Genomic DNA, 144,063 nt, shown 5'->3' with positions numbered 1-144,063 from the left:
TAAGTACATTCTCCGCTCTACAGTCCCCCTTTAACTGCACTGCACTAAAATGAATGCTTCATCCCACATAGTGCCCTCACACACAACTTCTCTGAGGAGAGCATACAAATGAACCCAAAGCATCATATAAAGTGACATACTGTGGATCCAGGACAGCATATGGTCCTTTATACTGAACTATTTTTGTTGATCCATATTGCAAAACATCACACAGAACAACCAGTGCATGTTTTTGTTATTTTTTAAGACCAATTCATGCCATTTTTTCTTGATATCCTTTCCAGTAAGTTTCTGTAGCTCCTAAAGGTGATTCAGGACAATGCTACGTCAGGGTTTTAGCAAAATACTAGATTACCGCGGCATATCTTTATTGGATCACCTGCGTTGGAAGGGACCTCTAATGGGTCTCTTACTCCATATCCTTGCACCACCACAGGACTGATTTCAGTATATTCAGTCACCACTAATAGACGGTGTCTAGTCAACCCTTAAATACATCCAGCAATGACAATTTCACAACCAGCTTTGGCAGCTCCCCTTGTGCAGTTTTAACTAATATTTAACCTGGATCTCCCTGGCTGCAGCTTAAACCTTTTACTTCTTATTCTGTCCATTAAAAAATGAGAACAACTGGCCTCTTTTCTCCTCTTCCTTTTAGTCCTAAACAGTTGTCGAGTTTCCTCAGTCTCTTTTTTGCTGCATTGAACATACCCAGCTCTCTTATCCTTTCCTCACACATCTTCGTTTCCAAACATTTTCTCTTGAGTATTTCTCACCTATATCTCTCTCACATTGTAACAAATCAATTTCCTGCTAAGCAACATCTCAGCTGTCAACATTCCTATTTAGACTTGCAAATCATCATTCAGACTTGCTTCTTCTTACGTCATTAGTACAAATCTTTTAATTCTTCCTGGTCCTTCTATATGAGAGATACTGTAGGGGAATGCTAACAATTACATTTCCTTTAACCCAGTTCCAGTGCGTAATGAGTTAACTTGGCTGGAAGACACATTCAATTAAGGAGGAAAAACAAATTAACACAATAACTGCTGTATTTCAGAAACAATCCCTGGGATCCAACTGGGAAATTTTAGGGAAGGAGGTTCCACAAAGAGAAGGCACCAGAAGGAAAATTTGGAAACAGCAAGTATCAGGGGTTGGGAGGAAAGGCAGCCATGCAAGGAGCATGGGTGGGAAGCAAATGTGATTAGGGACTAAGCCCTGTGAAGCAGGGACCATCTTTTTGTTCTGTGTTTCTACAGCACCTAGCACAGTGTCTATGACTAGAGCCGCAAGGTGCTACAGTAATACATATAATACAGAACAATAATAAAGATTCAATTGGGCAAGGTGCTCAGCACGCTGCCCCCTATTCAGCAAAGCACTTAAGCATGTGCTTAACTTCAAGACTTAGTTCCATTGCCTTCAAAAAAAGAAAACAGCAAAAGCAGGAAGATTGTTGGAGGCAGAGTGGGCAGCAGTATGAGGAGACAACTCTAGTAGCTGATCTATGACTGCTGCTACCCCTTTATGGGAAAGGAAGAAGAAAAATTCGAAAGAAAGAGAAAGAAGAGATAGAAATGAGGGGGAGAGGGGGAGAAGGAAGGAGGCATATACAGAGGAAGAATACACTGTCTTTGATAGCATTAGCAGAAGGAGGTCACTACCACTTACAAAAGCAGAACCTGTCCAGGGTTATGTAATCTGAAATAGCATCATTAGTGGGCCTTTAGCCAACTGGTTCCTGAGTCTCTGAAATCAGTCAATGCTACTGTGCATGTTACAGTAGTTAATGGGCTCTCTTCAAACCTGCAGTCCACTGGCTCTCCTCTTCCCACTGCTGCCTGCCCTGCTGAATGACTGTACTGCATTCTTTCCAAAGCCAGGAAGGTCTCTGGAACCAGAGGGAGGGAGGGAGGGAACCTGGAGGGAGTTTGCAGCAGCACAACACACCCACAACCCCCGTTCCATTCAGGGGTCTACAGTTGGCACAGCCCAGAATGCTGGTGAGGCCAGACTAGGAGGGGCACAGCCACAGTGCCTAGAAATGCCTGATTCAGTGGATCCCCTTTGGGCGGGGTCCTGTGGAGTTGACTATAAATCAAAGCTGTCTTCCTGTGATACAAACCGCAGGGAGGTCAGTGGTAGAAACACAGTCTACCCACTCCCTGGAGTGAATGCGCTCCCTGGTGAATCAAACACAATGTTGTACAGAACACTAAAATTCCAGAGCACCATATAAGTGCTAAGTATTATTATAATTTATTTTATTATAATCAGCTAAAATAAAGAACACTCTTGAGTGGAATTTTTACTACCCAGACATTCTGAAGTTATCAGCTCTATTAGCTGTAGTAAGAGGAGGCCCTGAGAGATAAACCTTGGTATCAGAGGTCTGGTATGAGGCCTAAGGCCTGAACTAAAGTAATGGTCAAGACTTTGCTAACATAAAGCAAAGTTAAGCTGTGAGCCAGAGGCAGGCCCTGCTCACAGAAGCTGGCAAGGAAAGGGCTGATGCTGCAAAAAGATACATACCTAAAAAGTACTGGACACTAAATATTAAAACACTCCTATACTGGAACATTCCACAGATAACATGGAACAGGCCGACCCATCCCAATGACAGGGGCAAAAGGGTAAAATGATGGATAGATCGAACCAACATGTACAAGGTGAGAGGCGGCACCTTACTACGTAGAAGGGTTGTACCTTGCTGCGTAGAGGGGTTGCACCTCAATACGTCAGGAGTGATGTGTAACTTGTTTGTACCTGTGTATAAAAATGTATCCCTGGGGTGGTGTCTTTGTCCGGCCACGGGGGCAGTGGAAAGTCCCGCCACTGAGCCGGGTCCTTGCCAAGAGGCATCTATTAGTAGTATGCCCGGTAGACTAAGTAATCTACGGGGAACTGCAATTGTGTCCGAGATCGCAATAAACCTAGTCCGAAGTGATTTTGCATCTTACTAGACTCTGTGGTTATTGGGGGTTCTCGTCGGGTTTGCTGTGTCAGCTATCTGCAGAGCTGGGACTGCACACAGAGGGAACACACGCACGCAGCCGAGTGATATCAACACAGGAGAAAGCAGAGCACCATACCGGTAGCATCTGACAACATTAGCTATATTTAAAATCAATCTCATTACAGTGTGCTTTTGTGTTAGCTTCAACTTTTAAAATTATAAAATGCACTTGTGATACTATAGAAAAAAATCAGTGAATATAATACCACTCAAAACAATTCCTTCTTCCCAACCTGGCAGAGAAAGGCTATTACAAATGACAAATTAGAGGAAGGAGGAGGAACGGGAAGGAGAAAAAAACTGCAATAGTAGTATGACATATTGACTCTTTGATATCATTTTACAGGCAAGAGCAAGTCAGCATATAAGGGTACGTCTACACTACGAAATTAGGTCGATTTAATAGAAGTTGATTTTTTAGAAATCGATTTGATACAGTCGATTATGTGTGTCCCCACTAAGCGCATTAAGCCGGTGGTGTGCGTCCACAGTACTGAGGCTAACGTCGACTTTCGGAGCGTTGCACTGTGGTAGCTATCCCACAGTTCCTGCAGTCTCCGCCGCCCATTGGAATTCTGGGTTGAGCTCCCAATGAGCACCCTTCCTCCCTCCCTCCGTGGAAGCAACGGCAAAAAATCGTTTCTTGCTTTTTTTCCTGGGTTACCCGTGCAGACGACATACCATGGCAAGCATGGAGCCCGCTCAGCTCACTGTCACCGTATGTCTCCTGGGTGCTGCTGGCAGATGCGGTACTGCAGTGCTACACAGCAGCATCCCCTTGCCTTGTCTTGCGGACGGCAGACGACTGCTAACCATCGTCGTCGTCCCGTGGGTGCTCCTGGCCGACCTCAGTTAGGTTGGTCGGGGGCGCCTGGGCAGACATGGGTGCTCCTGGCCGACCTCGGTGAGAATGGTCGGGGGTGTCTGGACAAAAATGGGAATGACTCCAGATCATTCTCTTCTTTAAGTTTTGTCTAATGGAGATTCAGTCCTGCCTGGAATATCATGCCAGCTGGAGGCTTCTGCCTCAGGCTGCTCTCCCAGTCAGCAGCACCGCGCGGTCGCACCTACCGCAGCCTACCCCCTTGCTCCCGTGGCTCATGAAGCCTGGACAGTAGTAAGGAGCAGTTCAACTATAGGCTGAGCAAGTGCGTAATGGTGGTAGAATGTGCATTTGGACGTTTAAAAGCTCGCTGGCGCAGTTTACTGACTCGGTTAGACCTCAGCGAAACCAATATTCCCATCGTTATTACTGCTTGCTGTGTGCTCCACAATATCTGTGAGAGTAAGGGGGAGACGTTTATGGCGGGGTGGGAGGTTGAGGCAAATCGCCTGGCCGCTGATTACGCGCAGCCAGACACCAGGGCGGTTAGAAGAGCACAGCAGGGTGCGCTGTGCATCAGAGAAGCTTTGAAAACCAGTTTCATGACTGGCCAGGCTATGGTGTGAAAGTTCTGTTTGTTTCTCCCTGATGAAAACCCACCCCCTTGGTTCACTCTACTTCCCCATAAGCCAACCGCCTTCCCCTCCCCCCTTTGATCTCCACTTGCAGAGGCAATAAAGTCATTGTTGTTTCAAATTCATGCATTCTTTATTAATTCATCACACAAATGGGGGGTAACTGCCAAGGTAGCCCGGGAGGGGTGGGGGCGGAGGGAAGCACAGGGGTGGGGTAGTTGTAGGGGCACCCCCTAGAATGGCATGCAGCTCATCATAGAAACAGCATGTCTGGGGCTCTGACCCGGAGCGGCCGTTTGCCTCTCTGGTTCTTTGGTAGGCTTGCCTGAGCTCCTTAAGTTTCACGCGGCACTGCTGCGGGTCCCTGTTATAACCTCTGTCCTTCATGCCCTTGGAGATTTTTTCAAATATTCCGGCATTTCGTCTTTTGGAACAGAGTTCAGATAGCACGGGTTCGGATAGCACAGTGATCAGATGCAGTACCTTCTGTTCGGTCCATGCTGGAGCTCTTTTGCAATTCTGGGACTCCATGATCACCTGTGCTGCTGAGCTCGCCACGCTGGCCAAACAGGAAATGAAATTCAAAAGTTCGAGGGGCTTTTCCATTCTACCTCACCAGTGCATCTGAGTTGAGAATGCTGTCCAGAGCGGTCACAATGGAGCACTCTGGGATAGCTCCCAGAGGCCAATACCGTCGAATTGCGTCCACACTACCCTAAATTCGACCCAGCAGGGAGATTTCAGCGCTAATCCCCTCATCGGGGAGGAGTACAGAAATCGATTTTAAGAGCCCTTTAAGTCGACAAAAATGGCTTTGTCATGTGGACGAGTGCAGGGTTAAATCGATCTAGCGCTGCTAAATTCGACCTAAACTCGTAGTGTAGACCAGGGCCAAGAGTGACAAGGTCAAGAAGAACTGACCCACTGTCATTTGTGTAATAGAACTGCATGGGAGTTACTTGACAACTGTCACAAGCATGACCACATAGCTTTAACTGTACGAGCATATCACTAGAGGAAAGAACAAAATTACACCCATGCCAGTCTTAAGAGTACAAAGACGTAAGGCACTAGAATCTCCACCTCCCAGCTTTACCTTTGGAAGGTTATATTTTGATTTTTACAGCAATTACAAGGGCTCTAAAAAATCTTGAATCTCTCAATAGCTATAATTCCTTTGGATAGGAATACATGCATTCTTGCATTCCTAGGGAAACTAGCACTTATTCTGGGCCTAACAGTTCGGCCCGTACATGATTAACATTTACTCCCACGAGTAATCACAATGACATCAACGGAACTAATGTCATGAGTATTATTCATCTTGGTACAGCATCCAGGAAAACAGGGTCCCAATCCTAATAACAGAATCATAGAAACATAGGGCTCGAAGGGATCTCCAGAACTCATCTAGTCCAGCCCCTCAGCACTTAGGCACAACCAAATAAACCTAGACCATCCCTGTCCAACCTGTACTTAAAAATGGCCAATGATGGGGATTCCACAACTTCCCTTGGAAGCCTATTCCAGAATTTAACAACCCTTATAGTTAGAAAGTTTTTTCTAATGTGTAGCCTAAATCTCCCTTGCTGCAGATTAAGCCCATTACTTCTTATCCTAACTTCAGTGGGCATGGAGAACAACAGATCACGTCCTCTTTGTAACAGTAAATTAACATATTTGAAGACTGTTGTCAGGTCCCTTCTCAGTCTTCTTAAGACTAAACCTGACAAGTTTTATAACCTTTCATCATAAGTCATGTTTTCTAAACCTATCATCATTTTTGCTGCTCTCCTATGAACTCTCTCAAATCTGTCCACATCTCTCTTAAAGTGTGGCACCCAGAACTGGACACAGTACTCCAGCTGAGGCCTAACCAGTGCTGAGTAGAGTGAGACAATTACCTTCTGTGTCTTAAATATGACACCCCAGAATGATATTCACCTTTTTCACAATTGCATCACATTGTTAGCACATATTCAATTTGTGATCACTATCACCCCCAGAGCTTTTTCAACAGTACTACTGCCTAGCCCCTTATTCCCTATTTTGTAGTTATACGTTTGATTTTTCCTTCCTAAGTGTAGTACTTTGCACCTGGCAGATTCACCTTACTGCTTTCAGACCAGTTCTCCAATCTGTGAAGGTCCTTTTGCATTCTAATCCTTTCCTCCAAAGTGCTGGCAACCCCTCCCAACTTGGTGTCATCCACAAATTTTATAAGCATACTCTCCACTCCATTATCCAAGTCATTAATGAAGATGTTGAATAGACTGAACCAAAGACGGATTCCCATTAGATATGTCCTCCCAGTTTGATAGAAAACCACCAATAACTAGTTTGTAATATAAATAGTAACATACATAAGTAAATATTAATAATATAAATTACAGTTGGAGTTACAGAATCTTGCTCTTTGTTAGTGCAAGGTGAATCACACAAGGTCACTGCACAAGGGTATGCACAATAAGGAATGATGGCAGTAATTTGTGGGATTTAGCAACTGGCCTACATAAGGTTCAATGAAGAACCATGTCTCCTCCTCAAGCAGCTTGGCACATATGGTGGCTGCACATGATTCTTCATTCTTTAAGATGCTGTAGCCTGCTACCCTTCTTTGAGTGCTGGTCCAGAGGGGTATGAAACCGTACCCTCACTTCTCTCCTTCCCTCAGAGCTGGGCTGAGGAACAGTACCTATGTTGTCCTGAGTGCAGGGACTGGAATCGTGCTCCTTTGCAGGCTACAGAAAGTAGAACAGATTCCTTACATGCTCCCAGCCCCAATGCAGCTTTTCCAGACCTTTTCCCAATCTGGCCAGGTGAGGTGCTAGCATTGACTGAACAGACTGAAAGTTTTACATTCTGCATCTGCCATAATTACTCTACCAAGCTGAAATAACTGATGATTTAAAACAAAAAAAGCTTATTTCGTCTTCTTTGAAGTTTCCTGGGGGTGATCATTAGTAATTCGATCCACATACAATATCTACTTTAGGTATTTCAAAACTTAGATGTAAGGATCCCTACTAGTAAATATTTTTTCCCAAAACATCTATGGGCAGGTCGTCAAGTGAACCTGAGCAAACTCACTACACAGTGGCAAAGAACACAGATGGATTTCCATCACCTTTCTGTCCCGTCACCCATTCCCAGTCATTCCCAGAGGCCCTTCCAAAGGCCCAGCATCACCAGCTTGCAGCACAGTTCAGCCATGCCAAGGAAAAGCACCATCTTACCCCAACACCAGGGCAGGAACAGAAGACGTATAGCCAGTGCAGTGGGCAGAGTGATGGCTCTACACTACTCCAGGATTTCCCTACTCAAGGCTGTTACTATTAGGTGCTGAGCACCCTCAACTCCACTTTCAGTGGGAATCAAGTGCTCAGCACCTGGCAGGAGCAGGGCCTGGGATTCAGTGCAATTATGCCAGGCACATAGCTCTTCAATCCTCTACATGTCCTCACATGGCGGTATTTAAATTGATTAAGACGACAGAGATAGGGTAGCTGTACTTTGTAAGGGCCAAAGGGAGTCTGCACAGCAGATTGTCCGCTCATCCATAATGCAGGGCCACAACCTATAAAAGGCTTATGCTCAAACTACTATCAATCTCACCAAAAGTGAAATATTTATTTAGCTACTGCAGCAGAAGCCAAATCCTAACAACATCAGGCTTTTCATTTGAAAAGCAAGGAAGCTAGAAAATGATTTTTAAAAGCTATTCTGATGACTAAAAATGCATAAGCAACTCCATGTCTGGTTTCAGTCTACTACATTTTAATGTCAATGCATTATGTTTTTGTTTGATGCCTTTCATGAATCTAAAGAGCAAAATTATTATAGCAATTTTTGTAACAAGTGTAGCAGATTTTTAAGATGTAAAAAATAAAAAATATAATCTAAAAATCATGCAGTGCCACAAATGAACAGGTATCTGAAGACTAAATGCTTCACAAATGGCTATGAGGCACCAATTTTTTAGGAGAATAAGATGCAACAACTTGACCATTAAGACACAAGATCTCCACAAGGATTACACACAGCTACTAATTAAGTTTCACTTGCAGCAGCATCCTTGCTCATAACTTCTGCGGAACAAGAAGGAAATATAGCAGACATGATAAGAACATAAGAACGGCCATACTGGGTCAGACCAAGGGTCATTCTAGCCCAGTATCCTGACTTCCAACAGTGGCTGGTGCCAGATGCTTCAGAGGGAATGAACAGAACAGGACAGTTATAAAGTGATCCATTCCATGTCATCCAGCCCCACCTTCTGACAGTCAGAGGCTTAGGGACACCAAGGGCATGGGCTTGCTTTCCTGATCATTCTTGGCTAACAGCCATTGATGGACCTATCCTCCATGAACTTATCTAATTCTTTTCTGAATCAGGTATAATTCTGGCCATCACAACATCCCGTGGCAACAATTTCCACAGATTGACTGTGTGTTGTGTGAAGGAGTACTTCCTTATATTTGTTTGAAACCTGCTACTTATTCATTTCATTGGGTGACCCTTGGTTCTTGTGTTACGTGACAGGGCAAATAACATCACTTTCTTCATGCCATTCCTGATTTTATAGAGCTCTATCATATTCCCCCTTAGTCATCACTTTTCTAAGATGAACAGTCCCCGTCTTTTTAATTTCTCCTCATATGGGAGCTGTTCTATATCCTTCATCATTTTATTGCCCTTTGTGGTACTTTTTCCAATTCTAATATATCTCTTTGGAGATGGTGTGACCAGAACTGCACACAGTATTCAAGATGTGGGCATATCACAGACTTATATAGTGGCATTACGATATTTCCTGTCGTATTATCTATCGCTTTCCTAACAGTTCCTAACTTTCTGTTAGCTTTTTTGACTGCCACTGCACATTGAGCAGATGTTTTCAGAGAACAATCCATGATGACTCCAAGATCTCTTTCCTGAGTGATGACAGCTAATTTAGACTCCATCATTTTGTATGTATATTTGAGATTTTTCCCAATGAACATTACTTTGCACTTATCAACACTGAATTTCATCCGTTTTGTTGCCCAGTAACCCAATTTACTGACATCCCTTTGTAACTCTTCACAGTCAGCTTTGGATTTAACTATCTTGAGTAATTTTGTATCATCTGCAACCTTTCCCACTTCACAGTTTAAGCCTTTTCCCAGATCATTTATGAATATGTTGAACAGGTCCCAGAACAGATGCCTGGGGGACTTCGCTATGTCCCTCTCTCCAGTGTGAAAACTGACCATTTATTCCTACCCTTTGTTTATTTTAAACAGTTACTGATCCATGAGAGGACGTTCCTTCTTATCCCATTACTGCTTACTTTGCTTAAGAGCTTTGGTGTGGAAACTTGTCAAAGGCTTTCCTGAATGTCCGAGTACACTATATCCACTCAATCACCGTTGTCCGCATGTTTGTTGACATCCTCAAAGACGTCTAATAGATTAGTGAGGCATGATTTCCCTTTACAAAACCTGTGTTGATTCTTCCCCAAACATATTTATGTGTCTGAGATTTCTCTTGTTTACTATAGTTTCAACCAATTTGCCTGGTACTGAAGTTAGGCTTACAGGCCTGTAGTAGCCAGGGTCACCTCTGGAGCCTTTTTTTTTAAAATTGGTGTTACATTAGCTATCCTCCAGTCATCTGGTACAGAGGCTGATTTACGCAATCGGTTACATACCTCAGTTAGTAGTTCTGCAATTTCATATTTAAGTTCCTCCAGAACTCATGGGTGAATACCATCTGGTCCAAGTGACTTATTACTGTTTAATTTATCAATCTGTTCCCAAACTTACTGTATTGACACCTTAATCTGAGACAGTTCCTAATATTTGTCACCTAAAAAAGAATGGCTCAGGTATGGGAATCTCCCTCACATCCTCTGCAGTGAAGACAAATGCAAAGAATTCAATGGCCTTGTCTTCCTTGACTGCTCCTTAGCACCTCAACTGTCCAGTGGCCCCACTGATTGTTTGGCAGGTTTCCTGCTTTTGATGTACTTAAAAGAAATTTTGCTATTAGTCTGTGTGTCTTTTGCTAGTTGCTCTTCAAATTCTTTTTTTAGTGGGCTTAATTATACTGTCCTTGCAGTTTGCAGACATTTCACTCTTGTGACTGTTCCTGTAGTTCCCCTTCCTGAAGTTAAATGTTACTGTGGTGTGTTTCTTTAGTATTTTCTCCCGTAAAATAATGTTAAATTTAATTATATTATGGTTGCTATTACTGAGCGGTTCAGCTGCATTCACCTTTTGGACCAGATGCTGTGCGCCACTTAGGACTAAATCAAGGACTGCCTCTCACCTTGTTGGTTCCAGGACTAGCTGCTCCAAGAAGCAGTCATTTAAGGTGTCAAGAAACTTTATCTCTGCATCCCGTCCTGAGGTGACATGTACCTACTCAATATGGGGACTGTTGACATCCCCCATTATTACTGAGTTTTCTGTTTTTGTGGCCTCTCTAATCTTCCTGATCATTTCACAATCACCATCACCATTCTGGTCAGGTGGTTGGTAGAATATTCCTACTGCTATATTCTTATTTTTCAAGCATGGAATTTCTATTCATAGAGATTCTATGATACGGTTTGATTCAATTCAGATTTTTACTCTATTTGACTCTGTGCTTTTTTTAACATATAGTGCCACTCCCACACCAGCTTGACCTACTAGGTCATTCCTATATATTTTATACCCAGGGCCGGCTCTAGGCACCAGCAAAACAAGCTGGTGCTTGGGGCGGCACATTTTTAGGGGCGGCATGGCCGGCGCCAGAATGCTGCCCCTAAAAATGTGCCCCGGCCGCCCTAGCTCACCTCCGCTGCCGCTCGCGCGCCGCTGCTCCCCCTCCCTCCCAGGCTCTCAAACCTGGGAGGGAGGGGGAGATCCCGAGCGGCCGCGGTGCAGGCGCCGCTTCTCCCCCTCCCTCCTAGGCTTGAGAGTCTGGGGGAAGGAGGCAGGGAAGGGGCGGAGTTGAGGCGGGGCCGGGAGGGGTGTAATTAAAAAACGGGGGGGAGGGGCAGCCAAAATTGTTTTTGCCTTGGGCGGCAAAAATCCTAGAGACGGCCCTGTTTATACCCTGGTATTACTGTGTCTCACTGATTATCCTAGTTTCACCAAATTTCTGTGATGCCTATTATATCAGCATCCTCATTTATACCAGGCACTCAAGTTCACTCATCTTAGTATTTAGACTTTTAGCGTTTGTACACAAGCACTTATAAAATTTGTCACTATTTAGCTGTCTGTCTTCATGTGATGTAATTTTTTTTTTTTTTTAAAGAATATCAGGGTTGGAAGGGACCTCAGGAGGTCATCTAGTCCAACTCCCTGCTCAAAGCAGGACCAATCCCCAGACAGATTTTTTTACCCCAGTTCCCTAAATGGCCCCCTCAAGAATTGAACTCACAACCCTGGGTTTAGCAAGCCAATGCTCAAACGACTGAGCTATGCCTCTCCCAGGACTCTTTTTTGTTGGACTGCTTCTCTTCAGTTCCTACCTATACTTTATATATTTTTATCTTCTCCTCTTTACTAGGATACAGAGAATCCCCTTTAATAAATCCTCCCATAAGAGATATCTCCATCCAAACTGTGTGCTCCTCTGCACCTGTCGGCTTTCCCCCAGCCCTTAGTTTAAAAACTGCTCTATGACTTTTTTAATTTTACATGCCAGCAATCTGGTTCCATTTTGGTTTAGGTGGAGCCCATCCTTTCTGCATAGGCTCCCCCTTTCCCAAAAGGTTCCCCAGTTCCTAATAAACCTAAATCTTTCCTCCCAGCACCATTGTCTCACTCACACATTAAGACTGCACTTCTGCCTGTCTAATTGGCCCTGCATGTGGAACAAGAAGCATTTCAGAGATTGCTACCATGGAGATCCTGGACTTTAGTCTCTTACCTAGAAGCCTAAATTTGGCCTCTGGGATGTCTCTCTTACCTTTCCCTGTGTTATTGGCCCTTACCTATATCATGACCACCAGCTCCTCCCCAGCACTACACATAAGCCTTTCTAGATGTCTCTAGCGAGCCGCAATCTTCACACCCAGCAGGCAATTCACTGTGCAGTTCTCCCAATCATCACAAACCCACCTCTCTATATTTCTAATGATCAAGTCCCCCAATAATATTACCTGTTTCTTCCTAATACCTGGGGCTGCCTCCCAGGGCCGGTGCAAGGAAGTTTCGCGCCCTAGGCAAAACTTCCACCTTGCGCCCCTCCCCCCCCCCCCCAGCCCCCCCCCCCCCCCCGCGGCAGCTAACCCCACCTGGGGAGCCCGCCCCAGCTCACCTCGGCTTCGCCTCCTCCGCTGAGCTCGCCGGCGCTGCTCTAAGTCTCCTCCCGTCGCAGGCTTGTGGCGCCGATTGGAGGAGACTTAGAGCAGGGGCTGTGTGCTCAGAGGAGGAGGCAGAGTGGAGGTGATCTGGGGCGGGGAGCGGTTCCCCTGTGCGCCCCCTCCCGTTACTGTGGGCGGCCCTCCCCGCACCCCCCACCCCCACCTCAGCTCACCTCCACTCCACCTCCTCACCTGAGCGGGCTTTTAGGCGCCCGCCTAGTTTGCCTAAATGGTTGCACCGGCCCTGCTGCCTCCCCTGGAGAGGTATCCTCGGTGCAAGGGGATATCATGACATCATCTGGAATAATGCACTACATTGCAGAAGTCCTGCACTACATTGCACTACTACACAGCTCCACGATCCCTCCACTTGTTAAATCTTCAAACAACACCTTTATTGCTTTTTCCATGCCCCTCACTCTTGGGAAAAGCTGCCTGTAAACACCCACAACACTGCCTGATTGTCCAATTTTTTGACAGGGGGACTAAGGTTAGACGTGCCACCATGACTGTATACACAGAAATGGGAGGAAAAGGACAGGAGAACAAAGGAAGCTTCAAGATGTAGAAAGTCTAGACAATTCTGTGCACTGAACTCTTGAAGTCCATGGAAGTTTTGTGTGTTGAGGAACTGCAAAATTAGGGTTTGATCCTGAAACATTAAAGTTAATGGGAGTTTTTCCACTGAGTTGAATGGGAGCAGGACTGAGCCATTAGTCCCTAAATGTCACCCTACTGCTGGTAACAAAAGTGCTGCTAAGAAAGTGTTTACAGATGGCTAGTGAATACTTTAAAATGCAGGCATTTAAAAAAAATATATTAGATGGTACTTTTTTACTTCTAAGTTTATAAACTTTAAAAAGTTTTAATGAACATTATCATTTCAGTTAGCCATGCTTGTTTGTGATAAAGAGAACTTAAAGCAACTTATTAAGTTCTATCTGATGACCACTGACTGCAACAATAATCAGAAGTCCCATGATTCGTAAGGATATCAACTCAGACAACAACAACACTTAGCCTCTATACTGTAAGTTCTTCAGGGCAGAGACTATCTATTACTGTGTGTCTGTAACAATACCCAGCACAATGAGGCCCTAATCTTGTTTGGGGCCTCTAGACCTTATTGTAATAGCAATCATTTTTAAATTATTATATTGATTGAGGACTTTTCATCTGTAGTGCTCAAAGCAGAGAAGGAAAGTAAGTGTCTTTATCACCATTTTACACATGGGGAAACTGAGGTACAGACAGGTGAACTGACTTTGCCCAAGGTCACTGAGCAGGTCAGGGGCAAAGCCAGGAATAGAACCCTGATGTCCATACTGCCAATCTACTGCCCTATCCAATGAACCATGCTGCATAATGCCATATGCTTTTAAACATAATTAATAATGTAATACTAGAGGAAACATAACCAGAATCTGCAAACATATCATAAGCAAACATTTTCCTATAGATTAGTTTAGAACAGTAGGTTTTTGAAATGTATAAATAATTTTAAAATGCTTTCCTGGCTTTAAAGAATATTATATTTGTCATCTACATGAACAGATGACAGATACAGCCATTCAGAATCAGTCACTTACCTTGAAGCCTTTGCATAACATCAGCAATATCCCTGGAAGATCTCCCCACTAGCCTGGAGGAGGCCATGGTCTCTTTGCAGCAAGAATGCTTTCAGTGACAGAATCTCCACACCAAGCCGCAGACCTCAACAGGATGGAGAGTTTGGACTACTTCCTTTTAGAAAGCATCACTTAGCTTGAGCACAGCATGCCTACGATGAGTCACAGCAGCCTTTCCCCCAATGAAAGCACAGTACTCGCTTGCAATGATTGTGCTACAGCACTGTCCTTCCTTCATGAGATCTCAGAAGTCTGAAAAAAGAAAGATGTGGGCTTTAGAGAAACCTGCACCAGTTCCTGTAAAACTAAGAACCATCATCTTATTAGCTATTCTAACGCATAAAGAATGGCATGTGTGGCATATATTGTATCGCTCAAGCCAGTGACACAATTAACGCTGAAAGCTTGGTTGGCAATCACTACTTCAACTGAAAGTACACAAACAAATGATTAAAGTCAATTGAAAACATGCCAGACATTGATACTTTTTATGACAGGATTGAGTACGCTGTTTCAGAAGGCTATGGTACATCAAATATTAAAATAATATTGCATCTAAAGGAAGAAATATAAAGTCCCTGGTAAAACTGAAACAGTTTAAAACTATCACTATATTTCATTGCATTAAAAAATAACAGGTAATAACTTTTTGATCAGGATAAAATGTTAATCCCTAGTTCTACTAAATTACTGCCCATAATCTGAAAAGTCTTACTTTGCCTATTATAATATTTTAATCACAGTAGTAATGTACAGTAAAGTTGCTTTTTGGGTCACTTGGCATAAAATGTAAAGTGTAATTAACATTACAGGTCCTTAACTCACCACTGTTACTCAAGTTTTATGCTAGAGTAACTCTACTGAAATCAATGGAGTTACATCAGTGTAAAACTGCCCTGTTACAGCAACACCTTGAGCCTCCAAAATGCTCCTGTAAAACAATATCTGAACAGCAAGAAAAAATTGGACTTCCAGGGGGGTTAGTTCCTCAGTGGAAGAGAAATGAGTAGATACAGACCTAGAACATTCTTTCCTACCTTGTTTTATTCTAGTGCACACACAGGGCCAGGGCCGGCTCCAGGGTTTTGGCCGCCCCAAGCAGCCAAACAAAAAAAAACAAAAAAGCCGCGATCACGATCATGATCACGATCTGCGGCAGCAATTCGGCGGAAGGTCCTTCGCTCTGAGCAGGAGTGAGGGACCGTCCGCCGAATTGCCGCCGAACAGCTGGAAGTGCCGCCCCTCTCCGAAGTGGCCGCCCCAAGCACCTGCTTGGTAAGCTGGTGCCTGGAGCCGGCCCTGCACAGGGCCAGCGTCCCGCCCCCCACACAGACACAGTTGAACTGCACTTGACACAGAGCCTGAGAGTGGGTGGGAAAAGTAGCTGGAGCCAAAATGCCCATTGCCCTAGCAGAGAGCAGCCGTTCGACTGTTCTACATTAGGCAGTCTAGAATGGTCCAGTAGGGTCTGCACCACCATCTGAGAACTGTAAAAGCAAATCATATTCCAGCTCCATCCTCATCCTCATCATATCCCCTTCTGCCCTTGAAATACTCCCTACACCCTTATGTCCAGGGAATCCCTGTCTGCCATTTTAGGCAGTTCTTGGTCCTCTTTACGCTGCCAGAGCAGTACGAAGTGCACAGAGCAGGGAGTCAGGATCCAGCCCATTGTTCCTATTCACAGTGCTGTGCTCAAAATCTCATACCAAAGAGTGTATGATTCTGCAGGCCTAATTCTCCTCTTAATCCTAACAGTTTTACATCAGTGTGGCTCCACTAACTTCAGTGGCATTGTTTCTGATTGCACCAGTTTCAGTGAGAGGATAATCAGGCTCTGCAGCACTATCTGTATGTTATCTCTGTGCCAACACTAAGGAAGTGTGAAACATGGGTTCAGCTGGAACAGATTTGCTAACATTTTGAACAGTAATGTAGACAAGGTGCAGGCATTTTTAACTGCATGCAGCTGGAGGAGCTCCTGTGCAGGGCTAGCTGACACAGTATTAAAAACACCTCCCTACTGTCTACTCTCCAGGTAAAAACTTAAGAAGTACCCTGACAGCTGCACCTGTACCACATGTATTATTCTCTCTTATAGCAAATAGTCAAATGCTGGTGTTGATAAGTGGATGGTTCTGGCCAGAGAGAAGCATGGCCAGAGCAATTCTGGGATGCATCAATTCAGGTCACACACTGTGGCAGAGCCCCCTCTGGTGCTCCTGACAAAAATTAAAGCTACCCTTCCCTAACAAAACCTACAAGGTAGTTTGGCAAAGGAAACAGTGCTTGCCCTCCCCCAAAAAGTTAAATCCCCTTTGAAGTACAGTGGATTGTGCTGGTGAAAATAGTTGCAATTTGTAGCTCTCTCCTCCAATTGCAGTGAACCTAATCCACCAAGCTGAGTCAAGGATGCCCAGAACTATTCAGCCCTCTTAATGATTAACTTTGAGTATCTATATGCACAGTTTATCAGCTTATTCAGTGAGTGGTCCAAAGATAGATACACTGTATTTTTAATTTTCAAAGAACTAGTCTTGTTAGTTTTGTTGTCAAAAACAGAGTTCTTTTTTCCTATTGATGGAATAAAAATATTATTTTCTTAATATGCTTGTATGAACTGGGTCTGGATGATCATTATTAACCCACTCAAAACATGTGGACCTAGATCCTCAGCTGGTATAAATCAGTGAAGCGCCACTGAAGTGAAGGTTGTTTTAGACCAGTTGAGGAAGATACTCACTCCTTAGTAAATTCCAATTCCAAAGTAAAATAATCTAGAAAATGGTGCTGTGCATGTATATTTAGATTTCCCTTACACGTACTGTTTTCTCTGCATAAAATTTACAGGTTGAACCAGTTCACCTTTATAAATGGGATTGTAGCAATTAATAAATTATCTTGCTGAGATTAAAGAATGAGTGCTGTGTAGTGAGAATTCGTGGCCCTAAATCATAATTCATAATCCTTTGTAAGCAGTGGGAAGCGATTCTAATGTAAAGAGGGGGAACTAAGCTGCAACAGATGGGGAGAGAAAACGGTATTAGCAGACACGGAAACAACAGCATCACTACAGTCACCTCATCAACCAGAAAGAACCATAGGAACATATAGTAGGCATAACCAACACAGATTAAAGGAATATTCTTTCTAGTCTAGTATCCTGTCTCCAGTAGTGGCCATCACCTGATGCTTCAAAGGAAGATAAAAAATAAAATCCAACGTGCACATAGTCAGTTTTGCAGTGTAATAGGGAGTATATTTTTTCCTCACTCCCACAGGCAATCAGTTTATATCTCAAGCCATAAGATTTGTTTGTTGTTCTAACAATGTTTTACTCTTCAGAGTTGCAAATACTATTAAAAATCCCATTACACTAAACATATTTACAGCACTTACAGAAAAACATTTCATTATAAAAAGCTAGCAGGTTTTCCCATTGTGTATCAGCCATATGTATTAAACACTTGAAGGAATAATTTTCAAAACATTGCATAGGTTTGTAACTATTTGGAGTCCTTGTCTTTAATGGCAATTACATGGCTTAAAACAGCAATGCTTTAGAAAATTAGCTCTAAATACAAGCATTTCTATAAAACTTAGATTGAAGTACCCAGTAGTCTGCAAGCTGCTCTAGGTTTTAGCATTCTACAGGTGACTAAAGCCTTGTTTTTGTTACATTATTATTGTTATGTCATATTATTAATTACATTTACTTTTTGACATAGATATACGGTAGAATCTTACAGTTACAAACACCTCAGGAATGGAGGTTGTTCATAACTCTGAACAAAACGTTATGGTTATTTTTTCAAAAGTTTACAACTGAACATTGACTTAAAAACAGCATTTTTCTTCTGCATAGTAAAGTTTCAAAGCTGTATTATTAACTATCCTAATTTAAATGAAACAAGCTCAGAAACAGTTTCTTTACCTTGTCAAATCTTTTATTTTAATCTTTCCCTTTATTGTTTTAGTAGTTTATGTTTAACACAGTACTGTACTGTATTTGCTTTGGGGTATTTTTTGGCTCTGCTGCTGCCTGATTGTGTACTTCCAGTTCCAAATGAAGTGTGTGGTTGACCGATCAGTTTGTAACTCTGGTATTCATAACTCTGAGGCCTGGTCTACACTAACCCCCCAAGTCGAAGTAAGGTACGCAACTTCAGCTACGTGAATAACGTAGCTGAAGTCGACATACCTTACTTCGAACTTACCGCGGTTCAGACGCGGTCCACACGCGGCAGGCAGGCTCCCCCATCGACTCCGCGGTACTCCTCTCATTGAGCTGGAGTACCGCAGTCGACGGCGAGCACTTCCTGGTTCGATTTATCGCGTCCAGACCAGACGCGATAAATCGAACCAGGAAGTTCGATTTCCAGCCGCCGAACTAGCGGCTAAGTATAGACCAGCCCTGAGGTTCTACTGTACAGAGACTAAGGATATGACATAAAAATGAACAAGTATCCTTAACATTGTAATAAATGTTCATCTCATTTAAAAACATCATTGCCATCTGCCTGGGCACAATGGGACAAAATAATACCTGGTATAACTCAGTTTCCTTCACTGGGTCCAAGTGTGATTTTAAAATAAAAATAAAAGATGGAAAGTCAATTTCTGCTCTCAGATAAAAGCACAAACCCCAGTAAAGTCAATGGCAGTTGTACACGTCAACCCAAGAGCAGAAATCGGCTCTTGCATGGCATTGGTTTTAAACTCTGTAGAATATGTTATTTTTTCTGCAAATTCAAGAAAAGGGAAATCTTATCTCATGTAGAAAATACTAGTACCAAATCTCTTGTGTTACCTTTTTGATTAGAAGGCTTAAATTATTTCACAACACTTAGAAACTCGTTAGCTGTACTTAAAATTAGGCCACTAAATGAAAATAAACAAGTTTCCAGTTATTGTTAAACCTGGAACAACCACTAGGAGATCTGGTGGTATCTCATTCTTCTAGTCTCCAGAGTTTATAAAACATGTGATAGCTAATGAACATGCAATAGTCTTAAAAAAGACTATACTTAATTTCAGTATCCAATCTAACACTCTCGTTGATGACAGAAAAGGTGTTTCCTGGTTGAAAAATGGGAAACAGCAAAATACGTGTTTGTGTTTTGGTCAAAAAAACTATTTTTTGAGAAGCTGTAGTGTTTGCTCTTTTACATGAGCACCATTTCACACTAATTCACACACTATTTAAGGGGAGCATTCAAGAAATCTCCGCCCCTTTCAAATTAGCAATCTTTGGCCCGCCTATAAATTGATCCTGCTGCCTTTTTAGGCCTCAATTAATTTTTTTAAAATGTAGGTAGATGGCTTAATTCGTTCATCTTTATCGTATTTATAGTATGTAGTTCACTGTGAATTACAATTATTGTTAGTAATAATAAATCAATTTGGTAGAGGGTTACTAACCCAACAGAATACAAATTCATATTTATGTTACAGTATAGTAGAAAGAGGAAGGTAAAAGCAGAAATATGCAAATGACAGGATGAACACTTAATAAAAAACTATACTATTTTTTTTAGTTATTATTTTGATATTACTAATCATGTGCTGTGTATCACAATGTTCGTAGTGCTCAGCGAATGCTGAGGATCTGGCCACTGGTCATCAGAATTTTTAAACAACAGTCAATAGCTGACTTAAGCTAACATGATATATGTCCGGTGCAAACAGATTTAAAATGTCCACACAGGGCTTTATTAAAATGATTTAAAAACTGGTTTTGGTTAAACTGGTGCTAGTTTTGTGTGTTGACAAGGACACAGTTGGGATTACAACTCAGGAGTTCCTGGCCTCCAGCCCCGTGCCAATATCTTAAATTATGCTCCCTCTAGAAGAAAGTTTAATAAAGCAGCCAGATATGCTCTTATATAGCCCAAAGTGCTCACTTACAGCTGTAGCAACTACATTGCACTAAGTCTGTTTCAAGGAGAAAATTTAAACATGAAAAGCATTAGGATAACAGTGTTTCAAGCAGAGAAACCATTTGGTTTTTAGCCTTGTGAATAAAAGAAAGAAATTGCTATTGGACCACATTTAAATTGCAAATCTGTACTTGTTTGCTAATGCATTGTGCAATACAACAAGCGTATGTGTGCTGGTGCTCTCCCAAAATCTGCTGGGTCTTAAACATACACTACATAAGATCATGGAAAAAACGTCAGTTTGGCTCTGGAAAGTGTTTTGATACTGCTGTTCCCAACTTCCATCCCTGTCACTTTGTACTTCCTTTTTTCTACATCATGGATTGCTTTCGGAAAAAGAAGGTAAAGGAAGATGTAGATGTTGACCTTTCAAAAAGAACACAAAATAGAGACATTCAAACAGGACACCGGGTTCTAAGCTATTGTAAATGCCTCCACTCCGAAACTGAAAGAATTAATATTGGAAAATTGTCAGGTTTTTTTTCCTGAAAAAAGCAAGTGAAGTACCCTCTCTGGAGCTTCAGATGCTTCTTGTTCTGACAGTTATGTTTCTGCATGCTTTTGAACTTTAAAACATAAAGTTGAGGGCTTATAAATTGACCATATGGGGGGGTTGGGTGAGGTTAACGAAAGCTGGACATTTGACATTTTAGAATATGGCATAATCATCGTGCAAATGCCCTGTACCTTGCTCTGCAGACTGTAAAGTGGTCAATGAGGCTCCAGTCCTGCAAGCATATAGGGATATGCTTAACTTTAAGTGTGTGAACAGTCCCACTGATTTCAGTGCAACTATTCACTTGTTACAAGTTAAGCACCTGTATAAACATTTGTAGGAAGGAGAGCTAAACGTGTATTTGCTTTTTATATTTTCTGTGAAGCCAGGCAAAATATAACAACACTAAGGTGCCTACCTTCTCGGATGGGTATGTACTCAGGCAGCTAGCCCCTCCCGCAGCTTGCGTCATGGCTACTCTTTTATTTTTAGCACACTAGCTCAATCAGAGGTAGCCTGGGTATGTCTACTCAAGCTGGAAATTTTACCTCCAGCTGGAAGTATAGACTTACCTTTCCGCAACTTTAACTCTTAACTGTTCCATTCAGACAGAAAAACACTAAAATTCTTGATCAGTCCTGAGACTTCCAAGCAAAAAGGGGCATGTGGCCTATGGTGATAAACACTCCCTTTCCTGTTCAAAAGAAAGAAAATTCATAGTAGAGGTTTTCTTTGACACTAGGCGCCAATGCTAATGTAACTCAACATAACTCCACTGAAGTCAATGGGCTGTACCAATTTATGCTAGCAGGGGAGCTGGTCCTAGTGAAGTATCCTTTAATGAGTCACATATTCTTTAATCCAAGGATGAAGTATCCTTTAATGAGTCAAGCTCAAATTTTAATAAACTAAAATAAATGCCCCATCCTGATGTATATTCATGATTATGAAAACTCTTGAGTACAGTCTATTTAAATTGTAACAGTCTGAAGCACAACTACCATTTATTAAAACAATGAATTTATTAACTGGAAAATGTGCAGAGCTGGTGATGAAAAGGAAAGTATGGATTGCCTGCATTCAAGAGACCAAATGGAAGGGAGCAAAGAGAAGAGGTACTGGGGAAGGCTATTAACCATTATACTATGCAATGTTGAATAAGAGAAATGGAGCTTTAGACAAAGTGATGCGGGAATGTGCAGTGGTTGTGGACAGGATAAGTCACAGGATAATTTTCATTAAGTTAGCTCTTGAAAATGTCCCCCTAAATGTTGTGTGTGTATAACCCCAAGTAGGATGGGAGGAACAAGAAAAAGAGAATTTCTGGGGGGAAATGGACACTGTTGTACAAAAAATGATAAAGAACGAAAGAGTGACTCCAAGGATAAATCTTAATGTCCACCTGGGGAGCGACAGTAAATGCTTCAAAAAGGTAGCATGGCAGCCATGGGTCTGGACATAGAAACAAGGAAGGAAAAACTATCTTACAGTACACCCAGACATATGATTTGGTAGTCAATACATTCTTCACTAAGAAGGAAAAACATTGGATCAGAATAGTAGTAGAAGGTAGCAGACGGTTTATCAGAAGAACATCAAAAACTGTAAGGTCATCCCAGGGGAAAGCAGTGCAACTCAATATAGAATGCTAGTTCTTGACAATGGGTACATAGTGAATATGCGAAGAAAATGGTCCAAAGCAATACAGAAAACCAAGCGCTGGAAACTTAATGAAGTTAACAAGGAGTTTAAAATGAACATGTTGGAGATCTATTTAGAAGAGTTAAGAGAAAATACAAATCAATGATGGAAGCATACTGCAAGCAAAATTCCAGAATGTGCAAAGAGTCTGCTTGGTGAAACAAAAGCAAGACCCTTTTTCCCCCCAATCACATCTGATGGTGGAATGAGTAAGTTTGAGAGGTTGTGGAGAAAAAAGAAGAAGCATTTTTAACTTTGGCGAGCAACGTCCAACAGCAGGATTTTCAGCAGTATAAAAAAGCCAAAAGAGGTGGCAGCCGCTAATGCTAAAACCATGATGGAAGGCTTATATGACTGTCTTGAAACAAAGGAGGGTGAGAAGGAAATATATAGACTGGCAAAGACCTATTAAAGACATTGGTGAGATCAAAATAATTAAATTGAAAGTGCAAATACATTGATCAATGAGAACCAGATTAAGGAACAGGGGAGAAATTACTTTGAAATGTTTATGAATGAGGAGACTCCAAGAGAACCATGCTGCATGATAAACCAAACCAGGGTCTGCTGGCACCAGTCCTAAAGGAAGCTGCAGAACCAACAAGCAACATGAAAAATAAGAAAGCTCTCAGCCCCAATGGCATAGCAGTAGGAGTATGGAAGTACCTGGGTCAAATCGGTGTGAATATATTGGCACAACTGTCTAATTCCATCATGAGGACTGAGAAGACAGCAATGCCTGAGAAAAATACTGGTACTAATGTGCTCTAAGAGAAAAAGAGACATACAAGACTGTGTAACTACCTTGGCATTAAACGTATGAGCCACACGATGAAGATTTTGGAGAATGTTATTGATAAGAGACTATGAAGAAAAGCAAAAGGTCAGTGACAATCAGTTTGGATGTGTTCCAGGCAAGTCAATAATGGATGTTATTGCTGCATTAAGATTTCCCTATATTTTTCCACAAGCAAAAGAGGAAAACCTTGCTCATAGTATTCATTGATCTTCAAACAGCTAATGACCACGTTGTGAGAGAATTAATCTGGTTGTGTATAAGAATGAAACAGATACTTGAAGAATATAGTAGAGTCATCCACAACACATACATAGGCACTGTTACCACAGTTAGAAGGCCATGTGGAGAAGCCCAGCAGTTTCTTGTAAGAGTTGGAGTACATCAAGGCTCAGCACCACGCCCTTTTTTGTTTCCGTTGGTGCTTGATTTACAGAAAACATGCAGAGAGAGTGGCATGCTTTCTGCAGAAGATGCAGTGCTCATGGGGGCGAGCAAAGAGGGAGTGGTAGAAGATTTAGAGAGATGGAAGTAGCTATTTGAAAGAAATGGCATGGAAATCAGTGACACAAAACAGAGTATATGGTCTATAGATTTGATGATGCATTTCAGAAAGACAATGAGACTAAGTCTGGGAGAGCCAATCACTACCCAGAGGTACAGAAATTCAGGTACCTAGGTTTGATAGGATAATGGTGTACTCAACAATGAACTTATATGCAGAACAGGAAAGGCATGGACTAAATGGAGAGAAATGAGTGGAGTGACCTGTGATAGGAGAATGCCTATCAAATTGAAAAGCAAGACCTATAAGAGAGCAATTAGGCCTGCACTTTTGTATGGCTCTGAATGTTGGGCAGCAAGGAAGAGCCAGGAGTAGATCCTAAATACAATGGAAATGTTAAGATGGATGCTTAGAGTTACCAGAATGGACCATATTCAGAACAAACAATCTAAGGGAAGTGTGAAAGTGGTACCAATTATAAAAAAGCAGAAGGAATCCAGGCTTAGGTGGTTTGGACATGTGAAAAGAAGATCAGAAGAATATAAGAAATAGAGTGAAGGATTGGAAGACCGAAAACTGGATGGATGAATGTTATACAAAAGGATCTCATTAGCTGCGGAGTTTCCAAGGAACTGCTTCAAGACAGCCTAGAATGGAGAAGAAGGACTCAAAGAGATGACCCCATATCGATGGAAACAAATACTAGAAGAAGAGGAGATTTAATTTAAACACAAATCACACATGACTTTGAGCACTTCAGTGATTAATGTCCATCCAGCTGTATTTCATAACGAATGGTATAAAATGGAATTGCCACTGATTTAGTCAATGTCTGAAGACAACATATTAAAAATTATGATCACAAATGAAAAGAAATCCAGGAAAGCAGAGACAATCTTTCAAACTTCACATCTGGGCATGATCTGTTTGATTTGGGACAGCAGTTCCTCTTTTCTTTAAGACATTTTATTAAAGAATGTTTCAAATATCCACAAAATAATGAACAGGTGGTTGCTGTCAGAAATAGTGAACATCTCCAAAAATTACAATATTGTACTCATAAAACATTGTGACATATAATTTACCACTTAAGGTTAGCACCACAATCAATAAAGTATTTCTATTATTCATAATTAAGCCAACATAGCACCCAGACAGATGAAAGTAACATTTTAATATAGTTTAGCAACATTTTGTTATAAAGACCTGAAGTGTTAAAACACATCTTAGCCTTTGTGAAAATGATTCTCGGAAATTACTCAAAATTGATTATCATCAATACTACAACAGAAAAATATGTCCTTTTTGGGTTTCTTTCAGAAAACAGCCTCAGCACTTGCAAGGTTTTGGTAGGCACCCAGAAACAACATACAATCTCCCCACAAATCACACAGGAACAGATTATGAGCCCCTTACTGACATTGCTGTTCAGTTACTCACAGGAGTAGTCTCACTGACATCAATTGGCTAACTCATGAGTATCTGCTCACACAATCCGGCCCATAACAGGAGACTCTGAGAATAGTTCAAACAAGCAGCTCTCCCACTATTAATACTGTAATCACTAGAGGAGAAATCATCACGCCTCAATGTCAAAATCCTAGAAACAGCCTTGACTGCTAATATTTCAGATCTGGTATCCTTCAAAGTTTTTACACACTCTCTCTCACTCACACAGACACACACACACACCCCAGTGCATTTTTGTTTGAATTTTTGTTGCAATAGTCTTGCCCTTAATGCATCACTATTCTGTACAGCCCAAGCTGGGCAAATACATACAGTTATAACTTGACAAGTCATATGTTTCTAGGTGAAATATATATTGCTCTGTAGTGTATGTAGTGAATGTCAGGAATGGATGCTATTGTAACATTTGCGTGTGCAGTTCCCTAGCCTTTGGTGCATATTTCCCCCCTCTCCCTTGGGTAAGGGCCTGATCTATAAAATCCATTGAAGTCCATGGAAAGTCACTGATTTCACTGGGGTTTGGTTCAGGCCCAAGAATAGTTTCTGTGGTGGGGTGCTCTGCCTCATAGGGTTTGATTACAACCCCATATTTTCCTGTTCAAAATCAAATACATTATTATTAACAACATCAATGCCCAGAAGACCACTGTCCCTGGTTCCTGTCTCGCACCAGCTAGCCCTGAGGCAGAGAGAGAGCTGCTCCTAACGGAAATGACACTGTAGAAACTGAGCCATCTTCACCCAGGACGCAGAGACCCAAACTGCGCCCATCCTCGGGACGGCAAGTCAGCCGGGCGGCGCGGCACAGCGCTGGCTGCCGGCTTGCTCGGATCGCCGCTTGCTCCCCCGGCCAGCACCGTACCTCTCTCCCGCAGCGCTCCGCTCCTCTTCGGCCGCCCTCCCGGTGCCCCGGCCCCTGGGCTCTCCGCGGGATCCTGCCTCGTCTCCGAGTCCCGGGGCTGTGTTTGCAGGGCTGACAGGAAGCCCCTGGCTGCCTGGTTACCGAGCGCAACAATCCCACACACGCTCCGTCAGTACACACACGCGGCTGCACCTAGCAGCGGCCACCTCCTCCCTCCCTCCCTCCGCCCCTGCCCTTCTGCAGTCAAACCATGCGGACGGAGCCTCCCTCCTTCCCCCTGCACCGCGGGCTTCTCGCCGTCGTTGCAATGGGGAAGCAGGTGTGTGAGGGGGGAGGGCTCTGTGGCCCTTTGGCAATTCCCTGGCACGTACAGGCGCCCCTCCTCTCAAGGCTCTGGTCCCTCCCCGCCGTTACACGCAGTGCATCGCTCCGGGGATGCACTGCGTGTAGCAGTGGGAGATGCTGCCTGTATGTAGGCGATGCAGGATTTCCCTGCTCAGAGAGCCCCCCACACACACCACCACCAGCAGCACACGCGCGCGCGCGCTAGCCCGCCCCCTTGCAGTGTTTCCCAGGCAGCGGCTGTGCTGTCATTTGTCCCCAGCCTTCTCTCTGTCCCCTCCCTCCCCGGGGAGGTTTCCTTTAGTGGGAGGAGGATGGGCTGGCCATCACAACACGCGTTCCTCCAATCTTCTTCTCTCGGCTCCCTCTGATTTGCTTTGCAGAGTCCAAGCACAGCGCCTGGTCCGATGCACATTATTTCCAAGGGGGGAAATGTGTATACCAAGCCCTACATTTTTCAAGCACAGACTCTCATATCGTGAACGCAGTTGGAGGCACGTAATTGGGGACAAAATTGCAAGTGCAATCAACCCGGGCCCCAACGCCATCCTTCGACATGCCTAACTGCCTGATTTACCGGTTCAATACTAGGATCTAAATTGCACTGCAATTTTGCACTAACCTATAATTGCACCTGTGATATTAGAGGCAAGCTTCAGACCCAGCTAAAAATGAGGCCAAAATATTCTGTAGTAATGATCCAAAACATCACAGCATATTCTTAAAATACCTTGTATTTGTATGGGGCCTTCAGTGTGGATCTCACAGCACTTCACAAATATTAATGAGTTACGCATTCCTGTTTGAGGAAACTGAAGCACAGAGAGATGTGAGTGACTTACATAATATGACCTTACTGGAAATATTTGAGGGATCTAGGAATACAATCTAGGTCTCTTGACTCCCATTCCTGAGTTTGAAACACAAGATTAACCTTTGTCCAATGGTATTACTGCAGGGTTTTGAACCATTACTGTAGAATAATGCTGTATTTGTTAGTAAGGGATTGCAGATGTCCCTTCTATTTTAGGGTCTTTATTTTTTTCCCCTTTCCATTTTTATTACATTTTGGTTAAAGCTTTCTCATGCAAAAGATAAGAGGATTTTTTCCTCATTAGGCATCTCTGCTCACCTCTCTTCTGTGGCGCTGAGGGGAACAAAGGAGTGGTATCTGGCTGCAAAGTGAGAAGGGGAGAGGAGCAGAGCCAGTGTAGCACATTCTTTACCTTTCCCAAGGCTCTGAGAGCCTCTCTGTGGCAACTAGAACTTGGCAACATTAGAGCACTCTGGGTTGTGGGTGCTTTGGCTAGCTGAAGGGAGTCAGAGTTAGGGAGTAGAAGTGCTACATGGCATCCTCCCAACAGAATACCCATGATTTAAGTAAGGATGTTAATGCTGCCCTTCCAACACGAACTTCTAATCTGTAGCATCTATCTTGCTCAGAGGGGTAAGTATGCAGACCATGGGCTGGTCCTATCACTTAAGTTGATGTAACTTACGTCACTCAAGGGCGTGAAAAAGACACACACACACCCCGACCGACATAAGTTACAGCAACCTAAGCACTGTCCACACCGGTGCAATGTTGGCAGGAGACGCTCTCCTCCCAACTCTCCCATCGGCACAGCACATCTTCACCAGACGTGCTACAGCTGTAGTATAGACTTGCCTATAGTATGACACACAGTAAGACCAGAAAGCTGGAGCCAGGACATCCAGGGGTGGATCTGAGGTCTGAAGAATTACATGGCAAGGATTCTCTATGGCGCTTTGGAGTGTATGCCTGCCCTGGGTCACTTCTAGTAGGTCCCAAAACCTCTTTACCCCTGGGCAAGCATAGCCACAGGTATTTTTCCTTACATTTTCCTCTTCTTCAGGTTTCTGTGTAGGAGGGGAGTCATGGAGCCCTTAACATTTGTTTTGTCTTTAAAAAAAAATCTCCATTGGCCTTGCTATTGTGTCTGTTACATCATGTCAGTTGCAGCACAGAAGGTAGTAAAAGGAAGTGGGTGGTGACATACTTGCTGAATTTCCCCTTAAGGCACACCACATCTTGTTCTTAGATAAATTCCTCTTCTTGCTTGCTGTCTCTTTCCAAAAATTTGGTTTTCTTTCATCTTCCTGAGCAAAGAATATGAGAATAAGAGTATCTTTTTCACTATAAGAGTGTTAGACATTACACTATAATAAAATCCCATTATTGAAATAAATGAGCACATAAAAGTATACAAAATGGTAAGAGGGTATACTATCTTCATTGTTGTATTATGCAACTTAACTGTACAGTTAAAACTATTGAGATATATTTTGCCTCTCAGTTACACTGGATAAGCCCAGAGAAACATCACTGACTTCAGTGCAGTTACTCGGGATTTACTGTGATGTCACAGAAAGCAAGAATTGGCTCTTTATTTAAATCTCCCCCTTTTTGGGTGTTACACAAAACTATAATGTGGGCATCATCCTTCCTCCTGACACAAAACATCATACCCACATTTGAACAAACTGGAGACCACCCTGAAAAAGAAATGTGTTCAGTGATTAAACTGGGTTACATTTCAGAACTTCACTGTTTAAATGCATAGATCTAGATTTTTGCCACAGTCAAAGGAGTGACAGTAACTTCATTCAGACTCATGGCTTATATCTTTCTTGAAAGCAGAGTATTCCTTTAAGCCAATTTTTAAGATTGTTTTCTCACAACCAAATAACGTTTATCAAATTGTTATGAAAGAGACCTTCTGCAGTAATTGCTTCTTGTACCTTATTTTCTTTTAATATTATGAGATCTAGAGGAAATAACCAAACTTATTTGCAGCTTTTTTGTTAGAGAAGTATCTAGTGTGACATCTCAGTGAAGCTATACTACAATTCTCCTCCAATAGGTTGTTTTGTTTTTAAAAGGTTAAACTCAGAAACTGAAATCCTGTTTGTCAGTAGAATGTTTGCAGATAATGCCTCTGACGGGAAGCGAGATTACTTCTGCAAAAATGCAGCAAGACTGAAAGGGGGATCCACCTGTCCTGCAATACACACTAAGCCAGTGTTGCTGGGGCTTGTGGGGAAGGGAAGCCCATGAACATAAAAGATCCTCAGCTATTTTTATCTTCTTATGAGACTATAAAAGAAAATAGTGAACAGAGTTGATGCTCTCCATATCAATGGCACCTGACATCCTGTCACTTCTACATCTTGGTTATTATTAATTGTTATTTATTATTTGTATTACCCTAACACCAGGAGCCCCAGCTAGGTTCTGTACAAACACCAAACAAAAAGATGCTTCCCACTCCAAAGAACTTACAATCTAAATATGTTTTGATAGTCTTATGTATCTTTAAAATGACAGTTTTTCAGGACTAAGAAAAATGTGCTTATTGTGGCACAAGAGACAAACAGTATAGATTTCTGCTGAGACCCCTATACCATTTGTCACAGGGTGACTGGCACCTTTAAGGGGAGATGGGGCCAGTCACACCTGTGCCATAATTAATTAGCTGCTTCCCACCCTGAGGGGGTGGGGATAAGGACATCAGGTGATACCTTAATAGACACCTTGGCCTTCTAAAATGACTAAGATAGCAGTTGGGGGAATGGGCAGGCTGCTAGGGAAGGCCATGAGCCAGGGTCTGCAGGAGGCTGGGCACTCAAGGGGAACCAGTCAGGGGTGCAGTGCTCTGTACCAGGGCAGGGAAGAATGCAAGGGCCAGCAGGGGCTGAAAACAGTACTCCAAGGAACCAGCCTGGAGGTTGAATGTTGTATCCCAGAGCCAGAAAGACTCTCAAAGATGGCGCAGAGGATGGGCTGAAGAGAAGCCCCAAAGGAAAGAACCATAACTAGGGGGTGGCCATCCCACATGACACCATTTTGCAGCTTATCCTTCTGGATGACCTTTTGGCCCCAACTCAAGAAAGTGCTTAAGTCCATCCTTATCCATACTTAATCACATGCTAACTTTAGATACATACTCAAACCCCATTGACTCCACTGAGACTTAAGCATCTGCCTAAAATTAAGCACATGCTTAAGTGGGGTCCTTCCTGAGTAGGGATGCTTTCCTAAATCAGGGGATTTGTTATGATCAGAATAAAATATTATTCCTAGCCAAAAAATGAGAAGGGGGAAAAGGTCTAAATTAACTTGGATGGCATAGTCCAGTGATTACAGCAAAGAGTAAGGAATCAGTATTAAAATAAGAAATGAGACATTGACTCACCCAGACAACCTTGTGCCTCAGTTACCAGCTATAAATAGAACAGTGTAAGACACTTAAAATAGCTCTACAGTCGATTAAAACATTATAATAATGTTAAGTTTACAAAGTGAAACACACAAAATTTAATAAATTCCTATTCATTTGCAAACTTAACACTATTAATTTGGGCTTGAACAGGGACTGGGAGTGGCTGGCACAACAAAAGCAATTTTCCCTCTCTTGGTATTAACACCTCCTCATGAATTATTGGGAGTGGATCACATCCACCCTGATTGAATTGGCCTTGTCATCACTGGTTCTCCACTTGTAAGGTAACTCCCTTCTCTTCATGTGCTAGTATATTTATGCTTGTATCTGTAATTTTCACTCCATGCATCTGAAGAAGTGGGGTTTTTTTTTTACCCACAAAAGCTTATGCCCAAATAAATCTGTTAGTCTTTAAGGTGCCACCGGATTCCTCACAGTTAACGGTGACTCAGCACCTTAATGCTTCCCTTATTATTATACAGCCTTAGATACTTAATCACTTATTATTTCAACAAGAATCCTGCCTCATTCAGTGCACAGGTCAGGGACCGGCTCTGTTCAATATCTTCATTAACGACTTAGATATTGGCATAGAAAGTATGCTTATTAAGTTTGCGGATGATACCAAACTGGGAGGGATTGCAACTGCTTTGGAGGATAGGGTCATAATTCAAAATGATCTGGACAAATTGGAGAAATGGTCTGAGTTAAACAGGATGAAGTTTAACAAAGACAAATGCAAAGTGTTCCACTTAGGAAGGAAAAATCAGTTTCACACATACAGAATGGGAAGAGACTGTCTAGGAAGGAGTACAGCAGAAAGGGATCTAGGGGTTATAGTGGACCACAAGCTAAATATGAGTCAACAGTGTGATGCTGTTGCAAAAAAAGCAAACATGATTCTGGGATGTATTAACAGGTGTGTTGTGAGCAAGACAGGAGAAGTCATTCTTCCGCTCTACTCTGCTCTGGTTAGGCCTCAGCTGGAGTATTGTGTCCAGTTCTGGGCACCGCATTTCAAGAAAGATGTGGAGAAATTGGAGAGGGTCCAGAGAAAAGCAACAAGAATGATTAAAGGTCTTGAGAACATGACCTATGAAGGAAGGCTGCAAGAATTGGGTTTGTTTAGTTTGGAAAAGAGAAGACTGAGAGGGGACATGATAGCAGTTTTCAGGTATCTAAAAGGGTGTCATAAGGAGGAGGGAGAAAACTTGTTCACCTTAGCCTCTAAGGATAGAACAAGAAGCAATGGGCTTAAACGGCAGCAAGGGAGGTCTAGGTTGGACATTAGGAAAAAGTTCCTAACTGTCAGGGTGGTTAAACACTGGAATAAATTGCCTAGGGAGGTTCTGGAATCTCCATCTCTAGAGAAATTTAAGAGTAGGTTAGATAAATGTCTATCAGGGATGGTCTAGACAGTATTTGGTCCTGCCATGTGGGCAGAGGACTGGACTCGATGACCTCTTGAGGTCCCTTCCAGTCCTAGAATCTATGAATCTATAAACATGACAAATTCCAAGGAAAACTAGCCAGTACAATCAATGATGCTGAGGACATGGTAGGTGGTATTTCACCTGCAAAGTTAACTGTGCTTCTGTATGGTGGAGGCCACAGCACTATTACCGTGCCAACTTTCAGCTGAGTTGTGCCTGGAGATCCTTACCTCTGGAGATCCCATAGCACTTTTCAAAAGAGTGGGGGGTGTTAGGCCTAATGTCCTTGCCAAATTCAAAAATTTGGATAATTAAATTCTTCCCATTACATTCCTTCTCCAGTTTCAATTTTATATGATATTCACCATTCCTCCCTGTCCTAAACTGTTGTGTGTTGTTGGTGTGCACTGCTAAATAATTGCAACATCCCACCTAAGAGGTGTCTGCATTCTTGTTGTAGGGGAAGTGGCTCCTATACAGTATAGGTTGTTTGTAAAATGCTTTGGGGATATCCTGGATAAAAAATCTATTTTTATTAACATTATTTTCTTTTAAAAGTGGCAAAGCTTGGGCCAACAAATCTCAGCAGTAAATTGGGTAAAAGTAGGACACCAATAGAACACAAAGAATATGCCACATCTAAACTTAACTATCCTGAGTTATGTGAACTGAAACAAAAACAAACATTAGCTTTCCTTACCTTATATTTGGATGAACAACTGAAAGCAATAGGATGAAACTGTACAAAGAGAAACTGAAGCTATCTCAATTTAAAAAAATCTCAATTAGACCATGGAATTTTCTTGCAGATGAAGTTACTGAAGCTCTGTCACCAGAGATATTCCTAATTACGACTGACAAAAAACACGTACAGATTGAGCACAATCTGGCACTTGGCAGGGGATGACCTAAAAAGAGTTGCATTATATTTCTAACGCCATTTACTTTAATGTTTTCTAGAGGCTAAGTATGGATATTTTGAAAAGTTTATTGTTGTGACAACTTTTCTGTACTGTGTGCTTTAAAAGTTCTGTTAAATTCTAAATTCATTTCTGAAAATTCCATATCATAAACGGAGCGCATAGAAAAATAGGGAAATAGTGACAACTTTTTGTAAACAATTTCTCCCCATTTTTGTCCAACGTTTTTTAGGAGTGGGGGGTGGGGAGAAGGAATGGGACATCAATCACCTCTAGTGAGCTTGATATTTTAAAACAGGATTACTAAGGTTAATAGGCAGCTAAAAGAACCAGCTCACCAGTTAAAAATAGCGTATGTTGTATAACGGTTGAGTTTTTAAAAAATAAATGCAAATGAAACATGTCAAAAGTAATTACTTGTTTAACTTAGTCTTCAAATTAGCAGTACAAAACAAATATAATCAAATAATGCCATCTGCTGGCCTGCGACAAAATAAGCTGGGCTAGAGCCATGTAAAATTTTCATTAAGAACCCTGAAACTAGCAAAACGGAAGTAACTTTGCATTTCAAACTGCCCTGAAACTCACGTTATGCTACTCAAAAGGTTCACAAATCTTTTGGCAAAACTGAGCTGTTTTGATCTGAGGGAAATGGAGCCAATTCCAAGCAAAGATGGTCATATCATTTTAATGAACATCATCAGGAATCAGAGTAGCAGCCGTGTTAGTCTGTATCCGCAAAAAGAACAGGAGTACTTGTGGCACCTTAGAGACTAACAAATTTATTAGAGCATAAGCTTTCGTGGGCTACAGCCCACTTCTTCGGATGCATATAGAATGGAACATATATTGAGGAGTTATATATACACACATACAGAGAGCATGAACAGGTGGGAGTTGTCTTACCAACTCTGAGAGGCCAATTAAGTAAGAGAAAAAAAACTTTTGAAGTGATAATCAAGATAGCCCAGTACAGACAGTTTGATAAGAAGTGTGAGAATACTTACAAGGGGAGATAGATTCAATGTTTGTAATGGCTCAGCCATTCCCAGTCCTTATTCAATCCTAAATTGATTGTATCTAGTTTGCATATCAATTCCAGCTCAGCAGTCTCTCATTGGAGTCTGTTTTTGAAGTTTTTCTGTTGTAAAATAGCTACCCGCAGGTCTGTCATTTTTTCTTCTTCTTTTATATGAAACTAACTAAGAGGACAGACCCTGCTGACTTTATTCACTTTAGCAGTGAGTTTGTTGACATTTAATGGAATTAGTCACATGAGCATTAGAATAATTTTTCCCAAAATGATGAGAGGACAAGACAGAGACACTTCCCTGTAGCACCATAACGTCACCCTCTTTCACTGTAAACCAAACAGGTACCAACAAAAGCTATTGTTTCCCCACCCCCACCCCCTTAGAAATAAACAAGACCTGCAGCATTTATTTTGCCTCCTCCTTCCTGTCTTATAATGGTGAAGTCTTTGACTGGCTCCTGTTGGGTGCTGCAGAAATCTTCAGACAACTTGCTGACCTTCCAACATCCTCCTAAATTCCCTAGTCTCTCCTCTTCCACTTCCAGATGTCTCTCCATATGAAATCTTCCCAGACGCTCCTATATCCACTAAGTCCTCCAATGTCTCTTCCCTTTCCCTTGACCCAAATCTCTCTTCTCTTTCTCCCAAGACTTTCCTCTCACTAAATCTCAGTCTCTTCTCTCAAAACTCCAATATTGCCAACTCTTATGATTTTATTACAAGTCTCACAATATTTGGTGTTGTTCTTAAACCCTCAAGTGTTGGAATCCAGCAAAGCCAAGAGAATCATAGCTTCCATGTTAAAAAAAAATTAAGTGTTTGGCCCTCATGATTGCAGAGAAAAGCTTGAAAACATGAAGGGAGTGCATCCTAAAGACTCAATAACCAGAGGGTAAATAAAAGGAAACCAATATATTGTTAAAAACAAAAAGCGTATTATATTTTGTGCCTGACTCATGATTTTTGAACACAGAGTTGGTAACATTGTGTCTCCTCCCTCAGTCACAATCTACATTGTCTCAGTCAATATAGCCCCTAACACCCCGCATTCTCTCTTCTGAAAATTGCCTCTTGTCCCAGTCATTTTCCTCTCTCCAAAGTCCTTCCATCTCCTTTACCCTTTCCCCAAACTCAGCCCATAGCTGCTCCCTTGTGCCTGTGTTGTTCCCCATTTCTGAAAGTGGTGTCCCTATTATGCCCATCCTCCATAGCTGTTGCCCCATTGGTGCTGCTCCCTCATGCCCTGTTTGGGCCTGAGGGCTTCAGGCTGGAGCCAGAGCTCAGGTGCCTGCCTCCCAAGGTGGACAGACATAGCAGCCCTTGCTGGCAGGGCACTGCAAGTGCAACTCCTGCTTGTTTATTGAGCCTAACCAGCTAACCAGCCGATTGACAGCAGCAAGGCGGGGAGAGGAGATACTCTGCTCAGAACTGCTGAACAAAGCAGCACCAGACTCTCCTTTTTGCTCCCTCCTTTCACAGTCAGTCAAAAAATGGAGAGGAAAGGCATTGCTGACCTCTCACAAGCTATGTGCTGAGTGAGGGAGGGGGTCTTTGCAGCCTTCTTATAATTAGCCCAGGTCTCAGAGTAAGTCAAACAGAATTTGACTGGAATGTTGGCGGATTTGGCTGAGGCTTGCTTTGGGGTTTATTCGAGCTCCAATTCCAAAGTGCAACTCAGAGGATGAAAAATGCCTCTAGCCCAGTGGTGCCCAAACTTTTTCCTGTCACACCCCCCTTACCAGTAACGGAATCTGTCCACGCCCCATCTTCAATTACTGCACAGTTGGCTCAGCAGAGGAGTTTGGGCTGATAGTAGAGCTGGGGACAGAATGGGGGATGGGGGAGGAGCTGGGGCTAGAGGCAGAACTGGGCTGGGGGCAGAGTAGGAGGCGGAGTGGAGCTATGGCTGGGGCCAGAGCTGGGATGGGGGCAGAGCAGAGCTGGGTTGGGCGTTGCTCCCTCCCTGCCGTGCAACCCCCCCCCCAAAAAAAGTTCCTCCACAGCCTTCTGAGAGGGCACCCCTCACAGTTTTGGGACCACTGCTATAACCTCAACTTCCTCCTTTGCTGTCTCCTTCTCCCCTCTATTTCTAGAGATACATATAAAAAGTTACAGCGGGAATCTAAAATCTGAATTTTCTGATTTTTGTGCAATTAAATTCTCAAGCTTAAAGTTGTTTAAAACAATCAGGGCTGATGGCATGTATCATTAGCAGGGGAGAACTCTTATTCACACCAGGACATTGGAAGAGGTGCTGAGCAATCAGGCTGGGAGGTTTTGGGAGGCTGCATAATGTCTAACATGGCATTACACAGCTCCTATCTAGAAGGAATACCTGCTCAGATTAAGGTTACCATCCCAGAGAAACCTGTAGAGTTTCTGCTAAAGGCACCAGGGAGGGAGTTCATTGTGAATTGAATACAATGGGCCAGATCCTCAGCTACAGCACTGCTTGGTGCAACTAGGAAGAAGGGGGTGGGGTGGGATGGGACAGAAAGTTGTGCTTTGTGGCAGTCTGGTTCCCAGTGCAGGTTCATTCATTGAGTACACATTCAGAAGTGGCCATTGCGATCATCTAGTCTGACCTCTGTAACACATGCCACAGGACTTCCCTGAATTAAATCTTCTTTGAACTAGAGCATATCTTTTAGAAAACATCCAATCTTGTTTTAAAAGTTGCCAGTGATGGAGAGTCTACCACAACCCTTGGTAAATTGTTCAAATCGTTATTTATCTTTACTGTTAAAAAGGTGGCCATTATTTTTAGTCGAAATTGTCTAGCTTCAACTTCCAGTCAGAGGATCTTTTTATTCCATTGTCTGCTACATTGAAGAGCCCTTCATTATCAAAGTTCTGCCCCCCCCCCCCCCCACACACAACTAAGTAAAGTGAGCTCTTAGGATCACATTCAAAGAAACTTAGGTGCTTAGAAAGTCACTGGGATTCACAAACCCTGAGTTAGGTGCCTTGGCTCCCTATACAAAAGGAAGAGATAGGCCCATGAGACTGGGATCCACAAAAGCCAGCCAGCTAGATGGGGAGCTGCCTACGCTAAGCAATGAGAGAGCCCAGGGAGAGAGGTGTGACCTAAACCCTACATCTTCTGAGGGAGCTCAGCACCACTCTATGGCTGAGATTCTCAGCTGCAAGCCCTCTCTTAGTGTTAGGTTCTTATGCTGTTTTCGCAAGAAGCAGAGACAGAGGAGGACTCCCCTCTTTACCCTAAACTATGGGCTAAAAGGTCTCACCTGGGATGTAGGAGACCCCTGACTGAAGTCCCCACCTCCATCCAAGAAAAAGGGATGTGACCAGGGATCTGCCATCGCTCAATAACCACTGAGTTATATAGAATAGTCTGATATGGTGCTCCCTGAATCTCTTCTGTTAAAGCTGTTCCACATGATGCTGTAGACTGGTGGCTAGAGCACGCCCCAGGGAGGTAGAAGACCCAGGATCTAGTCCCCCTGCACCACTGGTTTTTTAAAATATTTATCAGCAGTGGAACAGCTTCAACAGGAGAGACTGAGGGAGTGCCACATCAGAATATCTTATAGCCCTCTAGTGGCTATGGCACTTACCTAAGAGGTGGCAAATCCCTGTTCAAGTCCCTTCTTTCCCTCACGTCGGGGGAAAGAGACTAGAATGAAGGGGTCTTCTGAATCCCAGTGGGGCCTGATTCTGAGATTTAGGCACCTAAAGTGGCAGTTAGGGGCTTACGTCCTTTTGTAAATCTAGTCCCTTGTGTCTTTCACTTATAAGGCATGTTTTCCAATGCTTTAATCATTTTCATGGCTCTTCTCTGAACCCTCTCCAATTTTGCAACATCCTCTTTGAATGGTGGACACCAGAAGTAGACATAGCATTCCAGTAGTAGTCACACCACTGCCAAGTGCAGAGGTAAAATAAGCTCTTGTCACAGGGTGCTTCTGCAACTACCCAGTGAGCAGCGCTGCCGAGCCTGTTTTCATGGTCTCCTAGTCACATACACACACGGTGTTTCTTTTCACCGACATGTACCTTTAGTCCTCCATTTCCAAACATGGCAGGACATAGCATAGAGGAGCAGCAGGAGCCTCTCACGCAACTTCTCTCCTCCATTAAGCTCACCCTCTAAATTTCCCTCCTCGCCTTCCTCTTCCTCCAATTGCATAGCCTCCCCATGACTAAGCCAGTTACCTCATTAGCCCAACAATTGTCAGCAATCCCCACCAGTAACAGGTTGATTGATTCCAGTTCAGCCCACAGTCTTCTCTGTGCTGCAGCAACCTCAGTGACCAGGGTGCTGCAGATAGCACTCTCTCACACCTCTCTATTTTTACTCAAGATTACCCTGTTAATGCATCCAAAGATCACATTAGTCCTTTTGGCCATAGCTTCACACCTGAAGCTCATATTCAGCTGATTATCCACCAGGACCTTCAAGTCTCCTTCAGAGTCACTGCTTCCCAGGATAGAATGCTCCATCCTGCCAGCTGGCCTGTGTTCTTTGATCCTAGATGCAGGACTTTACATTGGTTGTAGTGAAATGCATTTGTAGAGATCCATACTGCTTCGTATCAGTGACTTGTCCTCTTCAGTATTTGCTATTCCCTGAATGTTTTTGTCCTCTGCCATGAGACAGCGTAAGGGAACCCTGGCCACATCCTCTGCCCCCGACATGCCTCCTGTGATGGCTCTATGCTACTTAAGGATGCAGGGAACATCTTCTGAAATCAGTTTACTGGGTTTAGGGCCACTTTGCACTAGTGGGGTGCTGCAAAAGCAGACTGAGTACAGCTCAGAATTGGAGCCTATATCTTTGATCATATATTACCAACATGGCGGAATCCCTTGTCCCACAATGTTATACAAGTTGGAACCAGCTTGCCTATTGAGAATTATTTTACTTAACTATTATGCACGTACCAGAAATCAAAGAGTTCCTCTTTTGACTGCTGGTTTAGAAATGTCTTGCCCTAGATCCCTACTTCCATTTAAAGTCTCTGATCTACATTTTCTGATATCTCTGTGATTCCGCTATGATCCTCACAGAAAGCCTCCCACAAGCTATCAAAACTTATTTTAAGATGGCAAAGAAAACATTTGAGACACCATACCTGCTGGGAGGGAGGAGGCTTGAGTACCCTATCAATCCATAGATTTTCCTGACCTTATTTTCAAAGTATCCTATATTCACTAAATACACATGGCATTCTGGTATTCATGAGAACTATCAAAACCAGAAGAGTGTCATCCCTACACTCTGAATTTTATCTGAAATTATTTTCTACTTGTGGGTGTCAGAAAGGTTCTTCTGAGCATAATTAGTATTCTTCTAAAGCAACTCTGTGCTTTTCACCATGATTATTTTCATTCATAAGTGTGAATTCCTATCCTTGTTTTGTCAAATGACAGGTAGAGAATAAAACACTATGTTTGGTTTGAGCACCATGACATTTGAAAAGCAATCTCTCCCATGTTCAGATTTGGAAGCAAAATTATTACTATTTTATACAAACAATACTTAAAATAATAATTTTGATATAGCAGACAACAGTATACACAGTACACTAGTAATGGAAAATACAGATACACAAACACTACATATATAGATACATACATGAATTTGATCCATTAAGAAGAAAGGGCTTTATAATGGAATTTATCACTTCTAAACACATGAATGACAGTATTGTTTGAGCAGTTTCAACATTTTTTATCTGAGGGCTTGTCTTCACTACCAGGGTAAGTTGACCTAAGTTACACTACTCCAGCGATGTGAATAATGTAGCTGGAGTTGATGTAGCGTAGGTCGACATACCCTGATGTCGTCACTGTGGTGCGTCGAGGGGAGAAACTCTCTGGTTGACTTCTCTTGCTCTTCTTGGAGAGGTGGAGTACCAGGGTCGACTGGAGAGTGCTCTGCCATTGATTTAGAAGGTCTACACTAGACCCACTAAATCAAACCCTGCTGCAATCGATTGCAGCAGTGTTGATCTCCCTATAGTAAAGACCAGCCCTAAGTGTATACAGAAATGGGGTGCAAGTTTCTTTGAATTCATATAATTGATCTCTGTGGCAATAAACTATTCTTTGTTTGGCTGCTAAGTCAGACAGGTCCAAATACCACTGCTCTATTTTTAGCATAAGCCTACTCTTCCTTTTTGTAAAATCATGTGCATAGTGATAATTACAGCCCTCAAGAACCATTTTGTGGTGGAGTTAAACTGAGTTTAGCAGGAAAATATCCTAGGATATAATTTTTGGCAGAAGTTAGGCTGTGAATGATCGGGTTTTCTAATGGAAATGCTGAATGGAAATGAATCAATAGGACACCAAAGTAATGCTACCCTACACAAATTCTTCCTAGACTTCTATAATTTTATAGTACTACTTTACTGAACTGTTGTGCAGTGTTGTTGCCCACTATTGCACAGTTCCTGTGTTCCATCTGGGAAGTGGCTGAATTTCAGTGAAGTGTGTGGATAGAGCTTGATCCTGCAATTTCCGTCTCACTCATTTCCTTTTACTTTGGAGCACCTCAAGGCTCTCTCAGTAGCCCTATCCCCACGTTCAGTTGTGGTGTGGGATAGACAGTCTCCCACCTTTCTGACCTGAAGTGTTTATTTAATACAAAATATTGTGCTACAAGTCATACAACATGCTAATCATTTAAAATTCATCAAAAGTTGAAGTTGTGAAACCCTCATCACTGGAGGTTTTTAAGAACAGGTTGGACAAACCCCTGTCAGGGATGGTCTAGGTTTACTTGATCCTGCCACAGTGCAAGAAGGCTGGACTTGATGACTGCTTGAGATCCCTTCCAGCCCTGATAGGGCAAACAGTCTCTGGGGAATGACTCTCTAGACAATGCCTCCCAATGTGAAATGTGTGACAATTGTCTCTATCTAGATCAAACACAGGAATGACAGTATTGTTTAGCCATACTAAGTAAAATGCCCATAAATATCACCAAGCAGGGTCAGGATATGGAGCTGCACAGAATTTGGCAGCTGTGAAGATGTGGGCATGTGTCTAAAGATGCTAGGGTGAGAGGGGTTGGGGTACTGATCGGTTATGCTAGGAGGGACTTGGGTGCTTAGGTCAGTGGGTGCTGGAGGAGGTCGGAGGTAGCAGGGAGGACAGGGGCATGGCAGGGGATGCCTGGGGGTAGCTGGTGCTATTGGCAGTGGCCCTGGAGGGGTATGTAGGTAGGTCCTAGGGTGAGGGTGCTAAGGTTTGGTGGGTGCTGGGATGTCTGGGTTTACTGGGGTAGATAGGACAGGGCTGTCTGGGAGGAGAGCTGGGGTGTTTCTTGGGGGCTGGCAGCTGGGGAATTGGTGGCTGTGGTCTCTCAGGAGGGCAAAGGCCTGGGATATGCTTGTGGTCTCTTTCAGCAGCAGGAGTCTGACTGCCTACCTCCCTACATTTAAAGTGGTAAAAGGGGGATGGGTCCTGTCCCTGGGGTGGGAAGCCCAGGGGAGTTGCAGCACTGCTTGGTTTGTCCTGACTCCTTGATGGTGGGGCAGCCAGCCAAATCTGAGTGAGTGACATTGAAACCTTGTACTGCAGGGACCAGGTCACAGTGCCCAGAGCAGGGAGTTGAGCCCAGTCAGCCCTATGGGACAGGAGCCACTTCAGCTGGGACAGAGGGCTTCGGGGGTGGGGGATGGGACAAAGCAGGACAGTCTCATGAAACCCAGGAGTAGTGGGAGGTCTGTCACTCAGGGGGTGGAGGAGAGTGGTAGTCTGGGGTCAGGCTGAGAGAGAGAATTGAGGACTAGCATGGAGCTCCTTCGTCTTGTGTCACCACCCGCTGAGCAAACACCTGCTGCTGTTCTTTCCCTGCTTAGATCCAGCAGTGGGAGCAGCCAGAGGGAAGAGAGACATGGGGCTACTCCTGGGAGAATTCTGCGCCACTGTGCAATGCAGAATTTTGCAGAAATTAATGTTGTGCGTGCAGAATTTCTCCCCCTCCCACCCTCCACCACAGAAATGGACTGCAGTGCTGCTAGCCACCACTAGGGCTACTGGACTCAGCAAAGCCCAGCTTGCACATAGAAGACACTGCTGGGAGAGGGAGCTAGAGGGTTCCTGACAGCTGCAGTTCCCAGCATGCCCTAAGGGAAGGAGAGGGCAGCACGCAGGAAACTCTATGCAAACCTGGGACTGAGCATCAGGCTATTTCTCCCTCTGGATCCCTGGGCTCCGGGGGTGGGGAGGGAGATGGGTGTCTGGGCAAGGGGGGGCCATGGTTGGGCTCTGGAGGGGAGGGGTTATGGGGGTCTGGCCCCCTGGCTGCACTCTGGGGAGGGGGCAGAGAAACAGGAACTGGGTTGTCATAGGGGTTTCTTTAACTCTCTAATCCTAGGGGGACTTTTGTGTTTGTATGTATTGTTGCAAACATAATTGCTGACAGGTATTTTGAAATAAATTACCAACATAATTGAAACTGGTGTGATTATGTAGTGTTATTTTGACAAATAAAATTTGCAGAATTTGGGAGAATTTTAAAATATTGTGCACAGAATTTTTAATTTTTTGGTGCAGAATGTCCCCAGGAGTAATGGGGCCTGGCTTCAGGCAGCTGGGCCCCACAGCAGCCTCTAGAAGGCCTATAGGTGGAACTGCAGCTGAATGCATGACATACAGGCTAAGCTGTGGGCAGGAATGACAGGGCTGGCAACTGAGACTGTCACATAAGATGTGTAACACTGGAAAGCCCTGCCTTGTAAACCTAGAATGCTCCTTCAGGAGGATGGGGAGGTGGGAGGGGGAGTGTTTGATAAGGGACTTTAAAAAAATAAAATAAAAAAAATCCATAATATGATTTCCCCAGCACCACCAAGAAGGAAATTACTTAGGTGGCACAGAAGAAAAACAAAAATTCCTAAACTGCTTTTGTTAGTTGTTTGTACATTGCCTGGTACCATGGGGCCATAAGTCTTATAGCAACTGCAATAGAAATAATAGAAAATAAGCTATACCTGGACATTATAATCCTGATTCAGCAAGGTACTAAGACACATGTCAAACTAAGCACATTGAAAGCAGGGGGGTTAACCGTGTGCCTAATTTTAAGTATATGATTAAGTACCTTGCTGACTCAAACCTTCAGTGCATGGGGTCCAGACCTATATTCCTCACACCCTGTGCAAAACTTTGCAAGGATGCAAGTTCAGGCCCTTAAAATATACTTGGTTATCATATCATACCCTTCTGTATTATATCATTTTCCATCAGATCACTGATAATATAGAACAGTGATACATACAGCAACAGAAATAAATTGTTTATCATTTATATCCCAGAATGGCTTGATTTAAGATAAAAATAGATATTCTGCAATTAGTGAGTGGTCAAAAAAAAAACAAAAAAATACCCCACCCCTACGTAAATCAGTAAATGTGAGGCCCAAGAAAATTAAGCATTCAATGATCGCTGAAAGGCATTTCCTTCAATTGTTGGTCTTACCTCCACTCTTACCCTTTCCTCCGTGATTTCCTTTTGTTCTAAATTTCAGAAAAGCTTTATTTTTCCAGTAAACAATGTCTTCATAGTGTTAGTAAACCAATTTATCTCCTCTGATGTAAAAAGCCACCATGATCAAAAGTTTACCATTGTTTCCTTTAGCATTGTGTGCTTATAAATGGTCTGGCTCAGAAAACAAACTTTTACTATTGTAAGTCATTCAGGTAGTAAGATGAAAGAGGGATTTTCAGCCTAGATCGGCACCTAAAGAAAAGCAGTCCTGAAAAATTAAACAACTTTAACACCTACATGAGACCCATTAATAAAAACCAAACCAGGGTATACTGCAGGTGTTGTGGCAGATCATCCCATGTGGGACGGTTTTGTGTCTCCACAAGCCAAATCCACCAGCTAGGGGGTTAATTGGACCCAGTATCTGAAATTAGACTGGGAGCAAACCCATGTTAAATCAGTTCTGAAAAAAGTGTTTGGAGGTAACTTTGTAGTATTGGAAACAGTAATACTAGAAGCAGCAACAGCACGGTTTTGCTCATGGAATCCTCCCATTAGATCTCTGGGACAGATTTCAGATACACAGCAGCAATAAATATTAACATCACTACAGAAGTATTTATCTTTCCATTAGTATATGGAATTTTATCCTAAGCCCACTGATGTCTACGGAAGTCTTTTTATTAACTTTAGTGCCTCTTGAATTAGGCCCTTACATAATATGTGTACTGCATCCACAGCTGGGAAGCATTTCTGAAAAATGCAATGTCAAATTTGGTCCCAAAAAGAGGTTTTTTTATGCATCGCCCCATACATTCAGATTCTGCTCTCAGCACAGGTTAAAAAAAAAAAAAAAATGAAGACTATATATTCCAGGCCACGGTAGAATATGGGCAATAGACAGCAGGATCCACCTGTTCAACAACAAACCAGTTATGGAGCTATGTGTGATGATGATGATGTCCTTCGCGACCGAAGATGACATTGACAACAATTTTAAGTCTTGTGAGTATGGTTGTGGCTAAAATGGCTGATGTGAGTGGCAGTCCTTTCCACATGAAGAAGTGCATAGGTAGCTTGGTGCTGGGGAAGGGATTACAATCTGCATCTCCTGAGTCCGCCACTGTTTGACATATCCTCTGTGCCTCAAGATCCATAGGGCAGTTAATCTCAGACTGGGTAACCCCATCGTGGACTACTGCTTGCCAGAGTGATCTGTCTGTTGCTGATGACTCCCAGCGGTCAGCCTCAATGTTGCACTGTTTCAAGTTGTGCTTCAGTGTCTCTTTGAAGTGTTTCTTCTGGCCTCATATGCGGTTGCCCACTTTCAGTTCACTGTACAGCAACTGCTTTGGCATTCTGGTGTCGTCCATCCTCAACACATGACCAGCCCAGCCTAACTATGATGCACTAAGTATGGCTTCAATCCCTGCGGAGTGACCATGTTCCAGAACCTCATTACTGGTAACTTTATCTTGTCATATGATGTGACTATAGCACACTGATGTCATATATGGAACTTATCTAGCAGCTTTGTGATGCCTGTAGCAAGTCCAGGTCTCACACCCATACAAGTTGAGTAGCACAACCACTTTATAGACTTAACTTTCTTTGATGCTTAATACCATGTTGCTGCCAGACTCTGCCTGATAGTATCAACAAAGTTCATATTGGCAGACTATAGACCAGGAGCTGATAAGTCGTAACAATACACTACCAAGAGAGCAGAAGCCTGTAACAGCATTCAGCTGTGTGTTACTAAAGTTGACGTTTGGTTTTGTGTAGGTGTAGTGAGGCGGTGTGGCTCCTCGCCACCCCGGAGAGGGACGAGCCCTTCCGGACACCAGAGTGGGTGGAACTAGGGAGCTCTGAGCCCGCCCCTCAGAGGGTCAGGTGGCATCCTGGAAGTACAAAGGCTCAACCTCAGAACTCACTGGAGAGACAGCCGCTGGGGAGGCCAGATGCCTCCGGCCTGGCCCACGGCTGGGAAGCCCCTGTGGCCCTAGGTGCACTCAAGGGCTGGCCTGACCTGCCCCTCGCCCGCTACCTGGAGGAGTTGCCGGGCCTGCCCCGAGCCAACTACCCAGAGGAGTTGCCAGATCTGCCTCTCGCCAACTACTCTGAGGAACCCATGGTGCTGGACCCTACAGAGACACCACCGTGACCCAGGTACCACCAGAGGGGGAGTCTGGAAGTAGCCCAGGGGCAGCCGACCCTAGTCTGTCTGCGACACTGCCAGAGCCTATGTCAGTGTGTTATTATTAGCCAAGATGGTCAGGGATGCAACTCCATCCTCAAAGTGTCCCTAAACCTTCAACCGCCAGAAGCTGGGACTGGAGGACTTGATAGATCACTTGAAATTGCCCTGTTCTGTTCATTTCTTCTGAAGAATGTGGCTCTGGCCACTATCAGCAAAAGGATACAGGGCTAGATGAACCATTGGTTTGACTCAATATGGTCATTTTTATGTTCACACATCAACTATTATGCAAGTCCATGTGTAAACAACATTGCTCAGCAATATGTTTGTGGTTATGTAAGATGTCAGGTCCTTTAAAAACTGTTTGGCAACTTAGGACACATGTAATTCTGCTCTGATATATGTCATGTAGTTTAATAGGTAAAGTAGACTCCTTGTCTTTCAAAAAATTCATCTCTCTAGGTTAAGCAGCAGAAGCATCATACAACATTTAGGCAGATCTATGAAAGTTATTTTTCACTGTCCTTTGAAATTTCAGGCCTCCTTGAGGGTGAGCAAAATTGGTATGATTTTCTTTCATTGTTTTTAAAAATAACAGATGATGTGTAAGAACCCAATAGATCAAAAATGGTTTTGCCAAGATATAGTAGCTGGATGCACAATTTATGTCCCTCATATATGTTGGTTTTAAAATGCTCATAGACTTTAAGGCCAGAAGGGACCATCATGATCGACTAATCTGACCTCCACACATTGCAGGCCAAGAACATTGCCCAACCACTCCTGTAATAGACCCATAACCTCTGGCTCAGTTACTGAAGTCCGCAAATCACGATGGCTACAGCAATGTTATTTTCTATTGAATGATTTTTCATTTTTCCACAAGGGAACATAATTTTTCCTTCTGTGTCGTAGGCTATGGGGGTGGGGGTTATGCAGTATGGTAATACAAACAAATAGTTAATAAAAGGTGCAGCGAATTCATATGTACACACAGCAACATCAGATGGAGAGAGCTAACAGCCTCTCCCCACCAGGTTTCTACATGTGGTTGTTAAAGCAGGCAACTGTGAGAGAAAGACATCAATCATACGGGCATGTAAGACAGCCAGATACAGATCAATGCAATATAAATGAAATACCAGAGAGGAGCTCAAGCTGAGTAATTAGTATCATACTGGAGTTGGCAGGTAGACCAGTGAACCTTTTTCCCCCCCTCTGTGTGTCTCATTCTTCAGCCCCACACTGAAGTCAGTGGGCCGCAGAGATTTGTTTTTCTAGAGAACAAGAACATCACTCTGCAGTTCTGGGCTGGCAGGAAGAGAGGGGACTCATCTTCTCTGCCTCCTCTCCTCATCCTCAACTAAATTCCACATGGTTATCACATTCAGTGATATTCAAGATTCCAAGGTCTTGTGCTGAATGTTGGACCTAAAAACCTTGAAAAAGTGTCTCTTTAAATTAGGCATATTCACATCCAGCAATGTTGCATTGTCCCATCACTAGTGTAGTGCTACAGAAATGGTCAAGAAGTTGCTTTCCTTCTAAGCTACACACACACACACAGAGAATTTTTCTGGTAAGTATGATGAAAAGCAGTTAAGTCTTTGCCTTTACTGGAAACCAAGAACCCTCTTCCCCTCTTGACATGCTGATGCTGTCTCTAAAAGCCATATTCTTTTAGCATCCACTGAGGGACAGGCAGGCTCAAAGAAGCAACATGCTAGAGACATCATTTTGAAGATAGGTTAAGTAGACAATTTAATATTCTCAGTGAAGATTAAGCTCCACAGCAACTAAACTGCAAAATCCTGCATTGAGTCTATGGCTTTGTTCATGCACAAATGAATCATTATTGAGTGTAACTTTCAGTGATAATTTCTTTGTCATTTACCATATTATGACTATCCCTTTAAATAGATAGCCCACTATGAGATGGGAGCATTTTTTCATCTCTAGTTAAGGAAAAACAATTATTCCTCAGTTGTTCTTCATGCCTCTGGACAGCTGTAAATGAACCAAGGACAAATCTGAGATGGCTGAAAAGTGAAACAATTAAAGGAAATCCCAGTCTAAATCAGAGCCTTCAGATGGAAAGAGTAGAATAAATTACTGCACATACTCAAACTGTAGTGTGTCTCACTCTTTCCTTTCAGTGAGCTTTATAGGCTCTTGAACGGCAAACAAAGGATTTCAACTTCTCTCAAAAGAGTTCAACATAAATACATACAGTGCATTAAACCCTGAAAGGTGCTAATAAAATGGGGCCTAGTTTTCAAAAAACAGTTAATATCTCAGGGCAGATGTACATTGCTAATTTATAAATGGAGATAATGTCAATTTCTGCTTCTAATTACTCTGGTGTGAATCAGAGTAACTCCTCTGACTTTGGTGACAATGTGTAAGCACAAAATTTAGTTCCCTTTTATTGAGGGGTGGATGATTTAATTCATTTCAGTGGAGTTATGTCCACATCTACCAGCAATGAATTTGACAACTTGTCGTCCACTTATCCACCATCTCATGTCTGTCTGAAGTCAGTGGGCCAGATTTAACCCATCCTTACTCAAGCTGAGTAGTATTTTAGTAGTCTTGTTTCCAATAATACCATTTGCAGAGTAAGGTAGTTCTCAATATGAGAGAGTATGGCAGAATTTGCCCATTGAAGGAATGCAGCAGCATTTCTAAAAACCTATAATCAGGACATTCAAAACTTTCACCACTGTCATATTTTTAGTAGTGTTTAACATATAGAGATAAAATAGGAATTGCCATACTGGTGAAATTAGTGGTCTAAATAGTCTGGTATTCTGTCTGACTGTGGCCAATACATGATGCTTCAGAGGAAGGTGAAAGAACTCCAATGATGGAATAACCTGCCCATAGAGAAACTTTCTTCCTAGCCATCACCTGTTAGTGCTTAATTTACATCATGAAGCATGAAGGTTTATATTCTACAGTGGATGTTTGCATTATCCATATAGATGTCCAGTTCTTTCTGAATCTTGCTACGCTCTATTTCTGAATGATACTTAGTAATAATAATTCCCATAGACTAATTATCCATTGTGTAAAAAAGATTTACTTCTATGATTTTAAAATGTGTTACATTACAATCTCATTGAATATCCTTTTGCTCTTATATTATGAAAGGGTAAGGCAGAACAGTGACCATATGACTCTCTATACCATTCACTAGTATATCTTTATCATGTGCCCTCTTATTTGTCTCCTCTCTAAAATAAACAGTCCTAATCTTTTCAAAGAAATGGATTTCATACTTCTAATCTGTTTCATCACCCATCTCTGTTACCTTTCTATTTATTGATAATTGGAAACTGGATAATTACTATAATAGATAGTTCATTCATTTTGGCAACATGGTATGAAAGGCATCACTATAATGTTATTTCAACTAGATCTGCAGAACATTTCCAAAATCAGCAAATTTTCTTATGTTCTTTATATTGACCTTGATTGCCCTTCTGTTTACTCATCTCTGTATGTTTAACATCTCTGAAAAACAGGCCTCTTTTGATTAGGAGCCTAGACATGGATGTAGGCACCAGGTTTGAAAGTTCTGGCCACTGTATTTTATGATCTCTTTTCAACATACTCCAAAAGGGATGATTTAGATCTTAGACTTGTTTAGGAGAGAGAAGACTTCTTCCCTATTAATGATTTTCAAAATAATTCATACTTCTGAAAGTCATGCCTGCTTCACTTAGGTGTCTAATACTTGGCCCTAGGTTTGAAAATTTTAGTCATTGTGTTTTCACTGGCAAGTCATGTTTCTTTCTTTAATACATTTTAGCTTGGTGTAACATCAGATTTTAGAATCAGTAATATTGGTCCAGAACCAAATCCTCAGATCTAAATATGCCTGAACTTTAGGGGTTTGGAATTCAAAGCCAGACATGGATGATGTAACTGATCCCATTGTCTATGAAAGGCTGAACTACACCCCACAAAAACTCTGGAAGAGAAAAGAGGTTTGAAATCTGCACCAGAATTTTATAGATCAGGCTTATCACTAATTTGCAGGTGCATTTAAGAAGTAAGAGCTTTTGCGCTAGGACCTGCAATGTTTTCACAAGAATACATGGTCATCTGTATTCTACTGCTCCTTCTACATTTTCACTGAAATATAACATATAACAATGTACATACCATTAAGTGTCTTGGTTATATTTTTGGGGCATAAAGGGTATATTATTATTACTATTTATTAGGGCTGTCAATTGATTGAAAAAATTAATCACGATTAATCGCACTGTTAATAATAGAATACCATTTATTTAAATATTTTTGGATGTTTTCTACATTTTCAAATATATTTATTTCAATTAAAACACAGAATACAAAGTGTACAATGCTCACTTCATATTTATTTTTGATTACAAGTACTTCTACTGTAAAAAACCCCAAAAGAAATAGTATTTTTTACATTCACCTAATACAAGTACTATAGTTCAATCTCTTTATAATGAAAGTTGGACTTACAAATGTAGAATTATGTACAAAAAACTTTCATTCAAAAATAAAACTATGTAAAATTTTAGAGCCTGCAAATCCACTCAGTCCTACTTCTTGTTCACCCAATTGCTTAGACAAACAAGTTTGTTTACATTTGCAGGAGATACTGCTGTCCGCTTCTTGTTTACAATGTCACCTGAAAGTAGGGTGACCAGATAGCAAGTGCAAAAAATCGGGACAGGGGGTAGGGAGGTAATAGGTGCCTATATAAGAAAAAGCCCCCAAAATCGGGACTGTCCCTATAAAATTGGGACATCTGGTCACCCTACCTGAAAGTGATAGGCATTTGCATGGCACTGTTGTAGCCAGCATCGCAAGATATTTACGTGCCAGATGCGCTAAAAATTCATATGTCCCTTCATGTTCAACCAGATTTCCAGAGGACATGCGTCCATGCTGATGACGGGTTCTGCTCAATAACAATCCAAAGCAGCATGGACCACTGCATGTTCATTTTCATTATCTGAGTCAGATGCCACCATCAGAAGGTTGATTTTCTTTTTTGGTGGTTCGGGTTCTATAGTTTCTGCATCAGAATGTTGCTCTTTTAAGACTTTGAAAGCATGCTCTGCATCTCATCCCTCTCAGATTTTGGAAGGCACTTCAGATTCTTAAACCTGGCATCGAGTGGTGTAGCTATCTTTAGAAATCTCACATTGGTACCTTCTTTGCGTTTTGTGAAATCTGCAGTGAAACTGTTCTTAAAATGAACATGTGCTGGGTCATCATCCAAGGCTGCTATAACATGGCAGAATGTGGGTAAAACAGAGCAGGAGACATACTATTCTCCCCTCAGGAGTTCAGTCACAAATTTAATTAATTAATGCATTATTTTTTTAACGAGCGTCATCAGCATGGAAGCATGTCCTCTGGAATGGTGGCTAAAGGCTGAAGGGGCATATGAATGTTTAGCATATCTGACACATAGCATATCTGGCCAGCTACAAAAGTGCCATGCAAATGCCTGTTCTCGCTTTCTGTTGATATTGTAAATAAGAAGAGGGCAGCAGTATCGCCTGTAAATGTAAACAAACTTCTTTGTGATAGCGATTGGCTGAACAAGAAGTAGGACTGAGTGGACTTGTAGGTGCTGAAGTTTTATTTTTGAATGAAGGTTTTTTGTACATAATTCTATATTTGTAAGTTCAACTTTCATTATAAAGAGATTGTACTTGAATTAGATGAATTGAAAAATACTATTTCTTTTGTTTATCATTTTACAGTGCAAATATTTGTAATAAAAAATAATATACAGTTTGATTTCAATTACAACACAAAATATATATGAAAATGTAGAAAAACATCCAAAATATTTAATACATTTCAGTTGGTATTCTATTGTGTAACAGTGCGATTAAAACTGATTAATTGCGATTAATTTTTTAAATCACAATCATTTTTTGATTGTGTGAGTTAACTGTGATTAATCGCCAGCCCTACTATTTATTACTTCTTTTGCAGTGGTAGGTACAAACTCCAAGCAGGGATTAGGGCCTCACAGCACTAGGCAGCGTTCAAAACACAAAAATAGATTGTTTTCTGGAACATGGGCTCTTTCCTCCCCACATACATCCTTAGATTAACAGAGGAACTGTGAAGTATAGTAATTAAAAAGAAATATTCATATGAGTGGTCAGACTGTCAGGCCTAAGCTTTTGTGCTAGTTGAGGAATAATGGAGGGTAACAAATAAAAACATACTCTCATGAGACACTTAAAGAAAGGATATTTAATAAGACACCAATCCTGCCTTCCTGGTATATCCAAAATTCCCCACTGAAGCCAATAGGTGTTTTGGAATGCTTAAAGCAGGCAGGATGAGGGGAATTGCTGTGGGGCAGAGGAAGGAACCTTCATCTCTCTCAGATGACTTTGGATGCAGTGGCAAGCTTCAGAAAAGGAGGAGATTTGGTATTGTTTTAAGTCAATTCACTCCTTAGCTGAGGAAATGACGAGAGGGAAATTGTCCCGTCTCAGGAACCATGTGGCACTCCAAGATAAGCCAAACAGTTGCTAATTTGAGTCTAAAAGCAGGAAATGTGATACTTTTTATTTCCTTCTATGCAAGCAAAACAATGTGACTGGCTGCGTGAACGCATTTCTTCTCCTGCTGAATCGCAGACATATCAAAATCTAGTGCTTCATCGTGGACATACCAGTTTCGCATTTATTATTTTGGATGTTATGGATAAAAACAGTACTCATTCGGATAGTTCATGGCCGCCAAACTTTTGGGGTAAGATTTTTTTTTTTTAACTAGAGTATTATTAGTAGGAATTAGAACACAAGTATGCCACCAATTACTTTGTAAAATGTCATGTTATCACTGGGGCAGATTTCTAGAATTATTACCACTGAAACAATTAATGGATTACTTATTTTTGTGGTGCAAATATTTTCCAAATGCTCCTTAATGAAGTGTCAGGATAGTTTCTTAATGAATACAAACAGTTGAGATCTAGCAAGTGGGTTTTTGGGCCAGCTCTCACCCATGGTTTGATCCAAAGTCCATTATTGAAGTCAATGAGAGTTTGTCAATTGATTTCAATGGTTTGTTAAGCACCTAATCTCAGTAATTTAATGAAACTGCTCACATAAGGAAAGCAAGCAGGATTTGGTCCATTTTCAGATGAAAGGGATGTAGCAAAGACTAAAGGAAGTGCAATCTTTGGAATAATCGGTTTGTCTTTCCAACCTGTGAAAGGTTTCGAATAAGCTGAGAGCCTCACAAAATCAACTCGTCTTCACTGTCTCTCAGAATCTGACCTGTTCTTTGTCCATTAACTCTAATGTGCTATCGTTAAAAACTGGGAAGGGTTCCTTAACCAAAATATATTGGGTATGAGACAGGGGTATTAGTAATACCAAAATTGAGTAGGTAGATTCACAAAAAAAACACCAGCAGCAACCATGGAGATCACTTCACTCCAAAAAGTCCTAAAACTTGCCCTGCTTTGCGTTACATAAGTCACATATTGTATATTTGCCTATTTTATTCTTACCATCCCTTGTGATCTTTTCAAGAGACCTTGCAATATGTAAATCTACAAAATAATATACGTTAAAAACAACAGAGGCCTCCTTTATTATGAGGATGCATTGGGAGTAAAGTGGGAGATAAGCTTATGGGACACTTTTGAGGGAGTTCCTTTGTGTCACCTTGTGTGAGTAACAGGCCTTTGAGTGCCAGTCTCTGATTCCTGTATTGATACGTGCATTTCATAGGATGTGCTCTCCTTGTTTTGTGTACTGTCCTCTGGTATCTGAAGCAAAGATGACTGCCAATTTTTAAGAGGGAAACTGCATATTTTTGTAAAGTAGCTATTTCAGAACAGGAGTGAAAGAGTGCTTTCATATAGCCGATACTTTGAGAATCCTTGAGTAGGAGGCAAACCCCAGATTTTATTCCATTCTGAGCCAGGTATCCAGAGGGCTATATTTTCTCTCTAATGGAAAAATCCATCAGAAGGACAAAGTTGCATGAGACATTGTGATTCACAATCCAGAGTTTCTAACTCAACAGGTACTGTGGTTTTCCAGCCAGAGGAGTCTGTGGACAAGGTCCTTCATCTGCACTGAGGGCTGGGCATCTGCTCTACCCCTTGGGCCTAGGGCTGGCACTATGGCCCCCTTAGTAGCTGTATTGCCATTACTTTTCTGCTCACTTTTGGTGCCTCCCAGGGCTTGCCAAACCCCTAATTCTTCCATGCTCATGGCTGACTGTACAGAATAGCACCTGCACAAGTTGCTATAATGCTGAGAGAGTCAGCGTTAACTTCCATAAAAATTTTCTTGTGTTGGTGCCAAGGAATTGATATTGCACAGCACCACAATTCCCTCCACTTGGTGGCACCCACACAGTAGATCAACTTCTCAGTGAACCATCCAGTGTTCCCGTGGAAGGGCTTCCATGATTACAGAGAGAAGATAGAGATGCCTCTGGCTCAATGCTTCTCTCCCAAATAGTTTTGGGACATAGCAGTGGGATTGGCACTTCTTTCTTTCCCACCATATCATGTGGGAATGGGTGGAATAGGAAAGGAGATCAAATGGCACTGATTTTCAGGAGATGTCATCAGTTAAAATGAGGATATAGCATAGCTGCTTTCAACAAACTCTGACTTTAAGAATACATTTTACACTCTCTTTTAAAGAAGCATATAGTATTGTGAGCACTAACAAATTACTTAGACCAAATCCTGCAGTAGTTTACACACAGTCTTAAATTTACTCTTGAGAGTCATCCAGTTGGTTTCAATGGGATAATAAATGTATAGACTTAAGTGTGTGTGTAATTGTTTGCTGATCAGGGACTTACTAGAGGTGGACAAAATTAAATATTGTAAAAACTGTTAGAACAATTCACCATCATTATTAATCTATTGTCCAGTAGCTGGTATCATACTCTGGAAATTATCTACAGGAATCCTGTTTTCTGGAACTCTTGAAGTTTCCACTGTTAACTTGAGACTATAGCTCTTTTAGAAGTGATTTTAAGAATTTTAAAACAATGAACAAAAGTCAAGTCTCCACTGTGAGACTTACTGTTTGTTTATATTTGAGCACACATCATTCTTTCCCAAACCAGTCCATGCCACAGTATATTATTAAAGACCCACATGTAATGGGGGTCACTCGCCACTAGGGTGCCTCCTCCTGGCTATTCAGGGAATTAGCTCCATCCTGATCTGATGCCCCTTTCTGTCATTTGCTCTCACTGCAGCTCTTTTTGCTCTCTGGGACTCTCTCTTCATGACTTGGCTCTCCAGGCAGATCACTATCGGTGTTTCCCCTTTGAGGTATTAAAGTCTCACTAGATCAGCTAGCTTCATGCCGCTCCAGACAGTTTTCCAATCCAAGGCTAGGTCCTAGTCCTCTTTCTCAGTGGCTGCAAGGGAAACTCAGGCCAACCCTGTACTCCGGGTTCCAGTCCAGGGACCCTATGTCTAGCAACTATGGTCTGCTTGCTCCCAGGACTCCTTTCTACCTCTCTGCTCTATTTCCCCCCCAGTTTTCCAGCCTAAACACTCTTCTTCCAGGAAGCAAGTGTACTATTTAACTGTATAGCCCCAAACATCCTCCCTTCTCCCAGGAACTAACTACAGACTAGTTCCCCTACAGACCCCTTCTGGTCTCAGCTTGCTGGCTTTGTACAGGCCCAGCCTATACCTGCTCAGCTGAGCTTCATCTTCTGTTAGGGTTTGCCTGTCCAGCCTAATTCTTCCCCAGGTGCAGCCAGTTCCCTTCCCCCCTTCAGGTGAGGTGAGGAGTGAGCACCCCATCACACCAGCTAAGCAAAGTTGTGTAGATATATATGATAGGAGCAGCATATATGCACAGCTAGGTTTGAGTCATGTTATGTGAATTGTGTTAGTAGTCTCAGCCCACTTCCTATTAGACAGCTGTCCACATCATAAAAAAACACCTTGAGAAATGACTCCCCAAACCCAACATACAGGACAAATACATGAATAAACTGTAAACAGAATAATTTGGTGGGAATAAAAATCATGAGGTTTTTCTATTAGGTATAGAAAAATTGATTTTAACCTCCTTTCCCAGTGTACACTTCCATGAGTTTTGTAATAGATGTCATGGCCTTGTGACTAAACTTCTGTTTAATAGGGAAACCATAGCAAACATGTGATACCTTCTCTTTCTGTCACCTAGAGGTACTTAGCAAGGTTGCTGTAGCCTCTGGCAGCTCTGCTCCTTGCCTAGCCAATTAAAGAGATCTCAAGAGGTGCTTCCTGGTTGCAAGGAGGAATTTTTTTTTCCACTTGGAAAGCAAGCACATGCCTGTCTCAAACAACTTGGCTGGACTAATCCGGCAAGGAAGAAACCTCCCCCTGTAGCCACGTACCTCTTTTTGGATCCCATCTGTTTATGGAATCATAGAATCATAGGGTTAGAAGGGACCGAAAGGGTCATGTAGTCTACTCCCTGCCAAGATGTTTTGTTGCCAATATACTCTCTCTGGGGGGAAATGGACATTAGGTGTGAAGATGCAGTAGTACCAGTTTGTATAAATGAGGATCAGACTGCCGTCTCATCAGAAAGGTGGCTACGGGCTCATGGATCTCACTGAAATACTACTGATGGAGAGAAGTGCTGGCATGAAATGTTGTAGGATAATCTAATGTATCTGTGCATTTCTTGTGTACTCACTAAATATGGCATCTTGGGAACAGGGTCTGGGGCATCTTCCTCCATAATTCTTTTAGAAACTCACTCTGAAAGTGAATAGTTATGTGTCTTCCATTCCCCACTTTCTGAGTGAGTCTCCCACTCTTCCTACTGTGTCTATCACTTCTCTTTTCATTGTCACTTCCTTTTAGGCACACTTTCACTTCCCCCATGCTCCTTCTACACTCTTTGCACTCCTCCATTTTACCCTTAGCAGTACAGCATAACAGTTCCAACAACTGCTGTGACAGTCTATATCCCTATGTCCACCCTTTTTACAAGACTATGATGAATTTTGTACAAAGTAGGCCTTGTGAGGTATCATTTGAAAACTCATAATATGCGGATCATTACTGTCCTAGTAAAATATGTGTGGCAACATATTATGTAAAGTTATAAGATTCTACTGTATGGCTTGACTAAGACAGGCTCCAAGTTTAGAAAAGCAGGCATAAACCAGTTCCTCAGAGACAAAAGGCAAATTGATGCCTCAGCCAGGTGTCAACAAAATCAAATGGACTATCACCTGGGTAAGCAGCCATTCTTTGGCAGGAAGAAGGGTGTGAGCAATAATTTTACATCTTGGCAATGGAACAGATGGAGGTTCCTGTGCAAACAGACTGACTGTCGCCTGAACCCCAGCTGGAGATGATTCACAAAGAAGAGAATTGTTATAAAAAAGGGGAGCAAACTCCCCTGATTACCTCTTTCCCCTCCTCTCTACTCATGGCATCAACAATATTTGAAAGACAAAAGAAGCCTTATAGAACTTGGGGAAGGGTCCTGGCTGAAAGGATTCCAGACAGACTGCTGTAAAGAGCCTTTGCTTTTAATTCACTTTAGCTTGTTCACTTAGCTATTAATTGTATTTTACCTTTAATTTTCTTATAACCAAATTCTGACTTTTATGCATCATTACTTGTAATTTCTTAAAATCTTTCTGTAGTTAATAAACTTGTTTTATTGTTTTATCTAAGTCAGTGTGTTTGGATTGAAGTGTTTGGGAAACTCCACTTGAGTTAACAAGGTTTGTGCATATCATTTTCTATTAATGAAATGATGGACTTTATATGAACTTGTATTGTCCAGGAGGGTGCTGGGCAGTAAAAGACGCACATTTCTGGGGGAAAGTCTGGGACTGGGAATTTGCTGGTGTTTCTCTGCAGTATAATTCAAGGGTGGCAGGCTGGCTGGCTGAAGCACTCTTGCAGTATAGCTGGGGGTAATTTACCTGGTGGAGGCTGTGTATGAGCAGGCCAGGAGTGGTTGCTCTCACAGCGAAGCATTGTAAGTGGCACCCCAGGTTGGAGAATTGAGGGCACACAGCTGTCCAACAGTCCAGATTGTACCCTGGAGAATGTCACAGCTGCCTTACTATCTTGCTATAGTTACGGACATTGAGAGCCAGAACCTTGAGTCCATGTGTGGTGCACATGGGGTGGGAGGGCAATGGTGGCTTTAACACATCATTTTCTTACCTAGTCCCAGGGCTGTTCTGTGCTGGGCCAGATCCCTGGCACAACCTGAAGAGGCCATTGTTCTGGCAGCCCATGATCACTAGGGTGTATGATGGGCCAGACACAATTCCTGTGCCAGCAGATAGGAGGTGGGAGGACAAGGCACAAAAGCTCCACACCACCTGAAGTTCTGTTATGCAGGGGCACTCCCCAAGAGGCCAGCTAAGCCAGCTTTAGGGCAGCTTTGCATAGCTGGAGTGGAACAAAGCAGCTGGAACACACCCCACAATCAGGGCCTCAGCCTCCATGTGCTGCGTCACCCTTAGTAGCCTTGTTTCCTGAAACAATATTACTGGTTTTCTTTTTTAATCATTCCATGCTGTAATGGCTGTTTTTTTATACGGTGTTTTAATCAGTGGGGATGAGCCAAACCTGTCTCTGGGCAGGATGGCTTAATACCTCAATTGTAACTTTCCCTGCAATCGTTTTCTTTCTGTCACTTTTCTAGGACCCGTATTATGATGTGGAAAACCCAAAGATTAAAAGATGCCAACCCTCCAAAACATATCACCCCACTTACCACAGGGGGCAACTTAACTCTAAGCACCTTTTTCCCCCCCTGCAATTGTGACCTCCTTCTGCAGAATCTTTGGGCTGGATTAAGACTGACCCCAGCCTAGATTTACAACTGGGATGTGGGGAAAGAGTGTAAGGAGCCTCTTCTGGCCTTGCACCTCCTGGGCAGGCATGAGACAATTGCAGTCTTTACAAACCCTTGTAGGTGGTAGCAATCCCATGGGACCAGAGTGGGGAGGAGAAGGGCTGTAGCCTTGCGGCAGAACTATCCAGCCATGCTGTATCATCCCAAAGTACAATCCCTTCCAGAGCTCTCCCTGGGGCAGTAGGGCTCTCCACCACTCCCATCATGAACTAGTAGCTAGGAGCCATGATGGAGCCTTTTGTATGCAACTGAAGATATTGTGATGGCACAAAATGCACATATGCAGTAATTCTGATGCCTGGGTAAGCAGGTTATCTATATATAGTACAGTATGTGCAATGTGGATGAATTGATGTTGCTCTCTTTGTCTAAAAATTATTTATTTTAATTGTTTGGCCATCTTTAATTGTCAACCTCACTGTGGGTTTTTTAAAATTAATTACCATATATAAAATATAGATTAACTCAGTAAAGTGTTTATGTAAATATCAAGCCAAATTTAGCAACAGGATGTGGAGGAGTAAAGAGGGCAAAGCAAAGAGTAGTACTTTTAAGCAACACGGGGGGGAAGGGAAGGGAGGGTAGAGATTTAGTGAGCTGGTAATATCCCTAAATTCTTCCCAGAACAATGTGTCAGCATCTCTCATAAACTGCCAATTGGAGCATATAAACCCCACACTGACCATACCCTCCCAACTGGCAGACCCTCCCTTCTGGAGCTAAGGGTCACAAGCACGTGAGTTAGCCAGCCTCCCAGTTCTATCAAACAACAGATGGCTAAAAGTGTACCGTGTCTAGCTGCTATGTAGCTGTGCTTGTAGCGGGTGATGAGGAGACACTCCTTCCCCAGCAGTGAACCTGTGCAATAGAGGGCAGGATTTTACTCCCTGATTGAATACTCTGAAATGTATTCAGATTCCTGGGTTAAGGAGCCCATTTTAGGGTGAAGTGTTAATTTTTTTCATACCCAATGAGAGATTAGAAGTGCTGTCTTCTCTTGGGAACAACCAGAACTTGGTTCTGTCTGGCTGCAGCAGGTAGAGACTTTCTATGGAAAGAATTACACTGTCAGACAGTGTTTCATTAATAGCCATGGGTAGCATTTGGGGCACTGATAGCTGCGGCAATTCAGAGTGCTGTAGAACAAAGATGAAGAATGATCCCGTGGTTAGAGCCTAGCCTGAGACTTGGGAGACTTGCTCTGGCACAGTCCTCCTGTGTGACCTTGGGCAAGTGACTTAGTCTCCCTGTGCCTCAGATCTCTTTCTGTAAAATGGGGATAGTAGCAGTGCCCTACCACACAGGGGTGTTGTGCGGATAGATACATTACAGATTCTGAGATGATCAAATACTATGGTAATTGGGGATACCTACGACAGAACACAGAATCTGATAGACAAAGAGGCAGACTGATGTGTTTTTTGTGTGATCCCCTGGAAATACACAAAAATTGTATAGTTGTTTAACAGTAAATCTATTTTAGGGACAGAAAGGAAACCTATATATCACCAAAACTGAAACACTTAAACAGCATTATGAAAGAAATGAAGGAATCCTAGAGCATGATTAGATAACTCCTTTTTTTTTTCTCCACCTTACGAGCAATCTCAGATACAATGTGCCTCCAAGACCTTCTTCCAATTCCACAGCGAAATGTTACACCGTGACATGAATTTGATAGTGATAAAATTTCTCCTTTGACTTATCAAAAGATTTCATTTGTATGAGTAATTCTGTTTTTCTTATTACTGGAGCATAGTAACAATGTGTTTACATGGTGCATTTGTGGCAATTGGGATGACTCCGATTGCAAACTCGGTTTCGATTGTAAGCCCTTTGGGTTAGGAAGTGTGCATACAGTGCCAGCACAATGGGGCCTCCTTTGGGCCTCTCGGCACTACTGCAATATCAATGAATATAATAATTGTAATCAATATAAACCTTGTCTAATGGAGACTGAAAGCACTGGAAAGGCTATTTTTTCTGAGGAGGGATCTAGAATGTGTGTATTCCCAGTGGTCTCAGTGTAACATTTGCTAGATGGCTTCTGGGGCAAGATGGGTCTCTCTGGATGAAATGCCAATTTCCTGCTTTCTTTATTGGAGCTGATATAATTCAATGCAAACCCATAAAGTATTTAGGCCCTGATCCTCAGGTTCAGCTGAGGAGTGCACAGTATAGCTATTCACCATTGCACTCCTCAAGTGCTGGGCTGGCTGGCTGCTGATCTGATCAGGCATAAGCTAACAGCCTGAGGGCTGCCTAATGATTCCGATAATAACCTCAAGGGGATGTTATGGCATCCTCTCATACACTGGCTACCTCTCTTACACTGGCTGAAGTGAGGCAGGTTGGTGTTTTAGCTATTATACCAGCTCTACACCACTTGAGGGTCTTCCTTTTCCCATCTACATTGACTTTAGGGTGATCTGTACTGGTGGTATGGTGAGGTCAGTCACGTCCATCAGGATTGCACCAAAACATAGAAAGCAATCCAAATCACACAGACGGCAATACAACATTCAAAGACTTCAATCCTCAGTGCACCAAGAGAACTTCCAAACACACTTCAGTGAAAAACTGGCCATATGCACACCTGGAAATGACAACACAAGTGTTGAAGACTGGGAAGCCCTAAAACAGACCATCCATGTGGTTTGCGAGGAATCCATTGGCCTTGCTACCCGCCGCCAACAGGACTGGTTTGACAACAACAACATTGATATTATAGCCCCTTTGGACCAGAAGAGAGAAGCTTTCTGCGACTGGCAAAACCAACCACTATCCAGTCAGAAGCAGAGCTCTTTCCATCAGCTCAAAGCTGAAGTTCAAAGGAGGATCTGAAAAATCAAAAACAAATGGTAGGAGGACAAAACAAAAGAAATCCAAACATTCGCTGACAGACATGATATGCGGAGCTTTTTTTGTGAGACAAAGACCATGTACAGACCTAGCTCATGTGGCCTCACACCTCTGAGATCCGAAGATGTAGTACCCTTCTTAAAGATAACAAATCCATCAAAGAGCACTGGAAGGAACACTACCAAAAGCTTCTAAATCAAGAATCGACTGTGACTGATGACACCATAGACTCCATCCCTCAGCACCCAATCTGGGAAATTCTTGCTAACCCACCAACACCAGAGGAGGTCTGCAAAGCAATTAAACAAATGAAGAAGAATAAAGCACCAGGTCCTGATGGCATACCAGCTGAAAGTGGGGGGAGAAGCACTGACTAACAAGCTTCACTTGCTGCTTCTCAAAATCTGGCGCACTGAAGAAATCCCTTCCGACTTACGTAATGCTAACATGGTCACCATTTTCAAAAAGGGGGACAGGGCCAACTGTGGCAACAATTGAGATATTGCCCTCTCTCCATCGCTGGGAAGATTCTTGCTAGAATCTGACTGAATCGCCTGCTCCCTCTTGCAGAGGAAGTACTTCCAGAGTCCCAGTGCGGCTTCAGACCATCACGAGGCACCACGGACATGATTTTTGCAGCCAGCTAGGGTGACCAGATGTCCCAATTTTATAGGAAAGGTCCTGATTTTTGGGTCTTTTTCTTATATAGGCTTCTATTACCCCCCACCTCCTGTCCCGATTTTTCACACTTCCTGTCTGGTCACCCTACAGCCAGCAGATCCAGGAAAAATGTTAAGAACAACAATAGGAGCTGTATATGGCCTTTATCGATCTGACCAAAGCCTTCGAGTCTGTCAACCATGAGGCTCTGTGGAAAATCATGTCAAAGTTTGTCTCTCCAAGCAAATTTATCATCATTGTAAGACTCCTCCATGACCAGATGACTGCCTCCATCCTGTGCAGTGGCTCTATCTCTGAGCCCTTTGTCATCCGAACTGGCGTAAAACAAGGTTGTGTACTGGCACCCATCCTTTTCTCCATTTTCTTAGCAGCTATGAAAACACTAACCCAAGACCGTCTACCACAGGGGATTGGCATCCAATATCGGACTGATGGCAACCTCTTCAACCTTTCTCATCTCTGTGCCAGAACTAAAGTAATATCGGCAACAATAACAGAACTCCAGTACGCACATGATTGTGCTGTAGTTGCACACTCGAAGTAGGATCTTCAAACAGCCCTTAATTGCTTCAGAGAAGCTTACAAAAGCCTAGGGCTAACTCTGAACATCGGCAAAACAAAAATTCTCCACGAGCCAGTCCCCAGTCAATCACCAGACCCAGCAAGGAAGATCTACATTGACAAAGAAGAACTGGAAAATGTAGAATACTTTGCCTATCTTGGCAGCCATCTCTCACAGAGGGAAGACATAGATGTCGAGATTCAGTACAGAATTCACTGTGCCAGCCTTGCCTTTGGCAGACTGTCTTGCCAGGTATTCAACAATCACAACATCAGAACACATACTAAACTGTTAGTTTACAAAGCGGTGGTAATCCAAACTCTCCTCTATTGGTGTGAGACTTGGGTGATCTACAGAAAACACCTGAGAAACCTGGAATGCCAGCACCAGCACTTTCTTCAGAAGATCCTAAACATAAAGTGGGAGGATCATCGCACTAATGTCAGTGTCCTCACAAAGGCCAACATCTTGGTCAGGCTTGACAAAGCCCTGGCTGGGATGATTTAGTTGGGGATTGGTCCTGCTTTGAGCAGGGGGTTGGACTAGATGACCTCCTGAGGTCCCTTCCAACCCTGATATTCTACGATTCTATGATCTTCAGTGTTGAGGCCCCGATTATCCAGCACCAGCTGAGGTGGAGCGGGCACTGTGTGTGCATGCCTGATGTACGCTTACCACAACAACTGCTGTATGCCCAACTCAGCAAAGGAGAAAGGAAACGAGGAGGTCAAAAGAAACACTTTAAAGACACCCTCAAGATAAATATCAAGAGATGTGGCATCGACACAACACACACTGGGGGACAGTAGGGATAACTGGCGAAGACTTGTCAGAGAGGGAACGTCCACTTTTGAGGAAAATCGCCTTGTTCTGGTTGCAGGAAAATGCCAGAAAAGAAAGGAAAGACAACAGCCATGCAGCAATCGTGGCCCAACCCTGTCTTTCAACCATAGGCGCCAACTCCGTGGATGCTCTGGGGCTCAAGCACCCACAGAAAAAAAATAGTGGGTGCTCAGCGCCCAACAGTCAGAACTTGGGTGTGGAATGTGATGATTTCTGTGCTGCTAACAACTTCTGCCCTTGGGGCAGGGAGTTTGTTTATAAACAGAGACAGGGTGATTAAGATAACAAAAGGCTTGTCATTAAATTAAATTAAGGATCTTTAGGTTTCAGAGTAGCAGCCGTGTTAGTCTGTATCCGCAAAAAGAACAGGAGTACTTGTGGCACCTTAGAGACTAACAAATTTATTAGAGCATAGATGCATATGCATCCGAAGAAGTGGGTTGTAGCCCACGAAAGCTTATGCTCTAATAAATTTGTTAGTCTCTAAGGTGCCACAAGTACTCCTGTTTTTTAAGGATCTTTAGATGATCCTGAAAGCATTCCCAGGCACTCCAGTTAAAAGATAGGAAACAAAGGGTAGGAATAAATGGTCCATTTTCAGAATGGAGAGAAGTAAATAGAGGTGTCCCCTGAGGGCCCAGTGCTTTTCAACATATTCATAAACAGGGTAAACAGGGAGGTGGCAAAGTTTGCAGATGATACAAAACTACTCAAGATAGTTAAGTCCAAAACAGGCTGCAAAGAGTTACAAAGGGATCTCACAAAACTGGGTGACTTGGCAACAAAATGGCAGAAATTCAATGTTAAATGCAAAGTAATACACATGGCAAAATATAATCCCAACTATACATACAAAGCGATGGTGCCTAAATTATCTGTTATCCATCAATAAAGAGATCCTGGAGTCATTTGCAGTACTCTGGAAGCATTATGTTTCCAGAGTACTGCAAATTCATAAAAATCCTTCTCACTGTGCCTGTATCATCTTGAACTGTAGAATGCTCATTGTCCTGCTTCAGAAGACTTAAAAATTATCTCCAGTCATCAATGGGATAGACACAACTGAATAATGTAGCGGTCCTTAACGTGCATCAAAATAATACCAGGGAACCTAGATGTAAATAAGATTGCTGACAGTGTCATCCAGAAAGCTACAGTGAGACATAATGTCTTTAACTGGGATGTTAGTGAAGACAGCTTGTAGGTGATTGCAATGATCTTAATATACTGTAATTCATGATAATGTAATTTTGTAGTTCATAACAATTAAATTATTAAAGTAGTAAAGATACCAATGATAAACACATTCAATAACTAGAATATGAAAGAAGAGTATAAATATGCTGAAAATAGTCTTCTCCCAAAACTGGCAGAGTGCCCCCCCCACCCAAACACACACCTCTTCCAAAGCAACCACTGGCAAAAACAAAAGTAAGCACCTATGCTTCTAACACCACCCACAATGTCTGCCAACGAGCCTCTTCAGTCACCAAAGGACCCATGAAAAATAAAGCCCGTGAAGGAGATCATCCTCGACCTCGAGGGATCGCCGCCACCGCCGACTGATGGTATGACATAGAGTGGCTACAGGACAGGCTGGGCCAGGGGCCTTAGCTTTAAATCAGAGGGGATTAGGGCAATGACCATATTATAATGGAGTACAAGTAACACGATGTATAGCACTGTTATAATTGCCCCACATTAAACTATTTGAGACACTGCTTTCATTTCAAACATTTGTTCTTGTTTAGGCTGACACTACTAGATGTAAATAAAAGGCAGTTGGAGAACGGAAATAGTACTCAGTCAGAGCTTGATCTGTGAAGGGATTTAGGTGCCTAACTGCCAGATTACTGCCCACATCCAAAATTTAGACCCTCAAAAACCCTGCTCAGCTGCTGCCTAACCCTGTAGGTTCGTAAATTCCCTAGTAACCTACGTTTCTGCCTATAAAGTCCCATAGATGCCTACATTTCTGCCAGTGGGATGCACAAAGCCAACTAAGTTCTGTCACTACTGAGTGCTTAAGCCCTGGTGAGATCCTCGAACTAGGCATTCCCTTGCCAATCTCACCTATGGGGCCTAATCCAGTAGGCATGCTGAGAGGCTGCCTAAAAGCAGGCTTATCAGATTGGGCTTTACACAAAATATAGCTGCCAGTGAACATGCTTCTTCCTTTTTATAACCCAGGATGTAGGAGATGTGAGTTCAAGTTCCCACTTTGTGTGATTCAGTACAGGGACTTGAACTTACGTTTCCCAGTTCCCAGGTGAGTGCCCTACCTATTGGGATATTGGGCATTCAGGGGTGAGCCTTTTGCTGAAGCTGTTTCACTTTGTAGGAAATATTTAACTGTTCTTTGGAGCAGGGACTGGAATGACTCTATAGTCCTAACCACTGGGCTATAGTCAGGGATGAAAGTAACTTAAAGGACTTACCAGTACACCGGACTCTTGAGCAGGGGGGTGGGGCCTTAACCGGAAGGGGCGTGGACTCAACCAGAAGGGGTGGGGCCTTTAGAGCCCCGGGCCCTTTAAATCACTGCTGGAGCTACCAGCTGCAGAGGCCGCTGGGAGCCCCGGCACTCAGGGGCCATTTAAAGGACCCAGGGCTCCATCTGCCACTAACATAGAGGAGCCCCAGGCCCTTTAACTCGCCACCTGAACCCTGCTGCCAGAGCCCTGGGGGTCCCGGCCACCTCCACTACCCAGGGGCTCTGGCGGCAATTTAAAGGGCCCAGGGCTCCAGTCGCTGCTTCAAATCAGGCAGAGTGGGGACTTGAACCTAGGTCATGCACGTCAGAGGTGAGGGCCCTGACCAGCAAGCTATAGGTGGGGCAACAGCATCTCACCTCCTCCTAACTTTTTTGCAAGAAAGGACTGACTTGGCTTAGGTACTTAGCTCCAGGCATGGGTTCACAGCTGTGAATTCCAAGTGAAGATAGGTGCCTCCCTCTGGCCTCGACTTCCTGTCCCCTTGGCATTTCCAACTGTCTAGATTAGCTGCCTCCCCACTTATCACAGTAGCTTTTGTGAATTCCTTGCTTAGTCACCTAACTGTTCCCATGCATTATATATAAGGAGCCTGGATGCTAACTCAGGGCTGAGGGTTCCTCTGGTGGCAAGGGGCCTACAGTTAGGCATTGCAGTGCTGAACCTTAGTCTCCTTTGGTCATCTACTCCTACGATAGTCGTGATGATGGCAGCTATATGTAGTGCCATTCCTTTGGCAAACCAACAGCCGTGATTCTCATTGCTCTGTAATTCCTGAGGGGGTCCCGTCCCCCCACAAATCTATTAGAAATATTCATGTACCTGAAGAAGAAAAGACAGGATTTATTTGTATGATGTATTTAAAAAGGGAGCCATTGTTCATCTTCCCAGCCACTTTTCCAGCATGTCAAGTCTCTGTACTCACCAGTAATATTTGAGAATGAGGGATTTGTAAGCAGTTTGTCAGTCAGATTTCTTATGTCTTTGGCAGCATTGCTGCAGGATGTCTCTCCGGCTGCTGCTTTTGTTGTCTTTCTATGTTACTAAGGAGCACCTGAAGCAACTTGATATTCACCCATGCACTGTGCTTGCCAATTTTGCAACCCACCCAACAACTGCAGGAAGCTGAAACTTCCTCCCAATTTGATCATGAGTATGAGTAGAGGTCATAATTTGAAAGGAGGCACCATTTCCTTGGGAGGGACAGTAGTGTGTCAGCTTTGTTACTGTGTTTTGTTTTCTAGCTAGCCCCTTCATTACTGTATGTCAAATATAGACTATTATCATTTATATAAACTTCAGTAAATATAAAACTAAAACACTAATGCACCCTCTTCCAATGAGTCTTATTTAGACCAGTTTTAGACTGGTGTAACTGCACTGATGTCACTATCAGGGGACTGCTGAGGATGGAGATTTGGCAGAGAAGACACCAAATGTATCCTTGGTATAATTCAGATGAAGTCATTGATGAATTTTGGGATCCACACAGGCAAGCAGATAAAACAAATCACAAGCTACATAGGTGCAGACCCACCGGAGAGAGAAACTGTGTGCATTGTACTGGGAATTTAGTTTTCCTTTGCCATTCTTCTGCTAAACCTGAAGTAAACATTACAGTGGCTGCAGCCTGTAATGGTGAGGGGGCATGATCTTATGCTTGTGTGCTGTCCCTGCAGGCTATGTATGTTGCCTTCTGCTAACTACTACCTTCCTGATCCTTTTGCTCATACAATCACTGCTTTCTCAGGGTTCAACCATTCCACTGGAGGAACACAGACCAAGCGTAGTGGTAAGGGGGAGCATTGGCCTGTTAAACCCAGGGTTGTGATTTCAATCCTTGAGGGGGCCACTTAGGGATCTGGGGCAAAATCAAAATTGGTCCTGCTAGTGAAGGCAGGGGGCTGGACTCAATGACCTTTCCTTCCAGTTCTAGGAGATGGGATATCTCCATTAGTTTATTTTTTATTTATTTTATTTTATTTTATTCTCAAAATGGCATTCACAAAAAAAGAAGATGCAATTTTTAATTTCCCTGCTACACTAAATTTAACATTAGTGGATATTATGGTGATGAGAATGTTATAAGAATCTATATAGATTAGACTAGGCTTCCCTCCGTGTTACCAGCCTGAAGTCAGTATTCAACAAAATGCACTAACTGCTAAAATAATGAGACAATCTCCAAGTGAAAACAAGAAATACAGAGAGGGGAAAGAATGGGGGGAAATGGGACAATCTGAACAAGTAATGGAGAATATAAATTGATTCATTAAGGAAACACATGGGATATTTTTGAACTGATGATGCAGAAGTTAAATCCATCAGCAGAATTCTCTCCACTGACCTTGGCAGCATTTCAGTGGTCACAGATTTCTACTTAATGAGGGACTGTTTTTGAGAAATTTTTCTAATGCTTTAGGTTCCAGCAGGATGTCCTTCAGCATCAGGCAGCCAACAAAAATATTATAGAATTGCATGTGTTAATACTGAGGACCTTTTAAAAGTATCACATACTCTCAAGTCCTTACATCAAGCTGAAGATCTGCATCTTTGATCCAATACTGTACATTTTCTTTATTGTACTGTGCTGCTAACTACCATGTATCCCATTAAAGAAATCCCTCTTCATTTGTGGAGTCTCCATTTTAACCACAATGTTAAATATCAAAATTGTAAACGATTTTACTGTCAGGTTTTATAGGATATTCTTATTAGCTAAGTAATTACTACAATAAAAGGTTATGCAATATTGCACTGTGGAATTATGTTCACTGTATCAGTACATTCAATTGGTTTAAGTTCTTTAAAAGTGCATGCTACTCCAACTCTGTTTGTACGAGATAGACAGTAATGCTGTGCTAGAGGCTCGTGCGCTGCACGTGTGAGCAGATGAAAACCATATGTTGCTATTTCAGTAGCGTTTAGGAAAATAGGCTGAAGCCCTGAAGTAACAGTTTCTACAACTGCCTTCACACAGGATTCTTTAGAAGAGCGAGTTACTGCTTTGCTTAGTTCTTTACATGACTGTGCTGATGTCAGGAAATTAAACACGTTGATGTCTTGATCTTAGATGTTTCCTTTTGGTCATTAGAATTACTCTGTCTTTATTACCCCTTTCAATGCTGCTCACCAGGGAAATCAAGTGAGCTTGACTTGGTTTTTATGATTTTCATATGGCATCTTAAACTTTTCTTTTCAGCTTTTTATCAAGGACAAAGGCTGGTAATGTAGACATAAAGCAAGTTTACTGCTCCAACCCTAAGATAGATAGTTTAATGCAAACATTCACAAATCCCTTGTAAACAGTACTTCACAAAGTTTGTTTGAACATTCCCCTTCACGTGAGTGTTCCAAACTCTGAGCAGGATACTAACCCAAGAGTCTACACCAGAGAGATCAGAATCCTCCTGAGTTTCTGGTAGTTACCAAATAGAGCATTGGTCATAGTGCTCTCCATCTCCTGAATATTTGCTGTGTGTACTTCTAGCACAACATCTAAACTTTTATCTTTTGCTCTATTTTCATCAGTGTAGATTGCCAGCAGAGGGCAATCTTGTTACTAGGTAGGTGGCTTGGTTATGAAATTTAAACCTCTGTACTTTCTGTTCATGAGCATTGTTCTCCTGATGGCAAACATAATAACAACACCTCAGGGACTCATGATTTTCCTATTATTGACTCAGTTTGGCTAATGATTTATTTCCAGAAGCTTCTAGAAACCCTTCAGGTAGAAGAGTGTTAGATAGCTGCCTACTTAACCCACCACCATCAGGCCTGCTGTTTTCCCAATGTCCCAATTACCTGAATCAGTCTGTGCTGCAGACAATCACTTCTGTTCTTTTCACCATCACCACACTGTGACCTTTCCCAACATTTGCCATGACAAAGATCATAGCTGGTTCATTCTGCCAACCCACTGATTCACCCAGCCTACTGAATCAGGAATTTGTTACAAACAATCAGAGGGTTGTTTGGACGTGGCAATTAGTGATAAAGATCAGGGAACAGAATAATTCTAAACACTTGTCAGTTGTAGGGATGTTGTTTTGGCAAACTACACACAACAATAATGCTGTATGCCACATGGGTTGGCTTATTGATCTGAGCCTCAAGTATCTTGCTGGGCTTTTTAGAAGCAATGTCCAAACCCTAGCAGGTTCAACTCCATATCTCATAAGTGCTAGGAAAATGTATTTAGTTTGTTTGCTTGTGATCTTGCATGAATCAGATTGCAGAATGAACTACGGCTGACAACTTGAGAAGAGACTGCTTTATTGTAGCAGAATAATCACAACACTCACAGTTTCTCTATTCCAGTTATTTAAGAGTTTGCTGATTGGATGCAGGTGCAATTCATCTTTTGTCCACTAGTCCATGTTCTACATTACATTTCAATCACCTGCTCAAATATGGCTTTCCATATCACAGATTATTTCATTTAGCATTAAGGCAAAATTGTGATGAAGAAGGCCATTTGGCCGGCTTGCAGTCTGGAAGTCTGCATGCCTGAGATGGAAAATACCTGATCGACCATTGTTTCCAGCTTCAAAACACTGTATTTTGTGGATTGGGCAGTAGGGAAAAAATGAGTCTCCAAATAGCATGCATGCTTTGGGTTGAATCAAGTTTTGTCTCATCAGCATGTGCTGATCTACTGTCCCAGCACAAGGGAGGAAATGCTTTCAGGAACATGAGAGGGAGAGCAGTTAAAAAGGGAAGGGACAAAAATAATCCTTCTTCATTGTACAACAGACACTTTCTGATATATCCTCCTTCAACCCAACCAAAGTCAAGCAGCTTGAATATGACATGTTCTGTGCATGAATCTGCTAGAATCCCCAGACAGTAGAATTTGCTTGTCCGATACATAGCACTTCATTTATTTGTTTTATGTTCTATTCAGCTGCTGTGAGATTTCAGTGGGGGAGGGAATCACTCCCAATTATTGTGGAGAAATAGAGGCTTGCCCTAGCATGAATAAATCCTTCTCTACAGGAGGCTGTGCACTTGAATTCAGAGCAAGGACTCTCCTGCCTGACGCTAAGTTAATATTCCCAAACAAAAACCTTTGTTAAATTTCAGATAAGGTTACGAAATTATTCTCCTTTTTAACAAAACAGTAATAAAAGAATGTGGTGGCCCAAAATCTTAGAGTAGATTGCAGTATCTGGGACTGATCCAAACGCCATTGAAATCAGTAGGGATCTTTCAACTGACTTCAATGGTCTTTAATTAGGTGCTTTAGTCATAGTCCACAGTAAGGAGTTGTCTCATCCCAGGGGGAGTTCTGGATGTTTCACGTGCCAGGTAATAATGTGAGTGGACTCCAAGTTTGAAAAGCTAATGTGGCTCTTTATTCATAGGTGCTGGAACATAGGGTGTGTGGGGTTGGGGGGGAGGGGGCGGCTGGCTTGAAGAGGTTTCCATTATATACAGGGTTAAGTCAGTTATTTTTGTCAAGGTCCAGATTTCTTGATCAAGGTATAGTTAAGGTCCAGACTCCAGAGAAAATAATAAAATTATAATAATGCTAATAAATACATAAAAATATTTTGGGGTCCAAAACATCTGGCGGACCAGATTTGGCCCACAATCTGCCTATTGACTACCCTGGATTTACAGTTTGGTTCAATGGCTCTCAGCATGCTCACTATACAAAGTGTTCTAGCACCCCGTCTTTATTAAAGCTACTGTTTACAAAGGTGCTGCAACTTCAGCTAGTATATGCAGCATGTGTACACTGACTGATTAATTTGCTCACTGAGTACCTTCCACTTCCAGTCTTCTCTTGCTCTCATTGGTATCAAACAGGAATTACTGATTGGAGTCACACTGTTAAATGCTAGTGTAAGTGAGATCAGCATCCAACCCTGTATTTCTGTTGCAGCGTAATTACAAGTTGCATGTGCCCTCTATAATGTCACTAAATGAATATCTTTAATCCTTATTGTTTGGGCACATTTTAAGAAGCCTGCCATATCAAATTCATTTTCTAGACTGAATAGTCTGTATGGTAAATAAAGCAACCTTGCTGTTTATTTTCTGTGTTTTAGGTCAGATGATAATAGCCTTCTCAGTGTCCATGGTGATTGGATTGGTGATTGGAGGGATAATCTGGGCTTTGTTTACTTGCCTGTCCCGTCGCAGAGCCAGTGCGCACATTTCGCAGTGGAGCTCGTCAATCTCTAGCCGCCGTTCCAGACCTTCTTCTCAGGGCCATGCTGCCAACAGGACTGGATTCTACCGTAACAACAGCTGCGAACGCCGTAGCAATCTCAGCCTGGCCAGCCTCACCTTCCAGCGGCAAGCCTCCCTGGAGCAAGCCAACTCCTTCCCAAGAAAGTCAAGCTTCCGAGCCTCCACTTTCCACCCCTTTTTGCAATGCCCTCCGCTCCCTGTGGAAACTAACAGTCAGCTGATTACTCTGGCTCCCACCAGCACCACCACTACCCTTGTGGGGAACACCACCAACAGCTTAACTCGTCCTGAATTCCACTGGTCCAACAACAGCCTCCGCATCTGTCATTCAACACAAACACCTCCTCCTGCCTATGAGACCATCATTAAAGCTTTTCCAGACTCTTGAACTGGAGTCTTCCTTTATTTCTTTAAATGGAGGACTCTCTGTCGTCTGAAGCAGATTTTCTGTATGCTCTGAAGGCCTCTGGGAAGCTCCCTGGTGCCTCGGCATGCCGCAGGCAAACAGAAGGGACATGCGCAGATGACGCTGATTTGCTAGGGCAAGGTGTGGTATCCTGCAGCCACAAGGATCTTGCACCCCCCAACTTAACTGGTCTGCAGTGTAATTCTGTATTTATATTATACCTTTAATTTGTAATCATTGTAAGGCTTTTAGTTTAGAAGAAAGAAACTTCTGCAGTCTACAAAACTGGCAACTTAAATGAAGAAACAAGCCACATTAGGAACCATTTGTTGATAATCGCTTATTAATTTCCTGCAAAGTTCACTCATTCATTGTGTTTGTTAGAAATCCTGGTTTTGTACATTTGTCTGTGAGTCCTACATTTTCATTAGATACTTTCCTTCATCTCTTACATCCTGGGCTGCTTCTATGCCTCCTGAACCACAGGGTTCCCTATAGCTCAGGAATCCCTTGGCAGAAGTAGAGTTTAAAGTGATTTTAGTATTTTGTGGCAGGTACTAGGGCCCCTGTTTTGACATTTGTAGGGGGCTCCAAATGATCACTGGCCAGTCCTGTTTACAACAAATTTCCACAAATATGGCAAAAAAGATGGAGTATCCCAAAATATGTGCAATGGGAGAAATTTCTAACCAACTGAAAAAAGAATAACTCTATAAAAGGACTTCATCCTGCAACCTAACAGGGATCACATTTTATTACCCTATAAGGTTACAAGGATACTGGTCTTGGTCCCCAAGATAAACAACATGAATGGCAACTGTTTTTTATTCGCGCTTCCTGTTTCTCTATGGGAATACTCATTTCCTTTCTTTAAATTGTTTCTCTATTTGTATCAGTGGTTCATCCTTCCTGGTGTGTAATACAGTGAAATCCTGCTTTTTGCTAAAAGAACATTTCTTAGACGTCTAGGGTGAAATCCTGGCCCGTCCAAATTCAATGTCACAACTCCCATTGACTCCAGGATTTCAACCCTTCAGCCTATAATTATGAAACTGCTTTAGAGTATGAAGATGCTTAGGACAGATTAATGCCCATTTTTACTATCAGACCTGTAGAGCTATTATAACATACTGGCCCACTGGCTCAGAGGTGACCGATTGCACTAACATGTGAGAAGTCCAGGCTTGGAAGCAACGGAGATAGCACAGACATATGGAGTCTGATCCAACTCCCATTGACTGCAATGGGAGCTGGATCATTTCTAAAGTGGAACATTTGAACACAGAGAAGGGCATTTCAGTTTAGAAAGTACCACCTGCTGTGCAGGGCCGGATTAACGCTCCTGTGGGTTATTAGATTTTGTGGGGCCCCTGTATAGAAGTCTTTTTCCTGGGAAGGAGTTTGGTGAAGGAGGGGGCTTGGGCAGCAGATTGAGGTGCCAGAGGAGGTGTGGGGTCTGAGAGGGAGTTTGGGTGCAGGAGCGGGATTCTGATCTGGGGCAGGGGGATGAGGTGGAGGAGGGGATGCGAAGTACAGGCTCCAGCTGGAAGGCGCTTGCCACAGGCAGCTCCCGGCCGGCGGTGCAGCAGGGCTCTGGCTGCCTGCCATAGCCCCACGCCACTCCCGGAAGGGGCTGGCTGCTAGCACGTCTCTGCGCGCCCCTTGGGGGGAAGGGGCAGCGGGTCTCCGTACACTGCCTGTGCCCACAAGTGCCGCCCCGTAGCTCCCATTGTCTGGGAACCGGCCAATGGGAGCTGTGGGGACAGTGCTGGAGGCAGGGGCAGCGCATGGAGCCACCTCCCCCCCCCACCCCAGGGGCCACAGAGACATGCCAGCAGCCAGCCGCTTCCAGGAGTGGTGTGAGGTATGGCAGGCAGGCAGCCTGCCTGAGTGCCCCTTTTAGTGGCCCGGAGATTGCTTCCTGTGATTTATTTTTGCGGGTCCCCCTCGAGCCAGGGCCCTGGGCTGCACCCCCTAGAGCCCCTGCCTTAATCTGGCCCTGCTGCTGTGCAACACTATCATTCCTGGCTTATTAAGAACTCTTTGGCTCTTACGGAGGGTTAGGGGAAGAGGTATTAGTTACAGTGGGCCTGATCCGTAGAGGGCCTGATCCTGTGCATCTACTGAGGACCTGCAATCACAGTTAATGGGGGTTGTTAATGGGAGCAGCTCTCAGGAACAGACAAAGTGGATAACACCTTAAACTTCCTCCATGGTCAGCGGCAGCTGAGGGAATGCACTGCATTGCATTGCAGTGCTCAGCACCTCTCATGAATGGGCCCAGAGTAACCATAACTGCTCTTATCACTGCAGTCTCTAACCCTGCTATTTTCTCTTTGCAACCATTACTACTAATGCTAAACAACCTGTCCAGCTCTCTAACTTTAAAGGCAAACTAATTTGAATTTATCAGACTGACTGACTTTTGTTCTTTTTATGGGCAATTTTTTTCATTTTAAGAAGTTAAACTTGATTTCTAGAGATGCACTTTGTCCATACAGATTGCATACAGCATTTTATTGCAGAAAGTATGGTTTATAGTAAACTAAGAACACTACTATGTCTGAAAATGCTATCTGACTCCAGTGATGTCAGGATATGGCCCTAAAATAGTGAATACAGACGTGTTGTTTACCCTTTCCCATAATACAGCAATCAGAACTCACCCAATGAAATTAATAGGCAACAGGTTTAATGAAACAAGAGGAAGTCCTTTTTCACACAATGTTCAGTTAACTTGTGGAACTCATTGCTATGGATGTTGTGAAGCCAAAAGTATTACTGGGTTCAGAAAAGAATTACATAAGTTCATGGTCAACTGGTCCATCAATTGCTATAGCCAAGATGGTCATGGATGCAACACCATACTTAGGGCCACCCTAAATGTTTGACTGCCAGAAACTAGGAGGGGAAGACAGGGGTGGATTGCTCTAAAGTCCCCTGTTCTGTCCATACTCCCTGAAGCTCTGATACTGGATACTATTGGAGTCAAAATACTGGGCTAGATGGACCATTGATCTGATCCAGTATGGCTGCTCTTATGTTCCTATGTAAAATGATACTCTTTTATGAGAGGAGGCTTCTATTATTGTATTAGATCTCTTATTGTTTTTATTTAGATTTTCAGTAGGCTTCACTGTACGCTAAAGGCTTACACAATGTCCAAGCTCTCTCTTGCAGACAATGTCATCTGTTGCAACATGCCCATGAAAAATTGCATCTAATCCTGCCTCCCTTGCCCATTGACTTTAGAGGTCTACTTGAATGAGAACAGCAAGGAGGATTTGGTCCACAGTGTGTAACCAAGGTGTTAGAAACGATCATTCCTTCACAGAGAAATTATTTTAAAATAACTGAATATGTACTTATGGGTTATAAATGCAGGATTTGTAATAGAGCTTTACATGATATATTATTCCTTGTATTACACTATATTTAGTAAGTAATATAGGAAGAAAAGCTATAATGTACTGTATTTTTTTCTATCTTGAAATCTGCATTGGACACAAAAACTGTTTTACATTCCCTGGATTAGGGAAGTTAAAAATATGAAATATTTTGTGCATAACCAATTTGGAGGTCAGTTGCTTAACTAACAGCTTAAACAATAATGGATATGAATATTTTGTAAGCATTGTGGAGACTTTGAAATGTGAAATAAAGGTAGAAATTATAATCTGTACTGCATGATTTTCCTTAAGCTACATTTTACATGTGAAAGAACTAATTTATATGTAAAACCCTTGCTGTAGAAAGCAGACAAAGAGCTGGAAAAGTTATATAAATAATGTCAAGTTCAGCATTTATTCTATGATAATAAGATCCAATGGCTAGAAGCTGATACTAGAAAAATTCTAATAGGAAACAAGGCTCAAATGTTTAACAGTGAGAGTATTTAACAACTGGAACCACAGGATGTGGTAGATTCTCTGTCACCTTAAGTCTTTAAATCAGGATTGGATATCTTTCTAAGAAATATGCTCAAAGGGGTTCAAACTGGCAGGGTTTTGAGCAGTATGTCCTTGATCCAGGAAAGTGGGTAAGCATACAGTTAAGCACGAGTAGTCTCTATCAAGTCAATGTTTAATGAGGTGTTTTATGATTTAAAAAAATGCATTCTATTTTTTTAGCAGGTGAAATTATTAGTGCTTTTCACCTTCTGTCATGCTGCAGGAAGGCTTTTTGAGGGGGTCATTCTTTTCAGAGATATTGTACTGACCTTATACAACAGCACTTTCCACAGGAAGATCTCAATGCACCCTCAAATAATGAATTAATAAGCCTCATAACAATTCTGGACAGTAGGTAATCATTACTTACAACAAGTGAAGCAGAGAGAGATTAGGAGACTTGCCCACAGTCACACAAGAAGTCACTGGCAGAGCTATGACCAGAACTCAGATATCTTGACACCCAGTCCTGCACTTTTTAAGCACTAGACAATGCTTCCTCTTCTCTTCTTAAAATGAAATACTGTCCATACCTTAAATCACACACACAAGCTATTGCCCATGTTTCATGCAGAGAACAGATTAATGCCATTCCAAGGTATTAACACAAGTGGTTTCCACTATATTCCTTGACTTTTCTTTACTGAAGAATTTCTGATTGCTTATTCAGACATCTACTGGATTATAATACTACTTCTCTGAACATGGCATGTCTTTGCCAAATCAAATTTTTAAAGTTCACTTGCAATTTACCATGAAGTTTTTTAGTCATCTTGACATCTCGTCTTAAGTGTAAACTGAAAACTACATTTACTGGAAATGTCCACTCAGAAACGAAATGACACATGCCAGATCCCTGACCTATAGGTACTTTATAAAATTAGACCGTGTCTGTGATGCACTGCAGCTTCTGGAGAAAAGAAAGAAAACACTAATAGGAAATTTACCTCTACCATGCCCAAAACAGATTAAAGAAAAGAGTGTTGATGTACTTTACAGACAGGAGGACCATAAATCAACTTTGTCCAACCTTTTCAAACGTAGGTGCCTAATGTTAGGCACCTAAATCTTTTTTTTTTTTTTGGCACCTTGACAAAAGTGACCTGATTTGCAGAGGGGCTGACTTCCGTGCCTATTTACCTTTTTAAAAAATGGTGATAAGGACAAAATCCTAATTACCTGTGGGCTACAATTCGGTGTAATAACAACATAGACTTGTATTTCTGTAGCACTTTTCATCCAGCAGGATGATTAAATCCTTTCACCTCAGGACTGGAAGGGCTGCCAGCAGCTTTTCTTGAACCTCAGAAAGCAACAGGAGGGGGAAAGTCTTCCACAGCACACTGAGAATCATTCCCCCATCCCATCCTCATTCCATCATCCCCTCCGTATTCTCTCCCTCATCTACTGTCCCCCTAGTCTCTCTAAAATCTAGGAATTATTACTTCAGCAGTTGACTATTTATAATACCACCAGCAGTGATAGTCAAGGACTGCGGCCCCATTGTGCTAGGTGTTATACACACACAGAAGGAAAAGATCTAGGATAACCAGATAGCAAGTGTGAAAAATCGGGACGGGGGGTGGGGGGTAATAGGCATCTATGTAAGAAAAAGCCCCAAATATCGGGACTGTCCCTATAAAATCGGGACATCTGGTCACCCTAATTAAAGACCATCCCTGCCCCAAAGAGCATACAGTCCAAGTAAACAGCTTGAATGAGAGCTCACAATGTTCTATGGGCCACTAACCAGTCCAGCGCAAGCAGAAATTAATGAATAGTAACAAATCGCTTACAAAGGTTCAGCAGGTTCACTGAGCACACTCCTCCTTGTACCTCATCTGGAAAGGTTCGATGCTGGTTACATTGCCACTTGCTGCTATATGATGGTGGCAGACGCATTACAAGCATGAAACAGACTCTGCTGAGCTACTGCTGTAAGCCAGTTTTATGTCTTCTGTTTGTACAGACATGATGAAATGGCAACAGGCACTGAAAACAGGATTTTCTTTGTTCAGCAGCAAAAACAGGCCGATTTTGCCCTTATGGACACTAAACAATAGAAATACTGGTGCTAAGTAGCCATTTGGTTTAAGTAAGGCTTGCCTGGGGGGGGGGGGGGGGATGGCGCAGACTATTGGCAGTTAGACAAACCTTTCACATCTAGACCACTAGGTCAAATCCACTGGGGGGAGAGATAGCTCAGTGGTTTGAGCATTGGCCTGCTAAACCCAGGGATTGGAAATTCAATCCTTGAGGGGGCCACTTAGAGATCTGGGGCAAAATCAGTACTTGGTCCTGCTAGTGAAGGCAGGGGGCTGGACTCAATGATCTTTCAAGGTCCCTTCCAGTTCTAGGAGATAGGATATCTCCATTAATTTATTTATTTATTTTATTTATCCAGACTCAGGTCTGTAGTTACCCAAAGTCATTGCCAGATGGCAGCACTTTGGTGATTTATGTGGAAAAAAGGGAATGATACCTAATCTGTTCCTAGTGGATAGGTGTGAAAATCACAGTTGGCAATAATGTACAGCCTTTTGGATAAGATCAGTGAAGCCATCAATGATTAGAGGCACCTTAAGACTTTACTCTAGTCCCTTAACTCTGCATATGGTCCTTCTAGAACTGGGCTGAGGCACACTGGTTAGTCAGACTGAGGAAGTTTTCTCTCCCCATGCTACAGGTGTTCTGTGGACTTCTATTGTCAGTGTTCTCAAAAGCACAAAATTCACTGGAAACTAAATATTATCATCCATAACATATGCTATTTTCATTGTGGGCAAAAGGAAAGAATTTCAAGTATACCGTTTAATAGGGACTATTTTTAGAGTGATTTAAAAACTGATATTTCTCATGACACCAGGCAGTTCAGTAAGGAACTTCTATCCCTCTTTCTGTGGATTCTGTCAAAATGTTGGTAAAAATCCAGAGGTCTTCCTCAGACCTAATTCTTTTGTTGCTTTGGCAAGCAATAGAAAAGGTGACACCAAAGAATCAGTTTGTGAAATGTATTGGCTTGCATTATTTGATAAACCCTTATGAATTAGTTTGCCAATACTGAAGCGCTGTATTTTTTTTTCTGTACGGTTTTAGGCACATGTCATAAAATGGTATGGATAGTCATTTTGTAAAGCTTTGAATTGCCTTGCAAAATCCTGGTAAATCCATATTATAATAATTCATCATTCAGATATTTATGAGCATCCTGAATAAAACAAGATGTCTCCTGCAGAAATCCCTGTGCACTGAACAAACATAGTTTTGCATATTTTACATATATATTGGGTAAACTTTTCAAAAAGTGCCCAAGTGGCTTAGGATCCTAAGTCCCATCGACTTTCTCTGGGAATTTGGCTTCTGTCACTTTTGAAGACGGAACTTAGGCTCCTTAGTAACGTAGGCACCCTTGTAAATTTTACAAATACCTTTTTAAAAAAAGCTTAAAATGTTAAAGGTTGAAAAGTCAAGCACTCAAAAATTAAGAAATGGCAGGATGTCAGGGCAAGCATTCATTATACAGCCTTTAATAACATGATCACAAACTATTTTGAAACAGGACTCCTCAAGCTCTCTACAGAAACAGTAGTATGCCTACACACAGTGAATTGTGGGTTCAGGGCCTTTGATTGGACCACTCTACTGGTTTAACTGGAATTAAAAAGGTCTCATGTTGCAATATCTTCACAGAACATGAATAAAAAAAATTACCAATTAGTAAAAATATTGATAATTTGTATTAAATTCATAATAGTTTAGTAATGCTTCTTGTTATGCATTAAATTCACATATTTCTTGGTTCTACTAACATCACACAACCATCTTCCTTTACGTTTCTCTTTTTGTAATTTTAACTTATTTGCACCAAATCCTAAAGACCATTAAGGCCTCCTGGTCCCATGGGTATGTCTGCACAGCCCCCACCAGCAAGCCTCTGAGCTCGGGTTGACAGATTCAAGCTAGCAGGGCTTGCTCTGCTGGACTAAAAATAGCTGTGTAGATATTGTAGCTTGGTCTCTGTGATAAATGAAGAGAGGGAGGGAGGGGTAGCTCCCTTTTATGGACACCCAGCCAGCCAGTTAGCTACAAAATCCCTGTTAGTAGCTGTTCTTTACTTGCTTTACCTGCAAAGGGTTAAAAAAGCCCAGAGGTAAAAGGAAGGGAGTGGGCACCTGATCGTAAGAGCCAATGGGAGGGCTTGAACTTTTTAAAATTGGGAAAAAACTTTCCCTTTGTCTGGTTGCTGTTGTTTTCTCCAGAGGGGAGACACAGAGCAGCAATGCTGTAAGAAGCTTGCGCCAAATATGAAAAATCATCAAATCATACCTAGAAACTACTTATTTGAAACCCCAGATATGTAAGTAGCTCAGGAAATGTCTAGGAAGATATGATTAGGTTTATCTCTTTTATTTCTGTAAGGCTTGTGGATTCCTCTGTGCTAACCCCAGGTGCTTTTGTTTGCTTGTAACCTTTAAGCTGGACCACAAGAAAGTTATTTTAATGCTTAATCCTTATAAGTGGTTCTTTTTAAAATCTAGCAATAGTCTGAGTTTTTAGATGTATTTTCTTTCTTTTTGTTTTTAATAAAATTTACCTTTTTTAAGAATAGGAATGGCTTTTTGTGTCCTAAAAGGTTTGTACATATATAGTTTAATTAGCTGGTGGCAACAGCTGATTTCCTTTGATTTCCTCAGCTCTTCCCTGGAGCGGGGGTGAAAGGGCTTGAGGGTACCCCACCGGGAGGAATTCCCAAGTGTGCCTTCCTGGGTTCAAAGGGGGGTTTTGTATTTGTGTGGTGGCAGCATCTACCCATCCAAGGTCAGAGAGAAGCTGTAACCTTGGGAGTTTAATACAAGCCTGAAGTGGCCCGGTATTAATTTTTAGAATCCTTGCGGGCCCCCACCTTCTGCACTCGAAGTGCCAGAGTGGGGAATCAGCCTTGACAGGCTCGGAAGCCCACCCCACTCCCTGCCGCTCACTGTGTAGATGTACCCACTGAGGGTAGCTGCATGTGAACCTGACTGATTTGAAAATGGTCAAGCTAGTACAATAGAGGTACTGAAAATTTACTCTACCATTCTACAATCTGAATCCACAGAGGTCCAGAAGGAGGTAAGAGGATCTTCACTTGGCATCTGAAGATCCTGATCTCCATGGAATCACAGTCAGGGAGGGAGGCAGGGAGCAAGGGTAGGCAGTCATCAAGCATCAAATAAGCTATGTGCTATCCTTCCAGGGTCTGTTCACTGCTCTGCATCCTTGCAGCTTGGGAGCATCATTATTAGTTCAGGCAGTCAGTGAATTTGAACTGGCAGAGCCACTTGCAGTTTAAGAAGTAGGCTCAAGAAGGCGTAAGTCTGTGAGTGATATGAGGAGCATGGTACATCTCTTGTTAACTGCAAATGAACTCAGTTCTGGTCTGTGACTAGTGCATAAAATGCGCTCATTTTATTTTCTTCCATAAAGGGTTAAACAGTATTTCCACTCACACGGCCTGTTAAATAGTTTCTCTCTCTCAATCTGTGTTTTTTGGTCTACAGGTATTTGTGTGAAGTCTTAAAGTACAGTGACAGGGATGTCAATCACCAGGGCAATAACAAATCCATGTCTGAAAACAATTCACAAGGGCCACATATTGCTTGATAAATTTACTGGTAAAGTGAGGATGTCACACAACTCATAGTCCTTGATGTCATCGAGTGCATTTAGATGAATTTACTGGGATCACAAGAGATATAAATAGGTGCTCTTGCTTCCTCCAGAGCTCCTGGATGACATTGAACTGCCAGTTGATTTAAATGCTACTGCCCGCATTTACAAAAGATTTGGAAACGGAGTGTAGATATTACATATCTATACGTATATTTATTTATTTTATTTTATTTCTTGACAGTGAACTCAGACTAAATCAATGATGGAGGAAACTTTTCAGGCTAGCTGTTTAGCCATGGTTAATTTACATCTGGATGGCAAATCCATTCTCCTTTCAGGGTCAGCTATAGCATAGATACCAAAAGAAAAGAAAAGCAATATGGTTCTTTAAATATTACTGCACTGGGGATAGATTTGCAAATAGTACATGTTAACCACATGGTTGATGACTAAGGTGTGGAAAATTGTGTGTCCAGCAAAGCATTTAGGCACATGCTTAACTTTAAGCCTGTGAATAGTCATATTGATGGTTGATTGGATTAGGATTTGCTCTATTATTGACTTCTGTGGGACTACTCATGGGCTAAAGTCCTTTGCTGACTCAGAGCCTAATTTCTTAAACCATGTAATTCCAGTGACTAAGTTTAGGAGCATAATTTGTGCCCTAACTACTGAATGCTGCTTGTTAAAATGCTTCTTGCTGTGACGGGTTGGATCACAGAAACCCCCTTGGGGCTGCCAACTGATGTGCCAAGACTACTTCTGCCCCTGCTTTCCCTGCCAGCTTGGGACTCCAGCACCCTGTCTTGTTGAGCCAGACACGCCAGTCTGGTCCAACACAGACCCAGGGTCTGAACCACGTGCCCCAAAACTGCAGACTTAACTGAAAGCAACTTAAGAAGTGTTCCTGTCTTTAACACTCAGATGCCCAACTCCCAATGGGGTCCAAACCCCAAATAAATCAGTTTTACCCTATATAAAGCTTATACAGGGTAAACTCATAAATTGTTCACCCTCTATAACACTGATAAAGAGATATGCACAGCTGTCCCCCCCCCCGAGGTATTAATACATATTTTGGATTAATTAATAAGTAAAAAGTGATTTTATTAAATACAGACAGTAGGATTTAAGTGGTTCCAAGTAGTAAAAGACAGAACAAAGTGAATTACCAAGTAAAATAAAATAAAACACGCAAATCTAAGCCTAATACAGTAATAAAACTGAATGCAGATAAAATATCACCCTCAGAGATGTTTCAATAAGTTTCTTACACAGACTGGACGCCTTCCTAGTCTGGGCACAATCCTTTCCCCTGGTACAGCCCTTGTTCCAGCTCAGGTGGTAGCTAGAGGATTTCTCATGATGGCTCCCCCATTGTTCTGTTCCACCCACTTATATATCTTTTGCATAAGGTGGGAATCCTTTGTCCCTCTGGGTTCCCACCCCTCCTTCTCAGTGGAAAAGCACCAGGTTAAAGATGGATTCCAGTTCAGGTGACATGATCACATGTCACTGTAAGACTTCATTATCCACTTGCCAGCACACACGTATACAGGAAGACTTACAAGTAAAACAGAGCCATCTACAGACAATTGTCCTGGTTAATGGGAGCCATCAAGATTCCAAACCACCATTAATGGCCCACACTTTGCATAATTACAATAGGCCCTCAGAGTTATATTTTATATTTCTAGTTTCAGATACAAGAGTGGTATATTTATACAAATAGGATGACCACACTCAGGAGATTATAAGCTTTGTAATGATACCTTACAAGAGACCTTTTGCATGAAGCATATTCCAGTTACATTATATTCATACTCATCAGCATACTTTCATAAAATCATATAGAGTGCAATGTCGCACTTGCGTGTTAAATTAAATGGCTTCACTACCAGGCTTCTCTACTCATCTTTTGTTCTTGTTTAGGTATGAAAGAAGCATGGTACCTCCACCATGGATTGCCTGTTGATGGACATAAAGGGGCTCCTTACACCCACTGTGTAGACATGTAAGAGGGCTCACGAATGAGCTCTTAGTGACTAATCAGTAATCAATGTCCTGCTTGACCTTGAAGAGGACCTTTTCTTCACTGCAGTATTTGTAAGGCATTTAGTGTGATATAAGATCGAAGAGGAGAACTCCTGAATCAGAACCTCGTAAGAGGCAATGTAGGTTCAGTTGTTTATTTAAACCTGGTTTCCTCTGAATGCCACATCATCTCAAACCTCTGGATGGCACCTATATGTATCAGTGACATGGGGACTGACAGCAATAATGGCTCTATGGAACTTTTTTAGGGTCATTGCCTCTCACTACTAGAGGCCTCTGCCAGGGGAAGGCACAGCATCAGGGAGGGGAACAAGGTCATTCCTGGGTGTCCATTTGGGAGAGACGCTTCTCAGCTGGGCGTCCTGAAGTTTCTGAGGGAAGTTGGAGAGCAAAGCTGCACAATGCCAGTTCCAGCACAAACAGGCCACTTTCACCACCTGATCTGCCATGGAGACTGCACAGCACAGCACTGAACTGACTCTAGCAACGTGAGGCCTCAGCAGTGACTAACAGCACCAGAAAACCTGGACACCAGAGGGGTGTTGTCACGGGTCGCTGGCCCCTTTAAAGGGAGTCCAAGTCCAGGCTATGATTGATGAGCTAATTTAAAGGGAACATGCCCATCTAGATAGTTAATTAAACAGCGGGGATTCATGGGGGGTGGGCAAGGTCGACCCTCCCCCTCCTTCCCCTCCTCCTCTCCCTGATTTGCAGCTTGGCTTGAACGGAGCATGCTTACATGGACTGAGCATGCTCAGTAACACTGCTGAAGAGGGCTGCCCTCACTCGCCCCCCCTTCCACTATCGGCAGGCATGGGTCACCTCTGTAATTAAATAATGAGCACCTCGGCCAATTAAAAGGCCATCAGGGCTCAGTTACAGGGAGGTGGGCACAGACAGAGAAGCTCTCCTAAGGGAGTGGAGCTCTCAGAGGAACACAGGCCCTAAGCAGAAGGGCTGTGCAACCTCTGACACCAAGGGGAGAGACTTTATTTCAAGTGTATTTGTATTTAATAAAGTAGAACCCCGACAGCAGAATTTTGTCTTATGCCCTTTTGGACTGTGCTGAGTGGGTCTTGAGAAAAGAGAAACAGATGCAGAGAGTGCCTGCAGTGCCACATTAGGTCAGGAGGGGGCACTACAAAGCAGACATGCCCTGCAACAGTCATGTTCCTATGAATTGTGCAAAAGGCGGAAAAGCCAGTTATAACTGAGCATGAGAAACCCCCACTAAACTCATCTCCTTCATTTTGTTGCATTATAACAACCTGAGGAATCCAACAGCATAACCAGCAAACACAGTGTAAGTTACTCTGTTATTCACCATCACTAGTGTGCAGAAGTATCTGTGATTATAGCTTGTGGGAGGGACAAATGGAGTGCATTTATTGTAGTTTATTTCTATTTCACTTGCTATAATCCTATCTAACCACTGACCCAAGTTCCTTGTCCTCCTCACCCTTATCTAATGAATAGGCAACCTTGTGTCTAAATCGCAATCTGGTTGCCTACAGTGTTTTGCTACTTCTGCAGAAGCTCTGCATTAAGTAATATTTGTTTGTTTCCTGGAGATTGCCAGGTGAAGGTACCAGGTGTTAATTTAGATTGAATCCAGGGGTAATTTATACTCTTGCCACAATTTTAGCACATATTCTATAATCCCTTAGATTGTAAGAATGGCTACATTTACACTTGTGTAATTTCTGGGTCTGAGTCCTCTGTGCCTAGTGTTGTTATTGAAGGATAGACAGCCAGAATTTGGATGATATCATTCCCCATCAACCGGTTTCAAGTTTGACAGCTAATAATCTTTTCCCTGCCTTTTTAACTTTCCTCTCCTTTTCAACAAGAAACTGTAATGCATGATCTCTGAGTTTGCACATGCACCTACCTGTAGAGCTTCCCAAGTGTCATAATACTTTGATTTGCCAAAAAACGTATCTATTGACATTGGGGCATACAAAAGTTGCTGATAATAATAGTTTCTCACTCTGGTGCCAATTGCTTTTTACCTTTCTCCTACAGGAAACCACCAGGGTCTGCCTTATAATTTACAAGATTCCAAATTGCAAGCGGTTGTAGATCAGGTCATGAGTTTTCTCCTTTTCAGGTCCCACTTCTGGCAAGATTGGACAATTAGAATCATCTGCCTTTGGCCTTGCTGCTGGATTGGGGCATTCAGGTCTGCTACTGAGTTGCATAGAGTCCTTCTAATCATGGATCCCCTTGCAGTTGCTTCTATTTCTTGTGCTTAGCTATGGCCCTGGGATCGATCCAGTGCCTTAAAAATATCTTAGCTACATTCTGGAAGAAGGGAATAGCATGAGTACAGCTACTGATGTAGCTGGATCATTCATCTGGATCCCTAAGATCAGATCTGGATCAATGAAATTTGAAATCAAGCTTCAGTGCAATTACAACCTGGACCTTCCTAAGTTTGAAGGTATCCAAAATCTAAGGCTTGCTGTTCAGCTCATGTCTAAAGAGTAGTTAACAAAATTTTAGAATGTTCCTCCCTCAGAAGAGGAAACACTGCATTTAATGTGTATCCCTTCTGTACTGAATGTTTCATTAGTGTCTGTTAAAGACCCTTTAATTCTTTTGCACTTCCTCACTTAAGAAACCAGGGCGTACAATGATGTACATGTGATAGTTGTCATAATTATTGCTGTGTCGATTAATCTCTCTTTTTGTCTGTTGCAACTGAGTCTATCTTTTACTTCTCTCATCCTCCTTCCAAAATTGTTAGGAATCCAATTAGGCGTAAGTTTATTTATGTGGAGTTAATAACGTGGAATACATTGGTTGCAGTGCCATGTTCACTGGAACATTTTTTAATGCTTTATGTGGGGAAAAAAAGGATAATGAGCCATTGATTTATCAGCCAAGAAGCAAATTAAACTAGATGTAGGGTTTTATTGTTTGTTTGTTCCAGTGACTTGTGGAGTTGAACTAACACTGTATTAGAACTGTATCTCTCTTGTTCATGATCACTGTAGAAATGGTTTCACAATTAATTTTAAAAATAAGATCAAAACTGAAATTTATTAAAGAAGAAACTAACAGATTGATGATTTCTTCTCTGTAGTTTATTTAAGTGAATTAATTATGTTGATTGTTTTTTTCTCAGCCAGAGTAGGGTACATTAGGGGTAGTTTAAGGTACATAGAAAGCTTCATCAAGCTATGCCCTCTGCACTCTTTATACATACATGCAATTTTAGAAAACATCTTTAGGCTGATTTAAAATGGAAACAATAGGAGTAATTTGCTTGAGACTGAAGCATCTTTTAGTTAATTTCCACAATCACTTTTAAATTGTTGCCTTGTGGAGTTTAGTCAACAGGAAATGTGGGATGGAGGGGTAGCTGGGCCAAAGGGTGTTGTGACCTGGCACATGGGGAGTCTGCTTTTGTATGGCAGAGCACACGGGAGTCCACCAGGAGTTGAGTTCTCAGTGGCACCAGCTCATGCATTGTGTGAGTAGGAGAGAAGGTTGATTGTCAGGGGGAAAGACGAGCCAGTGCTGGAATGGGGTCTCTACCCCTGGGAATCCAGAATCCCTTCTCCCAAGAAACATCTGAATTGGTACCACTGCTAGGTTCCAACCAGCGCCATAGCAGAGGTGCTCCTTAGGGTGTATAGAAAGACCTTGGCCACATGTACAGTGGACGGGGGCTGGCGGTTCTGTATGCCCTGAAAATAGTACATGCAAATCAGATAAACACCCAGTTTTCTCACAGAAATACAGTTTGTGCACCCACATCCAAAATTCTGTGCATGCAAAAGCGAATGAGCCAACGGGGCAATTTCTCGGCTATGCCTTTCCTGCAATGGGTACAGGAAGAAGGGAGAAGGGTAAAGGTGTCCTCAAGCCACTTTTGTGCATTCCAAAATCTGTACCTGGACAGAAGCCATCATGGCCCTTAGTGCTCCTTGAATTTGCTCTGGATTGTAGTAGCCATCCATGGGCCTTGAGGTCAACGTTGAATAACTGGAGCCCAGTGTGCTCCAGCCATGTCGTCTCTGACCCCTTCCGTCTACTATCCCCACACACCCCCTGGGTTTGCAGCTGCGAGGGGCCCAGTGTAGAGCTGCTACATTGATTTTACTCTGAGCAGGGAAACCTATATAACAGTTCTGTCCCCTTTGTGTCCCTTTTATACAACCAGAGTCCTGCAAAAGGGCCACAGCCTAGGGCAGAATCTGTCCTGAGGGACTACAGAGAAAGCATGGGAAAATGGAGACATGAAAATTTGAAAGTCCCTTCTGAATATCTGGTTCAAAACATATGCTTGTTTATATGGTTTCTTCAAAGTCCCAAAGCATCTTCCCACAAGAGCTTGAATATATGATAGTCATACAGCTTAACTTGCTTTGAATACTTTAAAAGTGCAGGAAGAAAACAAGACTGTGTTTTGTTTTCACAGAAAAATGCTGTAGCATGTTAAAGGCATGTGCTATTGATCGAACCAGAAGAATGGAAGCACCAGGGCAACTGCAGGAGGAGGCAACACATACTTCTACTGATGAAATTATCACTTCTTTGCTGGAGGCTGAAGATTATAACCCTCAAGTAGTGCTGGGAGAAATATGACCTTTATCAGTGTGGCCGTCATACTTAGCTCTGTGTTACCACTGCCGCCCTTTCCAGTTATCGAGACAAATGGAATCAAGTTAGGCTAAAGTAGTTAGCAGAAGAGATAGTTCTGAAAGAAAAGTAGAAGCATTAAAGCCAGTCTGTTTGCAACATGTTTTCAAAAGGTTATCTGGTTGCCCATCTCCACGTGGGGTTCAAGCAGTGTGTGAGTGCGTGTATGTATGATATTCAAAGGGGGAGTGGTGGTGGTTACGTGAACAATGTGCTCATCAAAACATGGGCATGAGCAAATAGTTGGGGTAGTGACTGTGGTCTCAGGAACAGGCATGTCCCACCTAATCACACTGTTGTACAGGGTATGTTTAGGTCAAAGTAAAGGAGGCATTCAAGCAGGTGCAAGCCAGGAGAAACAGCTAGAGAAGAAATTCTCCAAAAGTGACACAGAGTTTTGGAGCAGTAGTGGGAGGGAGAGAGAGGACGTTGGGGTGAGGAGTGGTGGGGTGGCCAGTGGGAACAAGGTACTGAGGTACAAGCAGTGATGGTTTGCTTTGAGGGGGATGATAGCAAGAAATTAGGGGGAGAGCAGTGGGGACACCACTGGAAGCAGCCACTCACCTGCATTTACACGCCTTTTACCCGGCATATTATACACTGGCAGATTAGGCATGCACCAGCAGTTGTGACACATTAATGGTGCAGTAGCATAGGTTAACAGCACATCAGCATTTCTTAATGTGGGAGCATGACTGGGAACTCTTGGGCATATAACCTGAGTCCTGCACAGATTTTGAAAACTGTCCTAGTGTGAATACACACAAAGCCACTGTGCAAAGGTCTCAGCGGTGGGAGCAGAGGCTTTTATGGCATTGTCACTTCAAGATCCCTTATTCTCCTCCCTAACCCATCTTACATACACACACACACACTTGTACTACCACATGTGTGGAAAGAGGGATGGGGGCACTTGCAGGGTCCTACTCCCTCCTCACTATCTCAACACCCATGTCTGGAATTCATGTTAATTATGTCGATGGATGGTTTGGGGGAGATTAGCATGTGTCTGCTTGTATTTTTACTGGCATTTTATAAGTCATTGACATCTTTTCTGGTGCTTCTCTTGTAGAGATACAGTATGCCGAAAATGCTGCTCTAGCTGCTGCTGGAAAGTGACACTCATGAACCAGCTCAAATGGACAAGTTCCTAGAAGCTCCTGGAACAAAAAGCAAGGGCACAGTATGAAAAGTGGAGATTCTAAACAGGTCCATTGGAACACAACCTATAACATGCAAGAGATGACAGCACACCACAGTACTTCCTGAGGCAGGGCTTGTTATGTGCTAGACCAGGGGTAGGCAACCTATGGCACACGTGCTGAAGGTGGCACATGAGCTGATTTTCAGTGGCACTCACACTGCCTGGGTCCTGGCCACCGGTCCAGGAGGGCTCTGCATTTTAATTTAATTTTAAATGAAGCTTCTTAAACATTTTAAAAACCTTATTTACTTTACACACAACAATAGTTTAGTTATATATTATAGACTTATAGAAAGAGACCTTCTAAAAACGTTAAAATGTATTACCGGCACGCGAAACCTTAAATGAGAGTGAATAAATGAAGACTCGGCACACCACTTCTGAAAGGTTGCCGACCCCTGTGCTAGACATTTTACTTTTCTTTCAGAGCATGCAAGCCACTGAAACCATTGTCTTTTTATACAGTTGTTTAAAAAAACAAGACTATGATAAAGTCATTTGTCATTTCTGCCAATTTAATTTCACTTACTTGATATGAAGAGGTGATAAACCTGGTAAGCACTGATGATGACTTCAATGAAATCATACTGATTTTCAGCAGCTGAAGAGTTTTGACCTAAGAATTTTTTTTAATACATCAGTTTCAGCACATTTCAGACATAATAAATAGCCTTATACACAAAAGTTATGTTAGCGAGAAATTCATAGCCAGCCAACAAATATCCAGCTCTCCTCCAGAAAGTTTGTGGCCATTTTAGTTCACAGTATATGGTTGAGTATGTTATGTGTACGTAAACACCTATGTATACGAACACAAACACACACACACACACCACTTTTCCTGCAAATTTTTCCAAATTCTGCAGTCTTTCCTGAAATATCTCAAATGACAGTGTTTCTGCCATTATTCAGTGTTCTACAATTCCATTTTTGAGAAACTTTTTCTGATATTCAAACTAAACTTTCCTTAATTTAATTTCATCCCACTACTAGTTATACCACACTCTAGAACCCAAAATAAATCTTTGAATTCTTTGGTGATTACACCCTTCAAATGCTTTTGGACAGCTATATTCTTATTCTTTTGCTTGCCTAAAAGAAGGTAAGATGTAGTTAGGTAAGAGGAATAAAAATAAACCAAAGGACCCCAGTTAATGTGGGCTCTTTGTTGAGTGAACGTAGAAGTGGAGTACTATGCAGAGATATTCCTGTTGAAAACTCTGACATTTCATGGGATGTCAGCTGCAAAATACTATCTTGGGTGGCAGGGGATGGATCATTTGATGATTCCTGTTCTGTTCATTCCCTCTGAAGCACCTGGCATTGGCCACTATCAGAAGACAGGATACTGGGCTAGATGGACCATTGGTCTGACACAGTATGTCCATTCTTATGTTCTTCTTATCTTCCTGAAAATTATCTGTGCCCAGTTCTTACTCAGTGGAAACTCCACAAGTGTTATCTCATATTGTTTCCTGGTGCGAAAGGGTTTTCTTTTCCCATCAGTGGAAAATGCCCCAAGCCTGTGGATCCACCTAGATCTTAGGGGATCAGCAAGCGGCAACCAGCATTCGTGTAGGGACTGCTTGTCTCTCCTATGTCTCCTTAGGCAGTCATGTTTTCTTGTATGCATGGCTTGTGCCTACCCAAGTGTTGGCAATATGGAAATACAACACAATAATATTATTATTATTCCAAGAGGAGATTCCAAAACACAGAAGAGGAAGTAGTCATTTGTGGTGGCTTCCCCAGCAGATTTTGAAGGAGAGGAGTTTGGTAGGGAACTCGACTTGCCACCCCAGCCTCCTCCTTGCTCATCCTGCAGATATCTACCCTACAGAGAGATCTCTGTGGCAGGGGGAGAGAGGACCAAGAGAAAAAGAGGAAGCATGCTATGGAAGTGACATAATCCCCTTCTGCACCACTTAGCCTGGTTTCACAGGAGGAAATAGAGGGTGGCATGGGGTCATCTTTGGAGAGGAAAGATAATCCAATCTGGAAAGAGGGTGTTGGCATGTCTTTACTTGCCTAAGCAGTGCCTCACCATCTACACTGCTACTTATCCCTATTCTAGCCGTGTGCACAGAGTATGTATTTTGCATGTTGCCATAAGGAGTCTGCAGTGTAAGGGTACATCTACACTGCAATGGAACACCCACGGCTGGCCCATGTCAACTGACTCGGGCTTGTGGGGCTATTTAATTGCAGTATAGATGTTGAGACTTGGGCTAGAGCCAGGGTTCTGGGACGCCTTGAGTGGGGAGGGTCCCAGAGCTCAGGCTCCAATATGAGGCCAAATGTCTACACTGCAGTTAAACAGCACCTTAGCCCAGGCCCCATGAGCCAGAGTCGCTGTGTGTGTTTAATTGCAGGTTAGACATACCTTAAGAGAGGTAGGTTCAGTTCCCAGCTCTGCCATTGACTTCATCTATAACTTTGGGCAAGTCACTTAGCTGAGTGTACAGTGAAATATCAGGACTAATTGCGTCCTGACCAAAGATTTTATCGGGACGTCTGGTCACCCTAGTCTATGGGAGCTATATAAGATAGACAGCTCTTTCAGGAACGGTGTCACATCTAGACAGGGCCTGCTGTGTAACCTCATCCACACAGCGCAGAATTGAGCTCCACAAAACATTTGTTAGTGCTTTGTCCAGTCTAATTCTCTACTAGCCACATACATGCCTTGTGAGATTAGCAACAAGGTCGTAGCAAAACAGGGAGTTCTGCATGCTTCTTATATCAGGAGGTACCTGATTTTTCCCAACATAGACCAAGAATATCCATGTTTGACATTCACTCCTGTACTCGGTTTATTAAGCTAAACGCAGGGGAACTCCTTTTATATCAAGCCATCACAAGCCAAGAATGTCAGCGCTTTAGCGTGTAGGTGGCGCTCTCGCCACATGTAGATCTTGAGGTTTCACGTTTTCTTGAAACACACAACTGCATGCTTTTTGCCAGCTGATTGTTGTAAAACTTTTCCAGGGAATTGGCTGGACAAAGAACCTGCTCAGGAATAACCTTTGCAAGTGCAGCTTCAGTTCTACGTGTGCGTTTACAAAATAAACGAATAGTCTAACGTTGCCAAAGTCACAAGCTACCACACAGATAACTCGTCTTTCAAAGTTAGGAGTATCCTCCCTTAAACTTTTACCCTGTGTTCTTCCACAGACCCCTTCCTCTACCCGAACTTACAAAAATGCCATTTACCAATCGTTTGAGGCACTTTATTTAAGCCTCTGTTTATCATCACTAGCCTACAGTGCGACACCTTGTAAACTCCAAGTAGAGCATTTAAGAGGAAAAACTTCACGAGGAGTTAGGTGAAGAAGAGCTATTAATGCTCATCATGCCATTCCAGAACAGAACTGCTTCTTCGACCTCCAGTTATGTAATAACAAGGGAAAATTTCCTGGAATTAGGCCATTGCAGGAACTCTGGTTTGAGTCACAGCTGACATCCGAGAAACAAATTTCCAGGCATTTTTGAGTTTAATTCACTTAATTGTTATGTAACCGAATTAGAGAATGCGATTAAGGCTCGCAGAATATTCACCGTCGAGCCTGTCTAACTTTACGAATACATGAAACAGAGAAGCACGGAAAACTTATTATAAGTCAGAGGAAATGGTGAAATCGTCTGCACTGGTTTTGTACATCGGGTATCTTCGGTTAGGAGGACTAGGTGTACATCACATAGGCAAGAAAGCTAAAGCAGAACTGGATAATGACCGTTTACTAGAATGATTACTTGACGGGGCTCTTTTGGTGTATGCGTTTTAGATACAAAAAGTAAATTCGGCAAACAAAAGAGGAACGTGCGAAAACTTCCTAGGCTGTAGAAATCAGACTAGCGCTAGACAGGATACCGTGTCTAACTACCACGTGCCTTCCAATCTGCTTCCCCGCAAAACAACTTCTCAGGCAAAAACTGGGGGCTGTATTAAAACTAAAGGACTCGCCACATGCCGTGGTACTGATTCCACCTCTGGTGCTCGGGGCATGATTCAAATTCGGAACAAGAGTGGGCTCTCCTTGCAAGCGCAGGTCCCCTTGCCATTCAACTGCCCAATGTCAGGGCTTCACCTATTCTCTATTCTGGAAGCCCAGTGTCTTCCAGTCTTTGGTTTAGTTTGCAAGCACCTACTACTGCTTTATTTCCCCCGAATAATCTGAGTGAGCAAATACGCTTTAAACGAGAAAACAAAGAATAGTAACTTAATTCATAAAAATCATATCTGTCGGCAAATAGAGAGTTAAAAAACGACACCCCTTCTAATCCAACTATACTGCCCCAAATCTCTGCTTTAAAGGTTACACGGGAAAGCTCTCTCGCGGTATAAAGCTTTCTAACTGTGTCAAGTATGGTGATATTTCATCGCTGTTCCCCGAGGACGGCAGATAACACTCCTACTGAGCAGCTATCTGCAGAGAGCGGGAGCTCTCGGAAAGTGGAGCTTGGCAGAATCCTTATACTTCATAAGTAAATCGTGACTAGAGAATTGTAACAGACACCCAGAAAAACAAAGATTTTTCTATATATATCTCTATGTCAAAGAGTGGAAGCAGCCCCCCGAATGCTGTGTACTGTGATAGCGAAAACGAGCTTTAACAAACTCCTCCTTCGACACAACCTCAGCGGGACACTTAACAGTTTACAAGACACCAAAACTTTTCTGGGAGTGGATGTGAGGCTGCTAAGGTGGTTGCGACTGTTCTAGACAGAAGCTCTGCTCAGAACTCATGCTTGGCCATACGTTCAGCTGCTGCCCACATGTTGCTCTCTCTCCCACATCCCTCGTTGTCTTTAATGTACAGAAGGAGAACCAGGCTGCTAACAGTTCCCGGTTAATCATACAACAGGGCTCCCTATTGCAGCCCACTGAGTGGCAGGACCTGCCCAACTATCATCTGTTGTTTTAAGCTGAATTGTGTTGTCAGCCAAGTCTTACTCACTGGATAAGCCATTCATTAATATAAATAAATAAAAATAGGGTATGCAGGCTGCTCATGAATTAAATATGAACTTCTTCCCCGGCTCAGAGCATCCTGAACAAAGCGATCACGGACTTCCATTCATCCCCTTGGGAATAGTGACGTCTCCCAAGTAACGTGATTGCTTTTTCTGAAGCAGAAACGTGGTCCTATGTATAAACCCTATAAAACGAGGCGGTTTGGAGGGCTGAGCAGAGTGCTACTGAAGGGGAGAGACGGCATCAGCCTAAGGAGGAGGGCTGGGGAACACCACCGAAACAGCAGCCCCAGCCACACGGACCCAGCCCCTACACATTCCCCTTCAGTACCCAGGACAGAGTGCGGATCGAGCAGCCGAGGAATTCAGCACCTAGGAGAACTCCCAGCGCCGGGCGGACTTCCCAGGAGAAAGGACCATCTCCCTGCCTCGTGAGTACCGCCAGCTAGCCCTGGTCTCAATAAGCCCACTGGAACTTCCTAGCGAGTAGAGAGAAGAAAGGACCCCCCGATTATAAGAGCAATGCAAACAATCTTAACGCTAAAAAGTTGCTGACCAACCAGCAGATGGGAATGTATAGAACAGTCCTGCCTTCTCTGACGCTACCTTCTCCTTCTTAATCCTTGATCAATTCCTATGGACTTTAGCTCAGATTAACCAATTTAGGGTGTCTTTGCTTTGCTCGGTGAGGGAGCGCCTTCCCTTTTACTTCTCCTTACTGCTGCATGTTAGCTGCCCCTCCTTGAGTGCCGATTTCTCCCTTATGGATAGTTATCACGCGTTGGTTACTTGTGCTTCCTCTTAGCGCTTTTATTATTTTACATCCTCAATTTAAATTCACTGAATTAACCAAATCAAGCCGATCTTTCTTTTCTCGCTTTACCTGCACTTTTCTTTCCTGCCTGGGGTGTGTGGGGTGTTTGTGTGGGGGAACTAGAAGAGGTGTTGGTACTCTACAAAAAGTTTCCACTTAAAGTCTCTGTTTCGAGCTCAAAGGGATGCAGGCTGGTTTTGAGTGAACAGGAACATTCGTGTTTAGAATGTTCAACTCAAATTCCTCACTGCTGCTCCTGCCTTTTGGTTGCTTGAAACAAAGTGCAGTTCCGCTTTCTACGGCAGTATTGTACAGTGCAGCATGAGAACCATCATTCTTTATTTAATCAGATTTAAGTTATTAAACTACTGAAGAGAAGTAAGTGTACGTGGCTTCCCCAGCGGAGCACAACGTAGAGGATGCACAATGTTAATTCGCATTATTTCTTCATTCTTCAAATTCAAACGGGTTTATTTTTCACTAATGTCTGAGTTTCAAGGAGGTTTACGTTTTGGATAGAACTTCTCCCTTTCACCTTCTCCCTGCCTTTGGCCTTCATCAGATACTAGGAATTACAAAGCAGAAGCAATAGTTTTCTTCCAGGTGATTTAGAAAAAATAGTTTATTGTCAACCAGATCTGTATTACCGAGCGAGTGCCCCCAACTTCTAAAGCAAAAGCAAAAGATACAGCTCGCAGCAAATTTTAAACAGCAGTACCCGGGCATGCCATATTTGAGGGATGAGGTGTAGCCCGCAGCAGGGATCCTTACTTTTCCACGTGGGATCCGAAACCTTCCGCCCCCTTTCCTTCAGACAGTGACAAAAGCATCTTAGAAATGGCCCTCTGTCTATGCAGTCGGAAACCCGTGCCGATAGGAGGTAATTATTGTCTCCTATTCATTAACTCAGGTCCAGCATGATGGAACATAGAAGCAGCTCCCAGCTTCTTCTGTCCTTCACACTCTTCAGTGTTCTCTGCTCGCCAGCACTGGCATTACCTCCTTTGGGGACATATTCAGCTATGAGGTAAGTGCTGTTCCAACTCATGCGACCTCGAGCTAAAGCACCCGGCTGCTCGCTAATGACACAACACGATCTGCGAAAGGCGATATTGCAGCAAACGGTCTAGTTAGTTAGCATCAGCAGCGTCCTAGTGTACTTCTTATCTTGGAAACTCCAATCCAAGGCTTGAATACAAGCCTCTTTAGCAAACGTAGCTGAAAGGCTCATCTATTACATTCTCACATCAACATTACAGGAAGGGACTAATAATGATTGGTTACGCTGGTAATCTTTGCAATAGCGTCAGTTAAGATTTCCCCTTTTGGCAGTAGCATGGATGGTATGGGCTGGTCTACCTCCCCTCTCTGTAAATAACGTAAACCGTTAAAAGGGTTTTAAGAAGTGGCGATCCCTTCTCCATCTGTTCCCCAAGAACACCAGGAAGTGACGTGATCCTTTCATTCAGCCTGTGCCAGCATCACTGGTGGATAGCAATTAAATGACTTCTTATTTTAAAGGTTCTAAGTACCATTTCCATTCTAATAGCCCTTTAGTAATTATTACTATTTACATGAAGAATATGACAAATAGTAAAGTAAACATGCTGAATTGTGTTTCTGGGGTTGCATTGGCCTATCACAAATATCAGTTCTTCTTATGGCAAAACCTACATTTCACCTCAACCCTAGCATTATAGCTGGACTGGTATCCTGTAATTCTTTTAAAATATATAGCATGCTTAAGAGTAGAAACAGATTCAATGTGCCTCAAATTATGGCTGCAGACTGCATTACAGTAGATTGTGAGAAAGTGACGTGCCTACATCTATGCATAGCTTTGGCATAAAGAACACATTGAAGTTTGATATTTTGAATTTTTGTTGTTGTTGTTTAGATAAGGTAGAGTCAAATGTTACAATGTCTTTTTCAGTATTAAATTGAAACAAATGTACATGCTGAAAAGAACAAATGAATGTAACTATAGTTATGTAATTTTAAAATTTTCCACTTGGGTTGGTTTATTTCACACAACAGTAATTGTACTTGGTTCATAAAATATCTGTAGCTGAAGGAATACTCATAAGAGCTAAATCCTGCATGTCTTACTCCAATAGGTATAATTTGTCCACAGGGAGTGTATGCCTACAATGTTAGCATGAAATCTCTTCCTGGCCTCAGTGTGTTATTTGTTACATCATCACATGCCGCATCTACCACTCTGACAGGAAGCTATCATTTTCCATAGAATACAAGAGTGACCAGAAGGAATGTCTGCTGCCATACCACTGCAACATCGTCATGCTATCCTTAATAATACATGAGATCATGCATCAAACTGTGGGAGTGGGCAACATAAACTTTTTGTTAGTTTATTTGTTGATCGGTCAATGTTTGGGATATTAACACTACTTTAACAGAATTATGGTTATGATGAAAAACACATTAATTATTAGCAGTGAGATATTCTGATGAGTTACTAGCAAATCAGTCTTAAAAGACAATAAAAATCAGTATATAGCTATATGTTTATATCTTATATGGTAAAATTCATCCCTCTTCAGAGAACCTGAACAAAGGCCTAAGAACCATTTAGTTCCACTTACGCACCATGTTAAGATCTTGACTGGAACTTAAATGGCACATAGAACTTCTGGCCCTTTACACAGAAGTGAATTTAATCCGTAGTTTATATCCTATACATATTCCTGTATATTGCAATGGTTGCCATTAAAAATTTTACAATTGCCATTTGCAAGTAATTATAATGACCATGGATTGCATGGTATTCCCTTAAGTCAATTATTTGTAATGATAAAATTATAAAAATGTGAATGCTGACCCAATATGTAGATTCAAAAAATATATGGTTAAAGATGGAGAAAATCTATTACACCAGGTACTCTATCATCTTGCCAATGAAGGATTATTACTTGCAGAGTATTTTCTTGTGCTTTATCCAGTTTGCTTTAAAATGTCTTGGGCATTAGATACATGTATATTGTTTGACACATATGAGACTGCATGCAAATTGCATTGAAAGAGACAGTATTAAATATCCTCATTTTGCAATACTTTACGAGATTTTCTTCTCCAGTAGGTTGGGAAACAGAATGCCATTTGATGGAGCAAGTGAACCTGATCAAGCCCAAGGTTCATTAAAACCTGAAACTGACATTTTGCAAAATGCACTACCAGAAAATGACAAATTCTATCTTGACATGTCCAGAGCTATGGATAGGTGAGAATTTTTGTTGCCATAAATATAAATTTTGATGCATTGCTCAAATGATACCAAGGTAGAAAGTGCTTTTCCTGCATTTATTTAAATGAACTTTTCAAACTGCTTAAGACATTTGAAAGGAAAAATTGAGTGTTAAAAGGGGGCATAGAATGTATGTTTGTTTGCAAAGTTTTCTGGAGTTCATTGTCATTATAGCACTGAAAGGGTTGGAAAGTAGTAATAAATCATTTGGAAATTAAAAAAAAATGTTTTATTTAATAAATCAAAGCAATGATAATGATTTTCAAAAGAAGTGCTTATGAAATTGAAAATAAAAACTGTATTTACTTGTAATATATGGAGCCCAGATTTTATTGTGGAGTTATTTTTTCATCTATATTAGGAATGCAAGACATGCTGATGGACTTTTCACCAGTGGCTACAGCAAACTTTTGGGTCAACTTTCTGCAAGGAGATATCTGGAATCACTTATTGGAAAACGGGTTAGGTGAGGTTACACTTAAATAGAGCTTTTATTCTGCTTGCTTCACTTACCATTCTGTGCATTAGTTTCCCCATCTGTAAATTGGGGCAATGATATTTACCATCCTTTAAAAAGTTTTTTGAGATCTTCAGATATAAGAGCTAAGTAATTAAATATAATTCATTAACATTAATACAGTATTATTTATTTGTATTATATGTATTGTATTTTTTGTTCAAAAGTGACTTTTTGAATTATATTGTAACGCCTGAGAGGAGTCACATCACACACTAAACACACTTCTGAAAAAATCAGACTGTATGCTGTTCAGACTAATGATAAATGCTGTCAGTAATATGACAACTATTGGGCTAATTTTTTAATATTTTTCCCTTTGGAGGCCATGCAAATCCTACACTTTGACATTCAAACTTACACTTAGGTGCATAAATGCCCATTTTACATGCCCAGAAGGTGATTAGAAATTGGGCACTGAATTTGCACTTATTTCTACCCAGGCTACTTTGTCCCTAAATACAAAGGACTGGATTCTCAGCTGGTGTAAAACCATGTAGTTCCTTCAGTAGAGTTATGGCAGATTACACCATGTGAAGATCTGCCTCTAAACTATGAGGCAGAAAACTTCTGACTTCAACTTTGGCTTTCCCAAAGGGCTATTTTTCCTCTGAAATTTACTTAAAGCCAGTGGTGCAGTGGTTAAAAAAAAAAGAAAAAAAAAAAGAAGTGGGCAAACTAACCTAAACTCCTTATTCCTCAAATGAGAAGTGGGTAAACTCCATATACCTATGTTTACTCTTGACTACACTAGTGCCCAAAGCAAACATTTTAAAGCTATATATAAACATACTGTAATATTTGGAGCCTGCTCCTGTTGAAGTCATAAGCAAAATTCCCACTGACTTTAATGGGAACAAGACTAGGCCCTTTAAGAGGTTCCTTATATTTCAGACAGCCTATATAATTTGATAATTTACTAAAATATCTTTCTAGTGTAAATCAGGATGATTTCAGTTTGTTTAAAAGGGTTTCTTAAGTTACAAGAATTGGCACATAAGTGTTCGTGATTTTAATTATTAGAAAACAGAATGGGCCAAATCCTAAAAAGTCTGTGCTCAACACTTGCTCATACAAAACTTCCAGAGACATCAATGTGAATTCTAATTACACTGAGATGGGAGGAAGTCAACAGGAGATTTGCCTAAGTGAAGACTGAATAAAAATTTCAGGATTTTACCCATATGATCAGAGTGACTTTTGAAGTAGTAAAAGAAAATTGGAATGGAAATGAATGTTTTACTCAGCCAGTCAGCAATTGAAAGACTTACTGCATATAGTTCAAAGTCTTTATCTTTTCTAGTTGAATGTATTTGTGATAATTTCCACTGTTTTTTGTGTTTACATAGCAACAACCTCATGGACGAACAGATGCCCGTCAAACGTCACTCTGATGCCGTCTTCACTGACAACTACAGCCGATTTCGAAAGCAAATGGCCGTGAAGAAATATTTAAACTCAGTTTTAACTGGAAAAAGAAGGTATTAATAAAATAAAATACAATGAACATTAATGATCGTGGAATGTAATCTTAATATATAGACAAGTATTAGTAACATTTTCTCCTAGTGATTTATTTACAGCACACTTCACAGTCAAATTAGAATGAAAGAACAAGAATAACACAGAGAATTTGGGAGTCTTAAAATAAAGGAAAATGCTATTGAAATATTCTTAAAGTGCTTTTATTTAGAACAAACATCCTAGTAAAGGAAGAACTAAAGAGCTAGGGCTTATGCATAGGACTTGCTATCAGGTAACAATTTTACAATGAAAATGCACAATGTTTGAAATTTGCTGATATCTAAGGAAGTGCTAGACATGCTACTTCACTGAATTAAAAATTGTTTAATAAAGTTTAATGAAACAGAAAGTTACTATGATTAGTTCTGTCTTATTTTTCTGAGTGCAACAAAATCCATGTTTCTCATCTGCAACAGCCAAGAAGAGCTAAACCCTGCCAGCCTTCGAGATGAAGCAGAATTGCTTGAACCCTCCTTTTCCGAAACCTATGATGATGTTACAGTAGATGAGCTGCTGAACCGCCTCCCATTGGTAGGTCCAAATTTACTTTTACCCTTCCAGTTCAGCAGTAGTCACCCCACCCTAAAGATAGTAATCCTACACAAAAGATGGCCTCTCGGTAAAGTGCACCCCTCTGGCATGAGCCATGTTCCATTATATATTTTATATGTCTACAGGGAATGTGTCTCAGTGTAATGACCTCTTTAATAAGATTAATTAAATGATCCCCATGATTACTTTCACTCTAACTTCCTAATTAAATGAACAGTCTGACACTGTTGGTAATGCACCTAGCTCACTTGGGTGTTTCAAACTGAGGAAAAAAAGCATAATTGACTTATTTTTAATTAGGAAGAATATTCTGGCTTCTGAGAATAAATTCACTGGTTTTCTTTAATTAAAAAATAAAGTTCCATCCCCACTTTCTGCCTTACATCATTCTTTCTAATTGAAATCCAAGCTCCCCCTAAAACTGTAGAATGAGAAATATGTGCACCACCACCCCAACCTATGTGACAGCTGATTCCTATCTGAAACTGTGTATCAAGTGGGGAAGATCCTTTTTTCCTCTGTTCTGATATGCTTAATATCTGAGTTACTACTTAATATCTGTGTTACTACTTCCTATTTAGCTGTGTGTGTCAGAATCTTTGGAGACAATGCACCTCATTCACAACTGTGTTACTCTACTTCATAGATTTCAATGTATTACACGGCCCTTACATTGGAGTGATAACAGTGGTGAATCAGGCCTGATATTCTTGAAAATATATTAAGCTCTGTTAGAGGATTTTTCATATCAGTGGTGCTGTTGATGCAGTTGGGCAAAAAATGGACTACAAATAAACAAAAAGTAATTATTTAACCCATCCTAGCATTTGATGAACACTCTAGCCTTATACGAGTAAGAAAATGTTTTTCTTCAGTTTTTCATTTCCTTCAGATAATAGAAGAAAATGCATTTTTCCAAACATAAGCAAAAATCCAAAAGATCACACTTCAGGGTATAAGACAACTTCTAAATGATGGGTTTAGGAAGAAATGTTCCTTGTGGGAAGGTTATTCCATCATTTCCTCCTGCAAGGTTTCTTACACCTTCTTCTATAGTATCTGTTGCTGGCCACAGTCAGAGACAGGATATTGGACTAGACCATTGATCTGATCCTGGCAATTCTTAAATTTGTTCCTTCCTTCCTCCCTCCCAGGTTAGGGGACTGTAACCATGCTACAGATTTCCCTGAAGAGGGAGAATCTGGTCAGTGTTGTCCATTATTCTATCAGTATCCATTGGTGCCATGTCAGCTTGGTAATCTGCACTTATTCACTCCAAGGATACAACTGCTTTCAGTATCATCCCTCTTGCCTAGTATGATGCTATTCAACAACATTCTTGTTAGTTGGGCTTGATTCTACAAACACTTCCTACCAGGCACAGTGCTTATTGCCATGAATAGGGGTCCCATAGATATCAAAGTTGCAACTCCCAGTAGGGACACTTGCACCCAGTAGTTGGTGTTTGCAGGATTTGGGTAGGTTGTATACACTTTAGATAAAGTTATCTGATATTGCAGTCACTTGTAACATTGATTTTGAAACACACATTCTTCTTGTTTTTCAGAGTCTCTGAAGGAGAGCTGGTAAAATCTATGACAAGAACAAACTATTTTTTGAGTTCCACATAGTATTTCAAAGAAATGACTTCAGTATTCAAACCAAAACAAATATGTTGTGAAGTGACAGTTGTGATATATTTGTTTCTGATATAATAAAAGTTGATGTTTACACTGTAAATATTACTTTAGAGATCTCTACCTAAAGCTGTACATATGTATGCTAGTCTAACTCATGAAAACCCTGTGATTTCATATGATGTAAATCCTTTACTTCAATAAAAGCATTTGAAAAAGAGGAATGCACACCAGAAGACAGCACCAAATTACTGATTAACTGGCTTATTTTAACTATGGTAACACTTCAGGTAAAATTGCATGATGCAATGGATACATTTGCAGACAACTTAATAAATAAATACAAAAGACCATAGAAAGGAACTGTATTCAGTATGTTCAAACTGTGTAAGAAAAGATTGTCGGGGGTAGGATCTGTACAAAAATATATGCTTTTCTAACAATTCACCAACTTAAATAAATAAAAAGGCATTTAAAATTATTGGATCTTTCATAGAACCTTATTTTTGTCCTCCTCCATTTTGAATGTTTTCATTAAGTTAAAGCCAGTAATATTTCCTTTATTTTTAATGGTGAACACTTTTTAATCCGAAGTTGCCAAAGCACACAGAAGGAGAAGGGAAAAAAAGCTACCCCTTAATGTTTGATGTGCTAAAGTCATAGCAGTAAGTTTATTCTACATTTGGTTGTGTATAACTTTGCTGATGAGCGCATTCCTTATATATAAAGTAGATCTGAAGACAGTTTACTATTTTTTCAAAATGAATGTAACTTATGAAATACGCAGACAATAAAAAACATTTTATTATCACTGCAACTATTATTGGTTTGCTTCAATGCTAATTGCCTGAACAGACAAGACGCCTATTAATAACAGAGACAAAATAAACACATTCTTCTTGTGTTTGGGATATACTATATATCTCTCTGATTGTATTAAAAGACACAGTGGGCCTGATTCCTGATAGTGTTATTCCAGTTTAATGTCAGTGTAACTCTGGGTACGTCTACACTACGAGATTAATTCGAATTTAGATAATTCGAATTTAGGAAACAGATTGTATAAATTCGATTGTGCGCGGCCACACTAAGCACATTAATTCGGTTTTTAATCACATTAATTCGGTGGTGTGCGGCCACACTACCCCATTAATTTTAACCACATTAATTTGGTGGTGTGCGGCCGCACTACCCCTAATTCGAATTAACAAAATCGATTTTGGTGCTACTCCGCTCGTCGGGGTGGAGTACAGAAATCGATTTTAAGTGCCCTTTAATTCGAAGTAACTGACTCCGTTGTGTGGACGGGTTAAGGATTAATTCGGATTAACGCAGCTAAATCCGAATTAAAGTCGTAGTGTAGACCAGGCCTCTGATGTAAAACTGGAAGAATGTTGCTGTGAATCAGGCCCACTGTGTATTTTAATATAAGCTACATAATCATTTGCTCAAGAAGGACCTTTTCAGAGGTTGCTTATAGGGCTTGGTAATTCTAGTACAGTATGAAAAAGATCTACTGTATGTACTAGCTATGTAGCATAGACACCTCAGTACAAACTTGTATGGAATACCAGGCCTAAAGCTAAGAAAACCCATTCATAATTTAAAATATTTTCAAGTTTGGAAAAGGTGAAGAAAGTATGTAGAGGCTGCTTAGCAATATGAATATTTCCATTTGGAATTTTACTTACATTTATGTATTACAGACTTAATCTTGCTTCCATTGATGTTAGCAGCAAAACTTTATTGACTTCTATGAGTGTGGGACTGGTCCTTAATTTACTGTTGAGTTAAGTGTGCACACATAAAAGCTTTTCTTTTATTCATGCTGGGAAATGTCACTGTGTTTCAAAAGAAAAATGTCTCAAAGTTGCTCGTGCATGCTAAGCCTAAGGGCTTGTCAACACTTGAAACGCAACATAGGTGCCGCTGTAAGCGTTCAGTGTAGACGCTACCTACAGTGAGGGGAGGGGTTATCCCATTGGCATAGTTAATCTACCTTCCTGAGAGGAGGTAGCTAGGTCCACGGAAGAATTCTTCTGTCAACCTAGTGCTGTCTACACTATAGGTTAGGCTGGCTTCCCTATATTGCTCAGGGGGTGTGGATTTTTCACACTCCTGAGCAACATACTGGGTGAACATAACTTTTGAGTGTAGCTTGACCTGAGACTTACATGGAAAAAGGTTCATACAAAATGCAGGCTGCCAGTTTTTTTCTGAACACATCCATTTATGTACCCAAATGGAAATCAGCTTCCATAAATCAAGTAAGTGATTCTCTAGTTACCTGTCCTGGATTTTTAAATTCTTTTTGGCATAAGCCAGTGCATGTATGTGCAAAAATTACACACATAATTTCAGTTTTGCAATTGGACACACAATGAATATTGTGTTCCGTTGGCAATTCCTACCTAAACTGATTATGAGAATATGAGTGAACAAACAGCTGTTGAACATTGCTGACACATAATAACTTTTTACTTTGTGATGTTTTATCCAATGTAGTTGAATTCACTCAGCATTTCCATGACAAAACCTTTTTTTAAAAGATTATAGATTGGAAAAATACTCCTTCAGAAATAAAAATTGATATACATGTGGTCTCAACACACCATATTTTTTGTTTTAAAATAGGAAAATTTAATTCAATCATTTTAAAGTACACAAAATAGGAAAATAATGTATAGGACAGACGTAACCAAGTGTTTTTAACTCTTAAAAAAATAAGCAGATTTTGAGTAATTAAAATTGTATAGTTCTAACAGGCCAAATTATCTTTACATATCTGCAGTTTGGATCTCGTAATCTGGAATTATTTATTTGATTTAAAGTCACAAAAACTAAACAACAACTTTTTTTCAGTACATCAGAAGCAGGAAACCTGCCAAACAATCAGTGGGGCCACTGAACAATTGAGGTGTTAAAGGAGCACTCAAGGAAGACAAAGCCGTTGTGGAAAATATACATAAATTTTTTGAATCAGTCTTTGCTGCAGAAGATGTGAGGGAGATTCCCACACCTGAGCCATTCTTTTTAGGGGACAAATCTGAGGAACAATCCCAGATTGAGGTGTCAATAGAGGAGGTTTTGGAACAAACTGATAAATTAAACAGTAATAAGTCACAAGGACTAGATGGTATTCACCCCAGAGTTCTGGAGGAACTCAAATATGAAATTGCAGAACTACTAACTGAGGTATGTAATCTATTGCTTAAGTCAGCCTCTGTGCCAGGTGACTGGAGGATAGCTAATATAATGCCTATTTTTTAAAAAGGCTTCTGAGGTGATTCTGGTAATAACAAGTCAGAAAGCCTGTTTGTTGCTAGAAAAATTGGCTGAAACTATAGTAAAGAACAGAATGATCAAATATACAGATAAACATAATATATTGGAAGAGTCAACACGGCTTTTGTAAAGGGAAATCAAGCCTCTCCAATCTATTAGAGTCCTTTGAGCGTCTCAGTAAGCATGTGGACAAGGGTGACTCAGTCGAAGTAGTGTACTTGGACGTTCAGAAAGCCTTTGACAAGGTCCCACACCAAAGAGCAGTCATTGGATAAGAGGGAAGGTCCTCTCATGGATCAGTAACTGGTTAAAAGACCAAAAACAAAGGGTAGGAATAAATGATCAGTTTTCACAGTGGAGAGAGGTAAATAGAGTGGTCTCTCAAGGATCTGTACTGAGACCAGTGTGGTTCAACATATTAATAAATGATCTGGAAAAGATGGCAAACAGTGAGGTGGCAAACTTTGTAAATGATACAAAATTACTCAAGAGATTTAAGTCAAAATCTGACTGTGAGGAGTTAAAAGGGATCTCACAAAACTGGGTGATTAGGCAACATAATGGCAGATGAAATTCAATGTGATAAGTACAAAGTAATGCACATTGGAAAGAATAATCCTAACTATACATACAAAATGATGGGGTCTAAATTAGCTGTTACCACTCAAGAAAGAGATCTTGGAGACACTGTGAATCGTTCTCTGAAAACAGTGACACTCAAAAAAGTTGACAATGTTAGGAACTGGGAGACTTCCTCTGAAACTTCGAGCTGCCTGAGTTTGAGTGGCTGCAAATGTTTGCTATAACTGGATAGTTTGAGATACTATTCTTATATTTTTAAACAGAAATACTAGGACAGATTCACATAATAGATTAATATCAGTTGAGGATCTGACTCACTTTATTTAGAGGGCGACCAGATTTTCAAGGTGAAAAAACTTTATGGGAGGAGGCTATTACTTAGCAGGGTCAGTGAGATGTCCATAGGAGGGTTCTGGTTACTTGAGCAGGGGCTAGAAAAGGTAAGAGAAAAGGCTTCCCAATCCTCCCTCTGATATTTCCTATGCTTTCCTCTATCTTTCCCCCACCCTTTCCCTCATCCCCCCCTTGATTTCTCCACTTTCCCCTTGCTTCAAACGGTCTCCCCTTTTCCTCCTCCCTCCCTAGCTCGGTCACCATTGAATCCATAGCAAAAAGCTATTTGTTTATTCTGTTTGGCATGTCTCTGTCTTTCAAAGCCTGACCTTTCTGTGACCTTTCTCTGTGTCTTGCTCAAGTTGGGAGAGAATAGAGGCAGCCATGTGCTAGGCTGGGAGGCCTGTCCTCGGTGCACAATCATTCTCTCTATCACATCTACTTTCAGTCCTCTAAGTTCCCCCTTCTTCCCTTCTATTGTCCCCTTCACTCAATACTCTGCCTGAGCATGGTGTTTACTTGTGGTGCAGGTACGATGAGCAGCAGCACGGATGCCTTATCCCAGCTAGCGTCCCAAGCCACCATGAATACAGTGATGGCCCATGGGCATTGTCTATAATCTCATCAATTGCAAGCAGATGCTTAAGTGCAGATTTTGCACTTGTATCTGCTTCCAACCCTACTGCTGGTACAAAGTGGCCTTGTGCCACCTCCCCTGCTCACTGCTGGTGTAGGGGGCATGGACCTGGCCACCTTTACACACCCTTCCCCATTGTGCTGTGCAGGTTGTCTCCTTCAGTGTATATGTGCTCACTCAGCCCTCACGTTAATTTCCCCAGTTAGTTGTCTGGCCGTACTTTCATGTGGCCAGTCTGATGTGGTTTAAAAGACAAACAAGCCAGCACATAATACTATTTCCTGTGAAGATGGCAGGATCAGACCCTGAGAAGAGGGACATCCTTGTTTTCATTGTTACCCTAGTCATGTATAAAAACAGATTGTGCTGCTCATGCCCATGAATGCAGGGTGAGGTGCCAGCATAGTGAGCAAGGATTGGCCATATTTTTTGGGGTAGGGAAAGGCTGGGACAGAAGTAGGTAACTTTTGGGTGCAACAGAGAACGTCTTGTAGGCAAGGCACAAAATGCTTATGCCAGCCCTGGATAGGGAATTAATTTTCCAGAGCGCTGGCACAAACAGAGTACAGGAAGTGGAGATGTCATTTGCAAAAGCTCCCTGTCCTGCTCCCACACAGCTTTCCAACTCCCCTCCACACAATTCGAGTTTTAGTTTGGTTTGTGACTACTGCAGCATGCTGACCTTTCCCTTGGATAAATCCACCTTCTGTGGATTCTGCATGTGTGGTCTTCTGGGGCCTGTATGGCTCAGCTGGCCACAGATATTTTCAGCTCTGCTCAATCCTGCTTTGGAACATACAAAAACAAATTGCTTGCCAGTTTGACAAGCTGGCTCAGGACTGAAGCCGGATTACGAGAGCGTTGATCTCCTAAACCACCTTTAGCAAAAAATACTTGGAGTAATTAGATATGACTTTCACTTTTGAGATGCAGAATATGAACCCTATTACTGAATAGAAAAGTTTTATTTCACTTTATTTCTCTCTTTCATATCCAGACACACTGGCCGTACTAGTACTAAAAGCGCATCGGTACATAAACTTATGAGGAAGGAAAAAATTTCTACCCCTTTATGAGAGGAACACCAAAAGCCAGTATTTGATGAACAATAATTTTAAGAGATCAAAAAATATCTGAATTTAGAAAATGATCCTCTCTGTTAAGCTCAGAGAATGAATACAGTGTGATATAGCAAACAAAAAATTTCTGTTATCTAAATATGATCTTTAGAAAGATTTACTCTGTGAGCAAAGTATATTTGCAGGAGTGGTATCCTGGAGGGAAAAGGACAGGCTAAATTTCAGCAACAATCCCCTCCCCTCAAATATGTGAGTTATTAACTTCTAAATGCAAGACGTAGGGACCTAGGGTAAAATTTTCCAAAGCAAGTGAGTGATTTAAGAGACTAAGTCCTATTTTCAAAAATGACCTAGGACTTAGGAGCCTAAGTCCCATACATCTTCAATGAGAACTAGGCTCTTAAATGGCTCAGTCACTTTTGAAAATGGGACTTTGGAAAATTTTACCCCTAGTATAAACATTTACTTTTATCCACATTGCATCCTTTCTACTTGGAAAAAAACAGAAGGAAAACCTGATTGCTGAGTATTCGAGTCATACTCTTCCCCTGCTGGTTTATTTTAATCAATGATAACCTTCCAGACTGGAAACATACAGAAATCAGTAATTCTGACAAGTACCTTATTAGGAAGCTGGGCTGCTGACAGTGACAAAGGCTAGGTCTACACTACAGCGGACTTCCGACCTAAGATACGCAACTTCAGCTACGTGAATACCGTAGCTGAAGTTGCGTATTTTAGGTCTGCTTACCTGGCGATGAGGACGCGGGAAAGTCGACCGCTGCCGCGCTGCCGCCGACTCCGCTACCGCCTCTTGTCGAGGTGGATTTCCGGAGTCGATGGTAGAGCCATCAGGGATCGATTTTACCGCGTCCTCACGAGACGCGGTAAGTCGATCCCCGATAAACCGATTGCTACCCACCGGATCGGCGGGTAGTGAAGACGTAGCCAAAGAGAACAGAACATTAGAATGTGGTATGTCAGATTCTATGGTATTGTTGCCCCCTGTGCTGAGTCAGGGACTTGCCCATCAGCTTCCTGATGGAGGAGAAATCAGTGAGGTGGAGAGTGTTGTGGATACATTATCAATAGCACTTGTTTATTCTACACTATATACCCCAGTCCTTCGATGCAAGGTGTCACACAGAACATGCAGACTATCCCTTCTTTTCAGAGCCACAGTCAAAAAACAATGCCCAGGTCCCAAGGAGCAGCTCTGCCTCAAGAGCAGGGCTGGCTCTAACTTTTTTGCTGCCCCAGGCAAAAAAAAAGAGTGCTGTCCTGCCGTAACACTCCCCCCCGCCCCCCGAGCGCTGCCCCAAGCACGTTCGTGGTCGGCTGGTGCCTGGAGCCGGCCCTGCTCAAGAGTTGACTTTCATTAGGGAGACTAAGGCAGGGTGCAACCCTTTGTGCTTGCACCAGCTCCTGTAAAAACCAACTCCATCACAAAACAATACAGCATTTCTTCGAAGACTGAACTCTGCTCACGCACTAAGACCCTGTAAGGCTAAGTCTACACTCCGAGCTGGGGGTGTGATTCCCAGCTCACATAGACATACTTCCACTAGCTCTTATCTGAGCTAACCCTCTATAAGAGTGCTGCAGCTGCCATAGCTCAGGCAATGGCAGAATGGGCTAGCTGGCCCAAGTACAAACCTGCCTGAACTCCATGGGTATATGGTTGGGGCAGCCTGCCCACGCAACCCTTGCATATACTACCATGGCTACACTACTATTTGTAAAGAGTAGCTCGGACGAGAGCTAGCGCAAGGATGTGTATTGCACCATGGCTTGTATTGTAGACATAGCCTAAATATACCAGTGCCATCTGGTGATTCCAGCCATAACACTATACTGCACACTATGTCATGGAGACATCAGAATGTGCTGCTCTTCTACAGCATGTTGTAGCTGAGAAGGTCTGAGCCCCATTCTTGAGGACAGTAACATATGGTTGGAGAGTGAGAAAGAGAAATTGAGATATGTAGAGAGAGTGCAAGTGAGCAAGAAAGAATCTCCTTGTAACAGTACTCAGTGATAAGTGATATATCCAGACATGACTACGATGGGTTTTATTCTGTTGTATAATTGTGGTCTACATTTTCAAAAGCGACTAGTGCCAACTCGAGATGCCTTGAAAGGTGCTGATTTTCAGAGGCAGGATGATCAGCAGTCGGACAACTTTAAAGTGTTTCCAGTTGGACATCAAAATTGAGGCACAAAAATCACAAGTCACTTGAAAAAGTTATGTATTTTGATGAGGGTCTGCACTCATCCACATCAACCAAGGGTGCACGCACAGAGAAACTCTGACCTTGTGGAACAGCTGAGACTCTGCATATTGGGTGGTCTGATCTTGATCCTTGGATTTTACCCTTCCCCTTTATCCTGAGGCCAAGGCAGCTGAGAGCTCCATTTCTAATGCTGCTCTTCAGTCAGCTGCGAAGGAATATTGGAGAGTGATGTAATGTCATCTGAACCCACTCCTCTGTTGTGAACATCACCTCTGCAACTTTCCTATCTTCTGCCACTCTGAGGAAGGGGAACCTGAGGGTCAATCCACTGCACATTAGTGAACGTACCACCAGGCTTATAGAGGCAATTCAGTGCAAGTGTAGGTTGCTCACTGTAAGAGTGCAGTGAGGTGACAACATAAAAGGAAGAGCAAAGGCAGCTATTACAGCACTCACTTGCTGATGTATTTTGTGTATATTAAAATATCATGCAAAAGTGTAGTGCCAATGACTAGTAGGGAGTGGGGGTCTCCTTTTATCCACAGCTGAAGGGATTACCAGAGGGATTACCTACTGGATCATTAGTCTGTTGCTGTGCAGGAATAAAGAAATCCAGCTGAGAGAACTGCTTGGGTCATTTGATGCTTGCTCTTTGATTAATGATTCATTCCCTGTTCCATGGAGGTGAGAATGCAAGTGCTTAATGTGCCCTTCTCCCACAGAAAAAAGCCCCAGCTCTGTAAAGACTGGATCTAATTGGCTGTAGCAGGTTCTATAGCACTCAGGCCCTATTTGAATATATTTTCCTGCAGAAGTGGGTAATTCAAAATTTCATTTCCCTGGCTTCAATTCAGCTGAATAGCTTTTGCATGTTTTTGGTATTCTGAAAGGTGTCAGCACAACACATGAAATAATTAAGTTGCTTTGTGATGGCAGAACATACAGAACATCACTTAATAAAGTCAGAAGAGCATTTCAATAAAAGCCTTTCTTTTCTATTCTTTTAAAACTTGGTTTACATGACCTTATTAATAAGAAGTGCCTGGCCAGCATGTATTTTACTGTCTGTACTAAAGATACCTAATCCAAATGAATGTTCTATTTTCCATGTCTAATTATGTTACTGCTTAACTGTTTCCTAAAAGAAATCCATCTATCTGAAATCTTGCTTTGGAGAGGTTCTGTGTTGCGTGGTAAACTTGAGTGTAAAAACAACAAGCCATCATAAGTGCTATTTTTCTGACTAAATTAATAAAAAACCTTTCTGATTAAAAACTGAATAAATTCAGATTCTTTACTTCCCATATTATTTACTGGCTGCAGCAGTGGAGGGCCAAAAAGGAGCCAGTTATGGTTCCTTGAGCCTTTGTCCAGTTCTACATTGGTCCTGGCAAAATTTAGAACAGTCTCAGGGCTGCTTTAATCTACACTGGCTGGTTATAGCTCACAAGAGCTGTCCATCAGCTGAAGGTGATCAACATAACCTGTGTACTGCTCGTGTACCCTCCCATGCCAAATTCAACTCCAGCATCACCACTACCGTAGTTGTGGCAGAGGGCTGGCATACGAGCTAACTCTGCACCAGTTGAGGACTCCCTTGCACTGTAGGAATCCCCAGCTGGGGAGATTCATTAGCTTTCTAGCTTCTTAGCACGGCTGGTCAGCATCAAGGAGACATTCTAACCCATTATGTCAAATAGCATCTCAGTCCGGATATTTCAAGCTAAAATACATTAGAAAAGCTTAGTCATATGGATGCTTTGTATAAATATTAGTAATGGTGAATATAAAAGGGGGTTCCACTCACTGCAGGTGTGCCTACGTGAGGCTGGGTCTGGGAATTAGCTCTCACTGGATCTGGTGCCCCTGTCCAGAGCTTATTCACCTCCCACATGTCCTCCCTACCACCTCTCTGTTCCTATAGAGCAGTGGTTTTCAAACTTTTGTACCGGTGACCCCTTTCACATAGCAAGCCTCTGAGTGCGACCCCCCCTTATAAATTAAAAATACATTTTTATATATTTAACACCATTATAAATTCTGGAGGTGAAGCAGGGTTTCGGGTGGAGGCTGACAGTTTGCGCCCCCCCCCGCATGTAATAACCTCACAACCCCCTGAGGAGTCCTGACTCCCAGTTTGAGAACCTCTGCTATAGAGAGACTGCAGAATCTCTCTCTACAGCCTTCTGCTTTTAACATCCTGGTTTCCTACTACTATTTCTGCTTCTCCCCCAGCAGGGCTTCATCTGCCATTAGGCCTTTTGATGCCCAGGGTCCTCTCCAGGTGCAACATATTAGGTTAATTGGCCTCTTCTGGCCCACATTAACCCTCTCAGGACTTGCATGGGGGTGGACATCCCATCACAGTGAATCTGTTGCTAAAAAAAAAAGACAATTCCAAATCTTTGCTGATTTCTAAAAGTCAAACTTGACCCTCACCTTATTGCAGAATTCTGAAACATTCCATTCTGTTTTTCCACCTCCACTTTCCTCCTGTCATCAGAAACTGGAGTGCCAAAATAATGGGAGGAAACTCTTTTTTTTTTTTTTTTTTTAAACAGCATTTCAGGCCAGCACCAGAAGTGCTTGAAATCTTGTTTCGATAGCCTGCTCTCCTGAAATTTCCATCCCAAACTTTGTGAACAGCTTCTGAACTTTTGGGTGCTAATTTGAAACAAAAGTAAACTCAGAACATTTCAGAGTCTCCCCCCGCCTAACACAAAGAATAATAAGTGTAAACATCAAATCAATCCATATTACTTCAATTGCTTTTTGAGTTATTTCTTCAATTACTGCTTTTCAAACTTTGTATTGATTATAGAACTTCATCCAGGCAATAGTCCCTGGTCAATTATCATACAACATATTAAGTTATTATGGGCAGGCTGTCCACCTGTCATTTTTCTTTTGCATTCTGTAGCTTTGATGCAAATATATCCTGTAATGAAGAACTGAAATTGCTAATATTCCACACAAGAAACAAAAGTAAATATTAAAGTAAAAGCAAAGTGGCAATTTCTCCACAAGTAGTGTCTCTCCAATTTATATTCATTAGTAGCGGAGCATTTTATACTGAACCCTGCGAGTGCATATACAGAACGTTCATTTAGACTCCCTAAACCCGGTGGCACTGACACACAGGCAGATTAATGCTTTTAATCTTGTTTTCCTTTTGCTGATATTGACAGCCAGTGACTGAGACTCCACCAGACTTGGATTGTAAACAAAGTGCTTGGAAGAACTTGATTCAGTTAGGAGGTAATTCATTTAATTAATAAGCTTCCCCTTTTCAGTCTAGACAATATCAGGAGAATGTGTTGCAATCAAAGTGTTCTCCAGTTAATTCATTACCTTTCTACTGTGATAACGGATCAAGTAGTAGTATGAAATACTAGTACTAAATACTACTACAAGTAAAGAACATATTCACATTCTGGCAGAAGGAAAGTGTTTTTGCACTTACACCAGTTTCTTTTTGCTAATTATGTGCTGTGTTCACATGGATTTTTGAAATCCCTTTATCTGTGGTGCAGGCCAAGGGTCTGCTGAGTATTTCCTCATCCCCACAATGGTCTCTTAAGGCCATACCTTTTGAGCATTCAGGAAGTGAAGGGGTTTGGGACAACCCCCCCCATCTTCTCCCATGGTTAGAAACTCAGCAGGTTGAAAATCTGCATAGCGGATGCTTTGGGCCTCAGTCAGTGACTCATGTCACCACTGTCTCTACTCCGCTTTACTCTTCTTTCCTTTTATCCAGTTTAAGAGAATATCTGGCCTCTTTCACACACCTATCTGGCTGCTCTCTTTTACTTAGTATGCCACATACAACCCGGGTGTAAGCAGGCACAAACTAAATGAAGGCAATGGGGTTACACCAAAGCCGAGTTTGCCCCATCATAAAATCTTTAGGAGCATTTTTTAGGTTTGCCTTTAAAGAAAGTCATGAAGATGAAGAAGGGTGAGTTGAGCATATCTAGAGAATAACAGTGAAACCTCTGGAAGTGCTTATTAGGTTTATCCCAGACAAAGGAATATAGAAGGGAACTCCAGGGGTCATATAATTCAGCATCTTGTCAGGAGAGTGTCTTTATTCATTATTATTATGAACATAGCAGATTATCAGGTCTAATCTTATGTATCTCTGGTGATGAAGATTTCATTGACTTCCTTGGCACTTTATAGCATTGCCTAAATGCCTTTTTAGAGATGTAAAGGTTTTACTTACGCATATGGCTCTGATAACTGCATGACTCAGGCTAGGAACCAGAGACGAAGTCACACATGAGGTTGTTCATGTAGACCTGCAGTCTGAGATGCAAAAGGGAAGAACAGAGACCCAGCCCACCACTACCTCGTCAAGATTGAAGTGAGATTAAACTAGGGACAAAAAATGCAAGCAAGAAAGATTTGTTCTTAGTAAATCAAGGCTTTACATTAACTGAAGGGAAATTTTCCCAGCCAATTTTAAACAGACTATTTAATTCAAGATACAGTAAGAGCTATAAATCAGCAAATGGTGAACCTTTCAATAGCAGATGGCTGTTATTCTGCAGTTCCTAATCAAGCTTCATAGTTTTGTTTTTGGCTCTTTTCTTGTATAGATGTTCACCTGCTTCTATCAGCTTTTCTTCTAAGCATCGTCATCATCGTCATATTAATTCTTTTTTAAAGTTATTACTAAGTTCAGCATCATTGATTATTTCCTATCTTCAGTCATGAAGCTCCTGCAGAGGAAGTGGAATCTTCTCTATGTAAGCAAGAATTGAGACAAGACTGGAGAAGATCACAAGAGAATTGGAGCTAGAATGTGATACCCCAGCCTCATATTGAATAACACTTTACTCCAGAAATAATTCCTTTGATTTCAATGGGACTGCATGTGAAGTAAATTACTAGTCAGCCTCAGCAAGGTTAGCAGAATCTGGCCATTTGGTAATAACAGCCTTTTGTGGGAGCAGAGAAGCAGCACTGCGTACAAATCTTAGAACTGCTGTACCTTTTACAGACCTCTCTCTCATCCAAGAGGGATGTAGAAAAATGATCACCTGCCCCTCAGCTAATAGGTATCAGCTGTGCTTGTTTGAAAGGCCATGAACATTTTGGATATTGTATTCATGGTACAGATGCATAGATTAAAAATTCTCACCTGGATTTTGCCTCATGATGAAATTTCATACCCAGTAATGATGCTGCAGAACTCTGGCAATGACTGAAAATGCTTGCAGGCATATTTCTTGCCTAAAATTTTATATGTTATTAATAGAGTGACTGACGTTTCATGTAGGAGCAGAGCTCACTCAAACCAATGACTACTTGGTTCTAGCAGGCCAAAACAAACCACTGAAGACTGTCAGAAGGGTAGGTTTGATTGCAAACAAAGAAAAACAGTAGAAAATTGTCTAGACACTAAAAACAGATTTGGCCACTGAATACATTTTTGCAATGTTTTATCAAACAGAAGAATCCTCTTAAGCAAATAGCTATTAGATGAGCAACATTCTGATACAACAAGGTTATCTGTTAGTAGATTTATGCTGCACGTTCCTGCTGAGAGGCCCCCTGAGAAGTACATCAACCAGGAGGAAGAATCAAGTAGAATCTACTGATGCTCTGTGAATCTAGCCCTGCGTGATAACTCTGTTTTACTACTAGGTTAGCTAAATAAAAAAAATTAAAAACAATGATGAACATATTTTATTAAAATCAGCCTCATATGTAAAATCCATGAGTTTCATTTGTTCTCAGGGAAGGACGGGGTCTTTAGTAGATTTTAAGGCTGGAAGGGATCACTGGGCGTAATATAGGCCAGAGAATTTCACCCAGTAATTCCTGCATTGATCGCAATGATTTACAGTTGACTTGAAGTTTATCTTCTAGAAAGACAGCCAGTCTTGAGTTCAAGATTACAAGGGATAGAAAATTCACCACATCCCTGGTTAAACTGTTCCAATGGCTAACTACCCTCACTTTAAAGTATGCACCTTTGTTCCCGCTTGAATTTGTCTAGCTTCAGTTTCCAGTCACTGGATCTTGAAATCTGTAGCACTTGTCCAATAGCACATTCCTTGAAAAATTCTCATTAGGATTCTTTGCCCAGGTCACTGTTGCATAAATGTGAATAACACCTCTTTAAAATGTAGGAGCTCCTCTAAAGCAGGGGGTGTAACAGTCAAGCGGGGGAGAGTGAAGGAGAGAGTGTCTGAAAGGTAAAAGTCAGTTTGCAGCTTCTGGCGACAGAGTAATCTACCAAAGAAGTGTCTGGACTGGGGGTCAGACCCCAACAGGGGCCCCATCCTTTCCCCTTCCCTGCTGAGGGAGAATAACAGATCATCGAGAAGAGAGCTGGGGAACACTTTTTGACCAACTGAACGACTGAGGGAGATAGGGACTGTGACCAGGCCCCAAGGCAAAGGAAAGGTAGGAAGTGGCCCAGGAAAGGCTAGCTAGGTATGCCAGAATGAGGTGACCGAGTGCCTCTCTCCCTTGGGCCCTGGGCTGGGACCTGGTTTACAGGGAGGGCCAGTCCCCCTAGCTATCTCCCACATCTGTCTGGGGAGCAATGGGCTGTTCCTTGACCAGTGAGCCTGCTGCCTGTCAGGAAAGTCTATCCCAGGACTTTGGAAAGACTGTCAAGCCACCACCTGCCCATCAGGCCTGCTGGCCTCTGAGCAGAACCCGCTACAAATTGGTGGGAAAGACTGTTGAGACACAGCCTGCGCACTAGGCTTGCTGGCCTTCAAGTGAAACCTGCTGCAGGGCCATGAAACTGGAACAGATTGCACTTATTTTCCACCCTTTTTGCCTTGCAAATGCACAAACCTTCTGAGAATGTGTACTTTTTTACTTGTTTATAAATAGCCTTGATGTCACATTTTGCTTTAATACTCAGCTATTTTTCTGGCTCCAGGCAACTGTTGGCTTGTAATTCCCAAGAGAAATGACAGTGAAATGAAAGCCCTGTTAATCTGAAGGTTATTTATCAGTATCCTGAAGGTTACTGTAGGTTGCTGAAGTTCACTTTTCATAACCAAGAATAAAGAAACATATATTTTCTTTGACTTAATGCTCCTGGGCTCAGGAGGGAGGAAGCGTATTATGCAAGGAAATACATATTTTCCAGGGCCTGGTCTTTTGATGCAGCAGCTAAGCTTAAACAAAAGCCACAATCTATGTTAGAAGAGGAAGAAAGCATGCTGCAGAAAATACTGCCAGTGGCATAGCCCGTCTGCATTCTTTGTGCACCCAAAATCCCTATTGAAGTCAGTGAGAGGTATGCAGGGTTGGATCCTATTGAACTAGAAAACCCAGAAGTATGTGGCTTTCAAGAAGAATATTGCTGATGACAAACAAAATACAAGTACTATAATTAGAAACTGGGACTGGGAGAGAGACAGGACTTGGACAAGGTTTTTATAAATGGGCTTCAGAAAAGCCCTCATTGACTGAAAATGAATTTGAGTCAAAGCCTATTGAAGACAATGGAAAGTGCCTTGGATCAGGTCCTAAATGCACCATCCTGCTAGGTGCTGGTGAACTTCAGCTGCCACTGAAATAATTGAACTCAATGGGAACTGAAAACTTCTAACACCCTGTAGAATCCTAGGGTGAATGTTGGTAACTATCCATTTCTCCTTCAAGCCAGAACCTGACAGAAAATAATTCTGTCAATTATTAACTGAATTGTCTGCAAAAGAAAAGTTTAAATGTGGCTGTGCCTTAGAACCTACATGATGCTTGCAGGTAAATGAAACAGAAAACTCAGGCCTGAGCCTGTACAGTTGGCTGGTAGTGCCAATTTGCTTGCATGGAGTCAGTGGCAGTATCTGAGCCTTAGGGAAATACTAAGCAATGATAATGCCGTAGTTTATCATCCGATATTATATTCCTATATCTGAATGCATTAAATGAATCTGAACTTGTACAGTCAATGCATTTTGACTAAGTGGCAATTTCCATTTTTTTCTTTATGTTTTGCAAATGAAAAAAATAAAGTTGATTAAAACACACAAACCAAAACCAAAATTAAACAAACAACAAAAAACTCAAACAAACTTGGATACAAGTATGAAAATATGTGACCCCAATCCTGCCAGCAGGCAGTCCCACATGAAGCCCCTTTGACTTTAATAGAGTCACTCCGTATGGAGTCACTTGTAGTATAGAGCTCTAAGTTAATCAAAGTTAAAATTAACTACTTGGAAATAAACATTGGCAATATTCACAGAACTGCTAAAAATGGGTGTGTGGGGGTGTGTGCATTCTTCCAAACCCACTCATAAGCATGTAACTGAAGTTAAAGGAATTACCCTGGAGATGAATTTAACCCATTAGCTCAGATGCTGCTACTTAATTCCCTCAAGACAGCATTATCTCAAAGTGTCCTTAATGTGATATTTATTGGGGATATTTATTTCTTCTGTAGTGATTTCAAACCCTTTGGATAAGAGATTTCTCTCCATCTCTGATAGAGCTTACTTATATAAAGTGTTATGTATTTTTTCTACTTCTGCCACATAAGTTTCCCATGAAAATTTGCTCCAATCATTTCTGCAGTCAAAGGCTGGTGACATACTGTATGTAATATAGAATTGTTATATATAGGTTTGTTGTTGTGATTGCCTTTCTGGTCCTAATTCTGATGTTATTTACATGTTACACCCCCATTACAAGTTGCAACATATATACATAACATGGCCCTGTGGCAGCAATTATCATCTTTAAAATGAAACGGGAGACCTCTTTATTAATACAATATGATACAGTACAGGCAAAATCCCCCAAAGTAGTATTTAATCATAGCACTCTAGGTGCTATGCTAATTGCAGTCCATTTTATAAAACTCTCAGCAAGGTACAATACATTTAATAGAAAGTAGAAAAATTATCAGGTGAGTCACTCATCTCAAATTATTTTTAATTCCCAATGATTTAGGGCACATCGATGAGTATAGAAAGAGAAGGGGAAGTTAAGTAAAACTTTCCATTGCATTGAGGCTCACAGTAAATGTCTGCCACAAGGTGAAAAATTATTCTGAACTAAAATGACCTGTCGGCCTCCTACACAAGGATCCAAACCACATATTTATGGGATGATTCAGCTGCACTAATTCACAGTTTATTAGCTACATTGATTTCCTTATCTCTCAAGAGAAAGGAAAAGAAATAGAAGGACATTAAGAGAAGACATGGAATTAATAGACACTGGAAACTGTCAGAAAGGTTACAGCAAGCACCTGGGGAACCCAGCAAGATCACAATAAGGATGCTTTTTTATCCAGTATTTAAGAGGTCAGCCTGTTAGCAATCATTGAGCCAGTTCATGGAAGACCTTCAGGACTGACTAAACCGCAAGGATGTCTTGACTCCTTTGAGATCATAAAATATACTCCACATACTCATCCAGGGAACAGCAGAAATAACAAGAGCTTAGTTTGTACATATGACATTTACTTCATTGCAATTTTGTTACAGCAGCACATGCTCTTATGACAATGATACTGCAATTCCTATGTGAGAGGGTTCTCAGCAAGGTTTCTCCAGCACTTGGAAACTGAGCAAAAGGCAGCAGCACATTTGCTTGCTGGCTTGAGCTTTTAAAGCCTGTTAAAGCCTGCTCTATATTCTTTACACTTTACACTGCCTGCCTAGAAAGTAGCAGGTTGACTTTTAATTTCTGAAGCCCTTGATGTTGCAGTCCCCAAACTCTCTCTGAAACCTCCTCATTATGCTCCGGCTACGGGTCAATCCTCTTTCATATAATGCAAACATATATGAAAATGGCACAAATCAGCTCTATACAAGAATTTAAATCCCCTTATTCCCTGGCTGTTGAAGCAACTGTCAGTAAGATAGAAACAGAGAAAATGTGTCTTCTTGCTCTTAGTACTATGTAGCAAATGGACTGAAGGAACTTAAAACTATTCCTAATGAACATTTTACTCCACAGTGTTGAAATTCCTGCTAGCAGAACTTCATAGGAATCTTCAGAAAATTGTTTGCTTCCTTTCACTGGTGACTGGCCTATCTGTCATTTGTGCATCTCACCACTCTCTCAATCCATGCCCAGTTCAATTACTGGTGTGTCACCGATTTCTTGGGCCCGAGGGTGACGTTCTCATGTGCTGCTGTAGTCTGTGGGAGGAAAGATAAAGCCAAAATTCAGGCATCAAAACTCAGTGAGGAAAAGGAAAATATATAATTTTGGTCCCTAATAACCATTATTAGGCTCCATGGAAACAGAGTCCTCAAAATCTCTGTAATCAATGTGGCTAGAGATTTTGCTCTTTTTTTTTTTTCTTTTCTGAAAGGAGCCGTATGCTTTCATAAAATAGTTAACCGCCTAGGCATAAGAAGTGAACGTTAAAATAATTAAATATTTTATAAGATGCATAGGGCCCAGCCTGCACTTTTTACTCAGACAAAACTTGCATTAAGTAAGACCACACCCTTATGGAGTTAAATAGGCACATGCATTAAATATGTATATTAAACTGGACCTTTGTGAAAAGCCTGCTGTAGACTCTCTTTCCTTCTGGGATGATATTGCTCTAGTTCATTATGTACTGTAGGGAAGTAACTTCACTGGGTTATGTTCCTAGAAAGAGCATAGTAATTTTCGCAACTCAGATACTTTTTTAGCTCAGCAGCTGTTCCAAACGTCAGGCTGTTGATGTCCGATGTTAATTGGTAAGCACTTGTGAGGAATATACAGAAAGAAAAACTAATTTGCCTAATAAAGCTGCATTTGCTTCTTGAAGTGAGGGGGATTAAATAAGCAAGTGCAGTAATGAAGGGGTGCAGTGACTTACAGAAAAATCGTAACTTTTAGACTACCAAAGACAATGGAGTTTTAGACCATGTTTGATGAGCTATCTTTCCAGCTGTTGGATTGCCATGGGCTGCTTTCATATCACTCTCTCACTCTGGCAATCTGACACTCTAGCATTAAATTTAGCTCTTGATCTTTGAAATAAATGTCACCATCGTGTCTAATTTACTACTGTGTTACTCCAGTTTCATGCTGGTGTAATTCCATTGATTTCAGGGGGTTACACCAGGAGTAATGCAGTGGTGAATCGGGGTTATTATAGGTAAGACCATGCAAATTCTAAATTAGTAAATCTATTGCATCAGAGTCTCAGCAGGTGTAAATCGACATAGCTTCGTTGACTTCAATGCCAATTTACACCAGCTGAGCATCTGCCTCATTTTTGGTAAAAACTGAAATAACAACTTTTAAAATAAGAGTAAAAAGAAATTAAGTACAGAGGCCTTCGTAGAAAATGTCAGCTCTCCTTCCCGAAAGTCTTACAGGGTACAGGTTCTTCCAGGGCAGGGCAGGACAATGCACGGTAATGGAGAGCATCTACTTTTAAAGGAAAACAGAACAATATCTGGTGAGTTGCTCCTCTCATATTGGTCATGCCAAAACCAATTAACATCAAATGCTTCTTTTTGCAACTGCATATTAAATGTAAAATGGAGTTTGGGTATTTGCTGCATATAGGGGCTGTAGATGGAGCTGTGACTATTCACACTAGCTGTCTCATAGTTTGGAAAAATTGCCAACTGTTGATTAAAAATGATGTACATATTATTCAGAATTCATTGGCTGTTTTTGATTCATTTAACCACATGAATGAGAACAAATAACATTAAACAGAGAAAACTATTTGGAATAGCATTGCCAGTAGCTAGACTTTTGATATTTTATTGGACAAAGGAGTCCAATGTCAAAGTGGGTTTGGAGAATAAATGTACAGAATCTATTGAAATGGGTTCTTTCTTTTGTGACCCAGGGAGCCCTCAATGAAAATTGGCAGAGGGCACACCATACCATAACTCTCTTCAGACCTGACATACTCATTGCCCACAACTCTCTGTTGTCATAATCTGTATCTAAAACATGTAGTGTAAGGTGTCATATACAAACTGGCAACATGCTAGTCATTAATGTTGTGTGATGTATGTGTGGGCAGTGTATAAACAATTATAGATGTGTGCAGGAAATATGTTCCTAAAATGTGTTTGGCAGGCAGTGCCAAAGCCCAGCCTGTGCTAGACAAAGGAATGTTGTTTTGCAGGCTTGACTGTGTCTCCAGTGTAAATTGAGCAAGGTGAGACCAAAGAAAATGAAAAGCACACTTACAAGTAAGATTAAATGAAGCAATCGGGTGAGGAGGGGAAGATGGCCACTTAGCAATCTTGATGGGGATGGAGATTTCACCCCGGGAAAGCCTGCCTGCCCCTTGATACAGAGTCAGTGAGATTTGGGAAGATATAAGCAGAAGCAAAAAGCCATTTTGTCATCCATCACAGAGGAGACAATAGGATACAGCAGCCTTTGAGTCTATGAAAGTTGGGTCCCCTGGTCTGGAGGACTAGGGATGCCAATATCTTTATGTAAATAAGTAAATTGCTCAGGTAAAGATTGCAACGCAGTATAATTAAGTTTTAATCACTAGAAAGCGTGTTTTGTTTGGTTTATTTCTAACCTTTCCTCTCCCTTTCATTCTTACTTGTAATCACTTAATCCTATATTCTTTGTTAATAAACTTATTTTTGTTTTTATTACATAACCATCTCAGTGCTGTATATTAAACTGAAGTGTGGGTCTTGAGCCAAACTACCAGATTAGTGTGTGCTCTGTCTCTTGGGAGGCAGCAAAGGTGATAACTTCTGTGAGTGTCCTGTGAGAGAGACTGGACACTGCAGGGGAGCGGGTTGGGGAGACTCAGGCCTGGAAGAGCTGTTGGTGTCACCCTGACAGGACTAGCCAGGCTGGTGGAAGCCAGGGTGCTGTGAGCAGGCTGCTGGTCTCAGGGCTCTGAGCCAAAGCAGCACAGCACAGAAGCAACCAGGGTTACAGGGCAGGCAGTGACACAACCCGTTACTGGTCTGGGTGAAATCCCAAAGCTTATTATCTATTAATTGAGAAGTCAGCCAGAGACATTTAGGGGCATGGCATAAATATTTGAACTTAAATTGAACGTAATTTCCTTTATTGATATGTTTTTTATATCTGTGGTTGGATGTAGTGTACTTGGTTCATTGTAATATAAAAATAGGGTTATATTTATAAAATAAGTAAAAGAATGACCTTAGCAAAGCTACTTATCTAAGAAAATGCAAAAAAAATGTTTTAAAATTGTTTCTGTTCCCACACTTTTAGGGAACATTGGTGTGGAGGGGAAGATCCCACCCCGGTCAGGAAGGGGTTAAAAAGCTGGTGCACCTGTGAGGCCTGTCAAGCCTGGAGATGGGCAGGTCCTTAAACAAGCAGATCCCTGCTCAGTGCAGTGTGGCACTCAGAGAAACAGAGCAACTATTCCCTAGCCCCACAGAGCGGGAGTGGCTTACCAGGAAAGCTGCTGAAGAGCCTCTGCTACCTGGACCCTTTGGAGAGGTAGAGGGACCCTCTTTACCTTGGCTTCCTTTTTATTAGAGCCCAGGGTACTCAGCCTGAGCCCCTCAGACACACACTGGCTAGGAACCTAGACTGTTCACAGACTATTTATTGTTTGCCTGGTGGGGAGAAGTGGGGTGAGCCTGGGTTGCAGGATTATTTTGTTTGCCCTTTTCATTTAGACTGCAGTCATCCCCAGATTGGGGGGGGGAGGGGAGCTACCTCCCTAATGCATACAGCTGGAGGCTGCACTCTGTACTCCGGTGGCTCCTGCAGCCAGAGGAGGACATCTGAGGTCACAGGGGTGCTCACCTTCACCCCAAGGGGGCACCCTCCAGATATAACCCAGGACAAATGGACACAGGTTACTATGCAGTCAGAAGGCATCCCTAAGCTATAAGTAGAGCTGGGTTTTTTTTAAACCAACACACACTGATAAAACACTCTGTTACAAAAAGGTGTGTGTGTGTGTGTGTGTGTGTGGTAGGGGTGTGGTGGGGGTGGAGTGGGTGGTTATCCAATAGAAAAACCATGGAAATGTTTACTTGTATCGAAGAGCTTGTCTATATGGGGCAAGCAGTAATGTGGAGCTTGTGAGTATGATTTCTAAAGCACACTAATGTGTTGTGCATTAATTGGTCTGTGTAAATCCTGCCATTGTGCACTAAAGGTTCCTTAGTGCACTTTAACATTGTGCTGTTTGAAACAGTACTACCTTTAAACACACCAGGGAACATTACAAAGAGATTACTCATTACAGTAGTATGTACTATAATGAGTAATGTATCTAATATACATTATATATACCATGAACAGTAAAGACAAAGCCCTGAAAACCTCTTATTTTTGAACATACCCCGCCCTAAATGAAATTAATAAATTGTCCAAAACGGAAGTCCTAGCTATAAAGAAATTGCAGCTATTTCTTTTGAACTGAGGTGCACGGCGTATTGATGACAAGTAATAAATATGTTCCATTTTAATCTTACTTGATGTAGCGATACTTCTGATTTCCAATTGTGGATTCTCTAATACCTTCTCATCCATGAGCTGTGCTTGTACAAAGGAGCTAAAAGTGCCACCGGTTTATTTGTATGTTAATAGAACTCCCTTCCAGCCAGGTGTTATCTGGAATCATTTGCAGTATGAAAAGAAAGCTTATTAAACTTTATGCAAGAAGTTTTGTTAATTCGTATTGTCAGAAAACAACGAAGAAAGTTGTCACCTCAAAGGCGGAGAACTTGCTTCATAGAAGAAAGCTTTTTATCAAAGTCTTGTTTGAACCCAGCATATTCATGTAAATTGGGGAAACTCCATTATTATGCAGAATGAATCCTAATCATATGCCAATATGTGTCTAATACCAAGGAAGGTCCACATTGTAACGTGGTTCCTTCATACCAGATGAAATCTTAATCAAAAGCTATTGTGTGTGACAACTAGTGACATTTTTACAGCAAAAACTGTTTGAAGTGGTTCCTAGACTGACCACATCCTACAAGGAGCCCTAATTATCTCCATGACAGTGAGTGCAGGGAATAGCCTCAGTTGTGGAAGCGGTGAGGTAAAATTGCTTTCAGTTACTTATATGGTCCACGTCAACATAGTATCATAACGTCAATGTATTCTCACTACACCCTGTAAGGCAGATATTATCCCCATTTTACAGATGGAGGACTGAGGTGCCGTGACTCAGTTGAAACACTCCAGCAGTTGGTAGCACAGCCAGGAATCGAACATAGATCTCCTAAATCCCATAAGACCATCCTTCCCTTCTGTCTTCATCACATATCTAATGCTAGTGTATAATACTAGTTTATTAATGGTCCAACAACATGTCTGCTTCAATAATAACGCACTCCTTTTCTTGTACAAATATCAACACTTACGTGCCATTTTACTGTGGCATACTAACAGTCCAACTGGACTTTTTTTCAGCTAAGAATTTAACATTTACTTTGATGGCATATGCTAAATGATTGACAATTTTAATTAAAAGCAAACAGTGGAATTATCAGTAGATGTTGAAAGCCAGATGTGAGATGTAGCTACTGCCAAAAAGGGGGAGAATAAGTGACATCTTAGATTTCTCCAAATATTAAGTCTTGTTTTTCTTAGCATTGGATACAGCATGAATAAAATGCTTTAGGAGAGTTAATATAGAGAGGAAATGTATTATGACTTAAGTATAAAAACACAAAGGACTCAGATGTTAGTAAACCTTATGTGAGGCTTCAAGAAGTTAACTATAATGGCAGCAACCCTGAACTGAAACTGAATCAATGCTACATTTGTCAGTACTCATTTCATCAATTAATTCCCTTAGGTAAATGTAGTGCTCACGTAAAGTGTTAGACATCCCTGCAGAGTGAAGTCTTATTTTTCAATAGAAGAGGTACAGTGTGGGCAGCAATTTCCCAGCACGGCTTCACCAAAGTGCAACCCTCAAATAAGACTGTCTTTTAATGGGTGTGTTAACTGCTTGAGAGGCAATCCCTGTAGAGCTCCCAGCTTCCTCCTAACTGGTCTTCCTGTGTTCATGACAAATTAGCCCAGTCCATCAATTTAACCCAAAAGAAATCAATCAGCCCTTCAACTCCAGGGCTTGCAGTCTTACTTTGTCTCCCTGTCAGATTCTTAGAGGCAGTCTGGTGTAGGGCTGTTTCTCCGCCACTATCCCAGGCCTTTCTGCCTTCCCATCTCTCTCCGTTCTCCTTCCTCTTATAGCTGGGCTTGTTTTCCTTATTGGTCTCAGCTGGGGGTCCATCATCCATGCCTTCACGCTGGTTGTCTGTAAGCAGGGAAGTCTCTCCTCTCCCTTCTGCCTATGCTCAGTGTGGGGTTTGTAAACCCTATTGCAGGGCGATAAGGTTAGTTTTGTTTCCATGCCCATTCACAAGTCTAGTTTCTCTGTTGAAAGTGCCATCAAGGGTGGCAGTTCATGGCAAATGTGATGCATATCAGTTCATCGGGTGCTAGACTGGGACAATCAAAACATTTCATGTATGCCATTGAATAACAATTTAATGGGAATGATCTTTGGTCACTGTGGAAAGGGGCTGGATTCAGACTGGGAATCCAGTGCATTCACACAACTTATTAAATACTGGATCTGGAAATCATTAGCATTTAAAAACTATATTGGAAATCCTTTTTTGAAAAATGCGTGCCTTAATTGACATGGGATTTTGTCAGAGTCATGAAGCTCACTTTTCATCTAATTTGCCTGCGTGGGAGAGAGTTCTATTTTGCCACCGTATCACTGATGAATAATATTACTTACTTAAAAAAAATCTGACTACTTTGGAGAACTCTGAAGTCAACACAGATTTTTTATTATAACTGCTTTAGACATGACACTTAAAAAAAGATTGTAATAAAATTCTTCAGTCAAAAGCTCCCTTCCTCTGGGCAGGTGAAGGTCCACAACCACATTACCTGACATGAAACCTGCCAACAGAAAATATCAAAATTCTGCACAGTATTAAGCATATTATTAATCTTTTGGGTTTTGATTAATTCACAAATCTAATAATACTTTGCATTTATATTACAATGTGTGTATATAAGGATCATAAAACACTTTACAAATATTAAGCCTCAATCACAATGTTCCTGGGAAATAGAGTTAGTACTATGATAGTCTTAACAGATGGGGCAAAAAGAGAGGCACAGAGAATGTAAGTGATAGACCCAAGGTCAGACAGTGAGTTACTGCAGAGCCAGAAACAGAACCCAATACCCCTAATTGTGCATGTTATGTCCTAAGCACTACACAATATACTTCTTCCAATTAAAAAGATCCTAAAAAATATGAGGCCCACTGAAGAATCCAGCAAACGCTGTAGAAGGCCAATGTTAAACTTGGGTATGTCCCACGAAGCAAAGTGCATTGCTAGCATGTTGTAGTTATACGCAGTAGCTTACTTCCATTGCTATGACTGAAGTCTGCATTTATACTAAAACAAAAGAAGTTAAGAAAAACTGATCCTCAGGTTTTGATGCTTTTAGGGGCATTCAAATAATAAAGACACCCCGGTTACCAGTTAGATATGCAACATTATAATCCAATATAGCACCTTCACTTCCTGAAACAGGTCTTTACTCAATGAACTATAGGGAACAATTTCACTATCTCAGCCAATAGAGGGAACTGCTAGACATATTGTAGGAGCTGCTCTATCATTCATCAAGTAGAAGGCAGGGTATACCTGCATATAAACCCATGCTTCACTGTGCACTTGTATACTGGTTATGGTTTTACGATTTCCGTTTCTCTAATATTAAGGATACAGGGACAAATTCTTTCCTGGTGTAATTCCATTTCCTTTAAAGGATTTACGCCACAGAGGAATCTGGCCTAGTGTGTTTTTTGGTAGGTGAAGAGATACACCAAATTCAAGTCTCTTTTACAGCCATCTACTAACCTTGAACTCACCCAGTATCCTCTTACATATTTCATCTGAATTTGGTTCAGGGAGTCTAAGTTAGTTTAACTTACAAGTTGAGGTATCAGAAGAGCGAACCCAACAAGAAAAGCAACTAACAAGAGGGTGTAAGTATGTAAATTAAATTACTTTAATTACACCTTCTTTAGCTCCTTGGTGGTTAAGTTACATCAATATAACTTCCCTTACACGTACACATCAATAAGCAGGTGTAGTTAGGTCTAAAAAGGCCTAGGCTACTGTAAAGCACTCTAACTTACACTGGCTCTTCAGCTGGCCACCAGCAGGGGTTAAGAAGGGATTCCTCCACCTCCCAAATGTAGCCTAGAAGGTTTTTTATTTCCTTCCTCTGAAGCATCAGGGATGACCACAGTTGGGGATGGGACACTGGGAAGGGTGGGCGGGGCTCTGGGGTGGCATTGAGCATTCTCTCATGTGCTTGGCTGGCTGGTTCTTGCTCACGCTAACATGTTCAGGGTTTAACTGATCACCATATGTGGGGTGAGGAAGGAATTTTTCCCCAGGTCAGATTGGCAGTGACCTTGGGGATTGTTCACCTTTCTCTGCAGTGTATGGGTGCAGGTAACTTGCCAGGACTATTTCCCTGTCATTGAAGGTGCCTTAAGCACTGATGAATTTCAGTCCCTCCTAGTCTCTGCCTGTGACACAATCTCTCAAGCATCTACACTGATTGTCAATCCTAGGTTAAGAATTTTCCAATTGGAGCGCAAACATGGGGCTCCAGCATTAGCACCACAGTACGCAGATCCAAGACCAACCAGCCATATCCCAAACTTCCTAGCATCCTCCCGAAATGTGGCTGCTCTAGCCCTTTGTTTGTGGTGCAGTGTGGGAAAACTTGACCGTCCACCAAACTTGACTGTCCAGAGGACAAAGAAAGTAGGTCCATAGGTTCTAGGATACTTCTGGTGGACTCCCAGCACACAAGCCAAGTGGGGCTGTTTCTACACTGCAAAACAATAGAGCTTGAATCCTGGGTCTAATTTGACTCAGGCTCAGATCCTCCACCCCTGTGGGGTCCTTTGACCCTGGATCTGAGCCCTGGGTTGATGCGATTTGTGTGCAGATCGAAGGGGGTTAGGCTTGAGCCTGAGTTCAAACCCTGGGCTTACATTGCAGTGTAGACATAACTCCAAATGTACATAACGTTCACAGTGAAAAGCAAAATTCCTCAACATTCAGTGGTTTCATAATTCATTTGCCACATCACCATTTTTCACTTGAAAAGGAGTCCATTCTAAATAAGTGCATCCCAAATTTCCAAGTTCGCAGTCTGAAGTTCAAAATGGGAGTTTTTGCATGTTCAAAAATATTCTCTTGTGATGCTTTTCAGGGCACCTAGGGCTGTGTCCCCTTGTTGCCCCCTGCCTCTAGCATGAGGGAGTGTTGCCTGTGCCAGCTTGATGTTAGCTTTGTAACACAGCCAATCTGTCAGCCACTCAAGTGCTCTCCTCTAGGCTACACCAGCCCTGTCTTTTCCCTGCAGCTTGACAATAGGTACTCCCCAGCTCCCTAGTCCCTTCCATGTCCCCCAGCGCTATGCAGCCCTTGATCTCTAGATACCCACAGAAAACCCAGATTCTCTATTCCCAGAGGAACAATGTACCCCATTTTATCAGTTCTGCCTTAGCCCACCGCTCCTCCATCACACAGAACTCAAGTTCAATTACAGTAAAACAAAAGGAAATTTGAGAGAATAGATATTCAAATAGAAACCAGTGTGAGTGATTAAAATAAATGGTTATATATAAACCAAAATAATAAAATGGGAACTAGGGTCTTTTCTAATTAATAGTTAACCTACTTTATTAAATATTTCCTCCCCCCCACTTTCTGGAAAGCTTTTTTGCTCTGATCTAGGTCAGGGGTCGGCAACGTTTGGCACGCGGCTCGCCAGGGTAAGCACCCTGGCGGGCCGGGCCAGTTTATTTACCTGCTGACGTGGCAGGTTCGGCCAGCACATCCCTCGCCCGCGCCGCTTCTCGCTGCCCCCATTGGCCCGGGACGGTGAACCGAGGCCAGTGGGGGCTGCGATCGGCCGAAGCTGCCACGTCAGCAGGTAAATAAACTGGCCCGGCCCGCCGATCCCTGATCTAGGTCAAACAGTTCCCATTGTATAGAGCTATCTCTGAGAGGTTTCTATTGCACACAGTTCCTGGAATGATCATTATGCTAGCACATTTGAAATACAGGGACATGGTCAATATTCCCAGCTTCAGATACAAAAATGATACATGCATACAAATTGGATAAACACATTCATGAAATTATAACCTTTCCCATGATATTTTACAAGACCCATCTTGCACAAAGTCTATCTTAGTTAGAACATAGTCATATCATAACCATATTTCTATGCAGAATATGGAGTGTAACGTCACACCAGTCTTTCATGAAGCATCTCTGCTCATCAAGGTACCTCCTCAGTGAATGGATCCAGAGTCTGTCTCTCCACCCTGTCATATACTTAATCAGTCTTTTGTCTTTATTCGCAGATAGGATGATCCCCTTCCTGTTACTTGCAAGTGGTTTCAATGTTTATAGTTTGTCTTTCCATTGACTTTTCTGGGTTGGTGCAATGGTGGATAATCAACCAATGCATTATGCAACTGGATAGCCAGGAAGGGGTGACAACTCCCTCCTGCTTGTATGGGCTATCATGAAGATACATGATTCCCTGGTGACTCACTTTCAATCCAAGACCATAAGGAAATAATTTTTAGTATAGTTAAATTGTTCCTTAAATGTTACCTGTATACACGTCTCTCACTGATTGAGTATCAATAAGTTACAAGGTTTCAGTAGAGATCTCACAGGCTATCCTTTATGGATAAATATCATGTAAATAGTGTATTAGGTATAGTGAGTTGCTTGTAGAGATTAGTGAACCCGTTGCTAGTTAGCACCAATGTACCTGTGTCACACTGTGGTGGGGTGGCTGCCCCACTCCTGCAGAACAGGGGTTAAAAACAGCCCTGGAGTGGGCTGTGGCTGAGAAAAGTAGTGAGAGCCGCTGAGTGAGTAGCTGACCACAGGTGTGGCCAGCTCAATCAGGGCCCAGCTGGCCCTGGTAAGAGGGCTGTAAGCCAGGAGTTGTAGGAGTCTCTCTCTAGCTGTGGAGAGAGAAGGACCTAGCTGCCTGGAAATAGGGTACCTGGAGCAGAGCAGTGCTGGCGAAGGGGGAAGAGGAGCTGGGGAGCTCCAGCCTGGCAACTGCCCAGGCCGTGGCCTTGATAAAGGCCTATGTGGGTACTGGGGCTGGGAGGTGCAGCTTGGGAATAAGCAGAGGCAGCTGGTCATAACCCCTTGCCAATGACGAGTGGCCATTAGACTGCAGTCTGCCCCAGTGAGCGGGGGCTAGATGATGACTGGCAGTAGCCACTGAGGCAAGGTGGGTTTAGAGGTTTGGAGGTTCCCCTGGGAGGGGAGACCCAGAGTGTGGGGGTACTGCTGGGGCAGAACCCTGAGGAGAAGGGCACTGGGGTCCGGGAGGGACACTGGGCCTGAGGCAGGCGAGACACCGGCTGGCAGAGGGCACTCCGAAGGCTGGAAAGAGCTAATTCCCAAGATGACCAGCAGGAGGTGCCGCACTGGTGAGTCTCGACCTCGCTACACATACCTTTCTATAGAGCATTGAAACCCAAGGAGTACAAATTGCATGAAAGGAGAGCTGGTAAAAAAAAGAATGAAAAATTTAGACCTTTTTTGTTTCCAAGTGTTCAAAATGGAACCATTTTTTGTTGTTTTTTCCCCCCAAATTGTTTTTAAAGTATCTTTTCAAAACCACAAAAAATCCTGCTATAAATCAATCATACATTTTTCCTAAACTGGGTTTTTAAAATTACCATTTTGATCACAATTTTGTAAATTTTTAAAGGCATTTTTTTGTGAAATGGAAATTTTGACAGTCAGCTATTTTCTGTGCCAAAAAAAAAAAAAAAACAAAAACCAAAACCCCCAAACACCGTGATTCAAAACAGCAAAAAATAAAATTAAATTAAAAAAAATCACCAATTTTGCTCAGCTCTAATTGGAACCTTCCTTGCAATTTACAAATAGGATTTCTTTCACAGATATTGAATTCTTCCATATTCAATATTTCCTTTCCTCTTTACACTTGAACCTACCTTTCATTGCCATGATTTTTAGAGGTTTGGAACATGGGACCTCCCACCCTTTACTGCGATCTTATAGGCAATGCAGAAGAATATATAATAGAACATTCATTTTGCAGTCCAGACTAGGTTTTACAATAATATCTTCCCATCATCTTTGTAGACTGAACACTCCAATTTATCATCTCATAATATTTTAAAACTCAGATAACTACTTCAAGCTTTTATGAGATCACTGCTGTTCTAGGTGTCCTATTGCCAAAACATTTTAACTCAAGATTTCTAGACAGCTTACTAAAGCTTGTCTCTTTACTGAATAAAAGACAACACTTCTGTAGCTTTGCTAGCACTATGTTAACTGAAAATTACCTGCCAGTCTGGATGCAGAACAAGGAATACAAGAGTGTCATGGGGCGGGATTCACCCCAGCGGCACCTCCTGCTAGTCGTCCAGGGAATTAGCTCAGCAGTCTCCAGAGCACCCTCTGCAGGCCGGTGTCCCGCTTGCCGCTGGGCCCGAGTCCCTCCTGGACCCTGGTGCCCTTTTCAGGCCAGGGTGCTGCCCCCTGGCAGTACCCCCACAGATCTGGGTCTCCCTTCCCTGGGAACCCCCACCTCGCCTCAGACTATGGCTACTGCCAGTCTCGATCTAGCCCCCATTCACTGGGGCAGACTGCTACTCATCACCGGCAAGGCGGGTTTGGACCTGCTGCCTCTGCCTAACCTTGGGCTGCCCCTCTGCAACCCCAGTACCTTTCTGGCCTTTAACAAGGCCTGCAGCCTGGGGGTTTCCAGGCTGGAGTTCCCCTAGCCTTCCCCCAGCCCTGCTCCACTTTAGGTACTCTGCTCAGCTCCCAGCAGCCAGGCCTGTCTCCCTTAACAGCTAGAGAGAAACTCTCAGCTCCTAGCGTCACTGGCTTTTATAGGGCTAGCTGCAGTCTGATTGGGGCATGGCCAAGCTGGGGCTGCTTCCCCAATCAGCGAGCCTTTTGCTCGCAGCGCCAGCCCTCTCCCAGGGCTGGCTTCAAGCCCTTTCAGGGCAGGAGCCGGTGACCACCCCGCTACAAAGAGAATCAAGAATATTAGCGGCTGGCAGAAAAATAAGAGGAACATATATTCATAGGCTTTACAGATGAGGCACATGCATCTGCTAACAGTATAGATTCTGATCCAACACCTTCTGAAAGACACCCATTGACTTCAGTGAATGTTAAATCAGGCCCTTAATTTCCTTCAACTTTGTCTTTTAGTGTCTATGACCATCTTAATATGTACTATACGATATTGAAACATGCTAGCATTATCCCCTTCATGCTCTCATTATGGCTATCCTCTTCGCCATTGACTTTCATTCATAAAAAACAAATAGTATTCACATTCAGATAAATCTAGGTGAAATCACTTGAGTAGGCACTTTAGCTGACAGCATCTAACCATGTTGAATGTTGTTTACTGCATCTGCATGAAACAACTAAAATGGTGTAAACAATTTACCTTTGAAGTCATCTTTAGTGTAATTATTTACATTATAATAATACAATTATTTTTGTCATGATTCTACGGTAAAGGAGAAGGAAACTGCTATCAGAACTGTCATTGAATTATGATGCGCTAGCAAACTAACTTTTTAGCAGGAACACACCTGATTCTGCAGAGGTGCTAACCTTTGTAGGGTATGTTGTGATGACAACTTCAATAAGCTTTTATGATTATTAGACTACCTCATCATATTGCACTTAGTCTCATTGACTCACATAACAGTGGCTCTTCCTCATGCCTCACTGTGTCAATAAATAAAATAAATAAATACATTAATTAAATAAAAAAATTGCACAGCATGACTGACCCACGCCTAAGCACTCCAGTGCAGAAGGTACTATACTTCTTTAGTTTTTAGGTACTGGAAATCTCCACAACTAATACTTTATAGTCTCCTTTGCTATGTTATAAAATCTGGGATGCTCTCTATCTGTATCTGTTTTGTATGAACTTTTATCAGCTCTAATTGCCTTTCTGCTTTGATGTACTCACAAAGTCTTTCAACGCTTCCATTCCTTCCCTCCCACTTGGGAAAATATCCCAATCCCCAGAATGTGACCTTTGGCTTCTTTCATGAAGACTAAGGCAGAGAATTTATTCAGGCTCAGAGCAATACTAACGTCATCATTAACTAACTTCCCACTTTCTGTATTTCCCTCAGTGGCTTCACAGAACTCTTGGCTGGCTTTTTGCTTGTGTAGTTAAATGATATAACTGATAAAGTATCTGTTTCCTTTTATTATTTTATTACATTTGCTACTTTAACCTTTGCTATAACTTTTTAAAATCTTCTTTTTATATCTGGCTATATTCCTTTCCAGCATCCTGATTTCTGTCCAATATTACAAATTTCCCTTTCACTTCTTTTTCCTTTTAACATGCAGGGTGAAGTCCTGGTCCTGCTGAAGTCAATGGGAATTTTGTTATTGACTTCAGTGGGTCCAGAATTTCACACTCTGGCCCATTGCCTTCCTAATCCATGTACAAATTATCCCCATATATGTATTTCTCACCAACATGTATTGTATTCAGACAAAGCTTTCTTGGAACTCTGTTTTTGCATTTAGTTCTCCTTGGGCCTCCATTTCAATAGTGAGCAATCAAAAACTTAGTGCTTCTAAAAGATAGACAGAAATCCTCTCAAGCTATATAACAAGCACAACCTAGGAAACAGCACCACCACACTGTCCCATGATGTACCTGAACCTTGACTTGCAGAGACCACTCGTGGGGGTAAGAAGGTTATTAAAAACTCATTCTAATGTTCATTCAATCCTTGTCTACAGTAGGGAAGCCACTGGAGAGTTGTCTACAGTAGGACTCCCACTGTTCCTGACACCTCAAATGCCAGACTGTAGGCATGTAAGGATGTCAGCTGTGGTGGTGGCTTTTGGTGATGTGGACCATATTGCTCTGGGAACTGGACTGCGACCACTACTTGATTTCACAAAGGCCATCAAACAGTTACAACATTAATCCTTTTTGATATCTATCCACTGGGAATTGGCCCCAGTTTCACATTACTTCCTGTAACCGGCCTCTCTGTTCCTGTTTACCATTTCTGTTTTATCTTTTTCCCATTTATCATATCACACCTAATGTGATCGGTTTCCAAATCTTATCTATTAGATTTCTAACAGGCCTCTCATGATGGCATCTAAGTACTCTATAAGTAAAGACTCAACGGAGTCTGGTTCCTCTTCTTAGGATAGGATAAATAAAGGCTTTTCCTCTCTGTCCCAATTCCATAAACGTATTTAAAGGTCTTTTGCTTTTGCCTATAAAAGTTTCTGGCTCTGCTACAGAGAAACTCTTTGTTGGCTCTCTTGGATTAATTGTTCTTGAGTGTCATCATTTCCCTCCTCTTTGTTTCCTTATTTTTGCTTTGTCTGTGTGGCTGGGCAAGTGGCTTTTCCTTAAGCCCAGGTCATTACTACACTGTGGGTAGTGATCACTCTATCGGGGATTGATTTAGCGTGTCTAATGTAGACGCGATAAAATCGTCCCCGAGCGCTCTCCCATCGACTCCGGTACTCCACCGCCCCTTTCTCCCCCCCCCCCCCCCCCCCGTAGACCAGGGCTGTGAATCAAAGGATAAGAGACTTTTGTAATAAATGGCAGTCATTCAATCCCAACACTAGGAGTCCATGTAGCCCTCACAGTCCACAGAATCTTCTCAGCAATGTGCCTGGGCTGTGGAGTGAGAAAGTTTCCATTTTTAGATACCCAGCACTGATGTATACAGTACCACTGCACAATACTTACCCACTCTCGCCACGAATGTAAGACATATGAAGGCAATGCACTCTGGACCCTGTGCATAATCATCACAGACAACACTTCTCAGTTCCCATCTTTAGTAGCACCATGTAACACAGAGATTATGTTTCCAACAGCACTTTTCTTCTACATTAACTTTTCATAATGACACTATGGTAATTGTGTGCAATTGCTGTCCTGCAGGAGGCCTCTAAGGTAATTTCTTTACATTACTTTAATGGTTCAGAACAGATGTACTAATCATCCTATCAGTTAGGTGCTGTCATCATGCCTGTTTCCTGTCTACGGTATGCTTGATTATGAGCCTGATTCCACTCCCAATAAACTCAATAGGAGCTTTGCTGTTGACTTCAGTGTGAGCAGGATTGGGCCCTTATTACGTTAACAACTTGAAACAGGTGTGAATACTTCATTAGTAAAAATCAAGAGAGGAATGAATAACTGGCTATCCCAGCTCAATGCTTCTAAACAGGAATTTGTCTCACTCACTTGCTAGACAGTTTTGCCATTACAAAGCAGGTCTAATATTTGGCAACCCCTCTAACTTTTTTTAATCTGTTGGAGGAAGAAGTGCACCACATGGAATTTAGTTTAATGAATACAACAGTTACATGTACGTTGTTTATAGACTAGTTTACTCAAATCACTTCAAAAAAAGTGGCCTTGAATGGGTTGACAATATGATTGTATATTTTTTTTTCCCACTGCATTGATTCCTAAATAGCTCAATCTGTTCCAATCAATCAAGCTGTCCTCTTTCTCATCCACAATCATTCGAGTGGACATATCCAATAGCCAAACAGAGTAAAGAACTGAAAAACATTAGGAAGTACCTAAACAGTTTCATCTCCAAACATGGAAGTAAAAAATATTACTGAGAATGCAGAACACTCCCCCCAAAAAGGGAGAGACAAATGGTAAATTTGTAGACATGACATTACTGATTGGTTAGGCTAAAAATGTTTGTGGATACTCTTAACCCAATTCTTATGTATGTCAGATCAGTGGAACAAAAACACATGGGCTCACACATAAATGCTCAGGCACATTAACTCCAGTGTCCCCTTTTTGTTTAAAGTACTATTTCCGCAGATCTAAGGGCTAGAAAAGAGTTGGAGACTTAGTCCATGTTTCCCCCCCCCCCTTTTCTCTTGATCTGTAGATGCTGATGCACCGTAGTAGCAAATATGAGGTCTGTACATTATAGACTGGTCCCTTACACTATGTGCTATCTACTTATGCTAAACAATTTGTTCCACCTTGCATTTCGCTGTGCCGCTGGGAGATCTGAAGAAGAGCTCTGAGTGGCTCAAAAGCTTGTCTCTGTCACCAACAGAAGTTGGTCCAATAAAAGATATTACCTCATCCACAATGTGGATCTGGCCATCTGCTAATGGGGCTAGTTGGGCTCCCTACTGGGCTATACCCCCTGCTTCCATGCTTTCTGTCAATAAACACTGCAGATCTTCTCTTCATCCAGAGCCCCTTCAGAGACACCCTCTCCCACTCCAAAGTTAAGTAGCTGCATACAGTGCTCCCCAAGGGAGCTCAGTGCAGCAGTGGCTGGTCCTGCTCCACCAAGATTGTGCCAGGAGTGGCTGATAGAAGCCTTTGGACTTCTCTTCTTAATGTTCTTGGATGTGGCTCCCATCCGCCACTCCTGGCATAATCTCAGAGCTAACAGATGCTTAGGGACCAGGCAGAACTTCTCACCACTTCTGGGTGGCGCCACAGAGCACTAGTCCCTGACTCCTCCTTCTACTATTACTACTTGGAGGTACTAGTGGCTAGAGCACTGGACTGGGACTCAAGAGGCCTGGGCTCCATTCTGGCCTCTGCTACTGGCATCCTGTGTGGCCTTAAGCAAGTCACTTTGCCTCGGTTTTCCCATTTTACAGATGGGAATAATGACACTGACTGTCTTTGTACAACACTTTGAGATCTACTAATGAAGAGTGCTATGTAAGAGCTAAAAATTATTACTACTACTTACAGTTCAGTCCTCAGTTCAAGTAATTCATGGCCTGTATTTATGGGGCTGAAGATCCCCATGTAAGTGCTTAGTGGCCTGATTCCACGTGGGCCTGACCTGGAGGCTGAAGTCCTTTCTGGACAGTGGCAATTCAGTTTCAACTTTCTCACATTTTTCTATCCACATACCACAATCCTGACGTGGTGCAGACTACTTATAGAGATGTAATGGTAGTTCAATCTCCAACGCCAATTCTATCCTTAGCCTTTCTGCTAACAATGGTCTAACAATGCTAACTGTAATAATAGCTTTGAAGACAAATATTTGTGCCCAAAAGACATTTGAATTTCATCAGACATGCACAAAACTTGACAAGAGTTTACATTAATATATTGTGAGGACAATCTAATTTTAAACTGTACATAGAATTAGAAACGGGCAGGTTTCAAATAATGACAATATTTATGCTATTTTCATATAACTTACTGCACTGCCTTGTATGGCGTATAGTCAGCCAAATAATATTTTTTTAGAACTGAGTACACTATAACAGTTGAACTCAGAAGTTTCAGATCACAATTCTGATTCATGTAACGAAGACAATATTGGGAATATCTCATTTCATTCCCCCCCCCATACTTTTTCCCTGACAGTCCTTCCAAAACAATGAGATAAATGACAACACCACCATATTTTATCACAGTTTTTCTGCTCAAAAGGAATTCTACAGACCTCTACAATCAGGTCATCATCACCTCCTAATAACTTAACACTGCCTATAACTTAGGCCAGCTGCGGATGTTCCAGAAATTCAGATCGGAAAAGGAATGAAGTTTTCTACTAAAAAAAGAACTATTGAGAGTTTTACGCACAAGACTTTGTAGACAATGTAATGCACCATTCACGCCAAAGAGTAGGCCTGGGGGTTTCATACAATACTAACTTAGTGCAACAAGAAATGTAGCGTTTTGTGTATCTACCTAGCTTTTGTTTTTCTGTAGATGAAAGTGTGGAGCTGCTCTGTGACTGCCAAACTTCACTTCTTCCTTCAGACATGGAATCCTAGACTTGCTGCCATACATATCACTAAGTGAAGACACCACTGTGGAGAGAGATGGCTTTTTCTGTGATGCCCTCATGGGGGTGGCAGGGTGTCCTTGGCTGACTCACAGCTGGGAAAGCAGTGAGAGAGCAGAGAGGCCCTTCCCCCCAGGCACTGAGATGAGGCACAAATCTCTCCCATATCCATTATGGAAAATTGAAGCAGAGGAGGCATCTGAGTTCCTCATTGTTCCCACCCCCCCAATCCTTTTTCTCACATGCTTTGTTCTTGGAGGGCTCTTGCTGCACTGTTAAGCCCAAGCTTTCCCTCGCTCTTTCTCATGCCTGTGGATTGGTGAAGCTAAGTACAGCCACTCGCTCCACAAAGAGAGAAACTAGGATCCACACAGCCTGGTGGAGAACTAATTTGTATGAAATTCCTGTTCCCTCCTGAGGGTATGCAAGACCCAGTGGTTGGATGACTGAGCATCTGCCTCCCCTCTCTACGGGGGGGGGAGGGATAGCTCAGTGGTTTGAGCATTGGCCTCCTAAGCCCAGGGTTATGAGCTCAATCCTTGAGGGGGCCACTTAGGGATCTGGGGCAAAAATCAGTACTTGGTCCTGCTAATGAAGGCAGGAGACTGGACTTGATGACCTTTCAGGGTTCCTTCCAGTTCAATGAGATAGGTATATCTCCATATATTATATTATTATACCCATTTCTGGCCCAGCCTCATTCTCCTTGGGATTGTTCCGGTTCCCACAGAGCTCCCATTCATTGAAGTAAAAGATCCCTGCACCCATAACAGTTTGCCTCTAGAAATTTAAATAATAACAATCTAGACATTTATGGACATTTAAACTGTTAGGCACAACACATTAAATAAAATGTAAGTCTAAATAAATACTTTTTCAAATTCACAAGAATTGAAGCAATGTAAGAGTAACAGCTTCTTTGATCTGCAGCTCCTGGCTGGCTGGCTGGCTGAATTTATCCCCAACTGTTGAGCTCTTTAATCTTCTTTGCTTTCTTCTTATAATGCATCACCTCACTCTTGAGTACAGCTGGACAAATACTGCCAAATAGACGTTCTATGAACATCCTTTTAAATTTTAAATGAATTCACTTTGACCATATTCAGGCCCATGTTTGTGTTCACTTTCTGTGCACAGTCTAGCAAATGAATTTACTGACAGGAGTTTTCACCAAAACAACCAGTTTTGAGCAGATTATTTGTAGAAAGCAAATTTCAAATTAATCGCCTCAGGAATTCACACCAGAAACTGATTCTGAGACACACTCTCACCCTGTCAGGAAATACAGATGTGCATTATGACCTGTGTGTCTGATCAAAACAGCTCAAATGTCAAAGGCTGAAAGGGTGGGGGGCCGGCTCCAGGCACCAGTGCAGCAAGCAGGTGCTTAGGGTGGCCAACGGAAAGGGGCGGCACGTCCGGCTCTTCGGCGGCGGGTCTCTCAGTCCCTCTCGGAGTAAGGACCTACCGCCGAATTGCCACCGAAGAATGAAGCGGCAGCGGTAGAGCTGCCACCGAAGTGCCGCCGACCGCAGCTTTTGTTTTCGCGGCCCTGGGTGGGGGGAGGAACCAAACCCTGCTTGCAAACTGTTTACAGAACAGGGGCCTCATTGTCCACTGCTTTGTGCCTTGGGTTGTCACTTACCCCTGAGGAAAATAAATACAAATTAGGTGTAAAACGCTACCATTCTGATAGTGACATGACTTAGAAATGATCACCCATGATGTCTATAAAGTCATAAAATCTTCCCCGCTGTGACTACCTGAGCACAAAGCACAGGGAAACCTGACTGTACAATGACAGTGCTAGATGCCAGAGGTGAGTGGACAAATAGGAGAAGTCTCAGGTGCAGAGCAAGCAAAAAAGGCCTCACTCTTGCTCCATCTCTGACTTTATCATGGTCATAGTGGCTGGGCAGCCAGTGGGGAGCCTCGGGGGTCACCACTGGAGCTCTGCCTTTTACTCCTATGGCACACTCCTCCCTGTGGCAATGGAGACCATCCGGCCAATAGTCAGAACTAGGATCTCCATTATGACAGCACTTCTGGGACAGAAAGCTACGTCAGCACAACTGTCACATTGCCCCACCCCTTGTGTCTCCGTGGCCCATAGGGGATTAGGAAGTTACCACTCTTTGTTCTCCCTTCCACCACCCATACACTGGCCTGGCCCAGTTGCAGGCCCCAATGGAATTGATTTCCAGTAGTATTTCACCCCTTATTTTCTACACTCATTCCTCTAATGACATAGCTGAACCTACTTGCTCCAATTGCCTAGCTGGCTGGCTGACTGACTAGCTAGCTAAGAAGGGGAGGGCCTATTTGATCTTTTGAGGAGGAGTAGAGGCCCCAGGGAAGGGGAGGGCTTATTCTAAATCCCAGAGGAGTGGATGGAGCCCACAAGAATGAAAGACCTATCCCCTCAAACAAGATGGGAGAGGGAGAGCTTGACTGACTAGGAGAATGAGTTTAGATGTCACTCAAACTTCCTGTTTCTAGACAAGTTTGATTCAGATTTTTGTTTCTTTAATCACAAATTTCAACTAAGATTTGTTCCAATGGGGGGCAGCTCTCAGAAAATGCTATATAAAATGTAATATTTTATGACCAGCATCCCTTCGTTTGAAGGAACCAATTTTTTTTCCCATTTAGCAATTTCCTGTGCTACTGTCTCAGGGGTTAGAGGAAAACGCATGAGCCACAGGTACTGACCTTGGCAACCACTGTGAGATACATATTAAAGGAATTGTCAAGATTAGGGGCCTTGTTTGATCTCAGGCTGACATGATTTAAAGATGACAACTAATCTCATACTTGTCAGATCAAGGCTCTGGAGGTTTCCAAAAAGACAGAAACCCAGATTTGTCATTCACTGTGAGCTTAGGGTGTCTCAGGGAGCTTTTTTACCTACGGTGTGTTTACCAGGCTCTTTGCAGGCCTGACTGTACCTCCAAAGATGCATGGTCTTGTTCTGTAAATCTTTGGTGTCAGAAACATGAAAGTACCAATATTAAACCTTGACATCTTTTTGTACAGACCAAGGAAAGCATAACTTGGAAAGTTGATATTCTAGCACAAAGAACAAATAAAAAATGTCAAAGTGAAAACATGTTAGTAAACTTAGTAAACTCTTACCAGTCTCTGGGGACAGGAAGGGAAGGGTTAAGGTGAGAAGGGTTAAAATATAGTTACTCCCCTATTTGTTTCATGCACTTGTTCTAACATGTCTTAATCTAAGTTTGGAAGCTCTCTGGGGCAAGGGCTATCTTTTACTGTGTCTCTGTACAATCTTGACACAATGGGGCCCTGAGATAGTTGGGTCCTCCAGGTGCTATTGTAATAATACTAATACCTTTCTAGAAAGGTAGGTGAACTTTGCAGGCCTCCAGGGATTTCAGTCCAACAAATCTAGAGCCCTGTTCTGAAGCACTAGCCCTTACAGGATTAGAAGTTTAAACATCAA

At 42.0% G+C, this 144,063-nt stretch overlaps 2 protein-coding genes across 2 annotated transcripts; both read left to right on the top strand.

Moving 5' to 3' along the window:
* The first annotated feature begins 23,125 nt into the window (after positions 1-23,125).
* On the top strand, positions 23,126-73,339 carry MYCT1 (MYC target 1). Its single transcript, XM_024212371.3, has 3 exons — positions 23,126-23,342; positions 52,459-52,626; positions 72,251-73,339. The coding sequence occupies exons 1-3, from the start codon at positions 23,126-23,128 to the stop codon at positions 72,781-72,783; spliced, it is 918 nt and encodes a 305-aa protein (XP_024068139.1). The 3' UTR covers positions 72,784-73,339.
* Positions 73,340-95,709: 22,370 nt separating this feature from the next.
* VIP (vasoactive intestinal peptide) lies at positions 95,710-103,589 on the top strand. Its single transcript, XM_024212373.1, has 7 exons — positions 95,710-95,717; positions 97,011-97,127; positions 99,201-99,341; positions 99,727-99,831; positions 101,232-101,363; positions 101,823-101,937; positions 103,526-103,589. Exons 2-7 carry the CDS (start codon positions 97,018-97,020, stop codon positions 103,532-103,534), a joined length of 612 nt encoding a protein of 203 aa, XP_024068141.1. The 5' UTR covers positions 95,710-95,717; positions 97,011-97,017; the 3' UTR covers positions 103,535-103,589.
* The last annotated feature ends 40,474 nt before the right edge of the window (positions 103,590-144,063 follow it).

The sequence above is a fragment of the Terrapene carolina genome, unplaced genomic scaffold (genome assembly GCF_002925995.2).
Source record: "Terrapene carolina triunguis isolate 2854851 unplaced genomic scaffold, T_m_triunguis-2.0 Scaffold85, whole genome shotgun sequence".
Lineage (NCBI taxonomy): Eukaryota > Metazoa > Chordata > Testudines > Emydidae > Terrapene > Terrapene triunguis.
The sequence above is the reverse complement of the archived record's forward strand: the minus strand, read 5'-3'. Positions and strand labels throughout refer to the sequence as shown.

Coding starts and splice junctions, on each gene's coding strand:
- MYCT1 (XM_024212371.3), top strand. CDS start 23,126: ATGCTGCATGATAAACCAAACCAGGGTCTGCTGGCACCAGTCCTAAAG. Junction 23,343..52,458: donor AATGCCTGAGAAAAATACTG/GTACTAATGTGC, acceptor CTTCTATGCAAG/CAAAACAATGTGACTGGCTG. Junction 52,627..72,250: donor ATGGCCGCCAAACTTTTGGG/GTAAGATTTTTT, acceptor TCTGTGTTTTAG/GTCAGATGATAATAGCCTTC.
- VIP (XM_024212373.1), top strand. CDS start 97,018: ATGATGGAACATAGAAGCAGCTCCCAGCTTCTTCTGTCCTTCACACTC. Junction 97,128..99,200: donor GGGACATATTCAGCTATGAG/GTAAGTGCTGTT, acceptor CTTCTCCAGTAG/GTTGGGAAACAGAATGCCAT. Junction 99,832..101,231: donor CTTATTGGAAAACGGGTTAG/GTGAGGTTACAC, acceptor GTGTTTACATAG/CAACAACCTCATGGACGAAC.